General features: G+C 41.2%; 1 protein-coding gene across 4 annotated transcripts; it reads left to right on the plus strand.

Moving 5' to 3' along the window:
• Positions 1–29423: 29423 nt before the first annotated feature.
• On the plus strand, positions 29424–117777 carry CNKSR3 (CNKSR family member 3). Of its 4 annotated transcripts, XM_025997822.2 has the most exons (15): positions 33496–33612; positions 33830–33944; positions 34039–34133; positions 81865–82028; positions 88630–88832; positions 89324–89411; positions 94460–94501; positions 97193–97312; positions 99407–99466; positions 103679–103747; positions 103997–104143; positions 108180–108304; positions 111089–111297; positions 111790–111879; positions 114497–117777. In XM_025997822.2, exons 5-15 carry the CDS (start codon positions 88654–88656, stop codon positions 114793–114795), a joined length of 1428 nt encoding a protein of 475 aa, XP_025853607.2. In that variant the 5' UTR covers positions 33496–33612; positions 33830–33944; positions 34039–34133; positions 81865–82028; positions 88630–88653; the 3' UTR covers positions 114796–117777. The 4 variants fall into 4 exon arrangements, with proteins under 4 accessions (XP_072623563.1, XP_072623573.1, XP_025853607.2 ...); XM_072767472.1 differs by lacking the exons at positions 33496–33612; positions 33830–33944; positions 34039–34133 and adding exons at positions 30197–30290; positions 30846–30958; XM_072767462.1 differs by lacking the exons at positions 33496–33612; positions 33830–33944; positions 34039–34133 and adding an exon at positions 29424–29878.
• Positions 117778–144179: the final 26402 nt, after the last annotated feature.

The following is a 144179-nucleotide window of genomic DNA, read 5'->3' on the forward strand; positions in this document are numbered from 1 at the left end:
CTTTTTTAACCTTTAGGACAAATATGCTTGGTTGTTTTATTGAGGTAAAGGCAGTTCTTTAATCATAACAAGGAAAAAGGGGGAAATCCAAGTGTATAGTCAATTCCTTGTTCCTATTGCAGATGCACACAGTTTTGCCGGTAGCAATTTTTAGGAATGTATATTGGCCGAGGTGGCTCTGCAGGGGTTTCTGCGGGAGTTTTAGCTACTACAGTTACATTTTGTACTGTATGTAGCCTAATTACTAAATGGATGCACCACTTACTTTTTTACAGTTTGTTTTAGGCTGCATTTTAAAAGAAATATTGCTAAGTTTTGGAGCAAGTCTTTTAAAAACTAAAAATTGCACATAAGATGTAAAAATATATCCCCAATATAAAAATTTTAATTTACATTTGTTTAATTTAAAAATGACCCCAAATCAAGTTAAGGGGAGGTTACTTTTCTGATAAAGATCTAGTGTACTGGTAATCTACTTTTGTCCTAATTAGATATGACCCTTGTAAAGTGTAAATTTGAAGAGAAGAAAGAAAATAAACACATACTTCTCAGTTGGCTTTCTGTTGACTGCATTAACAGTGTTTTACCTGTTTTTTCACAGACACAGCAGGAAGAAGATATGTGTCTTGCAATGAAAAGTAGCCTGACTGATCATTGTAAGGCCATCTGGGAAACTTCCTTTAAATAGGTGGAGGGTGTCCAGGACACTGAGGGCTTGGGCAGCCGTTGTCCCCGCAGAGCCACAGAGGAGCTCTGCTGCAGGTGTCAAGATTAATTGGAGCTCTTTCTTTTTTTCTTAATCTGGTTGATTTGTGGGGATCCCTGGATGGCTCAGCGGTTTAGTGCCTGCTTTCGGCCCAGGGCGTGGTCCTGGAGTCCCAGGATCGAGTCCCACATCAGGCTTCCTGCGTGGAGCCTGCTTCTCTCTCTGCTTCTCTCTCTCTGCCTATGTCTCTGCCTCTCTCTGTGTGTGTCTCTCATAAATAAATAAATAAAATCTTTAAAAAAATCTGGTTGATTTGTGACATCATCCAATAGTTGTTTTTTAGAAGTTAATTATGTCAGAAATAGAAAATGAGTTTCATCATGGCTATAATAAAAACAAAGTCAGATAGTAACAACTGTTGTCAAGGATTCAAAGAAATTGAAAACCACATAACTTTGCTGGTGGAATGCAGAATCGTGCCGGTGCTTTGGAAAACAGTGGCTCTTCCTTACACAGTTATACCTAGAGTTACCTTGTGATTGGACGGTTCCACTCCTTTTATTCTTTCTCTCTCCCTCCTCCCACCTTCTCCACGTAAAATTTCAGACTTGCTGCACTAGAACATAAGCCCAGTGAGAGCCCAGGCCTAGTCTGTGTGGTTGCTGCTGTATCTCCAACAGGAACAAAGGTTGACACATGGTGGGTGCCCAGCATATTTTTAATTGAACAAAACCAGTAAGACACGGGCATATAGTGAAGTCATTAAGAGCACAGGCTCTGGGGTTACCCTGCCTCTAGTGTGAATTCTGGCTCAACTCTTACTATGGGATCTTGCATTAGTTACTCAGCCTCTTTGAGCCTCAGTTTCCTTATCTGTGAAATGGGAGAGTGATAGCACATAAGATTTTTGAGTGACAAGCTCTCAAAAAAAGTATTAAAAATAAAATTCATTTAGCAAAGTTTTTTTTTAAAGAATTGACTGTGTAACACTTTGCACTATGTAATATGGGATTCATTCCTGTAGATGCGTAAGATGTGTCCTCTGTTCTCCCGATCCTAAGGAACTTTTCCCTTATTAGGGAAGAGATCTGTCTGGAAGAATAAACCAAGGTGATTGTACCACATTAGCCAAGCACAGTAGGAATCATGGATTGGCCAAACTTTATTCCCAGTTTTTAGGATCAAGGAGACACAGTAATTTTGAAATGAATTGATTTTTCTACAATATTGTGTTATGTGTGAAAATGTTAATTTTTACATATTTCAAGTGAACAACATTTAGTCATCATGAGAAAATCATATTCTATGTCTGGCCCACTTATTTCATTTAAAAACAATGAAAATGAGTACATGAAACACAGAATATGTTAAAAATATTTTGTTTTTGTCTCCCACTCTTCTTTTAAAATGTATTTCAGGTGGAGCATTTTTCCCCTGCCCCTGGATCTTAGCTTAGACAGGTCATGGGGCTCACTCTTGGATCATTGTAGTTCTGTTAGGTTTTGATCACAGTAGCAGGTTGTGCTTCTATTTACTTATTAAGCTTCCGCCTAGGCCTAAGTTCCAAAAAATACTAAAGTAAAGAATTCACAGTTAAGAAACTTAGTGCTTTATAGGAAATCAAAATAGAGATGGGAGACTGGACCAGGATTTGATATACTCTTTCTTTAGAATCCCACGTTCATGAACTCTGGCTAGTGACAATCAAATTTGAAGGATTAAGCAGCACAAAAACAGCACAAACTTCTGCAAAAATTGTAAGGTCACTACAGTTGGGTGACTATAGTTAGGACAGTTGGCAAAGTTTCTTAGAAGTTTGTCATGCTATGCAGACATTTCCAAAAGTGGTGGCAAATTGAATCATCGCAACATCTGCTAGTTTGGATACCTCCTCACCTGGCTTTCAAACAACACAAGTATGTCACCAACCTCCTTAAAAGAGGGAAGATTCCCCTGTGAAGAAAGAGTGGCAGCATGGAAGGTAGTCTATTTTACTTCTTATAAGAGTAATATTAGGAACTTTTATAAGGAAATCATGACTTTTTTTATGGGCATATTTTTTTTAATGTGTTGTAGGAAAAAGGTAAAGCAAAAGTTGGCTGTTAAGAAAATCACTGTATCTGTAGAATGTTTAGATAATGGTTTCCTGTATATATATATATATATATGGTGTGTGTGTATGTTTTTATCATCATTATACTGGTGAAGAAGCCAAGTTCTAGCATTCTGCTTGCAACTGAGGTAGTAGAGACATTGTCACCATTGTCTGTTAAAACTGAAATGTCAGTGCTTGTCTTCTTTAGGGGAGATGCCCCAAAGTGGCTTTTCTATATAAAGCAAGACTAATTCTGTACAAAGCAGGTCCAATTAAGTAACAAACTTTTTGTGACAAAAATGTCCCATACAAAGCCTTTACAAAGTCCCGTACGTGTATTTTGCATTTAATAAATAAGAGTTTGTACTAGATAAAAATGTTTTTGGTGGCATCTTAGACGTGTTCAACTAATAATAATGAGCGATAAACTGTTCCTGGGCAAATACTGTAGCTAGAAACTACCTTCCATCCTCTTCTAACTCAAATCAATTCATTTTCCTTTGGCAAATGAGGTCCCAAGAGTGATCTCCACCCTCCCATTCCACCTCTGGCCCTTCAGTTCCATGTTCAGCATGTCCCTGGCTTCATCATCACCCTGAGCTGTTTCACTGCTCTTTTAGATTCCACCATGACCCTAGGTGGTGTAGTCCTCGATGCTCATAATGGGAAAGTTCAGAGAAACCTTCATTTAAGATGTTTGTTGGAGGGATGCCTATGTGGTTCCGTGGTTAAGCATCTGCCTTCAGCTCAAGTTGTGATCCCGGGGTCCTGGGATCGAGTCCCGCATGGGGCTCCCCATGGGGAGCCTGCTCCTCCCTCTGCTGGTGTCTCTGCCTCTCTCTCTATGTCTTTCATGAATAAATAAATAAAATCTTTAAAAAAAAAGATGTTTCATAGAATTTTAAGCACATCTCAGTTTCTCAAACCCCATCGTCATGGCTGCCAGGACACTGCATTGCATAGTGTCAGCTCTGCCCATGAGAACTACTTGCCAGTGGGTCTGAATCCCTCCAGCCCTTCCAACGTTGAGTATCAGTCATGTTCCCAAATGCTATCACATCACTTTCATGATCCGTGCAGAGCTTTATTACAGAAATCTTGGCTTCTGCTTTACCTAATTATTTTCTGTTCCTAATGCATGGTATCTCCTTTTCTAATTATTTCCAAAAGAATGTTTTAGAATTCATGTGTGCTGCACTGATTTGTTGCTGTCATCTAAATGTCACATAAAAGTAAATTCACTGTATCAGAAAATGGCATCACGAAACTTCTGGCTGAGAAGAATTTAGTATTTAAAAACTAAGAGCAAATGAACAAATAAATGCACCCAATGAAACAAAAACTCTTGTTTCATGGAGTAGCTTCTTAATATAGGACTTGCTACTTCAAAAATGATCACTGGTTATTGCTAACTCTGTTCAGTAAATTTTGATAACATATTGTGATATAAGCATGTCTTGGCCTTCTTCTTCTGTTTTTTAACCTAAAACCTTAATGAAAATATACAACATCACATTCTGCAGTTTCTCCTCATGCATTGTTATGTAGGCAAAGGCCATACATCTCCTTCTGTCACATTACAGTACCCACGGCTGCCTGACCCTTGTCCTATGTTGTAATGTCTTTGAAATCAGGACTGGGTTTTATTTATTTTTGTATTTTCCCCTGGCTCTTAACTTGTCCCATAAATTATTAGGGGAAAATTCTTTCTCATCACTGCTTTTTATTCCCCTAGAAGATGATTTACAAAAAGTAATAAGGTCTTTGTCAGCATATACCCTCCAAAGAGAAATAAAATGTTGTGAGTTTTTTTTTTTTTTAGATTTTATTTATTTATTCATGAGAGACACACAGAGAGAGGCAGAGACATAGCAGGGAGCCTGTTGTGGGACTTAATCCCAAGACCCCAGGATCATGACCTGAGCCAAAAGCAGACTCTCAACCACTGAGCCTCCCAGGTGCCCGGAGAAATGAAGTTTAATTTGTGCCAATTAGTCATTTATTTCAATAGCAAGAAAGATTGGGGGAAAAAATCAGAGATGTAGAATCAGGATGGGATGGTCTCTCTAGATTCCTTTAAGGCTAAAAATCACACAACTATTGTTTTGTTGGAATGTTTTTGTTTGCTGCTGTCATTAAAATAACTCTTAAATTGTGACTTTATTATTTTTTTTCAGGTAAATCGTGACTTTAGACGCAGTTACTGTGGGCAAAATATTCAAGACTTGCCAACCTTTGCTCTTCTTTAAAATGAACCAGGTCAATAAAAGGGAGAGGGGGAAGACACAGAGAAAGTGAACACACACACACGCAAGTTAACAGGAGCTGCCTCTGTGGCTGCCCTGCAGGCTCAGCTGGTGTTTTATGGCCTTTGTGGGTCTTGCTCAGGACAGGGAACTAATGGCCATGCCTCATGGTAACTCCTGAAAACCCAGATGCAGCTGTGTGCTCTATTGACAAAGAAAACAATAATGGTGAACTCACACATCTCGCAATATAAACAATTGTCACAGAGATGCATGGTAATTAAGCATAAATGCTTAGCATTTTACATAAATTGCTTTAATTATTATTATATTTTTACAGAAAGACAGGCTTTTAATTTCCTGCTTCAGTGTACTTGTAATCAGTCCAGAATGTTCCCTGTAAAGCCTATCATTCCTTTCTATCATCATCATTACCAAATCTAACTGCATTTACTCACAGAGTATTTGGGATTCCTTTGCCTTCTATGGCATTCCTCTATATCCTCAAGGCAAAGTCTTGCTTATGTGCTTGGACCCCACACCCTGTCTCCTCTGTCCTCCTCCACTGTACTTTGGCCCTCAGAACCAAGGGAACAAGCTCAAGGTTGGAGGGCTGTGGATCCCAATGGAGGGTGGGTAAGAAACAATCCAGTGTTATAAAAAGGAATAGAGGACAAAGTTCAGGGACAGTCATATAAGAATAAGAGGATCTATTGAAATTAAGGGTTGGTTCCCCTTATCTTGAGCTGTGATCAGGTGTGTTGAAGGAGAGGCATCAGGAAGGAGAGGTCAGTCGGAAGCACCATATTCATCCTCTGGCTCACCACTTCTACCCACTGATTCAAAGCTACAGACTTCTAATGTGGGTCACTTTCAAGACATGCAGGCTATCCGGGCCATTTCTAACACCCCATCTAGTCTGAGGTATGCCTCCTATGAATATTCCACACTGATGGGAATTTTAGGGGGTTAATAATAATAATAACATGCCAATTTTGTCTGGAGCTGTGTAATTTATGAAGAACATTTTCATCTAAATCAAATAACCATGACTGGTAGGCATTATCATCATCCCCATTTTTACATAAATAATTTTTTAAAAAAATCTCAGCTTTCCTGGGGTATAATTCACATCTAAAATTATATGATAAAGTACACATCAAAGTAATTTCATGTGTGTGTACTTGGTGAAAGGATGCAGTGAATTCATGCATCCATCATTTCATGTCTGTATCTTTTTCCTCCCTCAGAACATTTCAGTTCTACTCTTTTAGCATGTTTTAATTATACTCATTTTTAACTGGGTAAATTGAGGCTCAGAGAGGAGGCACCCCATAACTCCCTGGTGGTCAAGCCAGAGCCCTGACTCATATCAAAAGAGCCAAGAACACCAGGAGGTATCAGTGAAGCAAACTTCAGGTAAAAAGGGAGGAAGACTGTGACAGTGGAAGAAGAGAGGAGGATGGGAGCCGAGAAGACAACCTTGCATCCTCCCCATTTTGTGGGGCTGGCCTCAGTTTATCTCTGTCTTTGTGCAGTGAGGTAAGACCTACGCGCAAATTGGTTCACCGATCTGGCCCTTTGAGGCTGTACTTCTTCATCTCAGCAAGAATTAATAGCTGCAATTTTGAAAACCTGGAAAAAATACATCCTATTTTTGGAAATCATTTCCTACAGTTTTCGCTCGAATCAAATTATCAAATTTATAATGAATTTGAAGAGGCTGTAAAAATCCTTCCACTGTGCTGACATCTGGCATCAAATGTTGCTTCTCTGAGAAATCTTAGAAGGATTTCTTTCCTTGGGATAGCTGGGTTCTGTTCTTTTTACCTCTACATCACCTATAAAATATTTTACTGTAGATTATTAAATACTTAACTGCTTCCCTGCTAATCTTGCTCTTTTCTAACTTTAAGAAAAAAATTTCATTTAGTTTTTAAGTGGCTTAAAAAATCTGTTTTTAGATGAAAATATATTTTTGTCCCCCTCTTAGTAGTCAGGGGACAGTTGTTCCTCTTATGACTTCTCTGTTGCTTCTTACTCTTACCTGGTGACTTCCACGTTCAGATCATTTTTCTATAAGTAGAGTCAGGTTTATAGGTTATTTATAATATAATAAGCATGTCTCTAAATTACCAGATCAGTGGCTCTTAAACTTTTTAGGCTTTGGATCTCTTTATGCTCTTAAAAAAAATATCAAAAACCCCAGAAAATTCTTTTGTGGGTTTATATGAGGTATATATATCTGCCTATATCTACCCCAAATAGAAATAAAACTAAGAAACTTGTGAAATATTTATTTATAATTCATTAAAAACAGCAATAATGTTAATAGAAATAACATTAAATAACAAATAATAACATTAAAAAGCAAATAAAAATCACCCCACCAAACAAAAAGAATTGCTGAGAAGAATGGTATTGTTTTACATTTTTGCAAACATCTTCAATATCTGGCTTAATAGAAGACAGCGAGTTCTCGTATCTACTTCTTTATTCAGTGTGTTACAATATCATGCATCACGCAGCCTCTGGAAAACTCAGTTTTATTATGAACATAATTTTGACCTCATAGAGTGCCTGAGAAAGTCTTAGGGGCCATTATGGGTCCCCACACCACACTTTGATAATTACTGCACTGAATCTTTGGATAAGGGTTAAAGGAGGAGCCAAACAGATCATTACTAACAATCATGATCATTCTTAAACCATTCCAAAATGTTGGTTATCTTGTAGATTGTCTTTCTTTACATGTAATTTTTTGGGGGAGGGAGAGAGGTAAATCCATTCATCTACCTATCATCAGGAGAGTTTAACATTTGGAAATAAGCAATATAGTGTAGTGGTTAAGAAAAATAGCTTTATGAGGTGTGCTTGATGGTACTATTTCTGTTAGAAGTAAAAAGAGTGAGCAAGAGTTACTTTATGGACTTTCTAGAAGAATATATAAAAAAACGTAATAGTGGTTTTCTTTGAAGTGAGGACTGGGGAAAAGAACAGCTCTCCCCCATTTATTGCTCACAAGTTTTTTTGTGTTTTTTTTTTTACAGGTGTATGTGTTAGTTTCTCAAAATATGTATTTAATGACAAAAGGAAAAAGCAACAAATCTTTAGGGTCAGAAAGATTTAGGTTAGAATCTTAGTCTGCTACTTATAACCCACAGAACCTTGGCCTAATTACTTGACTTGTTTAATATTCATTTTTTAACCTGTGAATTGGAGTTATTGATGGTTCCTACCTCATAAGGTTAGTGTGAGTGCTAAATGAGAAAATAAAATAATATCTTGTTTCTGAAGAAGGGTATGTTTTACCTATTACTGTCACTAATCATAATTATCATCACTTTATAAATCAAAGGCTTATTTTGAAAGTCAGTCTTTCTATAATTTCCCTGATTCTGAACCTTCGTTTGATGAATATGGTAATGCAATTGCAATCATGATCTGCTCATTGAGGGGTCCTTAAAAAGTCTAGATTATTCGGTCATTTTTGACTGCATCTTCTTATCTTTCTGCCTAAAATAATTTGTGCTAGACTTCCATGATCATGCTTCTATGCCTCACACCTGTACTTGGCAACCTTGAATGGGGGCTGGCGCTTAGGTCCATGGTTCCAACCCAACCAAGCTGAAGTCCCTAGCTCTAGATCAGCCAGTCTAAGTTGGTGTTGTGCTTTTTATTCTCGAATGTGATTCATCCTGCTCTGTCATTTCTGTATTGGGTTTAGAACCATCTATTTTTAGTAATCTTTTAATATTTTGGTTATTCTGCTCAGTGAGGATAGATTTGTAAGTTCCGACTCCTCTGGTTTTGATTCTGTGTATGTTCCTAATGCATTACTCACTTCCTACTTAATATCCATATGATTATTTCCTGCATGCTTTTCATCCTGTTCTGTTGGGGTCTGATCCTTGATGGTCACTTCACAAGTGTCTGTCTGAGCTTCAACTGCTAATTCTTGGTGCTCAATAAATCTGAAGAATCCTATATCAGTAATGTATAGATTGATAGGAGAAGCAAATTACTTAGCTTGGTGAAGATGGAGAATATAGAAATGTCATTCTCTGATACCTATGAAATATAGTATACTCTAGCAAAGATGGGGTTAGGTGAGACTGCATTCTATAAGGGGTGCTGCTTATTAGATTTTGCCAGGATCTTGAAAGCAACTGTCACAAATTCACCTGGACCAGATATCAGTATAAAATAATAGCTATGAAATTATATATTAGGAAGACAGAAGGATTTATTGAGTATGAAATGAGAAATACATGCATTTTTTCTATAGCCTATCATAAATAAATTTTAATGGATTTATTTTTTTAAGATTTATTTATTCATGAGAGACACACAGAGAGAGGCAGAGACATAGGCAGAGGGAGAAGCAGGCTCCATGCAGGGAGCCATATGAGGGACTCAATACCATGATCCCGGGATCATGACCTGAGCCAAAGGCAGACAGTCAACCACTGAGCCACCCAGGTGCTCTGTAATGGATTTAGATATCAGTCCTCAGGACCTTTTGAATAAAGAATTGGTGATAAACTTAGGGATCATTGCTGAAAAAAAAAATAGCCTCGATTTTAGTCTAGTTCAGTTACTCAGCCTGGACACTGTTGACATTTTGAGCGGGTAATTCTGTTGTCAGGGCTGTTCTATTGTAGGATGTTTAGCAGCATGCCTGGTCTTGCCTGCTAGATGCCAGTAGCACCCTCTTAGTCATCACAATCACAAATGTCTCTAGTCTAGACTTTGCCAAATGCCCTAGAAAAATGTGGGTCAAAATCAGCCTCTATTGGGCTAATCTTTATAAATTTATAACGGTGTGCCTAACTTTTGATTTATTAGCAAAACAAGTGGAAGAATATTGGACTTGACTTTGCCTCATTTTTGTGACAATGTCTTATTATTGTAACTTTTTGTTTCCATTCTTTCTTGTTTTGTTTCCCTTGACAGAAAGTTAAATTATTACATTTGCAATATGTAATTCTATTACATAGAATTATTATTCTTGTGAAATTGTTTTGTCATCCTCAATGCTATTATTATTAGTCATTACCCCCTTTCCCTAGTAGATTCTATTTTTTTAGATTTTTATTTATTTACTTATTCATGAGAGACAGAGAGAGAGAGAGAGAGAGAGAGAGAGAGAGGCAGAGACACAGGCAGAGGGAGAAGCAGGCTCCATGCAGGGAGCCTGATGCGGGACTGGATCGCGGGACTCCAGGATCATGCCCTGGGCCAAAGGCAGAGGCTCAACCGCTGAGCCACCCAGGGATCCCTTCCCTAGTAGATTCTAAACACTATGAGGTAAAAAAACATTTTCTAGACCAGTGTGTGTTCTTGTCTATATTAATCACTGCCATTTGGTAGGTGCTTAATAAATATTTGTGGAGTGAGCGAATGAATGAATGCTTATACTTGAATCAAGAAGCAGTATATTCATAGAGAATTAGAAAAAGAGTCAAAAGCGCTGCTTTCTGGTCTTGGTTGCACGGTGATATCTTTGACAAATCTTTTCATTTCACTGGTTTTTTATTTCCTCCTAAGAAAAATGAGGACTCACGAAAGATCTTCTATTAGTTTCTTTGCCATAACAAATATCAGGTACTGGGTGGCTTGACACAGAAATGTATTGACCTGCCTTGATCTTAGACCAGAAGTCTGAAGTCCAAGTGTCTGCAGGGCTATGCTGTCTCTGAAACCTGTAGGGGACATACCTCCATGCTTCTTCTAAATCCTGATGTTTGCGGACAGTCCTTGTAATTACCTAGCTTCCAGATGCATCCATCAGTCCAATCTCTGCCTCTGTTGTCACATGGTCTCCTTCTTCATATGAGTCTCTGACTCTCTGTCTTTTTGTGCCTTATAAGGACACTGTCATACTGGATTAGGACACAACCTAATGACCTCATCTTAACTTGATTTCAAATAAGGTCACATTCACAAAGAAGTGGGGATGGGGGGAGGGTTAGGACTTCAACATATCTTTTGGGTGGGGGGATATAATTCAATACATAACAAATCCCATTTAATCTGTTTGTTGCTATTATGGTTTCTGATTTTGTCTGTTGCTCTTAAAATACAGATCACAATTGAGATTGAGAACAGAATTATAATTTGAATCCAATTTAGGATTTAGACTCCTTTGAAAGAAATGGCTGAAAACTGACCGTGCTAGAGGAATCTCTGAGGATTGATTTTGTTGAACTCTAATCTACACTATAATGCTGAGCCCACCAGACTGCTTTGCCTCTGTGTTTGGTCAACACCAAACCATGACCATCAAAAAAACCTCATCTACCAGAGACAGTGGCCACTGGCAAGTCTATGCTCATTGCCTGACTGCACTATAGTCTGCAACAAGCTCACCTATAAATTAATTATAGAAAACTATATATTAAAAACAAAACCAGAAAAGTATATGATAGAATATTACTTGATATGGTTAAGAACCATAAAGTTTAAAGTTAGATGTATTTTTTTAATGGAGAGCTAGCATGATGATTAAGAGGTCAAACTTCATAAACACAATGCCTGGATTTGAATCCCAACTCCATCATTTACTTAGTGGCCTTGGGCAAATTACTTAACTGCACTAAATATGCTTGTAAAATGGGGATAATAAATACTATCTACATCATAGAATTGCTTTGAGGATTAAACGACAGGGACATGATGTCAAAAGGACTCACTGAGCCAATTTGAAATTCTCACTGATGAAAGGTAGAAAAATCTGAGTTTCAATGAGGATAAGAATTGCAATGGATTGAAACCTATCAAATACATTTAAATCTATGATTTTGAAAATGCACATGATTAAAATAAATAATTCAATAATCTTCTAAATCGGTCATCAGTCAAGCTTCTATAACAGCTTTTCCTTTATGCCCTGCTCTTTTAGTTCGATCTATCCTGTGGACATATTCCACTGAGCTGGTTGGAAAGTCATAGTTGACCAAAACTAAACAAAACAAAACAATAACTTACTCTCTTGAAAATTGCTTAAGGAGAAAAAAAAATCAACCATTTATCTTGCCTTACCCATATAAACAATGCCACTAAGTAAATGAATAATAAATGAGAAGAATCATCTTATAAATTATTTCATTTGATAAGTAAAAGAAAAATGGCAGCACTAAAACATCAATATTTTGTAATTCTAATTATTGAATAGATCTAGGCATTGAGCATCAGTAGCCACTAACATAAAAAAGAATGAAACCCAGATAATTTTCCTGATGAAAAAAACCATAAGAACATTTACTAGACTTTCCAAAAATGTCACAACTGAATCTGAGTTTAATAAAGTTTCTGGATCCAGCTGCCAATTTGTAGGAAATGCAGAGGACAGAGGAGTGTGTTAAACTGTACCGTGAAAATGCAATCACCAACATTGAGACTGTGGGAAATTCCATGTCAAATGAGCTGGAATGTTGAACAGATACTTTTTTTTTTTTTTTTATGATAGTCACAGAGGGAGAGAGAGAGAGGCAGAGACACAGGCGGAGGGAGAAGCAGGCTCCATACACCGGGAGCCCCACGTGGGACTCGATCCCGGGTCTCCAGATACTTTTTAAGGAAAAGGAATAGAAAGAAGAGAAAACCAGATCATAGATTAAAAGATTTATCAGGTTAAAAAAAATAGAGTATCTAGGTATGAATGCTTGGGGATAAAACCAATGAAGGAAATGATTGATTGATTGATTGATTGATGAGAGAGACACGAGGGAGGGGTGAGGAGCAGAGGGAGAAGCAGATTCCTCTCTTAGCAGGGAGCCACACATGGGGCTTGATCCCAGGACCCTAGGATCATTACCTGAGCTGAAGGCAGACTTTTAACTGGCTGAGCCACCCAGGCACCCCAGAAATGATTATTCTACAAGTCAAGAGAGTGCTTACTTTTGGGGTAAGGACATGATTAGGATAGGGCACAAAAAAGGAGCTATGGGGCGACTGGCAAAGGCCTATTTCTTGGGTGGTTTCAAAGTTTTTGTCTTATACAAATTCACTGTCCTTCACATTTGTTTAGAGTGGCTTCTGGTAGCTGTTTTATTTTTAAAAGGTTAAATATTTCTCCAACACTGAAATATCATCTAACAACCTGGGAGACCAGATTTGGATGTTAGAAGTCCTTGACTTCTCAGAGTTCCACTTTGTGGAAGCACAGAGTGGTTTTGGAGAGTTAGCCCTGGCCTATGACCTAGCTCACTTCCCTCCCACTCCTAGTCCCATATCATACTTGAAGGGCTCTCATGCAAGCACATGTGCACCCAAGCTTCATCTATACCTCCCTACAAATCGCTACACCTTAGAACTAGGGAGGGCACTCTGGCAGCCTGTATATAATTGGGCTTGAGAGAGAGTCCTGCAAGGCACTGACCACAGACTTGGGGCTATGTGGGCAGTATACTCATTTCCTAAACCAAGAGCTGCCATAACAAAGTACCACAGCTGTGTGGCTTAAACAAAATCAGGATGTCAACAGGGCCATTGCTTCTGAGGAATCTCAGGCCTCTCCTTTTGGCTTACAGCTGTCCATCTCCTCATTATCTCTTTACATCATCTTCTTCCACTGTGTCTGCCTGTGTCCACTAGTCATAGTGGGGTTAGGTCCCACTCTAATGACATCATTTTAACTTGGTTATCTATATAAAGACCTAGTTTCTAAATGAGGTCACATTCTGAGGTACTGGGGGCTCCAACATATTTTTAGTTGGGGATACAGTTCTACTCTTATTAGGCAGGAATTCTAGGATTCCATGGAGCATCGTCTAGAAGGGGTTCCATAGGTTCCAAATGGCCATGTCCTCTTAGTTCCATGGACACCTTACCCAGTAGGGAGGTCCATAGCCAGGGGAGAGCTATAGGGACCCTGTTAGTAGTGTGCCTATTAGTAATGTATCCTATAATGTAGCATATATAATTATAAACTGTAGCTAACTCTGCTCCACCCTTTTCTCTCAGCCTTATTATTTCAGAGCAGACTGGACCTATGACCTACTGCCAGCAACTACATCCCTTTGCCTGAAGGTTTTTTCTGGCCCAAGGAGCCTGCTCTGTGCCAAGAAATTAACACTCCTCTGGGAACAGCCTTTAACCCATGACTAAAAAGATTTGGGGCATGATCCAGATCCCTGGCTCCTTAGGAAGGTTGAATCTATGGAAAGGGTAGATATGATATGTGGGTCAAGGTCAAAGACTTTACCTCATCATTAAAAAATGTCGTGAAAAGATATTAATGTTGAATTGTCATACATATGTATTTTTCCCTTGTGGACTTTATTCATTTTTTTGTGTCCTCCACCTTAAAGAGTAAACTTAAAGAAGATGAGGATTTTTTCTCTCTTTGTTGGCTGCTGTATGCCTAGTCCAACACAGGGTCTGGGACACGCACATGTGGGTGATGCTGTTGGGGATGTAGATCCTAGGAGAGTAGAGAATGGCTGCACTCACAGGGCAGAGCAGGGGGATTAGGAAGCAAAGTTCAGAGTACTTAGGAATGCTGCATTTCATTACCTTTTATTTTTATTTTTTAATTTTTAAAAAATATTTTATTTATTTATTCATGAGAGACACAGAGGGAGAGGCAGAGACATAGGCAGAGGAAGAATTAGGCTCCCTGCAGGGAACCGGATGTGGGACTCCATCCCAGGACCCCGGGATCACGATCTGAGCCAAAGGCAGATGCTCAATAACTGAGCCATGCAGGTGCCCCATCTTGTTTTTATTTTTACCATGATTTTCCTCACCCTTCCCCAATATTATGATTATTTGAGAGCTGTTTGTTTTGGGCGCATGATGTGTATCTGTATTTAAATTTCCAAAATAACTAATCAAGGAAGAAATGTGGTTGCAAAGTAACCAGTCTGGCCACAGACACACCCCTACTCAATCTTCTCCCTGATGTTTCCTCTTCTAAACATCTCTTTTCTTTTCTTTTCTTTTTTATGGAGGTACAATTGACATTATATTAGCTTCAGGTATACAAAAATAACAATTCAATATTTGTATATGTTGTAAAATGATCACCACAATGTCTAGTGATCATCTGTCACCGTACACGATTACAAAACTTTTTTTTCTTATGATGAGAACTTTTAAAACTTACTCTCAGCAACTTTCAAATATGCAATACAGTATTATTAGCTATGGTCACCATGCTGTACGTTATGTCCTTAGTATTTATTTATTTTATAACTGGAAATCTGTACCTTTTGGGTACCTTCTGACCCCCTCTTTCCTTTTGCCCACCCCTAACCCCTACCTCTCTGGCAATCACCGGTCTTTTCTTTGTATCTCTGAGCTTGTTTTTTTAATTCCACATATAAGTGAGCTCACTTAGTATTTGTCTTTCTCTGTTCGACTTATTTCACCTAGCATAATGCGCTCAGGTTCCATGCATGTTCCTGCAAATGGCAAGATTTCATTCATTTTTTTTCTTTAAGATTTATTTATTACTGTGTGACGGGAGGAGGGACAAAGGGAGAGGGAGAGAGAATCCCAAGCAAATTCCCTGCTGAGTCGCTGAGTGTGGAGCCTGACACCGGGCTCAATCCCACCACCCAAGCTGAAATCAAGAGTCAGATGCTTAACTGACTGAGCCACCTGGGTGCCCCAGAATTTCATTTTTTTTTCAAGATTTTATTTATTTGAGTGAGAGAGAGAGAGAGAGAGCAAACACAAGTGGAGGAGTTGGACACGTAGAAGGAGAGAGAGAAGCAGACTCCCTGCTAAGCAGGAAGCAGTATGTAGGCTAATACCAGGACCCTGAGATCAGGACCTGAGCTGAAGGTAGATGCTTAACTGACTGAGCCACCCAGGTGCCCTAAGATTTCATTCTTTTTCATGGCTTAATAATATTCCTCTGTATGTGTGTGTGCATGTGTGTGTGTATGTATGTGTGTGTCTGTATGATTTTCTTTATCCATTCATCCACGGATGGACACTTCGCTTGTGCTTCCATATCTTGGCTATTATAAAAAATGCTGCAATGAACATGAGGGTGTACTTTTTAAGTTAGTGTTTGCATTATTTTGGACAGATGCTGAGAAGTGGAATTACTAGATCATAGGTTAGTTCTATTTTTAATTTTTCTGAGGCACCTCCATGCTGTTTTCCATAGTGGCTGCATCAATTTACATTTCTACCAACAGTGTACAAGGGTTCCCTTTTCTCTACATCTTTGCTAATTTTTGTTATTTCTTGGCTTTTTGATAAATATTTTTATCTATTTTTATTCTATTTTTATATTTTATCTATATTTTAGGTATTTTAACAGGTATGAAGGAGATATTTAATTGTGGTTTGATTTGCATTTCCCTGATTATTAGTAATGTTGAGCATCTTTTCATAGCCATCTGTATGTTTTCTTTGCAAAAATGTCTATTTAGCTCTTCTGCCTGTTTTTTTTATTGGATTGTGTTTTTTCTGTCGAGTTGTATGAGTTCTTTATGTATGTTGGATATTAACTCCTAATCAGATACATGATTTGCAAGTGATTTTTCCCCTTCAGCACGTTGTTCTCAATTTGCTCATGGTTTCCTTTGCTGTGCAGAAGCTTTTTAGTTTGATGGAGTTCCACTTATTTATTTTGGTTTTGTTGCCTTTGCTTTTGATATCAGATCCAAGAAATCATTGTCACGACTGATACCAATGAGCTTACTGCCTATATTTTCTTCTAGGAGTTTTATATTGTCAGGTCGTATATTCAAGGTTTTTTATTATTTATTTATTTATTTATTTATTTATTTTATTTTATTTTATTTATGATAGTCACACACACACACAGAGAGAGAGAGAGAGAGGCAAAGACATAGGCAGAGGGAGAAGCAGGCTCCATGCACCGGGAGGATTCAATCCCGGTGGGATTCAATCCCGGGAATCCAGGATCGTGCCCTGGGCCAAAGGCAGGCGCCAAACTGCTGCGCCACCCAGGGATCCCGTATATTCAAGTTTTTAATCCATTTTGATTTAATTTCTGTGTATGGTGTGAAATATTGTTCCAGCTTCATTCATTGCAAGTGGCTGCCCAGCTTCCCCAACATTTATTGAAGAGGCTATCCTTTCCCCACCCTGTATTCTTGGCTCCTTTGTTATAATTGACCTATTTCCATTGGTTTATTTCTTGGCTCTTTATTCTGTTCCGTTGATCAATGCATTTCTTTTTATGCCAATACCATACTGTTTTGATTATTATAACTTTGTAGTATAGTCTGAAATCAGAGAGCCTGATGCCTCCAGCTCTGTTCTTTTTTTTCTTGAGATTGCCTTGAAGATCTTTCAATAATTCTAATTATTTCCCAAGGCACCAATAACTCATAAAGAATCAATTATTATTTTTCTATGGAAGGCAGAACTCCACCATTAACTCAGGTTTTAGGCCTCTGATTTATTTTTGGTTTATCACTTTTTTCTGTTCATTCTTTTTCTGTTTATTTACTAGGGTTGTTTGCTTCAGGACAGATGTAAGCCAATTTGACTGTAGCTCATTCAACCCACATAAGAACCTTTCTCCTTCTGAAATGTTTACCTACTTCTGATTTCACTGACCTTGCATAGCTTCCATCTCTGTAACATAATTCAGCCCAGAGGTTGAATTAATATATTATTACCCTAGTTGCCTGTTAGGCACAAGCCTACTGTGGTGATCTTGTCTACTGCTGTAACATTTTTGGCGGGCAGGTTACATTATCTTTTAGAAAGCATTATCTAATTTTTTAAAATATTATTTTATTTGTAGGACCTAAAACAAATAGGAGTTGAATTGATAATAAGATAATCATAGACTTTTTAAAGCTGTGTTAGATCAGAATGGTTAAAAGGCAGCATAGTTACTTAGTGTTTTCTCATGTCCAGTGAGTACAAAGAAAGTAAAATGACACAATGACTGCCATGGAAGAGCACAGAGGAATTGTATAACTTGGATGACGAGTCAATTCAGTAGAGAAAGATTTAGTTAGACACAGGGAGAAAATAATTAGACTGATTAGAGGAATCTTTATATACAAATAGGAAAGCAGCTAAAAACAAAACCAACAGATCTATCTGGCTCTGTAGTATACACAGGAAAGCAAAAGCTTAGCAGGTGTTGAAAACAAACACTGTATTATTTATTTTGGCTCTTAGGAGACTGACCACACTGTACTCATGTTACAGTCTCTCAGCATTTTCAAATTATCAATAGAGTCAATCATATCTATTCTCTCACACTAGATTTGGGGGTGGTGGGTGCTTGTTTGTATGTTTAGTTATTGTTTTTCTTTTTTCTTTTTTTTTCTTTTTTTGCTTGTTTTTCTATAGAATTCTTCCTTCTCATACTTGTTCATTGGTTAGCACTATGTGGAGAGATTCTAGAATTTTATCCTTAGTTCAATACTTTCCTTTTGTCAACAAATAGTTCCACAAGTAGTTCCAATGTAATAAAATTATCTTAACATTAGAAAAGTTATCCCACCTTTACTATAAATATTGTTACCATTTTGCCACTTTGCTAAAGTTTAGTTTACTACTGAGGAAATACTTGAAAAAGTTTTTTTAATCCTCTACTATTTATCTGATAGAGATTATGATGAATTCACCACATGATTCATACGTTCAAGAAATATATATATTTTAAAGATTTTATTTATTTATTCATGAGAGACACACACACACACACAGAGAGAGAGAGAGAGAGGCAGAGACACAGGCAGAGGGAGGAGCAGGCTCCATGCAGGGAGCCTGACGTGGGACTCGATCCCAGGTCTCCAGGATCACTCCTGGGGATGAAGGCATCGCTAAACTGCCGGGCCACTGGGGCTGCCCTGAGCCACCAGGGCTGCCTGTTCAAGAAATATTTATTGAGCCCCTACACTGTGCCATGCATTGTTTTTCACTGTAAGTGCACAGCACTGAAAAAAAGGAAATTTTTTTTTTTTTGCTTTCATGCAGAGTACATTCTAAAGGGATGGGGCTGACAATGGATACATCAATAATGTTTGAGATAGTGACATACTATATATGTATATGATAGAAATATTAGTGTAGAAGTGGTTCAGATATTCTATATTAGTTATCTATTGTTGCCTAACTTACTGCAGCATAAAGCTATAAATGTTCATTGTCTCACTCACTTTCCATGAGTCAACGATCCAGAGTTGGCTTAGCTAGTAGTTCAGCTTAGGGGCTTCTCAATCAAGATCTTGACCAAGGCTGCAGATATTTGAAGGCTCAACTAGGGTTGAAGGATTACTTCTGCGGTAGCTAACTCCCATGGCTGGCAGGTGAATGCTGGTCATTGGCAGAAAGCCTCAGTTCTGCATCACACAGACCTCTCTGCTGGGCTGCTTCCTCCTGGCATGGAAGTGGGCTTTTTCCACAGGGAGTGATCCAACAGAATGATAGGCAGAAGCCACATGTTCTTTAAGACATAGTCTCAAAATCACTATCTTCACTTAATGCCATATTCTGTAAGAAGCAAGTCACTCACTCAAGAGGAAGGGAATTAACCTCTACCTCTTGAAGGGGAGATATCAAAGAATTTGCAGATGTATTTTACAACCTCCAGAATTACTCTGATGCATTGAAGAACAATTTTTTTTTTGAAGAACAAATTAAATGGTATGTTTCAGAGATATTTCAAAATTAATTTTGCCTTATTTTATATACAGTATGAAGAATGTTAATAAATTCTACCTTATTTTATAGCTATTGTTTTTTATTTATTTTGGACAAAGAATCATTGAAAATTTAGGTTTCTTGAGCTTCATTCTTTTCTTACTGTCTTGGCTGTTTTGCTACTACGTGTCAACACTGTTTAGGGTTCTGTGGGTAAAAACATTTGAGATTTATTTTTTCAGTTATGGTATTAGCTGATGGATTTAAGTTTGTATTGAACTTTGTACTGAACGTGATTTATCTGAATGACTGGAGACTGGACTTTCAAGGCTCAGGGTTAAAATAAAATCCCCTCTGGTTCTCAAATACATTACTTTTGAAGCGACTTTCTTTGTCTATAGAAACAAAGCTCCTGTGTGGGATCCTTAGGCTTGTCTGTACATAAATGCTGTGCCAGAAAATGAACATTTAAAATTGTGGTCTGCTACCCTTTAGTTTAGAAACCTGGTGAAAGATTGTGTATCCTTATTCAGAGGATATAAATAGCACATAGACAAATGAAGGAAAAAGAATAAATCTTCAGCTACCTGTCTATATCTGCATATTTGACTGGAACAGATGAGAGGGCCTTTGTGGCCTATGTTTGAGAACAGTTCTTCTTAAGGACTGAAATGGCAAATTTGGAATTCATCAAGCTCAACTTTTCTCCATGACTGGACTTCCCCTTTGGGCAGTCTTCCATAGAAAGCCTTTAGGGATTCTTTAAAACTATGGCAGTTCTACTGGGGATTGACAATGATTTAGCCTCTGCATCTTTGAACATAAAGGACTCTTGTCAACTATATAAGACCTTCCCCTGGAAGGGAATGCTTTTAAGTTTCTTAGTGGATTAATTAGTAACTGAAGATAACACCATTCTTTGAATTGTTCCCCCCTCTTTATTATGACAAATAACCACAGAGGCAAGTATTATCAGAAGAAGAAATTTAAAAAATCATATAAAAGGTAATCAGTCAGATTTCAGACCTTGTCAGTTATGTGAAGATTTCATTTCTATTCCTAGATCCTGCTCTAAATGGAAGAAGCTGGTGACTGAGTCAGATGTTAAAGAGAAAGGGGAGTAGAAGAGGCACTTTTTCTCTCATTGCATTGGTAGGGGAGTGTGGGGTCTTGGATATCTTACACATTTCTAGTTGTACAGAGGCACAGACTGAGGAGGATAGAAGGTCATTGTCTGAGAAAGACATAATAGGACAAAATGAATGTGAAATGAAAAAAAATCAAGTGCTGATTAAGGGCATACTTGTATCTGGGAGTTCCTTTGGGTAGGAGGGGGCAAACCTCAGATGTATTTATGCTGATTTTTAAGCAATGGTAGGCAGTGTGGCCATGGTTAAATATATGATGACATGGAACAAACAGAGACTTTATAGATGGTTTGATTCTCTCTGGTCTCTGACTCCAGAGAGATGAAATGATTTGGTGAATCATTACTTGGTGAAGGGATATGGGCACAGCTGATATTAGAACATTCTGGTACATGTTTCGTTTTGCTTTGTTTTTCTTTTCTGGATAAACAAAATCTCTGAATTTAGGATTTCATTCCTTACAAAATAGTAATTAATTTATTTAAAGATTTTATTTATTTATTGACAAGAGACACACAGAGAGAGGCAGAGACATAGGCAGAAGGAGAGGCAGGCTCCCTGCAGGGACCCCGATGCGGGACTCAATCCAGGACCCCGGGATCATGCCCTGTGCTGAAGGCAGATGCTCAACCACTGAGCCATCCAGGCATCCCATAAAATAGTAATTTAAGTAGAGATCATTTTGTACATATGTTTTCATCTGAGGGGGGGGGGGGGAAGGGAAAAAAACCAGAACTAAATAAAATTTAAGTTGTTTAAAAAAAATCTAGTGAAATTAAAATTTAAACAGTGTTTGCCCAGAAGACCTCCTGAATAGTGGAGAAACCAAGGTGAAGGGGACTGGAAAGGAAAAAGCAGTTTGAAACCTAAATGAAATAGGGGGCACCTCACTTCACACCAGGTAACATTTCTTTCTTGGGCAGCCAGACAGTCAAGAAGGAGCCAGACTTGGCATTTGATGCCAAGTAATATGTGTGTCTCTTTGCATTTAGTATCTTTACTAATTTTATTTTAATACTGACAGAAGTGAAATCCTTAGTTTGACAACCAAAATAGGATTTGCTATGATCACATGATTGATAGCTTCTGGCAAACTGTGTAACTTCATTCTGACAAATTGCTTATGTTCATGCTATGGTAAAATCTATAAATAATATACAGAAGCTTGAACCTCTTCCTTTTTTTCCCTTTATCACTATTTTGTTTCCTATTTTCAAAGCTAGTTTTACCTAGTGATTTTATACAGCCATGGTGAGCCCTTCAGGCTGACATCAGACAGGAAGGAATGGGTCAGGTCTCTCATGCAAAACTGCCTTCCCCTCCTCTGTCCCCAACCACTGACACCTCATTGTTTAAAAAATAGAAATGCAAAGCTGGAAGGATTCTTAAAAGTTCCTTTAGGCCTAGATCCTCCTTATAGGCCTGAAGAGGCTGATTTGGTCAAGGTTACCTGGCTGGTTATAGGCTGATTAAGAGACTGAGATGAGAAAGTTAGCTAGGATCTCAAAGAGTTTCCGTTCAACAGGTGAATTCTCTAAGAAGATGATCTTCTTAGGTCAGTGTCTCAGCGGAGATGAAGTTATTGAACCACAACACAGTGGCATAGAGGGGGAGGAGTTTGCTCTGGGAAAGGGAGGTGATACAGAAGGCCGACCTGGCCTTTTGGTGTTACCTGGCCAGTGAAGCCAGAAGCAGAATTATTCTGATACCCTCCTTCCCCTGGCTGGCCACCGTGTGATATCCACAGGGGACATTGATGGAGCAGGGCAGAAGTAAGGCCTGCCAGTTACCTCTCATGGGGCCTATGCAGGTACCCCCTTGGTTTGGTTCCACCAGCAGCAAGGGATTTCCTGGGACTTGGGTATCAAGCGTTTAACCACCAAAGGGTTTTCTTTGAGCCTCCAAACTGAGGTTCCTCCAACTCTTGGAATCTCTTCTTGGGAAGCTTGGGAGAAGGAGGAAAAAGAAAGGGAATGAATTTAATCCCATTCTTCTGTAACTAAATGCGAAACTTCAGTGGAGCTCAAATTGAAAAAAGAGATTTGATCTGGGAGTTTTGTCAGAGTACAGTGCATACTGTAAAACAATTACTGTTGCTAACACTTGTGAGCTGGTTGGGGTTTTAACAACTATTTTGCTGACTCTTTGGCAGCAAGTGTGAGTTTTCCTGTTCAATTGGACCTTTGGGAGTGTTTTTAAAATCCTATGGAATCATTTGACTCTATACAGGAAAACACTGATTGGTATTAATTTTCATCCTTTTCTTTTTGATGTTGAAGTAGGCTGAAGCACTTCCTGCTTTTCTGCCTGTTCTTTTTCTTTCCACCTTTCCCCCATCCCAGATGATTATAGCATTTCCAAATACGAAGGGCTAGTTGTAGACAATTAAGGAATAGGGTCCTGTTACAGGCTTGAATGCCTGAGGATCCAAATAGGAGGAATAAATGTGCTGTGAGTGAAAATCTGGTCGTGTTATTTAGTGGTGGCTGCAGAATTTACATGGTCTTGGTAGGCCAAAACTTGAATAAATTTCCCTCCTCTATATGCAATAGTGGCTATGTAATGAAAGTAAGCATCTTACATGCTGAACTCCAAGTTCATTAAAGTTGTTTTACTCTAGTCTGGAGCATTTGGATATATATTTCCATTTGATTTGAAACGTCATTATAGATATTTCTGTTAGGCAAAACTCAAATTAGAAAAATATAAATTACCAAATAAACAATGTTTATGTTCTTGTGAACACCTTAAAGAGTTTTGTAAAATTTTGGGTGAGTGTGTTTATGAAACTCAAACTTGTGTTTTATTTCTACTGTTAAAAGTTTACTTGGCCTAATTGAATTATAGGGTTTTTGTTTTGTTTTGTTTTGTTTTTTAGGGCTAGAATGACTTGCATTAGTCTTTTCTTTTCTTAGCCCCAATTTTTGTCTGTCATTATCAACATGGAGTTTATATTTGAAACAAAAATCATTGAGTCTGAAACTATTGGTATTATTTGTACTTGTTTGGAGATTATGAGTCCCTCAAAAGTTAAAATGAAATTATAAGAACAACTGGTGCAAATGGCATTCTGTTCTTTTTGGACATTCTGCAATTTGATAGCTGGAATGAAAAGGAGCGTAAAGCTGTGGGGGAAAATGTAGGATTGATGGTTCCTTCTTTGTCTATAGCATACTCCTTTGTTAGCTATGTTAGTCATTGCGGGTGAGGAAGCTCAACTCTTCTGTGGATATTGCTTCATGTAACAACTCTTCAAAAATATAGCTATAAATCCTGGAAAATAGGATTTAATGGTGTCACTGTTTCTCTCTTGTGTTAGAAAAGTCTAATCAGCATCTCCCAGTCTGACTTAAAATAGGTGGGGTGTTTGAACACTTATCCAGTTGACATTGATCTCTGAGTTACAGACAGGGCTCAGTAAAAAGCCAAATATCAGCTTTCCTCCTGTAGGATGACTTAATTAATGTAACTGAATGCAAAAGAATTAGAAGAAGTAAGGCAGCACTTGTGAGACTTTAAACACACACACACACACACACACACACACACACACACACACACAGAATCTAAGGACTTGACTACCTTAATTTTCTGATGGGGAACCTGAATATTTAGGAAGATTAACCACATTACCATGGTGTGAAGAATTCAGACCAAATGGGATTGAATGAAAGACAAGATTATCAGCAGGCTGGATAATTTAGTTAACTGAGGATTTTGCAATGAGGTCATGTCATAGATAAGAATGTGTCCTTCTAACTGTGGGATATTTCCCAGGCAGCATTTTGCAGAATTGTGTGGGATTGCTCAAGATAAAAGATAACTTGAGAGACATACATGAGACAATTATGTGTGAAGAAAACATTAAATAGTTCGGAATATTCTGAAAATAGTAAAGGCAATGTGATAGGAAAGAAAGAATAATGAAGGGGACCTAAGATTATGAGATAAAGCTGAATCTTTGGAGTACCTTGTGTTATATTTATTTTTTCTTTATATATATATATAATAATATATATATATATATTTTTTTGAACCTCAAAGTAGCAATATATTTATTTACAAAATCTACAGTTTTACAGAAACAGCTTCGCTTTATACACATAAACTTTATAATTACACAGAACCATGTAAACAATGTTAAGTGTCTGGCCTGGCCAATGCCAATGAGAGGTGCTTACTTTTGGGGTGACATCTTTCCCTCTCCTCACTTTATTAGCCACCAACCAGGAGCCCCTAGATGGGCCATGCCTAATTTGCATAAAGCTGATTGCAGCTGCCCAGCTCAAGTGAACACAAAAACCAAGGTGTCTTGACTTCCTAGACACCACCCACAGGGATAGATAGATCTGTTAAAAGAACAAAAAGGTAATGAAGGAAACAGATCGAAATGACTATCAAGTACCTTCCAGAGGTGTCACCAGGCATAGAACCTATATATATATATATATATATATATATATATATATATATATATATATAAACAAACAAACCCCAGTGTTTTGGACTGGTGAAGGAGACTAGGTCTTTATAGATTCATAACCTGTTTAAAAGCTTCCTTATTTTGCTACTCCCATGTTCGTCCAATTTAGTAATAGCCACTAATCCAAAGTGTTCCATCCTTAGTTCTCCAATTAAAACATTAATAAAATATGGACTGGTTCAAAATGTTAATACCATGTTGCCCTTTAAAACTTTCTTGTCTAGGTTTACCAGGATCCTTCCCTCTGATAAAGATGACTGAAGAAATCTTCCCCTCAGAAAATCACACGGTACCTTTGGCCTATAAATATTACTGGCACTAGGGGCACCTGGGTGGCTCAGTTCGGTAAGTGTCCAACTCTTGATCTCAGCTCAGGTCTTGATCTCAGGGTCATGAGTTCAAGCCCTGTGGTGGGCTATACACTGGGTATGAAGGCTACCAAAAAAAAGAATTTTTTTTAAAATATATAAAACTGCCATTTGTTTCTGAATCTTCTTTGTGCTTAGTTTAATGCCCTATAAGTACTGAATGAGTATTTCATTGGTTGACTAAATGACCTCTATGTACAAGGAGACTCAAAGTCAGAAAAATGAAGAAGCTGGAAGAGAAATCTAGACTTGGGTTCTGGTATCAGTTCTACAAATCAGTTCAATTTAGAAGAGGATTTATTCAGTTTCTTGCCCTGTGTCATGAATTGTGGTAAACATCAAGGTCCAAATGAGTAATTCTGAAGAAGATGACATAGTTGCAGTTTGGTAATGTGCATGCATACACTGTGTAATAGTAGAGCTACAGATTATAACTAGCAGAGAAGAAAACTTAGCAAATTTACAAATGATCTTTCTGTCTGCACTTTAATTTCCGAAGCTATTTACCTTAGATTCTGCCTTTATTCTGTGCCATTAGTGACTCTGGATGTCTTCAAGTTTGCATTTCAGACAGGAAGGCAGGCCTCCCTAAAACTTTCACATGCTAACAGCTGTAATTAAAGCAGAAGGCCTTATTTAAATAGTAATTAGCCTTCAGGACTTGAAGTGTAAACAGAACGCTAATTCATTTAGATAGTTAATTGGTCTTCTGGGTTAGAGATCTTAGCATGGCCTTCCTCTTTAGCTATGATGTATTTATGTACTGAGAACAGATAGTGTGTTGACTCAGTGGGATGCAATTTTGCAAAATCTTGCTTGACTCTCAGAATTTTAGCTTTTAACTCCCCAGTAAAGGCTAATGTGAATGAATTCAAAAACATTGTGAAAAACCTCAAGTAAAATTCTATAGCAAAATCATGAACACTTGAATTTTTTTTCATAATTACAGGGACCATGTGGCCCACTTTATTCATATTATTTCCATGTGATTATCGATAGCTTCCCTTTAGTATTCAGGAATATCTTGGTTTGGAGATAAATTATGTGGTCATCCTATTCATAATTAAAGGTGACAATGTACAGTTATTGCTGTAACAAAAGGTGTGGATAAGATTGGTTGTTTCCTAGTGAACCCAATGACAAATGTCAAAGTCCTTTTCCCGACTTTCTGCCATAAAGATGATTAACAAGTGATATTATTAAGTTTTAAAGATCACCTTTTTTGAAGGTCATTTACTCAACCAGGAAGTTTGTCATTGTCTTTGCCAGGTTTGCTAGTCTGCCAATAACTCTTGATCAAAAAAAAAAAAAAAAAAAATCGGGATCCCTGGGTGGCGCAGCGGTTTAGCGCCTGCCTTTGGCCCAGGGCGCGATCCTGGAGACCCGGGATCGAATCCCACATCGGGCTCCCGGTGCATGGGGCCTGCTTCTCCCTCTACCTGTGTCTCTGCCTCTCTCTCTCTCTCTGTGTGTGACTATCATAAATAAATAAAAATTAAAAAAAATCATTGTATTTGATAACTGCATATCTGTGTTGTTGTGTTTCCTCAGCCCCAGAGGTGGCGTGGGTGGGTGGGTGGGGGGGTGATCTGATGTTGTTTCACTTTTTAAAGTTTTTTTTCTTCTTACTCCAGCTAATCACAGTGTACAACAGGTGCTAAGGCCTGCTGCTAGCCATCTTTTCAACATATGCATCCCAACAGACTTGTATAAATAGTACCTACCACACTAATTCAACAAATATTTTGTGAATATGGTGGCTGGGGGCATAGGAGGCATTCACAGATGCTGATTGAATACTAAGCACTCCTTTGACTTGGTGTGAGGTGCTACCAGCTGCGTGATAGGAAGAGGAAGAGGAGAGAGCTCTATATAAATAATATCAGGTAGGTTCTGCCTTCAAGTCTCCAAGGGGAAGGTGTGAATAAATAGTCATAATTAGAGGTAAGAATCGTGAAGTGCCAAGAGAATCTCTATGAGCAGGTGGTAGAGCTCACTCCCGGGAGGAGGGGGGTGTTTCACGGGAGGCTTTGAAGGAGGAGAGGTAAATATTCGAATTCATGACTTTCCCTCTGTTCAGGGTTCATTTTGGCCTCAGAATTGAGTCTTATGAAATGTGGAAGGGCCTTCCTCATGTCATTCTCCACAATTGTGCACTCGATTTTTGTATGTTTTTGTTGTTCTTATTGTTTTGTTTTGTTTTTGGCTGGCTAGTACCTTTTCCTTCAAGATTGATGACTAATCCAAATGAGCATCAGCTCGTTTTGCAAATACGACTATTATATACAGCAAGAAATAATGCTGAAAGCTACCAATGTATTATGATTCACTTTAGCATGAAGTTGATGTATCATTGCAGTAGCATTACTAAAAGAAGTGAGTTGAATCTTGCAGGGTAACCATTACCACACCAGCTCTGGCCTGCCAAGCACCTCATACTCAGTAACAGGGAGGTAGCCTTTCCCCTGGCATGCGGGCGATTGCTTTCCATTAGCGCAGGGACGGCATGGGAGCTGCTCTTCAATCCCTGGGTGCTTGCTGTGAGTGACAGCCCCGTGGCCCCTGACTGCCACCCAAGACCTAAGTAGGAAAACAGAAGGGGTTGGATCAAAGTTTTTCATTTCAGATGAGAGTGGGAGAAGGCTGAGAATGAGATGATTAGCTCCATTTCCCCTTGCCCCAGAAGTGAGGGCCATTTCCTCCCCAACTCCTCTGGCTTTGCCCACACGCCATCATTCTGTGTTGGGCACCTTCAAATGCCTTGGCCCTTTTGTTGCCAATGTGTTGGGCACTTTCAAATGCCTTGGCCCTTTTCTTGTCTTCAAGGCAAGATTCATGGGACTTTGTGGCCCAGCCCATCCCAGAGTCAGGAGAACTTGGCCCATATCGAGTTAAAATGAAAGATAATTGCTCTTAGACCCCTTGCCTTGAAGATCCAACAGGGAAAGCTTAGTTTGAAAATGAGTAAAAGGATGAAAATACACACATGGAGGGCCAGTTTGTCACTGCAGGTTAGAATGGATGAACTGGAGAGTGAAGTGAGTAGCCCAAACTCTTGGTGAGCTTGCTGTCCCTGGAGAAGGAAATAACATCGGGCTGGTGTTCAGGGCGTTAAAACAAACAAACAAACAAACAAACAAACACCAACTGAGTTACCTTGTCACAGTGTCACCTAAAATACGAAGTGAAATAATTTTGCCTTGAGATACTTAAAACGAAGAAAGCTTAATCGTAGAGCGATACTGATGCAAAGCGCTGAAAATGAACAGAACATGCAGATCCTACTTTTTTTTTTTCTTCTTTCTTTCTTTTTGTGTGTGTATTGTTGCTCACACGGAGACAGACTGTTCTGCTACCAAATAGGACCTGGGCCTCACCCAAGCCAAAGGGCTCTCCGGGATGCACGTACGACCTACAACCCGCCCCCTGAAAAGGAAAGCAGGGCCCGGGACACTCCGGCTGAGCGCGCAGGGCTGGGAGAGGGAGCGTAACCCGAGCCGGCCGCTTCGGGCGCACCCACCCCCGCCCCGAGTTTCCCCGGGCCCTCCGCCCCGCCCCTCTTTGATTCCGCGAGCGGCGACCCGAGCCGAAACTTTGTAACCCGAGCGCGCTCGCCGGCGCTCCTCCCTGCCCAAGTCCAGCCCCGGAGGAGGCGCGGGAGGTGGGACCTGCGGCCGGGCCGGCTCGGGGACGCGGGCGCACGCGGCGCGGAGACCCCGGGGGAGCGCGCGGCGGAGAGCGGGAGGGCGGGAGGGCGGGAGCCGGACGGGGGCGCAGCGCACGGCCCGAGAGCCCGAGCTAGAGGTCCCGGCCGTCGGCGCGGGCGGGCGGGCGGGCGGGCGGCGGGAGCGGCCGGGCCCCAAGGGCCCCCTGCGGAGCCGAGGCCCGGGGGGCCGGGGGTCACGGCCCCGCGTCCCCGCAGCTGCCGTCGCCCAGGAGCCGCAGCTGTGCCGGGGCTCCCGGCGGCGCGGGGGAGGAGGAGGAGCCGCAGCTGGACGGTGGCAGCTGGAGGAGGAGCCGCGCGGCCGCCCGAGGCCGTCCCGGAGGAGCGGCGCAGGGATGGCCCGCTGACCGCGGTCATGCAGCCTTGACGGGGCGCCGCGGCGCACGGGGACCAGCCGCACCGCCCGGGAGCAAGACTCGCCGCCGACCCTAGCCCAGCGGGGAGCGCAGCCGCCTGCCATGGAACCGGTGACCAAGTGGAGCCCCAAGCAGGTGGTGGAGTGGACCAGAGGTGAGCGGGGCTGGGGGCCCGGGTGTCCCGCGCAGGGATGGGGGGACCGCGGGGCGCGGGGCGCGGGGCGCGGGGTGCGCTGCGGCTCCTCCAGGCGAGACGCGTCCAGAGCGCTGCGCGGTGACAATGCAAACTTCGGAGCGGCCCGTGCACCCCTCGCTCTCGTGCCTGCTTTTGGGGGTGCGGTTAAGGCGGGCCGAGGGGAGCCCCAGCGTCCAGCGGTGCAGCGGAGAGCGAGGTTGGGGGCGCCCCCCCCCCCCCCCCGCCCGGGCCCGGGTGCGGTGCCCGGCTCCTAGGCTGCCCGTCCCGGGGCGGAGAGGCACAAGGCGCCTTTGTGTGGGTGACTCCCCGCGGACCTCGTAAATGCCGCCGGCCCGGAGTAGTTCGCCGGCGGGACGCGGCGGTTGGACAGGTAAAGGGAGGGAGACTCGGGCGAGCCGCCGAGCCTCTGTTTTTGTTGGAGAAGCGACAGGGCGGCGGGACAGCCGGCACTGCGGCGTGCACGCCGGCGACAAGCCGTGAGCCAGACTCCCTGGAGGGGGGACTTGCTGGGGGAGGTGCCAGTGCCCACCCCCACCCCCACCCCCACCCCCACCCCCGGCCGTGGCGCTGCGTTTTTAGGCCCCAGTGAGACCCTGGCAAGAAGAGATCTGTTTAGAATAACTGTCCTGACCTGTATTTGGGATGAGGAAAAGCAGTGGGGTTGGGGAGGTGATGGGTGATGGAGCAGGGGTAGAAGCTGCACTCAGAGTGCCCTGGCTCACTTTTTAGGGCTTCCCAAGATTTCCAGGGAAGAGTGATAGAGCTTCCTCAAGCCTCTTTGTACTCTTCCAAAGAAAGGAAGCCCACAAAAACAACCTCTGTTTTCATGGGTCCTCCCCTCCCCTCCCCTCCGCACCCCCAGCTTATCATCTCTTGGTTTCAAGTCACTATTTTTTTTTTTTCTTTCTTCTATCTGCTCTTCCAGGTGAGGAATGGTGTCCTTTCTCAATAATAATAACTAGAATTGTATAGCGCTTTACAGTTTGCTAAGAACTCTCTCTCTGTTATTGCCTTTGGTCATCACAGTAAACCTGTGAGGTAGGTAATACTGGTAAGATCAGGTCATCTTTCCAACTGTCTCACCCGTGGCTGGGGCGTAATGGAAACTGGTCATCTCTGCATCTCATTTCTCATGCCTGCATAGTACACAGAGACCACGTGGAATGGGATGTTCTAGATAGATGGGCCATATGGCATGTGTCAGTGGGGAATGCCTAATCATTTCCTGCTGTACCGGGAACAGAGAAGAGCTTTGTCCAAGGACCAGAATTTCCTGGGCTCTTACTTAAAATGAGGATGAACGCAGCACAAGCTTATACACTGGTGACTAGGTTTGCCTAGGTAGGGAGTAAATAGCATTGCCAGTGCTTGGCACAAAACGTTGACTTAAAAGCTGTGAGTCCTCAGACCCTATTTTGAAATGGGGTATGTTCCCCTGTTCAAGACAGCACCAGATCCCTGCAACTGGTGACTTGCTGAGACTGAGTTGGTTTTACCCATGTGTCCGTCATAGAAGCAACTTGAGAAACGGCTGATTTTCAGCAGGTTTTGACCTCCAACAGCTGTTCTGAACCAACAGGGTAGCTCCTAGCCACATGTGACTCTTAAGCCCTCAAAGTGGGCTGGTTAGAATTGTAGTGTTTTAAGTGTAAAATACACCCATATGAAGACTTAGTGCAAAAAAAAAAAAAGTAAATTACCAAATTTTTCATATTTACTATGTGTGGAAGTGACTATTTTGGGTATGTTGGGTTAAATAAGATTTATGATTAAAATTAACTTCACCTACTTATTTTTATCTTCTTAATTGTGGCTCCTAAAAAAATGGAAAATTAGACATGTGCCTCACATTTGTGCCCTGCAGTGTATTTCTGTTGGAGCATACTGCTCCAGAGTAAAGAAGGGGTTACAGTTTATCAGTCTTTGGCTTTCCTACGCCCCTGCCAGCCTACTTGATAATGTACAACTAGAAAAATGGTAACAGGCACACAGGAAGGTTTTGGAGTGAGATCTTCACACCCTCAAGATTCATGTCTTTTTTTTTTTTTTTTGAGAAGTGTAAATTCACATCCTGTTATGTTTGCTTAGTATCTAAAAGGAAGAGCAGATTCAAAGGTTTTTGGTATCCAATTGCCTTGACGTTATGACCTGAGATTTCTTTCATCCAGGGAAAGTTTCCTACTGACGTGAAAGAGCAGTTATGAGTGGTTTGATATCTTGGTATCAGGAGCACTGGACACTGATTAGGTTACATACCTGTGGTTAGCATGTGGCAACTTGATACAGAATGCTTGCACCCTTTTGGACCTTAAGTACAGCCTCATAGAATGATCTGGATACTTTCTGTGTTAGAACCTAGAAAAGATAACAAGAGCGAGTGTGGCAGACTCTTAGATAAGAGGCTGCATTCTTCCAAATTGCACGACACATTGCCTAAATATTTTTCATAGTAATGATGCGAAAGTATTGACTTTTCAATCAACTATTGACTTAATGCAAACTTGTTTGCTTATACAACTATTTTTAGTTGTCTTTGCTAACCTCTCTGTCCAACACCCACTTTATAAATACATCCTCCTGATAAGCAGTTCTTCGTGTAGACTTTGCCACTCTTGGTGTTGCAGGAGTATGGTATGGTAATTGTGAGCATCGTAGAAACCGTTGGATTTAAAGCTGTCGAAACCTGACCATACCTTACAGCTTGCCCTTCCTCGTGAATGAGGTTATGAGGCAGGTGCATGTATTAGGAAAAAGAATTTATGTCTATGGAATGAACTAATTCATGTGGATTTTATTGTTATTATTTTATTATTATAATTTTCATTTGTCTGAATGTTTAGCTATACTGTCACCAATTTCATCATAATTTTAGTAGGTCCTCCATAAATCTTAGCAGCATATCAGGCTCAGTTCTCTGGAATGTACAAGTATTCACTTGTTTAACATATGTAACCACGTTTTGAGGTAGGAACAGATTTTTCCATTTTGTAGTTCCATTCTGAGCACAGAAAGGTTTAGTACCTTGATCAGTGTCACACACGGGGAAGTGACAGCAGCATGTGAGCCTGGGTGCTTTGGCTTTACTCCCATCTTCTCAGGAGGTTCTCACTCTTAGAGGACTCTCAGAATCTTCACCACGTTGAAGAGCAGACCTTCAGATTCCCACGATGTGAGTTATTAATACCATGTTAGTGGAGGAGAGGTACTTGGTACATGTGTGTCTTATCCTACCTACTTAGTGTATGTCAGGGAGATTATTTGTAAATCAGATGAGTTCACAGGTCATGGCACTCTGCCTTTAAATAATTCCAAAGATTTTTGCAGAGCAAATGATCTTTTACAATGTATATCAGGTGAGGATAGCGTCTGGCGCCCATAACTGAAAATCCAATTTACAGGAGTTTAACCAAATGGGAGTGTTGGTTTTCTCTTGTAAAAGGAGGTCTGGAGATGGGGAATTCAGAGGTAGATGGGGGCTCCATGATGTGGTCAGGGGCCCAGGCTCCTGCCATCCTCTTCAGGCATTCTTAGCATGTGGTGTAGCAAGTAGCATTCATCTTCATACTTCAGGCCTCGGTGCAAGACGGCTGTTCCACCTCCAGGGTCACGTCTTTATTCCAGGCAGGAGAAGGGAGACCCAGAGAAGGCAAAAGACTGGTGGTCGCCAAGTCTCCTCCTGGGAGCTCCATCAAGTGAGTTGGCTTACATCTCAGTTGCCAGACTGTCACGTAGCCTCATGCTACAAGGAAGCCTAGTTACTGTAGTTTTGTTTTTTTAACTGGGTATATGATAGCCCTGAAAAATAATTGGAGTTTGTTCAGTGAGAAAGAAGAGGGGGTGGGGAATAGATATTGGGAAGCAGCCAGCAGTGTCTGACACACAGTAATTTATATGTATTGATCTTTATAGGTTCTCAAAGTAGGATACATGTCATAATTTTCCAGTTAACATCAAGCCCGAGGTTCAGCCCTGTTTTAGAAAAGGTGCTGCTCTCATTCCTATTAAGCTTTCTCAGGTCAAAACTGTAAGTCATATGAAATCTTTATCTGTAAGCTTGTTTTAAATATTAGAAATTGCAATGGAAAATGCAGCTACCCAAGTTGTGTTTCTGTTTTCAGACCACTGGGAAGTGTCTTTGACAAGGAGGAAGGACCACTGATTTGGGCTGGAAGTGCCGTTGGTCCTTGCTGGGCCTGGAGTAGGCTGCTTCTCAGTAAGTGTGTTGTTGAGCGAGCACACCATAAGACGCAGCCTTAGTGGCAGAACGGAAGTCTCTCTGGCTAGCTTCTGGCTCCTAGCATGGTACCATTTCTCCATCACCAGGCAGGAGTAGAAGGGTTTCTTGTGGGATTCAGGGCATCTGCCCATTGTCTGCGGTCTGACCGCAGGGACTGCTCTTCCCTGTCACATCTGTTAGTATGTGGCAAGTTGGCGGTCTTAAAGCGCCTCACTGTTTTGTTCTGGAGGGGCTAGAATTTCAATGTTATCTCTACAGATCTGGTACATAGTAGGTCAACTCCAGTATTAGGCCCCTGGGCCCCCTCCTGCTGCCAATCCATACAGAGGCCAGTTCTTCCTATAATCCTGATTCGGACTAGGTTGTATTTTTCCCATTAGCCTTGTGGTCAGTGAAAAAAGGAGGTCCCTTTCTTTTGACAGTTGTAGGTCTCCTTCGTAGGCTGGAAACTTCTCTTGATTCTACTCTCCTCCTGGTTCTAGTCTATTTCCTGGGTTCTAGCCATAGAGTTGTCATAGTCATAGTAATAGAAAAATGTTTACAGAAGCATTTATGATGTGTCAGACATGGTGCTAAGTGCTTTATCTTGACTCCTACAATTCTCAGAAAACCCATTGAGGTGTGCAAACCATTATTAACCCATATTAAAGCTGAAGAAACTGAGGTGGAGAGAGAGAGAGGGAGAGAGAGGGAAAGGGAGAGGGAGAGAGAGAAAGAACATGCTCAGGGTCCCATATTTAAAAGTGGTGGTGCTCGTAAACACCTTCCTGTCCCCCGTGACTTCATCACATCATGGCTTGCACCAGGACAGTGGAGCTCCGTGGTGAGTGTGGGCCCGGGAATCACATTCGGGAGCTCTATCCCAGTTCTGTCCCTGAGTTTGTGGTCTTACGTAAGTTCTCAATAAATTACTACTCCTGTTTTTATTGCTTCCTTTTATTCTGTAGCCCCAGGTCACAGATTTTTCTCTCTGAGCCATCGGGTGTGTCATAAGGTCAACTCCTTATCAGGGGCACCAGTCAGTCCCGAAGACATTTCCCTGCTATTTGACAACCACTCAGAGGATTCAGGGCAGGACTTGCAGCGGATCGGGAAGATTCTTGGCTAGCTGAGTGAAAGACATCAATTGCCAATATCATGAACCTTCTTTGGGTCGATAAATCCAAACCATATTATCTCAACCTTTTTTTAAAAATAGTAACTGGACTTCCAGTGGACACAACGTTAGGGCTGGCTCATGCTGTCAAATGTCGACTGCTGTCTGGCACCTGGTCCATGGCCAGCAGTCCATATCACCTGGGAGCTTATTAGAGATGCAGAAGCTCCGGCCTGCTGAACCAGAATCTGCATTTTCTGATGATCCCCGGGTGATTAGTGTGCTCAGGACAGCTTGAGGAGCTCTAGCACATGACTGCAAACACATTTTTTTTTTTTTTTTTATGATAGTCACACACACAGAGAGAGAGAGAGGCAGAGACACAGGCAGAGGGAGAAGCAGGCTCCATGCACCGGGAGCCTGATGTGGGATTCGATCCCGGGTCTCCAGGATCGCGCCCTGGGCCAAAGACAGGCGCTAAATCGCTGCGCCACCCAGGGATCCCTGCAAACACATTTTTATACTCTGCTGGTAGGTTCTGCTATCTGATCTGACACAGTCTCAGTCTGTTTTATTTAAGTCTTTAAATGTTGGCACTTCATTTGAGGATGCTTGACTTGGCCAGTAATTAAAGCAAAAAGGCAATCTTAGGGTGTGTGCTTGTATTTATAAGCACCACCTAGCAACAGCATCAGGTAATTCTCTGCAAACTAAATGAGACATTTCCCCTGAGATTTTGTACGTATGTTTTGGGACTCGAAGAGCTCTCTTGACAACCTTTCTGTTTCTGTTTTTGTTTCTTACAAGTAGTAAGAAGGGAGCTGTGGGATGGTCAGTGGTCATCATGGTTGGAGTTTGTTATCAGGATTGTCAAGTGGACGTTGGAGGATGAGGCGGGCTTTTTGTGACCACCCAGAGTTTACCACAATTAGCAGATTTTGTGAGATTTCACAGTTGGTGAAAATGACACAGAATGTTATTTTGGGAACATCAGAGCAGTTCTCAAAATTTAAAAGTGTGTGTTGTGCCAAGGCCAGGTGTCTCCGTTCAGTCTCCATAGAGATTAGGAATGACCTCTTCATGCTCGAGTCCCACGTGGAAGCTGCCGTGTCTGTGTTCAGAGCATTGCATGGAGCTATGGGGGTTGGGGTCTCTCTTCTGTGTCCCACGCTTCTGTGTCGCTGCCGCCAGCTCTGACCGTTCCTAGCCTGTTGGGTTCTTGCTCTGGGACATTTCGTGTTCTCACCTTGATTTCCCATTTTACTCTCATTTCATGGTATTCCTAGAGTTTTCACCCCAGGCTTAGCCATCATTTAAACTTCTAACAAATAAGACAAGTTTTATTTACATGAGCTCTGCAGAGCTCTTCCATGTATGTATGTTCTTTCTTGAGTCTTTTCACAAGCCTGAGAAATGTGCAGTGAAGCCACATCTCTGTTACAGATGAGATTTTGGCTTCTAGTTGTTAAATGAGTTGTCCAAGGGCAAAGGCCAGGCACTGGGACCAGAATCCACACACTTCTGTTCCCTTGTTCTGTCCAGTCCAGACCTGGTTCCTCCTCTGGCCAAGGTGGGTGTTTTTTGTCTTCTCCTAATTGACACATGTGGGAAGGGGCAGCTGCAAAGAACTTCTGACTTTTTGTGTTTCCTGATTATCCATTTAGTATTTATACTCATGGGGCATAGGCCTTTCCTTTCTTTTTTCTTTCTTTTTTCAATTACACAGCCTAAGGAGGACCCTACATATTTTGAACCTGACCTTTAGCATTCGAGACACTTACTGCTAGTTACTTATTTTATTGTGGTTTGTTCATTGTGTTGCTTTGTTTCAGAATACGCCTCAGGAATGGAATACATCATTTCTTTTTTTTTGACACTCCTAATCTCTATTTTGAGTGTCATATTGTAGTTTTTTTGGTCTACGATGCAATTAGCGTTTCTATTTGGTACAATCATACACAGAGACATACACACACACACACACACACATACGTAGACCCACAGCCAGTGCTAAGGCCCTGAGGTGCAAATGAATTTGGAGTGTTTGAGCAAAGGAAGTGTGGTGGAGTCTTGAAGAGCAATTTATGGTGATGGTGAGGGGAAGGGTGGGTAGAGATGGGGTGAGAGATATACAGAGGTAAAATCCTATGGGGTCTTACAGATCTTGGTCTTGTGTTGGCAGTTTTTTTCTAGTTGATGTGGAAAACAGGGGAGTGACAAATTTGATTTGGATTCTGGGGCAGAATTGAATTTAGGGGGTCCAGCTGGAATGCATTACACTGTTTTGGACATGATGGCATTTTGGACTAAGCTTTGGTGGCTCCAGCATTTGAGAAGCCAAGTTCTAGATAGAGTCAGTTCGTTGATAAATCATTTTGAAATTATGTTTGAAATTGTGATATATGTATACTTGTGGTTGTTTTTTTTTTTTTTTTCCTTACTAGGGTTAGGAGAGCTCCCACCCTCCCCTCATCCTGATTACTCTCTTGTCGTTTAAATAGAGAGTGCAATCTGTCTTTTTGCATTCACATGCTTTGTTCCCTGTATTGTTCTTTCCTGGCACATTTTGCTGGGAGCTACAGTTTCTGAAGCTGTTTATTCATCTATGAATAGGGGTTTTGTGAAAGTGGACATAGCCTAGTTTGTTTTCTTTGACATCAAATGGCTGATTGAACAGTTTTTAACCTGGGATCAGAAGGGCAAATGCAGTTGTGTTTATTAGAGCAAAACAGTTCCTTAGAATGAAGATCAGTAGGTTGTAAAAGCTAGAAAGCTTTCTGTAGGAAAACTTAAGAAGTGTTTGAGTCAAAGGAACTCATAGATAAATCTGATTTAAAATATTTTTGCTTCATTGAGGAACTATCCCACTTTTGCCTTAGAAAAGAGAGCCACCATGCTTTTGGTTGAATAGATGGTGAATTGAGAAATTTTTAACAGGTTGGAGTTGAACACGTTTTTAAACAGTTAATGCATTACTTATCAACAAGGTAGAGTGGGAGGGAAATGAAGGTAGGTAGGCTTATAGGAGAGTACCTTGGAAGCTTACTACATGTATCTGCCTTTCCCCCAAGAAGAAAATCTGTCAGCCCTTTTAGAGGAGAAACCCCTACGTGTTATCTATCAGAAAAGGCAGTGATTATGATAATCTGAATCATGCTTTCCTGAGGAAAACCTTTTAGTGAAAGGAAACATTCTATTTCCTATTTTCAGAAATTTGAAGCCAAGGGGAAATTCATTGCTTTTGGATTTAGTAGTGTGTGTGTGTGTGTGTTTGTGTGTGTGTATTTCCAACTTTAAACTGTGTTAATTGAATAGTCTTTTCATGTTCTCAGAGTAATTTTATATTACAATGTTTTAAAGGTAGTCAAGTCAAACTACCTGGAATATGATCTTTGAGACAAGAAAACTAGCTTCCTATGTAGAGTGGACCAGACTTCATGTAATACTTTTTGAAGATTTGAGCATCTTCTTAACATGGATTCCAGGTGGAGTCTTACATGAACCATGCATAGATAACATGGCTTGAGTAGTACGAGTAGTGACTGTCTATGCTAAAGCCAAAATTGTTAGTAATGTTTTTGAAAAACCACAAATACTCTCTGTTAGAAATATGCCTAGAGACATGTAGTATGAAGTGGTTTGGTTATAAATACCCCTGGGCCAAGTTGGAGAATCTTACATAATGCTCATCTGAGAAGAAAGACCCATTTTGGATGTGAGGAGAGTCTTCATTCTTATCTGGTGCCTTCTAATCAGTACACTCAGTAAGCACCTATATAAGTATATGAATATTGAACCTGACTCCTGACATTTTTAAGCTGAGATTTTCTTGAGACCCTTTCTCAGCCCCATACATGTGGCACCACACTTCCCCCCCAACATCTTATCATTGTTATTCTTGAACTTACTTTCTCAGCGTCCACATCAGCTGGGAACTTACACATGTACATTCTTGGGCCTCACCGCAGACTCACAGAGTCAGACACTCTGGGGTTGGGTCCCAGGAAGCTGCATTGTATCAAGTTCCTCAGGGGATTCTGGTGTTGGCTAAAATTTGAGGACCATTGATCCATACCACTCATGTAGAACATATAAAAATAAATGATTTAAGGCGTAATTCTTATCTACAGTTGGTTTTCCACTAATACATAATGGGCAGTTGGGAAGGAGAGCTTTTCCAGTAGGGATGGTTGTTACGTTTTTCAGTGGATGAGTTAATGTACCTCTGTCTGTGAGTGTCCTTTCACGGAGTGGGCAGGGAAGGGTCACAGCTGTTATCCGTGTGGGCTCCTAGCCAGCTGCTCTGCCCCAGACCCAGGGGATTCTTTTGTTGTGTACCTCAGAATGCTGGGCCCCAGGAACACACAGAAGGAGAGGAATGTTTCATGGTCTGAAGGGACCTGTTTAGGTTTTGGGTGGAATTTTCAGACCTTGCTCTAATAGAAGAGCAGAATGTAACACCCCCTCCTTCTTTCCATTTTGAGAGAGAGGGTGGATAGTTGTTCTCTCTCACTTAGCACTCAAGTTTTGGCTTTGAACTGGGCAGGCAGATGCAAAGAGAGGTGAGGGAAAGAAAAAGCAGAAAAGAGAATTACTCGAAGCAGCAAATAGGTTGCAGCTCAAGGTGGAAGCTCTTTTGTCTCAGTACATGGACATTGAATCAGCACAGGTGGAGTTTGGCAGCACCCCTCGCTCCCCGCCCGCCCCTTGTAGTTGTCCAAAGCCAAGACAGTGCAAAATATAAAAGGTATTACAGAAATGAGCACTGAAGACCAGGATTGGCCCTCAGACTTGGAACAGGAGTTGCAAACTCAGAGGCCTACAGTGGCCAGACAGGCAGTGTCAGAAATTGAAATGTAGGACTATGTGAGTCAGTAGGAAGTGGTAAAGAGTGTGGCAAACCCAAAGACATATTCATTGGCTCAGTTTCTGCTGACAGGACCTACAGTTTCCAGATCTTCTGATTTTTGTTGTTTTCTGTTTTTGTTTGCACAGTGAGGCTAGAAATCTGGTTTTGGACATGACATTTTCCAGTTTGTAGAAAACTGTTTACACTTTTTTTGCATGGGACAAACAAAATACATCTGCGAGCCAGTTTGTAATTCCCTCTGTGGACAGCCATGGTCAAGTGTTAATGCCCGAGTGAGAAACATACCTGTAAGATGTGAATACAGTTGGCTTTCTAGTAATTCATCAGTTATTTAGAAAATCTGTTTGTTACCTATGATTTCACTTTGCTATTTAATTAGTTCCATTATTTTTGATGTTGGAATGCATAGTTCCATGCAGGTATTGTTAGGTCAAAAAGACCAATGCTTTAATGGACGTAGCAGATCATTAGGTAGTTACCCATCAGTGTGAAAACAGGAATTTGGCTACTCTCGATTGAGTTTACTTTGCCATTGGCTGTGTGGTGTTGGCCTTTGACAGGAACAGTTTCTATTTGTACAGAAAGATTTCATTCATACATAAATTCATCCCTTTGTATGGAAAGATTTTTAAAGTAGGGTATATGTTCCGAATCTTTGTGCTAGTTTGTGGGGTCCTGTTTGATTTAGTAAGTTTAAACAGTTGATGTAAGGTCTTTTCAGGGTGAATTGGAAAACAAAACAAAACAAGAAGAAAAGCACTAGCATTAGTACTTAAACTGGGGGTAGTACTCACTCCAAAATGCAATCTACAAATTTCTCAACAATATTTATGGATTATTTTAAACTTTTGGTTTGCTATATAAGTAAAAAGTCCATATGTATGTATAATAATACATACATACATAACATGCATATACAGAACACATACACACACGTATATACATACAAACATATTCATTATAGATAATCTTCTGTTAAATGTTCATTAAGTTTTTATTTCAACCATTCATTTCCTTTTGAAAGTATAAAAGTCTGTCTATCTGTCTACTTATTTTCTTTTTCATACCAGTTATTCTGCTTCATACTAGGGACAAAAAGATGAGTCAGTTATAAATGAGGCCTGTTGTCAAGAAGCTCATGAGAGTAAGGAGGCAGCAGTTAGCAGGTGACATTGAGATTCTCTAGGTGCCAGGCCCTTGCCAGGACTTTTTTTGTGAATTGATCTCGTTTAGTCCTCAAAATGCTTTTTTGACAGCAGCACTTTCATTGTCTTCATTTTAGAGTTAAGAAAACCAGTCCCTGACCTCTCTGAGGTTGCATAATAAGTAAATGGGGTTTGACTCAAGACACATTTGATTCCAGAACCTGACCTGTCACATAGCTGCTCTTTGACAGGTACTGACATAAGCTGGCTGGCATTAAGTTTTGAGGGCAAGGGAAAAACATTTCTATTATTAATGGTATGATTTGAATTAACCTACTTAAATTTAACCTGTAATTTTACCACCCAATAAAAGAAATTCTGGAGAAAACTGTGTCTGTTTCTTTTCTTTATTATTATTGTCTTTTTTTTTTTTTTTTTACAGAAAGAAAGTGCACATGCAGGTGCATGGGAGTGGGAGTGGGAGGCGCAGAGAGAGAGAGAGAGAGAGAGAGAGAATCTTAAGCAGCCTCCACACTTAGCAGAGCCCAACCCAATGTGAGGTTTGATCTTATGACCCTGAGATCATGACCTGAGCCAAAATCAGAAGTTGATTCCATAGCCAACTTAGCCATCCAGGTGTCTCTGTTTCATTTCTTTTTAAAAATATTTGATTGGGCTGTTGTAAATGGGGAAAGATGGATTTTCAAATATATTTGATAAGGATGATGTAACCTTTGGATAGTCACTTAATGATTTTAGGTTCTGGTTTTCTCGTAAGTTACAATTCTGAGATTGTGTGAATATTCATTAAAAAACAGACTGGAAAGAAATAGAGTGCCAACACGAGTTATCTCTGGATGATAGAATTAAAGATGGTTTTTATTCTCTCTTTGTACATGTGAAGAGAAATGATTTTTCTCTTGAATTTAGAGCAATGGCTACTCTCTGGTTGGCCTCTTGTCTTCAGGATGCTTGGGAATCAGAAAGACTTAAGGAGCGGTTAGATTTTAGTGGGCATAAGAGTCAGTAGTATGGACTAAATGGTTTGTGGTCCTAACTGCCAGAGTCTGCGAGTGTTCTAGGTGAGGGAGTCTAGAGCCACGTGTTTAGGAGGCAGCCCTGGATGTCTTTTGCAGCTGGTCTATGAACCACAGCTTGAGAGCCACTGATCTTTAGGAACTTTGTTTTTAATTCACTGGGGAAATAATAGAGGGGTTTGAATGGAGGCGTGTTGCTGCTAAAATTGTGGGAAATGGGGAGAACTTTGAGGAAGAGTGATTAGGGATTAAGAGACTTGCTTTAGAGGGCACTTGGAGTTCTCAGTGATTGCTGAGGAGGCTTGAGTTACAACAGAAGCCTTGGGAACAAAAGCAGGGAAAAGAATGGTGAGAGAGGTACCACCCAAGAGAGGACTGGGAGCTCCAGCAGGGTCTGATGAGTGAGTAGTAGAAGGGACTTTCATATCCAGGTTTTGTGGCTCAGTGACTTCTCATGGCAGCACCAGTAATCTGAGTTGAATTCTAGGGGCAGCTGTTCTGCAGGTTCAAGGATGAACACATCTTACAGATACCAAGCTCTAAAGCTCTTCCAGTTTGTAGAAGATACATCTTGCATGGTATACCAACGTCTTACATGATTCAAACCCTTAAGAAAACACAGTGTCTCTTATTACAGCACTATGATTGTCTCATGTTTTAATGAGGTGTAAATATCATGCAGCTTGGCACATGAAATGTGTTAAAATAGAACAGTGTTAGCTGAAATGTAGGTCCTCATACTTGAGTGTGAAATGATGCAATATACATGAATATGACACCTAGAATTATTTCTGTATGGTGCATTAGAGGGTATGGGATGCAAAAGAAAATGGAGAAGATGACGGTCCTAGAGGGCAGCATGTAAATGGACATATAAAATCAGTGCTGATAAATGCAGAATTCATCTTGGAGTTGTCCTTGAAGTTTTGTCCAGTGCTTAGTGAGATTAGCAGTTTTGGCTAACATGCTTGGTCTCAATTGCTGTGTGGGTGGGCGAGCTTGTGTCCTGGGATTAGTGCTTTCTCTGGGCTGTCAGAGCAAATGAATGAGTAGAAGGACCAACATGGAGAGCCAAGGGTATGTAGGGCTCTTCAAAGACCTCACACCAAAGGGCATGGGTGGCTGGTCCTCCTGCAACAGGTATGATATGACCCATTTTCTTATTCATCGTCAGCCCAACGAAACTTTAGATATAGGTATAATTTCTTCTGTAATTTCCCTCAGGTAAAGTTAATAGGTTCTTAATAGGATCAGCTATAAAGTCATAGATTATTTTTCTTACAGTGTTTTTCCCAGTATTCTGAATGGCTGACATTTCTATTAAAACTTGCTAATTTCCTATCTATGATTTTTGTATTAGTACTGACTCCATTTCCCTGGTGTTCTGAAATGAAGCCACTTGTCTTTCACTTTTATTTTATTTTTTCACATTAATTTTAGTTCTGGAAACAAAGTTTTTGGTGAAATACTGTGTCACTAGGCCACATCAGGAGAAATAGAACTCTAACTTTTTTTTTTAAGATTTTATTTTATTTATTCATGAGAGACAGAGAGAGAGGGTGAGAGAGAGAGAGAGAGGCAGAGAAATAGGCAGAGGGAGAAGCAGGCTCCATTCCATGCAGGGAGCCCAATGCGGGACTCAATCCCAGGACCCCGGGATCACACCCTGGGCCAAAGGCAGGCGCTTAACCGCTGAGCCACCCAGGCGTCCCCAGAACTCTAACTCTTTGCATTTAACTAACTCTTAGTCTGTTAATTAGAGTGCCCTGTTAACTGGTACTTCCACAAACTCTGGTGAGGGTTCATAGTCACCATGTATTCATTCAACGAATATTTATTGTATGCCCACATCGTGCCAGGTAGTGTTCCAAGAGCTGAGGATACAACAGTGAATAAGAGATGGTAGTTTCTGTCTTCCTGGAGCTGCTTTCTAGTGGAGGTAGACAGAATATAAGTAATATTTGCAACACATAGACATGGTATATATTGTGGGGAAGGGTTGCATAGGTGGAGGCAGGAAGGGAATGGGGATGCAATTTTAACTGTGGTGACTGGGGAAGGATTTCGGTGAGCAATGAGGCTAACAGGTGAAGAGGTGTTTGGGTAGAGGTAATAGCAGGTGCAATGCCCTGAGACAGGAGAGTACCTGATGTGTTGGATAAGCAAGGTGCTTGGTGTGGCTGGAGCAGAGTGAGTGAAGGGAAGAGCAGAAGAGGTGAGATCAGAGATTGAGATTGGAGACCAGATGAGCAGAGCCTTAGAGATCAGTATATGTTCATGGCTTTTATTTGGTGTTTGGGGACCTGCTGGAAGATTTTGAGCCAAGGAGCACTATCAGATTTGCATTTTAAGGTTACAGTGGTTGCTGCGTTGAGAAGACTGAAGTGAGCAAGAGTAGAATTAGGTAATAGAATGCTAGGACAGCAATCACATGAAAGATGACACTTGTACCCAGTGGTAGTTGTGGCGACCATGGGAAGTGGCCATGTTCCAGGTGTTTTGAAAGGCCAGTAGCATTTACTGGGAGATTGGATGTTGGTGTAAGAGGTTACCTATCAAGTGTTTGGTCTGGGGGGTTGGAAGGAGGAGATGGTTAAGGGAATAGTCAGATTTTAAAATTGCAATGGATATTAGTTCATCAAGTGAAGTAGGAGGTTGTATGTATGTGTCTCGATTAATGGGGCAGGTGGGGACTGGTTCGAGACTAGATGGGTCACCAAATAAGTGAGTGAAGACAAGTGAAGAGAAAAGGAAATGTGGGGAACCCAATCTTTAGAAGTCTGGAAGATGAGCAACCAGGAAGATTGCTGTGAAATTGCTGCCTATAGCAGATGGAACGTTAGAAGAAAGTGGTGCTGAGGGCCAGTGCAGAGAGCACTCCCAGAAGGAAGGAGTGGTCAGCTGAGCCAAGTGTCACTGTCAGGTGGATAAGGCAAGGACACAACCGACCAGCATTTGAACTGTGTGGAGGACTGGACAAGTTAGTTTCAGTGGGTTGATGGCAGTAAAAGTCTGAGTAAATCCAAGAGCAAATGGGAGAAGAGGAATTGATGTCTTGAGAGACCACCTTGTGTTAAACATCTTCCCGAATGAATACAGCACTGGTTTATTCTCAGTATGATTTAGGTACTGAATGCATGATATTTTAATTCTTTAAAATCTGTACCCAAGTTTTGAAATAGATAACTGTTTGGTAAGTAACTATTTGATCAATTCATGTTACGCCAGCTGGGTAACAGTACACTGTAGATGATGCAATCTCTTATTTTAATACTAACAAAGCCATTCATTTAGTGAGTGACTGTGTACTGTGGCTCCCATAGAGAAGAGTTATTCAGCAGAAATTCTCTTGACCCCATTTTTTCCTGCATTTTTTTTGGAAAATGAAAATTTGGAAATTTGACTAAATAGCTCTCTACCTGAGTTATGTGATATTGCATAGTTAACCCATTTAGGGAGAAAATACTTGTTGTGGGTGGATCTAAAACCTTGGGAGAATTCCTTGTTGCTGATGATTTGCCTCCATATATTGTAAGATTTATCTGAAATACTCAGAGTGCCATAAAATAATATGTAAGTAATGTTGGTTACAGCCTGTACATGGAGGCCATTTGTTAGCAGGAAAATTAGTGCAAATAGGTAAACCAGTTAACTTTATATATAAGTCATCAAATATTTATCTAGTACCTGTCATATGTAATGTCCCTTCTAGGTGCAGTAAATAAGACAGGGTCCCTGGTGTCTTTGGCACCTTTTGTTGAGTAGAATACACAGACAAGTCCATAGGCATTTTAGCTACAGGGAGGGTGTCCTACGAGTGCAGAGGAGGAGTGTTTATCTCAGATTTGAATGGGTGATGCATGAATGGCTTCTTGGAGGAAGCCACTTTCAAATCAAGACCTGTAGTATGAGCAAGAGGTAACTTGGCTTAGATTAGGTAGGAGAAAGGAAATATTTGGCAGAGAACTGAAAGGCAGGAGAGAGCCAGACATTTAAGTACCAGCTACTGAAAGAGCTTGATTGTGCTCCATCTATCAGGGGGTAGAGCGAAGAGAGATGAGGCTGGAGAGGTGGTGGTTGGCGAGCAGGGCAGATCACCAAGGCCTTGTTTATGCCTATGAGCGGACAGAAACCAATCAAGGAATTTATATCTCTAAGTGGCTTTCCTTTTTGGAGGAAGTATGTGTGCCTGTGTACATACATGAACAAACATAGGTATATTCACAGCCATATAACTATACATATATATGTATATATATTTCAAGATTTTATTTATTTATTCATGAGAGACAGAGAGGCAGAGACATAGGCAGAGGAAGAAGCAGGCTCCCTGCAGGGAGCCCAATGTTGGACTCCATCCCGGGAGCTTGAGATCTCGCCCTGAGCTGAAGGCAGATGCTTAACTGCTGAGCTACCCAGATGCCCCTATGTATTTATATTTTTTAAGGCTACTATATGTTACTTGATTCAGGATTCTGTTAGGGAAGTGCTTACTTGATGGACTCTCATGGAACAAAGCATGATACTGGGTTTATGACCCAGAGTGAACTAGTCGCTCTACTGTAGAAGGAGCCCTCGAATCTCAAGAAGTATCAGTTAAAGGCTCTGTGTGAAAATTTACTTGACTTCCTGGGTATTTATTTCCTTTGATCTGTGAAATGTGAAACTGATTAGACTTTTAGCACAAGGAAACAGAAAGATTCTTCATTAAAACAAGAAGTGCTGAAACATTGACTTGAATTAGAAAAGTTGAAGTCTGGTGGTGGGAGAGAGAAAGAAGGTGGTGAGGAAGGGAGAGGATCAGAGCCTGTGGGGTGGGTGGGGTAGGCGAGAACAGAGAGGAAGTTAAGTGCCTGGGGGAGTGTGGCCTGCAGGTCACACCTTGGACTGTGGGTGTTCTGTGTGTTATCACCTCCAATCTGCTGCCCATGGCTGATTAATGATTAATGATTGTTTCTAGCTCAGCATATAATGTAGTCTTTATATGTTCAGTCTTCACTCCAGTGGGGTGAGCCAAAGCATAGTATAGCATTTGAAGGAATTTATTATCCAGAAGGGGTCAGAAATACCAGCTAAAGTTTAGGAAAGCTCTTTCTCCCCAACCCCAGAAGGATGTTCAACCACTGAGATACACCATTCTCTTCCGCCCTTTCCACTTTTAGCTTGGTGTAGTATATACCTAAATCTTGAAAATATATGTTCTGGACATTTCTGACCCAGGCCCAGATGAATCACACTTGCTATACCAGATCCAGAAGCCGCCACGTGGGTGTTCATCTCTGAGGTCCTGAACTCTGGAAGAACATACGGATTGTACTTAAAACTAATGGGGCTTGATTATGGTTGGATGAAAAAACCAAAGTAAGAACCCACCTCTGAAGGGTGTGGCTGCCCTTTCTCTTGCTTTGCATTGTTTCCCAGATTGTTGTGGGTGGCTGACATTGCCACATCATTCCCCGGGTTAAACATATACTCAGTTCTGGGAAAACTTCCATCCTCAACAGTCCACAATTATAATTCAGTAGAATGTGGTTTTAAAAATAATTTAACAAGGTAAAATTTTAGTTCTTAATAGTTACCATTTAAAAAACCAGTCAGTTTTTGTTTTTGTTTTTGTTTTGTTTTGTTTTGTTTTTTTTGCTTCTGTTCCCCTCTCCTCCCCACAATGATTTCTGAGTATGTTTCTGGATCCCTGGAGGACATCCATATCTATTTAATTAATTTAAAATGCTTTTCTGTATATTTTAGTAACCCGGAGTTCTGTTTTGTAACTTTTTTGCATCAATGCCTTGTTTCCCATCCCAAGATTTGTTTTTTGGTTTCTCCTTCATCTTTTTTTTTTTTTTTAAAGCTCTAGAGTGCATATTACAAAAATCTTTTATTGAGGTAGAATACATATTGGTACCTTTTTCCTATTTCTGATTTTAAAATTCCAATTTTAAAATGAGCGAATGTAATGTTCCAGCTCTGCCACAGACATTTCATCTCCTAAAATCAGGTTCTAATGAATCAAAGAGAAAAGGAACATTTCTTTCTTTTTTTTTTTTTTAAAGATTTATTTATTTATTCATGATAGACAGAGACATAGAGAGAGAGAGAGAAAGGCAGAGACAGGGATCCCTGGGTGGCGCAGCGGTTTGGCGCCTGCCTTTGGCCCAGGGCGCGATCCTGGAGACCCGGGATCGAATCCCACGTCGGGCTCCCGGTGCATGGAGCCTGCTTCTCCTTCTACCTGTGTCTCTGCCTCTCTCTCTCTCTCTCTCTCTCTCTCTGTGACTATCACAAATTAAAAAAAAAAAAAAAAAAAAAGAAAGGCAGAGACACAGGCAGAGGGAGAAGCAGGCTCCATGCAGGGTGCCCGACATGAGACTCCCATCCTGGGTCTCCAGAATGACGCCCTGGACTGAAGGTGGCACTAAGCCGCTGAGCCACTCGGGCTGCCCAAAAGAAACATTTCTTAAGACTAACTAATAACAAAAGGGACGAAAAAAAAGTATAAATGCTTATAAACAACCTTAGGAATTCAGGGTGAAATCTAAGGATCTAAGATAATCTATTTTATTAAATGCAATTGTGGTAGATTTCCTGGAAGTGATCAGTGAGGTGAAATTAGTCTTTTATAAAGGCTTGTCATCAGAAGATCTGAAAACAATTTTGTGGGGTAAGGTAGGTAATTATTATCCTTGGTGATCACGATATATTATTATAAAAACATTTTAAGACTATTCTTTCTTATAAAAGCAGACTGCATACTGTAGATCTTAGTATTGTAATTGTTGGTTTTGTTTGCTTTTTACAGATCCAAAGTTATAATGAAAGTGACATACTGTTGCAATGAGCTGTGAGGAATAGAGTTGCGCTTTTTTTGCTTTTTTTTTTTGTTTTTATTTGCTTTGGTTTGGTTTGGTTTAATTCTCTGCAGTTAACATTCTTTTTCTCTTTTAAGAAGATCATTTTCATCTTCAGGCCAAATGGTAAGATTGACTTTTGCATTTGAGATGGTCAGGGATGGTGTCCATTTATCTTCTCAAGGTAGGGCCAGACAATAATGGTGTTTGGTAAATACTTGATAGGTAGGAAGGTAAAACTTGTTAGTCTCTCTAACAAAGTTGGAATTAACTTTTACAAATCCTGGCGCTCCATGGAATGTGTCTGCTTTGAGTCAGGTAGGAGCACATGCCTGCCTTTAATTGCCTTGCAATAGAAGAGCAATTGTTCCACTCTTAAAGATTTTGCCTGGAGAGAAAATGTATTCATGTATCCATTCTTAGTCTACCTTCCTTCCTCTCTCTCTTTCTCTCTCTCTCTCTCTCTCTGTCTTATGGTTGTATAAATTTGTATGTATGTGTGTGTCTGTGTGTGTGTGTGTGTGTGTGTGTGTTGGGGCATTCCTCATTTTTAAAACATTGGCGGCTTTTCCAGTATGGCATAGTGGTTAAGACCAGGGCTGATGGCTTAAGTTTGAATCCATTATCACTAGATGTGTGATGTTGGCTAAGTTATACACATGATTGTCATCAACTAGCTTATTTTCAAATTTGGGGTCATGCTGTTACTAAACATTTGGGGTTTGTGTTGAGGGTTAAGTGAGACCATGCAGGTGAAGCCCTTACCACAATAAGTGATAAAATAAACTATATGGCACAGAGTAAGTGCTTAGTAAAACTCAAGCTGTTGTTTTGTTGCATAGGCTACTTTCAGGGGTATTCTGGGCCAGATCTCACATTTCCACCAGAATAGTTGCAGATTAAACACAGACACCCTGCCTTTTACAAATGGTGAATTACAACTCAGTGAGAAGGAAGGCAAAAAGAAGATTGGATCACATTTTCTTTGGGGGGACAATACTGATATAAAATGGCATCGAAAAGAGGAGATGCTGGGCTGCCTGGGTGGCTCAGTTGGTTAAGTGTCTGCCTTCAGCTCAGGACATGAGACTGGGGTCCAGGATCGAGCCCCATGTCGGGCTCTCTACTCCTCAGGGAGCCTGTTTCTCCCTCGTCCCTCTGCCTGCTGCTCCCCCTGCTTGTGCGTTCTTGCTTTTGTTAAATAAATAAATAAAATCTTAAAAAAAAAGAAAGAAAGGAAAAAAAAGAGGAGATGCCAGTTATACCTCTTGAACTTTAAGACGTGGGTAATTTCTTAAATCTCTCTCCCTGATTATTCCTGTAACCGATTGTTCTGAGACTTGACAGCTGCTAACAGTGGTCTGTAGAGTACAGTTATTAAAGTCAGAGGGAAGGCTGTCACCAGAGGACAGCCCTTTAAGTTTATATTTCTTCTGGTATCACAATTAATGTTCACTTTCCTGCTTTTATGGGCTCTTGATATTACCAGTGTGGTGACAGCAATTCTAGGGTGTGTCGTCGGCATAGTACGTATTCCACTGAGTAATAGTCTTCTGTCATCACCTGGCCCCACAGCCCCAGTGGAAGGTGCTCCGTCTCTCCAAGCCCAATTAAGAAAACCAGCCAGGTTTCTTCTTGGGAGCCAAGAAGTTATTTCGTAAGATCGGCTCCTGTAAGCACTGTGGGAATAGCTATTGGGATGGTGATTTCCTTGTCCTTTAGTTACCAGAGTGGCTCCCCTCAGCTTCAAAAGTATAGAAAGTCACAAACCCCTCAAAGGACCTTGAGGTTATATGTGCAGAGGGAGAGAGGAGGATCCACGGGTCTCAGAGAGGCACCTGTGCAGGGAGGCACCGGAAGTGATAGGAAACAGGCTGTCAGTGGGCTTATGAGCAGGGCTCATACCTGACCTTGGTTTGGGAGGCATGGGGTGTGAAATATAAAAGCTGGAAAGTTGGGGCGCCTGGGTGGCTCAGTGGTTGAGCACCTGCCTTGGACTCAGGGCATGATCCTGGGGTCCTGGGATGGGGTTCCCCACTGGGAGCCTGCTTCTCCCTCTGCCTATGTCTCTGCCTCTCTCATGAACAAATAAAATCTTTAAAAAAATGCTGAAAAGTTGACCTGATTTGCTTATCAATAGGGAGAATAGACTTTTTGTAAGGCATCTTTGAGGGGAGGAAGGAGATGTTTTTTGTAGCTTAATCCTTGTGTACCTGCTTCTGAAACAGGATTTCAGCAACAATTAATGTAGGAAAACAAATTTTTAAAACTAGATAAATCTGTATTAGCGAAAGATGTCCCCTCTCCTCTTGAGAAACTGGCACATAATTTCTTCTAGATCAGTTTTCCACTTACTGTATTTTTTTTATGTTTATGTATTATTTAAAAAAATATATTGGTCAGAGATATCCATACCACTCCCCATCCTCCCATTATACAGCTTTAGATTCTGTGTAGGGAGATGCAGGCTACTACTCATAGATTAATGCAGAGTATAGTTTAGATGCTATCAATTTTCTAACTTGTACCCTGAATTTAAACGATGAGAAAAATCCACAGGAAATCCTGTGAAGAGAGATTTAAAATACCTGCTGATTGGCAGCAATGTCTTCAGTGGAACTGGCAATTTTGCTCTCTTAAGAAAGCAGGAGTGCTAAGCCAAGCTGACAATCCCCTCCATAGGCCTGGAGCAATCTGGCCAGGCGAGCCAGTCAGTAGGCCTGTGTGGCTAATCTTACTGTCTATTTATAAGCTTTAAAGACCTAGGGTTTGCGGTCTGTATTCTTTTGCTGCTTAAATATGCAACAAATGTCTTTGCCTCAGATTCATAGCAATTTATTTTAATTTCAAATTTTTATTCATTTTATTTGGGGGAAGGTATAGGGGAAACCTGTTAGCTTTGAAATCAAGGAGACCAGAAGGATCCTTAGAAGTAAAGAAATAAGAGGTGTGAAAAGCAGTGCTGAGATGGTAACCCTGCTTAGGTTTGTGAACTGGAAGATGGCTTTTTCTTAGGAAGAGCGGGCGATTGCTTGACTTCTGCTGGAAATATAACAAGGCAGGGGGTTTTTCTTCGAACTGTGGTTCCAGCACTCTGATTTCCACCTGTTTTCCCCATTACTAACATAAAGTGATATCCTTAGAGTATGCGGCCCAGAAACATGTTCTTTTGAGCAAATAAAATATTTCATTTCCTACTTAAAGAACATTTGGCCCAGAGAGTTACATAGCCGGTATGCATTGGCAGGACCTAGACCAGAACCGAATTCTCCATACTTCCATCCCAGAATGTCTCTGATCATCCTGTTCTCCCAACTTCACCCTCATCACACCCTAGCTCACAGTCCTATACACTTACAGCCTATAGATGCCCCCTGCAATCCCCCTCCCCTGCCAGCAGTAGGATGAGGCATTACAGTCCTTTTCATGTCTGCACTGCGGTCCAGATCAATGAGCCTGTATTCATCACCTGTGATGTGCTAGATTCAGGGTCAGCCCTGGGGATCCAGTGATGCAGGGTTTCCAGTCTAGCAGAAGAGATGTCAGCACTAATTATTACACAATGTAGTCTGGTACTTACAGCAATGGATGTAGGTATAGGTCTAGGAGCCGTTCAGAGGAGCACACAATGCAGTGTGTGTGTGTGTGTGTGTGTGTGTGTAGTTAAGGGGCCAGGGATAAAGGGGAGTTTGCCAGCCAGAAGGGGAGGGGGGTGGGTCCTTCTAGGTGAAGAGATTTAGAAAACTAAAGACCATGCACTGGCAGCGCTGGAGGGTGGAGCCAGTAGCAGGATGGTTACCGGTTGCAGAAATCGAGAGGTTATACTCACATTGTTCACCTTCTCCAGGCTGTTGCAGAATGGAAAGAAGTGGTTGAAGGTTCATCAGTAACTTTGTTTCTTTTAAACCAAAAAACAGTAGATATCTTTGAATATGATGGCTGGTGTGACTGTGTAGAAGCTGTGACTAGTGTGGACTGGCAGGTGCCCAGAGGCTCCTGGCAATGGCTTGGGTGAATCAGGAAGGAAGGTTCAGGAATAATGCTTTGCCTTAGACTCAGAAATATAAAGGTAGCAGGTTCTGCGTGGAGCCTTCCTGCCCTTCCTCCAAGATGCCATTGGGGTGAAGGCGTGGATGCAGGTTTATGTGTTCAGCTTCTGGAACCAGACAGAACTGCCTTGCAGTTTTCACGGCCTTGGAGGAAGCAGATAACGGATGATAGGAAACAGCTGCTGCTAACGACGCAGGCAGAAATGCAGCCTCATGGAGCAGTTTGGTAAGCACAGGAATATTAATGCAAAGCCCTCTCCGATAAGATGTTTGGATGCTGTGGAATGCGATTTGTTTTCATACATTTATCCCCCACCCTGTCTTTCTGTTGCCTGCAGATTTTATTTCAGTTTGTCCGATAGTACAGAAATACCTTCTTGTAAAAAAAAAAAATTTAAACACTGTAACTCTAGACATTTAGAAAAGACAGTCGCTCTCTCTACTGAACCCCCTCCTTTTCCAGAGTTGAATGTGAGCACCTCCAGAACCCTTGCTGGATACTTGCATATACTTTTATATATATTCATGGACAATTCTTTTCTATAAATGGATTCATGGGTAGTTTAAATCTAATTCATATATATATATATATATTTATATTTAATCCTCTCTTAAAGATCTTTACGTATCACTTTATTTAAATAAGCCCCAAACAGTTTAGAACTTTAGAAGTAATTTTTATACAATCAACCTTAATTCAAATCATTAGTAATTTAGGATAGCCGTATGAAAATCTGGGTGCCTCTTAGGAACAGGAGGGCATTGTGGCCCACCCACATTGGTCCTGAACAGTGGATTTAGGATGTTTTATGGCAGGCTGGCTGGCACCTGGCAAAATATCTTGGGTCAGCCTGACAAGAGAGAACTGATCTCTTGCTATGAGAGTTTATTACTGTGTCCCCAGTTCTGCTTCAAACAAACATTTGGTCTTTCTTTTTCATGTCAAGATATTAAAGGGAAAGGTGGCCTGATACACAATCTTTGAGATCTCCAAGACGTAGAGAGAATGCAGAACTTGTGTCTTCTTCCAAAGCTTGCATCATAATTTTGTAAAGACTATTTGAGAGAGATTGGTCAATTTTTGACCCAATGGGCAAGGTCACTTCTTTGAATTTCAAGGCTGAGAAGTAGGATCTAGAGTTGATAAGGGGAACTCTTTGGAAGGGGGATTAGGGTAGGTTATTGTTTTTGATACATTCATGGGTTGGTGACATCATGGGAAGCATTTGATGATAAACTTACCAAAATTGTATTGTACTTTTGAGCTTGCCAAACCCCAGCAGACCGGGGGCCTTTGTGGCTGTTCCCCGAAGTACAACAGCAACTGTCCCAGGAGCAGCAGTTGCTGCTGGAATGCTGTCGGTATGACCTCAGTACATGTTGTTTAGACAAAGAGGGGAAGATGCATTATTGGCTTGACAATTTGCCAGCCACCTGCTGTCATTCTTTTTCTCTAGTGCTCTGAAAGCGACCAGAATCTGGTAGTTAGGTCTCTTTTTAAAAAATAACAGAACAGGGGTGCTTGGATGGTGCAGTTGGTTGAGCATTTGACTCTTGGTTTTGGCTCAGGTCATGATCTCAGGGTCATGAGATGGGGCCCTGCATCGGACCCTATGCTCATCAGGGAGTCTTCTTGTGTTTTTTTTCCCCACCCCTCTGTCCTTCCCCCCTGCACTCTCTCTCTCTAAAATGAATAAAATAAACTTTGAAAAAAAACCCCATAAGCATGCATAAAATTGTAAAATCTAAGATGATGATATAATTACGAAGGACACATGCAGTATATTCCTATTTTCCTCATCTTCTCTATTCTTGAGTGCACTAGGTCTTTTGTATTTTACATTGTTAGTTGCTGCCTTAAAGAGGGAAATTCTTAAAAAAAATAAAATAAAAAATAAAAAAAAAGAGGGAAATTCTTGAGGAGAGATAGGCTTTCTTGGTCACTTAGATCTTTTATAGAAACTGTTATCAGATAAGTAATAGAAGGAAGATGTGAGTCCATGTCCTGCTTTTATAAAGAAATCATAATCTCTAGATCCGATGGTATATACCCAGTTCATTATTTTAATCTGGCTATCAAGGAATCTGGGATTTTGTGGGCCATAGTGAGGTCAAGAACATGGTTTATCTTCTGTTGGATATCGAATTGCTAATTATGGATCAGTGGTGTCATCTCTTTGACAGTGGACAACAGGGACCCTCTCACACAACGGTTAGTATGAATTCTTCAGACACCAGGTTTATATCCTGCATTCATTCATTTAGTAAGCATCAGTCAGTTTGATCACATAGAGAACAAGTCAGAGGGATAACTCTGTTTCCCTTCTTCCATCCTGTTCATGAGGCTTGTCTGGGGAAGTCACTCTAGGATGGGAGCTTCACCTGCTGTCACCTGCTGTTGGGGGATGGCGGAGCCAGTCTGGGGCAGAGTGAAAGCCCTGTGTGGAATTCTCCTCCAGTGCTTATGGGTGGTATGACCTTGAGCACTTAGGCATTTACATCCTGCCTCCCCATCTGCAAGATGGAGACACTGATACATCTTCTGGTGATTGAGTAAATGCCCAGCTCGGGTTACGGAATCCAGAAGGGCCCAGGAAATGGTACTTGTGATCTATTCATTTCTTTTTCTTCTGTGTTCTTTTCTCATGAAGCGAGTTGGCCCCAGCACCAGACACTCTGGTTCTTGGTTCTCTACGCCATTCACTAGTCAACACAGAGAAAGTTTCCTTCTCCAGAAATGATCCTTCTGGAGTTGCAGCCATTCTGTGACTTATTTGCTTCTTTTCCTACCCCCACCACGACCAGTGCTAGTGCAATAAAACAAAGATTGTTTAAGGGAAGAGCTAATTTTAGCCACTGTGTGAAGGGGTCTCGGGGCTGAGAAGACAGTGTACAGTTACAGTAAGTTGTATGGACAAAATCTCAAATTACTTTGGCACAAGTTTTTACGTTTGAAAGTCTTTTCCAGGTGCTTCCTCTTGAACAACAACGACGAAAATTTAGAATCCCATGGAAAAGGACACTTTATTTTCAAAAAGGCCATTTGGAAAGACGTAAACACCAACATTTCACGGCGTCTGCGCCGTCGTTCTGTGCTGCACGTCCTTGTATTAATTTGTAGCAAGGGCTCCTTTTGTGAAGTGATCATCCTCAGCCCTTGTTCCCCTCACACGTTCCCAGCTGCTGCAGGAAGATCTGTGTTGATGTGAAATATGGAAACGATCTCCCCTACCCCCACCACCACCTTGTTTCTTTGGTGCTTGAGCTGGGATGTAGCAGCTGAGGTTTTCCTGTGTTATTTTTAAAGGGTCTTCAGTTTCAGAACTGTAGTTTGGGCTCAAGGAGGGACAGCTGGCAGCGTGGCCCTGGCTGGTCCTCAGGAGGTCCAGCTAGCATTTGCAGCTGAAACCCCACTCTGCATCCAGCATCCTCACACTGACATGGGAAGCTCTTCCTTCTAAACCTCATTGAAAACAAAATACGACCTAGAATAATGGTGGGGGAATCTGCTCCAAAGGAGGCATTTCTTCCCTTGAATCTGTCTCCTTTATCGGGAGCCGTGTTTTATGCTCTAATTTCTGACCCCCTGACTGCCCCCGGCCCACAATTTTTTCCTTCTTCATTTGCCCTTCTGTTTGGGTGCCATAAGGATGGGGAAGGTAGAAGCTGAGCGTTAAAAGCCCAGAGTGTAGCTTCAGAAAAAGAAGAGCCAAAAGAGAGTATGTGTTCCTCTCCCCGCCCCCCCCCCCCCGCCCCTTTGAAACAGTTTATCCTCCTAAAAAAGAAAGTTTTGTGAAAATGATCCCAGGCTATAAAAGAGTATATAAGTTGCTTTCATTGTGTGCAGCATTACATTTTCATTGTATCTTCGGCGGTCCTCTTGGTGTCTTGGCAGATAGGGTTTCTTTTCTCACAGCATAATGTTTTTCCAACTGCCGAGTTATTGCTGGGCAATAACTGGTGTACCATGATACATGGCAAGGTGTCAAGATAATTTTATAGGGGGAAAAATCCCAAGAAGACCTTTAAATCATGCAGCATTCAGGAACAACAACAACAAAAGTCAGTTTTATAAAAAAGGCCTTTAAATAAAAGGGCACTCATGGGTTCTTGGTGGGTAGATCTCCTCAAAGATGGCATTATAAAAAGAGGACATATATTTCATTCATTCATTAACTGAGCTTCTAAAGTTGTAGCTGTCTTGAAGGATGAGGTCCTGGGGACGCAGGGATCAATATCATGTTCTGGCCTTTGAGGACCTCCATTTTACTAAGGAATTAGACACATGACATGATCCAGGTGGCAGAAACGAGGGCCAATGGCCTTGCTCAGCTGGGTGGCGGTGTGCGGCTGGTGTGCAAGGGAAGGCCTCGTAAAGGAGGAGAAGCTTCGATTGAATCTTGGAGGATCAAGAGGAGCTTGCCAGATCAGAGAGGAGTGTAGAGGCCTTGAAGGCAGAAGGGCAAATGCAAAGGCAGGAAAATGCGAAGTGGCAAGGTGTGTTAGGAGAGAGGGTCCTAGCTTGGAGAGGCTGGAGTGGCCTCCCCAGTTCAGGGGAAGAGCTTGGCCAGGAAGCCTGGGGTCAGCTGTGGGAGGCCTATGCATGTCTATGGTCATACCATTTCCTTCAGGACTGTGTTCTCTTCACTTGAGAGGTCTCCTTTGACTAGGATCATTCTTTCTTTTCCCTGCTTTATCATGCTTTCTAGCACTTATCACCTGACCTGTTCTAGGCTAGTGTGTGCATTGCTCATGTCCTGTTAGGATGGAAGCCTGTATTTCTAGTGCCTTGGACAGGGTCTGGCATTGAGTGACGTTAGGGAATTTTTTTATCCTGTGAGTGTTGGGGAACCGTCGAAGGGGCTAAATTGGGGTTGGGCTGGAAGAGCAGTGTGAATGATATGTAGAACTGATGACAAGTGTCTAGAAAGGGAGCTCATTGGTGCATATGGAGAGCAAGGGTTAATTATCAATAGCTACTATCAATCTCATTCTATTAGAGATGTTTTGAGACCATACTAAAAATTACAGAGCTCAGAGAACTCCCCCCCCCCCCCCCCCACTCTACAAAGCCCATAGCTGCCCAGGGATTCTAACAGAAGTCATAATATCATAATATTATAATCATTTTCTTCATTTACTGGTAGTTCAGTGATAGATTCAAGAAATCTTAATTATCTTTCCTTGAAATGCATTGAATGCTTTGATATAAATGAATTTCTTTATGTCAAAGCTGGTTTTACTAGGCTTCAAACAGCTGACCTCATAGCCATTTGTGTCTGCAGTTAGATTGTTTGCAAAGTTAGAAAAGATGAGAAAGTGTTCATTCTGTAATTCCGGAGAGAATTGATGTGATGTATCATCCTATTTCCTGGACTTGATGAGGGAATGCAATATTCCACATATGCAAATTTTCCTAATAACTGAACTTCATTTTAACACCTGGATATTTATTATTTTTCCCTGTGATTTTGAAGGGACATATTTCTGAAACAAATTATTGTCTTTCTTGTGCTGCTAAAAACCAGAGTGCACTCAATATTCCTTCCTTGTGGAAGAATGAATTTTGCATAATCATCGAAGTGAGCAATTACCATAATGAGAAGAATGTATTGATACTGTGACTATGTTGCCAAATGGCCCCAGAATGCCACGTTTTCAAAGTTAATGTGCTTGGCTCTTTTTGATACCGTTCCTACCTTGCCTTTCTTAAAGTTACCTAACTTGTGTCTTTGGAAGCTGGGAAAGCAAATAATTGGCTGCCTTCCTGAAATGAGAAGAGCTAGGCTTTGGGTGAGCGTCTGTTGGAGGAGTCTTCTGTAAGTTAAGGGAATGTACCTTATTGTAAAGGCTCTATCTTGTCTTTAACGTTTCAAAGAAAGGACTCCTTTTCTGTTTTCCAAGCTTTCATAACATGAAACCATTCACATCTGGAAAACAAATGATAATATCATTACTTCCCCCGGCAATATAGCTCGGTTTGCAGAGTGAAAGAAAGTAGTCTCTAGGCCTCTTAGACTGTTTGTCTAGAAGCCTCTTGGCTTACGTTTGGGTTCCAAAGTGTGAGGTGAGGTTGCTGGAGGTTACTATATAAAGGTGGTTTTTCATTATCTTTGACAATATTTATGGAGCATCTGCCACACATAAAGGACTGTGAACAACCCTGAGGATGACTTTTTTTTGGTGGGAATTTAAAATTCTGACTTGGAAGAAGTAGTGGAGGAGAAAACTGTAGTACTTAGAATTTGTCAGAAGCTACAGCAGGGTGGCTGAGCCCCGGGAATGCCATGGCCAAACAAGAGTCCTCTCTCCCAAAGGGTGACCTCTGACTGAGGTTGCAGCTTCCAGGATAACTCAGATGGAACTGGGGAAGGAGGAGGTCCTAGGGAAGGCACAGCTGTGGAGGCGACTTTGACCATCAGTAGGGTGGCAGGCATGTGGTGGCCAAATCAGCATACCTAAGTTGAAGCTTGTCTGTACGTGCCAGGCAGGTAGGGTGGACAGGAAGGCCTCTGGGAGTTTGGGGGAGGTGATCGCTTCCACTTGGTAGGGAGGGTAGCTCAGGACTACTCCTCAGAGCTGGGAGGATTATTGTCAGATCCTGACTACTGAGTACAGTTGCAGAATTAGAGAAGGTGAGGGAGGGCTGGCGAGTGGAGAAGGAAACCCAGGATGGTGGCAGGGGGTGGGGGGCAGAGAAGAGGGCTGGGTGTGTATTGTACGTCTGATCTGTTCTCCTCGGAGAGCTGGCTCATCCTCCCTGCTTCACTGGCTGAGCATCCCTGTGGGGAGACGGTGGCTTATGGGGTTGGATGAACTTGAGTCCCAAGACTAGTTCTGCCACTTTTGAGTTGTGTTGTCATCAGCAGTTTTCTTAGCTCCTCCAACATCGACTTCCTCATAAAAGGAAAGAGATGATAAGACTGATCTTGCGGTTTCTTCAGAATCACTGCGACTCCATCTGTCCATGTGCTACAGAAGCCTGGTATGTGCTCAGCAGGTGGTAACTTCCTTGGGGCAGCCTTCCCGATGCCCATGGCCCATGCCCACTCACTGACTCACGTATGGGTGCAGTCAGCCCAGCAGGTGCAGGAGGAAATGCATGACCTCATCTTCCTCCACTCCTCTCCCTTGGCAGATATATGTGTCCTTTCATGTTGCCGTTTGATGTTTGGTTGGAGTCTGAATTCTTACAGTTAGCCTAATTCAGCCCTTGGTGTTGTCTTTGATTAATTCTTGCCTTTCCTGTGACATTTCTACCCTATCATCTGATCCTGTCCCTTTCTTTGTCTTGCAGTGCCACAGCCCTCTGTCTCTGCTGTGCTCACATCACTTCATGAATAGATTGCCTAGAAGTTTTTGGTGGGGATTCTATGACTTTAATCCACACCCCCGCATCCACCTTGCATATTCTTCACATGCTTCCGAACTCCTGTCTCCTTTCATAGTCCTTGATTGTGCCCTACATTTCTCATCCAACCTCCATTTTCATTTATTCCAAACATAACAATAGCTAACATTTATTTGCACTTATTTTGTGCTGACAATATTTATATCAGCCCATTTCAAAAAAATAAAAGCACCAGGAAGTAGATACTATTATGCTGCCATGTTGTAGTGGAGTAAGCTGATACACGGGGAAATTGAGCGATTGCCCAAAATTGCACAGCTAATCAGTGTTTGAAACCAGGCAGTCTGGCTTCAGACCTTACCTTCCTAAGACGTAAGCTCTGTCTTCGTTGGCTTCCTTCCATATATACAGTGCTAAAGAGCAGAGGCTAGGTCATTCCTCTCAGCCCACCACACTCCATGCCTCATCTTGACATACAGTAGATGCTTCCTGAATGCATGCTCTGCTAGTTTCCTCATCCTTCCTGTGAGCCCTAGATCATGGCAGGAGTTGGAGGAAGGGATAAGTTCTCTGATAGGAGCTCAGACTGTGGGGTTCAGATCATAGACACCAGCTGTCTCACCTTGGTCAGATCACTTCTCTCAAGCCATAGTTATACTTTACAAAATAGGGATGATAATTAGGTTCACCTCATAGGGTTTTTTTTTTTTTTCATAGGATTTATTTGTATAATATATGAGATAATGTGTGGTAGATGTGTTAGTCTGTGCCTAGCACATGGAAAATGGTCAACACACATTAGCTCTTGAAGTAGCTGTATTATAATGTTCCGTTCCCCCACCTCTCGCAGCTAAACTTTATTCTTTTAAGCCTATTTAACTTTGTGTGTTTCTATAGCACTTGTGTAACTTCTTCAGCTCACAAAGAACTGAATCAGTGTTCCTGTGTAGCCATTTGTTAGCCATATGATTTTGAGCAAGTTATTGAAATTTTAAGTTTCAGTTGTACCAGGGTGATTAACAAAAGTGTTTTTTTTTTTTTTTTTTTTTTAGATTCAGAAGGAATATGCCATATATTGTATCCACTCATTAAACTTTAGTTTTCTTCCCCTTTCCTTACCCTTGTCACTAACCCTCTTCCACTCCTCAGGCCTTCCATAAAGGCTCATAGATCGATTCAGGTACCTAGCTTAGTTGTTTGGAAGTTACATGGAAGAAAAAGAGAGGCTTCTATTAAATGGGATGGGTTGGATTGTCAGGTAGCAGGAAACTTTAGGATGTTTGAGAGTCCCTGCTTTGTGTCCTTTTGAAATGTACTTTTAGTAGTCATTCTAAACATGCCCAAGGCATATATAATATATAATAAAATTGTGACATCCTTTGACTTCATTCATTCAACAATTAATTCTTGATTACCCGCTCTGTGCCAAGAACTGTCCTAGCCGTTGAGGGTATGATGATGGAAACCAATCTGTTCTTGTTTTCATGGAGCTTGTGTTTGGGGGACAAATACCAACCATGCACATATTAAATTATAAAGAAAAGCACCATGAAATACATAATCAGGGGTTTTGCATTGAAGGCAAGGGAAATATTCCTGTTGGAAGGGGTGTTTGAGCTGAGATCAGAGGGCTGAGTAGGAGTGCCCACGTAAAGAAGGCAATGGGATACCTTCACATTTCATCCTCACTCTTTTTCTGTAAATGTAATATGCTATTTAGTATTTTATTAAGCTTGGATGATGACAGATGATAATTAGTCTTCACATGTGGAGGTGCCCAAATATGCTGTCACTTTTTTTTTTAAAATCTAACTTGTGTATAAATAGTACGTGTGTCAGTTGGGTGAGGAAGGCTGAATATATTTGAGCACAAATAAGGCATTGTGTTTTTTATTACACTCGGGGCCAGTGCTGTCTGTCAAGCCCATGAGGCATTTTGTCACATTACGGGTCGCATTGCCTGGACTTGCCTACCCAAAGGCAGGTGCTCTTACTTTTAATTCGTGTTACATATATTTGCTCTGAAAGCTGTTTTTGTTGAAACTTGAAGAGCCAGATGCTTGCAGCTAGAGTATGGACCAACTTATTGGAAATTTGCTGAAGAAAGTTTGTTAATGTGAAGAAGGGATACCCTTCAGCTGAGTGTAACTAGCTACCAAAATATGCGGTTTAGGGCATTTTTTAAAAGCCCCTCAGCATAATCCTCACAATGGAACTTATTTTCTGACCACCTCTTTCAGGAAAGGTATTCATGAAATGTTACAGCGGTCTCTTCCAAAGTGCAGAGTCCAAGATAGTAGTGGAGATGATTTTAGACAGTTTTGCTAAGCCGAGGGAAGACTGTGTTTGTAGCCAGCATGTCTTGGACACGTGTCACTTGCAGTTTCTCTCTTACCATGAAGAAGCAGACCCTGGGAGACAATTCTATCCAGCTAACTTGGTTTTTATTATATATTGAAGAAACCCCACACCCCCGCCCCCGTGAGTGGGACCAGGCCGGGGTCTGAGTCTCTGGGGCGTCCACCGGGACACGTTGGCACCCGTGAGCCAGGGTCCAACATTATATGTTTCTGATACTTTCTATTTGTGGCAAGTGATACTAATTAATAACAGTGATTTAAAGGTTCTTTTAAAAATGAATTGATTTATAAAAATTAAGTACATGATAGTAGAAATGGCACCCAGTTTTGACAAAATCATGTAGATGGTTCTTGAATGACTGAAGTTTGAGAATACTGGCTTGGTGTAATCCAATTTTTTTCCCTTCTGTGGCATTTGGTTTTGAGTACTTATTGAAGACTTGGATGTTCAAATCTGATAACACAATAAAATATTACTTCATACCCATTAGTATGGCTAGAATTAAAAAGATGTATAGTAACAAGTGTTGGTGAAGAAAACAGAGAAATTAGAACCCTCTTAAATTGCTAGTAGGAATGAAAAATGGTGCAATCCATGTGGGAAACAGTTTGGCAAATGTTAGAAAATGAAACCTAGAGTTACCATGAGACTCAAAAAATTCTTTCAGAATAGGAGATATATACCCAAGAGAACTAAAAACATATGTTTACATAAAAACCTACGCACAGATGCACATAGCAACATTATTTATAATAGCCAAAAAGTAGAAATAGTCCGTATGTCCATCAATTGGTGAATGGATTAAGGAATATGGTATATTGATACAATGAGATATTAGTCAGTTAGAAAAAGGAATGAAGCATTATTACATGCTATATGGATAAGCCTTGAAAATATGCTGGGATGCCTGGGTGGCTCAGTGGTTGAGTGTCTGCCTTCGGCTCAGGTCATGATCCTGGAGTCCCTGAATCAAGTCCCGCAGCAGACTCCCCACAGGGAGCCTGCTTCTCCTTCTGCCTGTGTCTCTGCCTCTTTCTGTGTCTCTCATGAATAAATAAATAAAAATCTTTAAATATTAAAAAAAGAAAATATTATGCTGAGTGAAATAAACCAGACACAAAAGGCCACATAGGTAGAAAAACATCCATAATAGGCAAATCCATAGGTAGAGGGAGTAGGGATTGGGTGTCCGGGACATGGACAGTCACTGCTAATGGGTATGGGGTTTCCTTCTAGGATGATGGAAACGTTCTCAAATTAGATAGTGGTCATAAAACCTGTGAGAATACTAAAAACGACCTATTTGGACACCTAAGAAGGGTGAATTTTGTGGTATGTGAATTCTACCTTTAAAAAGATCTGGCAATGGGATGCCTGGGTGGCTCAGTGGTTGAGCATCTGCCTTCGTCTCAGGATCAAGTCCTTTTTTTTTTTTTCAGGATCAAGTCCTACATCCGGCTCCCTGCATGGAGTCTGCTTCTCTCTGCCTGTGTCTCTGCCTCTCTCTGTCTCTAATGAATAAGTAAATAAAAATCTTTTAAAAAATATAAAAAATAAAAAGATTTGGCAGCATAAAAATGTGTGACTGTCATAGAAGGCTTTGTGCAGAGATGTAGTGTCTGCTGCTGCTAAGGGAATGGGGCTCCTGTCCTTGACTCTCTGCTACTAGGATTGTGCCTTCCCCACATGCCCATGTGGCCTTTGGAGCCAGAATCTCAACACAGACTGACGTGGGTCCGCTGTAAGCTGCTGTGCACAGCACAGCATGGCATGTTTATATTAACAGTAGGACTCTGAGATGATTTTTCATTTATAAGGGAGAGAGGATGGGACATAAAGCAGTTGAATGGTAGTGTAGGGGCTGGAACCCTGGTCTTCATGCTGTGCTTTCTACTACAATGTGTAAACAAGTTGTCACACACTTGGGAGGGAGCCGGTCAAAGGCCAACGTTGCAGAAAGGGGTTAAGGTTAAGAAAGTTCCCTCTTGCCAGATTAACACACCTATTTAAGGATTTATTTTATTTATTTATTTTAAAAGATTTTATTTATTCCTGAGAGACAGAGAGAGAGTGGCAGAGACACAGGCAGAGGGAGAAGCAGGCTCCCCACAAGGAACCTGATGCAGGACTCGATTCCGGAACCCCGGGATCATAACCTGAGCCAAAGGCAAATGCTCAACCACTGAGCCCCTCAGGTGCCCCTTAAGGATTTATTCTAATGAGCCTTTTCTTTCGTGCCACTATAAATATTGACTCAGAATGTCTTTAATAATAATAATAATGATAATGATAAGGTACTTCATAATTTACAAAGTACTTACAAACTCAGTACTTCCTGTTATTTTAGTTTATGGCTAAGAAAACAGACTTCTGAAGGTTAAGTAACTGTCCCTAGACCCATAGGAAATTAAGAAGTCAAGCTGGATTTCAAGCCCAGGATGTCTGACCTACTGTATTTTCATGCTTCTAGCATGCTCTCCTGTTGCTTTGGAGCACAAGAGTGCATTCATTCTTTATTCAGTCAACAGTTACTTACTGAGCTCCTCCTACGAGTGAGAACCTGTTCCCAGAGCTGCAGATATGCAGCTAATAAGGACATTGAGAACCCTAACTCTGCGATGTGGATGGATTAGAGGGAGGAGACAGACCGGAAGCCATTAGCCTAATCAGCAGGGTAATTTCAAATAGTGATGTCTTCAGAAGAAAATAAGATGGCAGCATGATAGACATGACCGTGACACATAGATGGACTTTTTAGATTAGACAGTCAGGGAGGGCCTCACGGAGATGTGACATTTGAGTTGAGAATGGAGGACCTGAGAAAGTCAGCCAGGCAGAGATTTAGCAGAGGACTTTTTTAGGAAGATGAACATTTGGTGTAGTCCATACCCTCAACATTTCCTCTGTTCCTTATAGGATCCACATTCTGAGACTTGAGTTTAAACCCTTGTTCTGGTCCTCTTCTGTGTTTACATGTGTCATTTTTGTACTCTTTGGCAGAGTGTGTGTGTGTGTGTGTGTGTGTACTCTATTATACTAAATTATATATGGTGTAAATAAGTAATATTTATATTAGAGAAATACGTTTTAAATCAAAGACTTCACTTTCAATAGAAAAATGTCATTTCAGATGTGGGACTTTCCTGTCAGGCATAAGCCTCATGCAAATCACTTCAAAAGGTTACCTCTTAGGAATATGACCTATGGTTTTTGCTTGGGTGACAAGAACCCCCAAGGGCATTTGTAAGTTCCCCGTTCCCCTCCCGCTGCAGGAGCACTGCAGAGCAGCCTGTAGGTGATGCTAAATAAATATATCTAAGTTGACTCAGATGGAATGAATTCTTTATTCTAGGGAAAAATGTCATTCTTTTAGAACTCTGAGTCAGAAAACTTGTGTTGGTAGTGCCGTGCCTGTCCAAGACAAGAAATGGGCAAACTTCTGTGAGTTCTGAGGCAAGGTGGTGGTGTTTGGGGAGGATGGGGTAGGAGGTTCCATGGAAAATGTTTGTTTGGGGAGCTGTAGTTTCATTTATGGACTCGGGGTGGTAAGGATGGCACAGAGGAGCCATGGAAACTGTGTGTCCTCTCCCCCAGAGCTTCAGCTGCCTTCTTGAGCTCTCCATACCTGCCTCCTGCACCCTGCCCTGCTGGTTCTCCGTGGTTAGCTTTTTTATATAGAACAGCACCCCCATATTTTCTTCTCCTCTGTGGAAAAATACAAGTGGGGGAGAATAGCTTCCTGGATCTTTCCTGGGTCCCAGACTAGGGTGCAGTGAACCCTCCAGTTCTATGGCTTTCCCAGTCTTTGCAGCTTGCCTTCTGTAGGGCAGGTGCTTCTTTGGTTCTTGTGTGTATGTTAAGACCTGGGTCAGCCCCTGAGCCCCGTAAACTGGCCTCTTCTCCACTTAGGGAGCACAGCGCAAACAGAGCTGTTTTTTTTTTTCATTTTTCATTTCTTTTTCTGTAGCCGACAGGTAGGTGTCGACGTGTACTGACAGCTGTGTTTTCTCTTCCATGGAGTGTTGTCTCTCTGCCTTTGTTTCTTCTTGGAATGCTAATGCCTGCAGAAGACCTCAAGGGGCTGAATGTTCCGGAAAGAAAACTTGCCTTTTTCTATATTAAAGTTTTTGAAAAGTAACTTTGGGAAATCGAGGGAGTCTTGTGACTTCTGCAGATATTTAATCCTTCATTTATTTTTGGGAGAGAGAGAGAGCGAGCAAATGCAAGAGTGGCAGGCATGGGAAGAGGGCAGAGGGTGAGGGAGAGAGGCTCTCAGACAGGCTCCACGCTCAGCAGGAGCCACCCTGGGGCTCAATCTCACAACCACCAGATTATGACCTTTGCCAAAACCAAGAGTCAGGACTCAGGACGCTTAACTGACTGAGCCACCCAGGTACCCAGATATTTGATCTTTTAAAGGTGGTCAGTTTTATTGGTGTATGACTACTCTCTTATGATCACCACCGACTTTAGGGTCTGTTTCTGGAGCTGCATTCCAAATGGAAAGAGCTAGAAAAGAATTCTGTTTGGATTTCTTAGAAAACAAAATTCCATCTTACGTGTCTTTTAGAGTGGTACTAGGAAAATGGGGACACAGGTTGATAATGTCAGGATATGAACAATGACCAGTCTGTAGAAGCTGTGAATTTTCTTATCTGACCCATCTAGGTGGGAGGGCCATTTGTATTTACATTGCCATGACAATGTCTGATGGTAACCACAGGCAGTAAACTAAGCTGAAATGACATGTACACTTTCCTGTTACACAAAACTGTATTTTCTTTAGATCAGCTAAAGGACTGTGGGTGAATGTTCTGCACTGGAGCACAGAGAGGCAATATATGAGGGTGAAGAGCAGAGCCCCTGGCCCCCAGGGTGTGAGCGCTGCCTCTGTGTGGCCTTGGGTAGGGTCACCTCCCTTCTCTGGGCCTCAGGTCTTCATCTCTGAAGTGAGAGGCTATAGTACTCCCTCATGGGGACCGGAGGAGGAGGAAAGTTTTTATATATCTAAGTCTTGAAAAAGAGCCTGCCATGTAGGAAGTGACATTTAATTGTTTGCTATTTTATGTGTGTAATTTTGTATATTTTTCCCAATTCTAAGTTTATTTTTCTTAATTTTATGTCATAGAAAACTTGCTTTCTTCTTATCCACAGTATTTGGTGAGAGGTCAGTTTTATTGTATTTCACATTAAAGACTTCAAAATTTGCTTGAAGCCATTAATTTTGCAGGTCTCAAGACGAAACACAGACCTCTTTGAGGTTTTTACCCACATGTGCTCTCATACTAGGATGTTTCTCTTGAGAGGCTGCTGGAAGTTTAGGCTTCATGGCTCATTCAGGTCTTTGACTTTCTTTAGCATACTTTAAAAATCTAGGATTTGAACGGTGCCTCTGAATGAATGGTTCCACGTAGGAAATTTTTTTTTTCTTTTGAATAGCTGCGAAAGCTCTTTAGGTCAGCTGTCTCGCCTTCTGTGGGAGGAAGAGTGGAGCAGGCACTGCTGTCCCTGCTTCATGAAGATGAAGAAGGGTTCCAGAGGGGCCTGTGGCACAGGATACGGTTTTTTATTAGGCATGATGCATCTTTCAAATTCTGCTCCAGTTTCTGGGCTTATATAATCTGATAATATATTAGCCTCAAAAGTACTACTTTTTCTTGTCAGTAACTATATACAAAACAGTGCCAGTTACATGTCCTATTGTTGGGAGCTGGCTTTGATATTTGAGCCCTTGACTTCTCTGTCAGCAGGCGGTTGGATGATACTGGTTTCTTACTGATTCCGAAGATGGGAAGAGGGAGGTAGTGTCCTAAGATCATAGAATCCTAGAAGTACAGTGCTGGTGGGACTGTGGGATCAACCTTTCAGCCCCTGCCTTTACACACTGGTGAGCGGATGAAAAGATCTGCTTAAGGTCACATAGCTGGTGAGATGAGAGCCACAGGCCTCCATTCTCTGCCCTCTGCACGATACAAAGGGGACTTTATAAAATAAAAGGGCCTATGAAATTAACATCACTCAAGTATCATAGGACATGGACATTCTGTGTTGGCCCCTGGGGTGTAGTAAAAACTGGATTTTCTGGAGAACCAGGAGAAGGCTTTACTTCAGTCACTCAGAGAACTAGAGCTGACATTTTGTTGAGCCATAATTGTGGCAGACTTGTGGGGATTTTGTGTGGAAGAACCCAAAAGAGTGACGCCTGGGTGGCTCAGTCTGGTTAAGCGTCTGCTTTGGGTCAGGTCATGGTCACAGGGTCCTGGGATGGAGCTGCGTGTTGGACTCCCTGCTCCAAGGGGAGTCTGCTTCTCCCCCTGCCTCTGCTGCCCCCCACCACACCCCCAATCATGCACTCTCTCTCTCTTTCAAATAAGAAAATTAAAAAAAAAAAGAACCTAAAAGATTCTTACCCTGCCATGTTGTAAGCTGCAAGGGCTGAGACCTTCCGCTTCTATTTTCCCGTTGTGGATATCCACAGCTCTTGTCACAGGGGGTTAATGGAGGAATGGGAGAAGCAGAGGGTTGGACAGGTTCATCAAGAAGAACACAACCTCATTGATTTATACCCTGAAGCTGTGGTCTTCATTCTCAACCAGGATTTTCCTTCTTTTTGTCTCTTCTGTCCAAATAGTATTGGAGTGCTGCCTTTGTGCCAGGGAGTGTGCTTGGTGCCACAGTGAATAATTAAGACAGGCCTGGTCCTGGCCTTGTGTTTCAGAGAGGGAGAGAGGCACATGAGGGATAACGAGTCACAACCCACAAATTTGCCAAGTCCCATGAAGGAAGCCAACAGGATTCATAGGGAGGAACAGGGATCTTTGGGCTATCTTATCACCTGGATCAACTGGGGCCTCCTGCGATGTGCTCTTGGAAGCTGAGGCTGAGGTACCAGGAGGCTAGATCATTCTCGGTGAAAGGAACATGCCTTGAGGTAGACAGGAGCTGGAAGAAGTAGATAAAACCAGTGTCCAGCATAGTAGTCGAGGGAGAATGTGGCCCGAGGTGAAGTTGGAGAGGCAGGTAGGAGGCTAACAGACCAAAACGGACTTCACTGGCTTGGATTTTTTCCCAAGTGCAGTGGGAAGCCAGCAGGGCTAGGAGCAAGGGAGTGGCATTTAAACTGTTCTGAGAAGGCTTTAATGAACCTTGAAAACATTATATTATGTGAAAGAGGCCAATCACAAAAAACCATATATTGTAGGATTCTATTTATGGGAAATGTCTAGAATCCATTATGTAAAATAGCCAGGCAGATCCTCAGGCTTAGAAATAGATCAGTGGTTTCCCATTGGTAGGGGTAGGAGGGGGGTGAAACGGGTTGAGGGGGGGCACAATTGAAAATGTACTAATAAGATCGTTGTGGTTACGGTTGTACAACTCTGAATATCCCCAAACTCATTGACTTGTGAATGCAGGAGGTGAATTGTATGGTACATGCATTCTATCTCGGTAAAGCCATCGTTTAAAAAAATCAGAAAAGACTGATGATACCTCATAACTAGCTCCATTGCCCCAGGCCGCTGTCCCCAAATTAGCAGGTGTTTTTGGCTTTTCTCATCCTCCTTGTATCAGCATCCTCGTGGCCCCCATCTCCTGCTGCACAAAAAAGCTTCAGCTGCTCATGATGTCAGCTTCTTGCCATCTGACCCCCAGCCCTCCTGGTCCCATATGGGCTCCTCTGCTTCTCTGCACAGTGCTCAGCAATGGCTGAAATCCTGACTCTGCTTCTTATTGGTTGTATAATGTCAGGTCAGTTACTTAAAACATCCCTGAACCCCATTTTCTTGTCTTAAAAAAACAAAACAATACACAAAACTTAAAATTTTTATTTTCACACTTAAATAGCACTTACTGTGTGTCTATCATCATAGTTGTTAGTGCTTTAAGAATATTTAACATGTTTAATCATCCAGATCACCACACAAGTTAGGTACTGCTATCTTTTCCATTTTGTAAATGAAAAAACCGAGGCACTGAGAGGTTAAGTAACTTTCCCAAGGTCACACAGCTGGGAAGTAGCAGAGCTGAGTCCAGGCAGTCTGGCCCCGGAGGCCCTGTTCCTTAATTACTCTGCCTTACTGCTGATCCTAGCCTATAAAATAGGCTTAATAATAGTCCTTTCCTTGTTTTTTTTTTTTTTTTTTTTTTTTTTTTACAGTCCTTTAATCTTCAGTGACTTGAACATCAGTTGTATGTTACAGCGTTTCTGTGGTGTTCAACATGGTACCTGAAACATAGTCTGTGAAATAATGTGCTTAATTCAGTCTCTTTGGCATCCTTTCATTTCTTCGTTGACTACCTCAGACCCCACAAGGGTTTGGGTGCCTGATTGAGGCCTGGGCTCTGTGTTAACCTTGCCTTTTTACTGGCATGATGTCCTGGGGAACCCACTCTCTCCTTTTGGCTTCCTCATCAACGGAGTGGAGGTAATTACAACCTGGCCAGCATCCTCCCTAGGGTCATTGCACAGAGCAATGAGATACCGTGTGTGCGGGTGCTCTATAAACTGTGTAGCCTCCTGTTAACCCAGGGGCTTCATTTAACATGCAGCCCAGCTGTTGGGACTGTGCACTTTGAAGTGATGATGGCAGTGTTGGTAGAGGGCTAGGCAAGTGGCAGTTTTTCCCTGGAAACCCTGATGGGCCCAGGTGGAACGGAAGTGATCCATGTGTTGTGTCTCCCCCCCCCCAACACTGGGGCTTTCCCCTGGGCAGTGTGGACACCCAAGTGATGGGCAGAGATGAAGGCTGGCCTCCAGGCTTGTTGCCATGGTCACTGCCTGGTCCACATACTGAGTTGATTCTCCTTAGTGCTAGAAACTTAGGCTTGCTGTGTGTGAGGAACTAGTTAATTCTTCCCTCGGTTCACTGAGCATGCCAGTGATAAGAGTTGTAGCCAATGTTTGGTTTTAGAGCAAATCTAATTTATAGTTTTGACAAAAATAAGTTGTGGTAGAGGCAGGAGAAGGCACAGCTTAGATTGAGAGAAGTACATTCTTTTCTCCTCTTGCACATCTTACTCTTCCTGCCCCCCCACCCTTTTGGTCCAAGCATTGCAGAATTGGATACAGTGGTTTGGTTACTGAATTACACCAACCAGCCTTGGAAAGTACACTTTTTTCCCCCTAGAGCATTGTGAAATCTTTTGTGTTTGCCTCCACAACTTTGTTTTTATTTTTGGAGTCTGAAAAAATTGTTTTGCATTTTGTGTTGAACATCTACTGGGATATTTATATAAGCCTGTATACACACAGACACAGTAGCCACCCTGAGACATACATAAGTCAATGTCAGATTTCTTCCCTGCCCTCAGTGTTACCTTTTCATGTTCATGATACTTTTCTGAGGGCAGCAGGCAGTGGAGGAGGACTCAAAGCTGAACATTCGGGACTGCCATTATATTCTGAATTCTTTTTTTTTTTTTTAAGATTTTATTTATTTATTCATGAGAAACACACAGAGAGAGAGAGAGAGAGAGAGAGAGAGAGAGAGAGGCAGAGACACAGGCAGAGGGAGAAACAGACTCCATGCAGGAAGCCTGACGTGGGACTCGATCCTAGGTCTCCAGGATCACACCCTGGGCTGAAGGCGGTGCTAAACCGCTGAGCCCCCCGGGCTGCCCTATATTCTGAATTCTGATCATCTTTTTTAGACCACTGGTTCTTTGGTTGCTTCTGATTTGCATCAGGATTTGCGTTTGTCAGTTCTTTTTTAGTATTTAGCTCTGGATCAGGATCTCCTGAAAAAGATGTTTGCAGACAATGCAGCTTTCATTTCCCATGTCTCCACTCAGGGCACTACTTCCTTCGTGGCTAGACTCAGGATGCTTAAGAGATGGCAGGATGGGTCCCTTTCACAGTGTGGTGCTGCATCTGTTGGAGGGTGGGAGGGGACAGGGTCAGATTGCAAAGCCTACTTTGACGCAGAGTTTCCTGGTGAAAATTGCCAGCTGGAAGGCATTACTTACCAGTGCAGAAACCTCAAATGAGGGCAAGCCATTTGACTGACCGTTTCTGGGTAACTCGAATCTTTGAGCTAAGGTAGTCTTTCTATTTTTACCTCCTTAAGTTATCCTGGCATGGATATATTTGCTGTTTCCAAGTTTTGTTTCGGTAATGGATTGTCTGCTTCTGCAGTGAAACCTAAAGAGTGGTTGTTTCTTGGTTACATTTTTTGATGTCTTTGGAGTGACAGAAGTCTTAGAAGGCATTAGTTATTAGCAAGAAAGCTGAGTTTGCTTTAGAAACAAAATACTGACTGCCGTCTGCTCTCCTTGTTATTGCTTCTTGTAAGAAATTGAAGCCTGGGTTTATTGCTCCGTATTTGGTACCCTCTTAGTGATGTGTGATTTGTGGACCAGCTTTTCCCAAATGGTTAAGAGCACAGACTTATACTTGGTCTTCAGCATTACTGTGCTGTCAGCTTGGTGCTCTAAAAAACGTCCAGTACCATGTCCCTCCTCCTCAAAAGCAGTTGCTCATTCCATAAATAATATAGTGAAAGAACTTGGTTGGTTCTTAATTGGGCTTCCAGGGCTCTCGTTCCTGGTTCTTTCCATGTGTTTGAGTTTCATCCAGCTTGTGCTTTGAAGGCAACAGAAGCCATAGGGATGACTTCATATGTTCGGACTCTAATCAGCACAGAAAACCGGACAGGGTTTTCCCCAAGACCAACTTCATTCACTTGCTCATTATTTTTCGGCTCTGAGGATGTTTGAGATTTAAGTTTCTGGGCAATCTTTTTCCTTCTGCATTTTTGGCCATTATAAGTGAAGGTAACTCATGCTAACTCAGACATGTTTATAAGAGCATATACTTGTAGACCTCAAAGGAACCAAGAGGTCTTCTAATCCAGTTTTCAAGGCATTGTGTGGTAGTCCTCTTTCTTCAAATTACATTTAACCAGAGGTGTGTGGCAGGATGACTGAGAAAATCAGAGCCGTGGGTAGTTGTATGCATGGGTGTCAGTTCTAATCGGAGCCAGCTCATCCGTGTTTGAGGAGCCCAAGAACTGTGAAGAAAAGTGGTTTAACCAGGGTAACACAGGCAGGCCATGGAGTAAAGGCCAGAATAAGAAATAAGGTTCCTTTTGGTAGAAAGCAGTTCAGTGACTCCCAGGGATAGCAGGGAGGGAACTGACCAGCAAAGGGAACTTTTGGGGGTGATAGAGTGTTTATATCGTGATTGTGCTGTGGTTACATCATGGTATGTATTTGCCAGAATTCACCTAGTTGTGCACTGAAAATTGGTGAATTTTATCATTATTCCAAGAAAAAAAAAAAAAAGAACTGACCAAAAGGAAATAGTAAAATAAAATAGATAAAAAGTTGAAGAGGTGTCCTGAAACATGTTTAGGATTTTTGTGGTGGAGGGGAGATAGCATTTTCTCTGCCTTTTAATTCAGTGTAGTTATATAAAATGATTCTTTGAAAAATATAAAAAGAAAAGAAAAGAAAAAAACAGATTCACTTAAATCCCGGTCTCGTCTATTTTTCCACTTGGCAGGTTTATCATCACTTTGTACTCGTCACTGCTGTTAGTTACACCAGGGCTTGGTAGAGGGCCAGATAGTAAATATTTGAGGCCTTGTGGGCCGCTTGGTCTCTGTCACACACTCAGTTCTGTCACTGTAGCGTGAAGGCAGCCTGAGGCAGTATGTGTGCGAAAGAATGTGGCTGTGTTCCTATAAAACTTGACTTACAAAACCCGGCAGTGGGCCGAATTTGGCCCGTGATCTGAATTGGCTAACCTGAGAGTCATACTTTTGTTCCTTTTGGAGAAAGCATTTCTACATTCTCACCAGAAAAATGAATGTCCCAGAAAAGTGGGAGTGCAGGGAAGTTTGGAAGAGGACAGACCCTCCAGGGCTCACGGACTTGGATCTGTAAAGGGTAGGATGGTTTTGCTCGGATGGAATGGTAGAGGATGAATTAAAAGGAAGAGGGGACTGAGCATGGCAGCCGGTTTCTTAGATGACTGTAGAAACCTAGGCAAGAGGGCTTAGCTGTGACAGTCACATATGATGAAGGGGACAGAGTGAAGGGATACTATAAAACCTAACATGAAAAATAGACATTTCCAAAGGAAAAGCTAAAGATTAAAACTTTTTTTTTAGTTTTAAAGATTTTATTTATTTACTCATGAGAGAGAGAGAGAGAGAGAGAGAGAGAGAGAGGCAGAGACAGAGACATAGGCAGAGGAAGAAGCAGGTTCCATGCAGGGAGCCCAATGTGGGACTCGATCCTGGGACTCCAGGATCACACCCTGAGCTGAAGGCAGACGCTTAACCGCTGAGCCACCCAGGCGTCCCTAAAACATTTTTTAAAAAGAAAAAAAATCACAAGACAAATACATATTTAGGTGTGATTCTTCACAAATGGCATGTGACACCGCATTTCAAGTGATTCTCGTTATAGCTTACCATTTTTGATAGTTTCCTTGTGCTTGTATTATCTGCACTGTGTAGTTTGTATTGCTTTTCATGCTACTCCTTGTCCTCTTGAGATCTATGAGGGAGGACAGTGGATCTTGAGCCAAAAAAGGGTATATGTGGCTGCAGTTTCTTCCCTCAGAGTGGATAGACTGACAGGGGACAGAGGATGGGGTTGTGAAGAAGTTGGATCCTTCTAAACTAGAGGGAAGAAGTGCTACTATCAGAGGCCTCCAGGTGCAAAGGCAACAGGACAGTTAGGTGTGTGCCCTTCTGTCTCAGGCTGCCCCTGAGAGGTGGCACTTGGGTTCCCTTTCTCCCCCATGTTACCTAGTGACACTGGTTGTAGTTTTGACTCTTTAGGAAAGGTCAGTCATTCAAGAGCCAGTCCAACCAGGCAAGAAGAATTCCTCAATCCTTTAAAATTACACACCCCCATGTCTCAAACACAGTGTTATTGCCAAAACTTAGATTACCATATTTAAGCCAGTTTTATCAGCTAGTTTTAAAATTAAGGTCTAGAGACTTCACTAAAACCAGGATGACAAAAAAAAGTCATTCTAAAGGGATAGAGTTGAATGGCTCACTTCATAAAAGGGCCCTTGGAGGTCCTACCAGTACAGCATGATGCTGAATTTTGGCATGCTCTGAAATTGGTTTTGCTCCATTAATCATATTATGCCCACATAGAAGCTTAACCATGTTGAGCTTTGTTGGAAACTTGATTTTTTTTTTTTTAATCTTTAGCAAAAGACCATGTTTGTCAGATACTGTTAACAAATTGGATCTGGAGTGTCAGCCAATTGGGAAGGCAGAAGAACTTTGATGTCAGGTCTTTACTGTTTCATGTTTTTAAAAGTGTTGGGAATTCCAAGAATATTTTAGATGCGCACACACACACACATATATATATATATAATATTTATTTAAAAATAAATATATATAATATATACATATATATAATATTTTAGGTATGTATATATTATATGTATGTATATACACACACACACACACACACACGTATATGTGACCCAAGTCTTGTTTCCTTGCCTCCGATTGAGCTCATCAAAAACTGATCTGTTCCTCATCTCCTTCGCAGTAGAAAGTCATGCACATGATAGTTGTACCATAAATTGTGTTGACCTAAATTGAATTTGTGTGATCTGTAATTGATTCTCCTGGTTGAACAACACTGCGTCTGAACAACACTGTGTCCCTGGATCCTATTTGCATCATCTGTCTGTCACTTGTGGCCCTTAAAAGTCCTGAATGAGACTTGAGCTTATAAGCTTTAGCTTAACCAATTTCTGAATCAAACAGGAAAAAACCCTCTGGTTAAAACATGCTTCAGTCAGTGATCAAAAAGTACTAGGTGTAGGGATCCCTGGGTAGCTCAGCGGTTTAGTGCCTGCCTTCAGCCAAGGGCATGATCCTGGAGTCCCGGGATCAAGTCCCACATCAGGTTCCCTGCATGGGGCCTGCTTCTCCCTCTGCCTCTCTCTCTCTCTCTCTCTCTCTCTCTCTCTCTGTCTCATGAGTAAATAAATAAAATCTTTAAAAAATTTTTCTTAAAAAAAAAAAAAAGTATTAGGTGTAAAATACTGTAAGACTGTTCCAGGCTCACTATATTTGTAGAACTATAGTTTTTGCTGACTTGAGCATACAGGCCAAAAGCCTAGCCATGGAGAGGGAGGGCCTTCCAGGGGGCCTCACCAGCAGAAAGGAAGATGATGTAATCAATGATCTGATTGTCGTCTCCTGCAGAAAATAAGAAGAGAATAGCTCTATGTTTTTTATAGTGGATCATTTACTCTAACTTCTTAATCTTTGTGTACACAAGCCTTCCCACACTTCAGAGAGATTAATTAATTAATAAAGAATCATTTTTAGTATGGGGCAAGTATCTTGTCAAGGTCTGGAATTTTACTTTGGGGTTTTGTTTTGTGCATGATACTTTTCCTTAATGTTGACATGACCTTCTTTAATCTTGAAACATGGAAACTTGGAGCATGTACCTGTAGATGATATCACAGTTTCCTTCTCTTTAGTTACTAACTCGCATGGGAAAGCAAAATCAGGTGGCTTGTCCATTGGTGTGACATTAATATTTTTGTGAAGTTCATTGTCTTTCTTAACACATTCATGTACTTCTACAGATAGTATTAAGCACTGGCAGTGTTCTAGATGCTGGAGGATAAACAGAGAACAATAGGAAGCCTCAGCTTTCATGATGTTTCTATTCTGGTATAAATCAGAAAACATTTTTCAGGTGGAATCGATGATTATGGCAGGCTCCCATATTTGGAAACACCTCCTAGGGAGGACAGTAATGTGAGCTGTTGTCTAGTTTACTGTGTTCCCAGGAGTGGCTGCCTAAAAGCATTTGGGAGTTTCTGTGTCTCCCTAGCAACTTTTATTCTGAACACTTAGCAAATTGAGGAGCTGAATAAATCACATTTTTGTATTTAACAGTATTTGCAGAGTATTTACTATGTGCTTCATTGTATTTTAAGCCCATTCCAGATAACAACCCTTTCCATTTCATTATGAATCTGTGCAGTAGGTAGTGTTGTTACCCGTGGTTTCCAAATCTTAGAACTAAGGAACTTTCTCCAGTTAGCAAGAAGTGGGATCAGTACTGATACTCAGGCTCATAACTACTGCCTTGTCTCATTCTACCACTGGGGTGAGCGGTTTCTTTCTTTCCTTTTCCCATTTGGGATTTCTTTGAAACTTCAGGAGTATTCACTGCCAGATCTGGGGACAGTGGAGGGAGTCTGGGCCTCCCTCACTGTGGTTTGCATTCTTTTGGAGCTTCCTTTCCTTTTCCTTCCTGATTATTGCACATTGCATTATGTGTTTAATTTGTGTAAATGGAATGTGTTTAATTTTATTTAATGATGTGTTTCTCTCAGTTCTGCTAGACATTCTGTAAGTTCCTAGAAGCAAGGATCTGGCAAATAGGTACATATGCCAAAGAGGTCAAAGTGTGTGTTGCAAATTCTAAAATGATTAGACCAATTTCCTTGAAATTAGGGATTTTCTCCTCCTTTGTGGGGCTGTGTAACAGTTTAAATAATTTAGCTGTTTACAAATGTTTGACTGTATTCCGATCAGTGGGATATGACTAATAGGCCATAACATTTTGGGATAATAAAACTGGGGGCAACATTATTTAAACCTGAACATATTCAACATACGTATCCCTTGGGAGGAAGTCTTCATGCCACTATAGATGCTGTTTTTAGGTCAGTAGCGACATGGCATTCCCAATTGATAATCCTATATGTCAGGGATCTTTTGATTATTTGAGGTTAGGTCATTTATATTCCCCCAGAATCCTTAAAGAGATTCTGGCCTTCCTCTCAGGGAAATGTTCGTCTGTATTGTTCAAGTTCTCTCTCTCTGATCATATTTACAACCTTCGTCCTATCAAGAAGCCTCATCGCACCTCCCCCTTCCCTGTGTCCAGAATATTTCCTCATGCTCTCAAGCTACTTCTGAAATCCTGTTCCCTCAGTGAAACCCTTCAGTTAATTAAAAGAGGAATCTGGCCTCATCTTTATTTCTACTTATTATTCAGGGATGAAGTTTAATGAACATCCATGGCGCATAAAGTTTAATGAACATCCATGCTGCATCCATTTCTTCACTTTAATTTTAATGGATTGACTTACTCTGCACATGAAAACTGACAGGAATCTCTGTTTTATACTTTACTTTGCACAGTGAGCTTGCTTGGCACAGTAAGCATGAACTTTAAGTCTACTGGTCCCTGTTTGTTTTGTTTATGAGAGTTTATGACATGTGTGTGAATAATGAACCGAAAGACTGTTACATTTGTGTTGGTTTGCTGGGGCTGCCATAAAAAAGTGCCATGGACTGGGTAATGAAGCAACAGAAATTTATTTCCTCCCACCTCTGGAAGCTGGAAGTCTGAGATCCTGGTGTCGGCAGGGCTGGCTCCTTGGCTTGTAGATAGCTTTCTTCTTCCTGCGTCTTCACGCAGACTCGCCCCCATGTATGTCTCCTCTTCTTCTAAGGACACCAATCATCTTGGATTGGGGCCCAACCTGATGATCTCATTTGAACTTAATCACATCTTTAAAGCTTTATCTCCAAATACAGTCACTTTCTGAGTAACAGGGATTAGGACTTCAACATATAACTTTGGGGAGAAACAGTTTGGCCACAACAAAGTTTAAACGTATTACATGATGGTCCTAAACTTTTATGATCATTAAAACAAAAATTCATTTTAAAGCTTAAAACTGGGCAACGGAAGAGGACATCCCAATGGAGAGGCAATTGCAGGATATTGGCTGTGATCTGGCTTAGAACTGGCTAAGTGATTTAGGGTGAAATTCATAGTAATTTAGACTTTTGCTTGTACTTACCCAATTGTTTGGATTCAATGACAGTGCCTTCTAAGTACCTCTAAGGTTTTGTGATTCTCTCTTAATAAGTATTTGTAATTAGACCCTACTGCTTTTTTCAGGAAGATGCTTGGAGAGAAATTTTTATAATCTTGTGTTTCCCTGGGTAGAATGTGAAAGAGCAGAGCTTGTGCCAAATAGGTCTCGATTTGCATTTGAAGCCTTTTCTTCCATAGCGAGCTGAAGAAGATGGCTATAAAAATCCTTCTCTTGGCATCTTACCAGCTGTGTGCCTGTGGACAGGTTATGTAGCCCCCATGTACCCTAATTTAGTCATCTATAAATTGTGAAGAGAGCTGTCAGGAGGCTCTCCTTAGCTCTTGGCCCTCGTCACCATTGCTGATTGTAGATAGATGCCACCCCTCTGCAGATGGCCCTGAGTGTCAGGGCTCTGGAACACAGTGCCTATAGCCCTGGGGCCAGGGTGGTGGCATCCATCTCCATACCTGCTGACTTGGGTAGCGTCCAGTGCCTGTCTGATTCACACACCCTGATGGCCACTTGTGGCTCATGGCCATCAAAGTGGAGCTGGATTCATGTCAGTGTCTCTAACTTTGCTTGCTGTGTGATAGAGCCTCTTGGCTAGATAGGTGTCACTTGAGGGAAGATGAGGGGGTTCCAAATCACCTTAAAGTGATTTTTTCTCACCACCTCGTCCTATATTTGGTAGTCCCAAATAGTTGTAAGGACATTGTTCTTCTTGTTGTATCTTATCGGGAGGCAAATGGTGAAAGTTATCATTTAAGCTAGCACATCAGCTTTTAAGATCCATAGACGTTAGTATTGCCAAAACTAAGTGCTAGACCTTGTGTCTACTTTTCCTAGTCTAGAGTACCCACATGGCAGAGCTTGGGGGTAAGTGAAGTAAGTGTGTGTGTGTGTGTGTGTGTGTGTGTGTGTGTTTGAGGGTGGCAGAGGACAGCAACATGCCTTCTACATACTTTATGCTAGTTCAATTGAATTTTCATCCTCTGTGTTGGGGTTAAACATTTTTTAGCCTCATTGTTGAAAACACTAAGGTGGCTTTCATTATTAGGCTTGAATAGACCAATTGACTCTGTAAAATTTTATTCTAGTAAAACCTTTGAAACAAGTTGACCAGGGAGTTCTCTCTATAGGCATAAAGATACCCAAGTCCTGTTAGTCTTACCTATTTTATCTATCTCAATCATTATATAAGAACATTAAAATACAACACTGTTGGAAGTGGTATTTGACCTGGAAAAAGTCCCATGAGCTAACCCATTTAACATTGCCTTTCTCTGGTACCACTGCTGGTATCTTCTCCTTTGGTTTCTGTATTCATCAGAACTTTTTCAGTTGCAAGGGACAGAAACCCAGCACAAACAAGCTTAAGCTCTAAAGGGAATTTATTTCAATTTAAGTGAAAAAATAGTAGGGATAGAAGTATCCTTAAGCAGGTTTAGATCTAGGAGCATATAGGATATTATTGGAATATTTTCTTCCTCTCAAATGGATTTATTTTCAGAAAGCTGATCAGAAAAATGACTACCAGCATCTCCAAAGTTGTGTCCTTATGGCTTCCAACTGGAAAGGAAGAACCTCTATCTTCCTGTGTCAGGGACGATTTTGATTGGTTCTGCTTGGTCATCCTTGAACCTATAACTGGCCGGTGGGTCAAATATTGTGGCCAGAGACTGTGGCAAAGCATCTTGATTGCCAAGTCCACTGGGAGCATATGGGCTGGGACAAGGATGATGTCCCAAAGGAAGACTGCTTAGCAAACAGACATATGTCTAGTATGCATAACTTGCATTTCCAAGTCGGCAAGGGTTTAGCATTTATTCTTTTAGTTGAAAGGGAATGGAGAGGTAACCATCATAAAATTGTGCTAAATCCATTTGACAATGTTAAGCTGTACATTGCAGACCTGTTTGAGATGACAAGATGAGGACACATCTGACAAGTGTCCATCAGGTGGGATATACATCATATAGACAGTCAAATAGTTGGAGCATAATTGGGAGATTCCTGAAGTTCATGTAAATGTGGGCAGTGTTTTGAGTAAAGGAAACAAAATGACAATAATGGACTTCTGCTTTTTTTTTTTTTTTTTTTTTGGTAGGGTTAGATGATTGCCTGCAGCAGTATGTCCACAAATTTGAACGAGAGAAGATAAATGGAGAACAGCTGCTGAAGATTTCGCATCAGGATCTTGAGGAGCTGGGGGTCACGCGAATTGGACACCAGGAACTTGTGTTGGAGGCTGTCGACCTTCTCTGTGCACTGGTTAGTTCGGGAAAAGATGATCTGTGCCATGGTGATGTTTTTAGAATCTTTATTCTCTCAAATCCTCAATGTTCATTCGTGATTTAGCATAGCATCATCTTCTATTAATGATCCATTGAAGTGAAGCATGAGCTGGAAACAACATAAAAAAAGGAAGAAAATAAATCATTTCCTAGATTAAGACGTGGCAAACTGTGGCCTTTGGGTTAAATCTGGCCTGCTATTTTTGTCAGCAAAGTTTTATTGGCACACAGCCATACCTATTTATTTATGTTTTGTCTGCGGCTGCTGTCATGCTACAGTGGTAGAGTGGAATAGTTGTGACAGGGACCGTGTTGCCCTCCAAAGTCCAGTGTATTTACTATCTTGCCTTTTAAGAAGAAGTTTGCCTTTTACAGAAAAAGTCTGTGTTAGTTTCATTTTCTTATCTTCTGTGGAGAATTAAAAAGATGGAGATGGTCCTGAAGGAAAATGCCCTCTTCTAAACCAAAATGAGAAATCGATTGATTTTCATGTATTTTTGTTACTATAAAAACCTTTTTTATGTTTCCCAGGTATCTGTGATATATAAATAACCGATGCTTGTGCTTGCAGTAATCACCTTATGAAATGGTAGCTAGGTGGGAAAAAATGTGAACTTAGTTACACTTTGCAAGAGGATTAGCTTTGGCTTGAACATAAAGGAGTTAAATCCTGCCAGGTTCTGACTCTTGCATCACACCCATGGCTGCGTGAGTAACTTTTTTAGGCGTGGGCTAAAAACACCTGTGAGGGCATGGTGTTTCCAAACTGGTTGCTGTCCGGTGGGATCCACGTCTGGTCTGTGTGGTGCCACGTTCAGGATGCAGTTTCCCCAACTGTCAGGATTTGGACTCATTCCGCAGCATTCAGGCTGGGTTAAGTAACGCCGTGAACCTGAGCCAGGGGCATATACAATTACATCACTGAGAATGGTGGGAAAGAATGTGTTCCCGATTATTTTGCCATTGCTGGTCTGCGTTCCGTTGATTATATAACACTTGCTGCATTGTGCATATTCTTCTTCTTAAAATGGACAGAGCTTTGTCTCCTGCTCTGAGATGCGCTGCTCTTGTTTACAAAAGTAATGGGGAAATTATTTGTGGTTGATAAATGAGCTGCCACGGGGGAGACGCTGTGGCCAAGTGGTGTGAGTGTTGGCCTGGGAGGCCGGCTTTTTTGCATTCTAATCCTGGCTCTGCTACACACTCCTCGCTCTGTGACCTCTGGGGAAACGACGGTGTCTGTTTTCCCCATCTGTACAGTAACACTCCCTGGACGTGGCGGTACACTAATGTGTGTGTTGCATTGCCCAAAAGATGTCTTAGAGTCCTGTTTATTATTAAAGCTGTATGGTGGTGGTGGTGGTTTTTTTTTTTTTTTCTTCTTCAGTGAAACATATTTGAGTTTGCTTTTATTATACTTTCTGGGAAGATCACTTTTCCATCTTTTCTGCTCATTTGATTTGACTCTTTCAACTTCGAGGAAGGGCTTTGAGGACAAGTAAATTACTTTCCAATGCACAGGATGAGAGGTGAGGAGGAAGGGTAGGTTAGAGGCATGTAGTTTATAGCAAGCCAGATAATAAACACAGCAACTGCCTCTTTGCTTTTACCCCTTCCCTACCTCTTAAAATACTGGACCGAAGCGAACAAAGCTGGACAAATGCCAGAACCTAAAGCTGCATTTTATCTCCTACAATTTCCTTCTAATTTCCTTTGTAGGCAAAGGTTTGACCTCAAACTCATTCTGGACATGCTTTGTGCAGTACAGTGCCAGTAAAGGCATTTGACAGGAGGGTCACAGGAGGGTTCTCAAATGAGTGTGCCTTTCCTGGGTTGGGGAAGGTTTTAGAATTTGATTAAAATATCTTTTCATCTTGATATAATCTCCCTTTAAAATGTTCCTATTATAAATGTATATGTTAATTATACTATTTGTTTAATCCATTTACATTATATATAATCTTTGTATATAATAGTGATAATTTTTCCCCTTGAACAACCCACCCCTTGGGCAGTTAATATATATTTGCTGTTGGCCCTGGGGTTATAAAAGAGGTTGTAATGTAAACTTGGTTTGGTGGCTGCTGGTTTTGTGATGCACAGGAAGTGAGTAGAATTTAGATTAAAGAGAGGAAAAAACAAAACCATTGGAAAGTTCTGGAAAGAACAGGGCAGATACAATGGATAAAAACCTAAAATAGGGACTAGCTATTGGTGAAGATTCCAAAACCAGTGAGCAGATGGTCCACAGATATCTAGTCACAGATAGAGAAGAGAGCCAAGAGAGAACACCACGGCCTTTGGCCAATATTGACCTTGGCAAGCTGGTGCAGCTCAGACAGGGCTTGTATTGTGAAGTAGAACCAAGACCACTTCCCAGGATTGAATTCAGACTCTGAGCCCAACTTTTCTCCACCTCTCTGGGGCAGACTCTAGGGCTGCTCTTTCCAGTAGGACAACTATTTGCCATGTGCAACTATTTAAAACAAGTTAAAATGAAATAAAATTCAGTTCCTCAGTTTCACTAAGCTGCATTTCAAGTGCTCATAGCTACTGGTGGCTAGTGTCTATCAGATTTGGATAGTGCAGATAGAGAGCGTTTTCCTAATTGCAACAGGTTCTATTGACCTACACTAGTCTGGAGGGTGTGATTGAGAGTAAGAAAGTATAATTGTAACCCATTTTTGTTGCCCAATCAATCAAACCCTAGTTACCAAGGTAGACATATATATGTACATATTATATAATATTATATATAGAAATATATAAAAATATATAATATATAAATATTAATATATTTAATATATAAAAATATATATCTTAAAGGTTTTATTTATTTACTTTGGAGAGAGAGAGCAAGCACACCTACAACAGGGAGAGAGGGGCAGAGAGGGAGAGAGAATCTCAAGCAGACTCTCCCCTGAGCACAGAGCCCATTGCAAGGGCTCAATCTGACTATTCTGATGAGATCAGGGCCTGAGTCAGACACTTAACTGTCCTTCATTTTTAAGATTGAAGTAGGTTGAGAAAGTGAACAAAGTCAAATCAGTACACATGTTAAGTGATGCCACCTAAATGTGTGCTTAAATGAAATACCTATAATATATTTACCTGCACAGGACACTTCTCTGCACTTGTATATCCCTGACATTATTCAGTTCATCATTTACCCATCTATGCAAATCATTAAAATAGTGTTCTCTTCATTATGGGGAGAAATCATGCAGGCAGAGTAATCTTTGCTGACAGTTTGTATTTAACTTATCTTGCTTATGAGTATATTAAATGCCTTTGGGAAAAACTGTGGAATATAGTACTTAGGTTGTGACTTCATTGATCCAAGCCAGTGAGATGGTTTAGACTGTGTGTCTCTGTCATACCTTCATCACACATGTTAGATCATGGACAGGGTCGGGAGGAATGGGAAAAGAAGGTAGAAGAGAAGTATAAGATTCATCTTTAGCTAAAATGTGCATAATTAGGGCATTAGAAGAGTGGGAATCTGCCTGCCTCCTGTGTAATTTCTCTAGCCAGACCAGGAAGTGGTAACCCCTGATGGCTCACCTCTAAGGATCGAGATATCCACAGAAGGTTTATGTATGTGTACAGATTTTCAGACACTCATTTCATTCCTTACTTGGTTTCTACATTAGAGGTTCTACATTAGAGGTTTCTTTTTTTTAATTTTTAATTTTTTATTTATTCATGATAGTCACAGAGAGAGAGAGAGACACACAGAGAGAGGCAGAGAGAGAAGCAGGCTCCATGCACCGGGAGCCCGACGTGGGATTCGATCCCGGGTCTCCAGGATCGCGCCCTGGGCCAAAGGCAGGCGCCAAACCACTGCGCCACCCAGGGATCCCTACATTAGAGGTTTCTTATGTTTCTACATTAGAGGTTCTCTTGAGCTAATATAATCAGTTTCTTGTTCTCTTCTTGTGTGGAATGGGGTGGAAGGGGAAGGAATGGTCTTTCCTTTGCTCCTTCTTTCTATCTTGTTAAAACTGTACTCCATTATAACTGCCTCTGTTCATCCTTCCAGTCCCACGATGGGTTTTGGGTGGGAAACCAGAATCTGAGTGCATTGAGTGGAAATGAAAGGAACCAGTTCACAAGAAGCGACACTTCCCCTTTATTTGAATATTAAAAATGGGAGGTTTATATGAGATTGAAGTTTAACAATTCTCAAAACACTGAAATGTGTTTAATTCTCTTTGAGTTCAAGAAGTGAATGTTATGTGTAGTAATAAGAGTCCCAAGTCATTTCTGGTGACGATTATAGAAAGCTAACTTCCCTGTGTTTAGTTCAGAACTCTTGATGGAAGTTGGCAGCCTGAGTAATTGACTGAATGAGGGGACAGTTCCCTTTAATTAGTTACAAGTCCTTCAAAACAAGCTTGTCATGTGGCTCTTTATCCATTCACTTGTGAGTCTTTGATTCTCTGAATTTAAAAAGCATGATGAAAATCCATCTTTGTTACTTTTGTCTTCTCTGTTGAGGGACAATGTCATATTTTAGTCTGTAGAAAATGACAGGAAAAATATGAAGGAGAAAATGACAGGAAAAATATGAAGGAATATGAGATTTGGATAGAACATTACTGTTAAGACCAAACATTTTTATTAGGAAATTTTATTTCATAAAATTATGAAATAATGTACTTACTATGAAAATTTTAAATCTTGTTGAAGACAGCTTCCATTTAATGGATCTGGGGAAATATTTTTCTTTTTATTTTTTTTATTGTACTCTTTTCAAAATTTCTTTCTTTCTTTCTTTCTTTTTTTTTTTTTTTTAGATTTTATTTATTTATTCATGAGAGACAGACAGAGAAGCAGAGACACAGGCAGAAGTTAGAAGCAGGCTCGGAAGCCTGATGCAGACTTGATCCCAGGACCCCGGGTCACACCCTGAGCCAAAGGCAGATGTTCAACCACCGAGCCACTCCTGTGCACCTCTTCTCAAAATTTTTATCTAAGTTTTTTAAACAGCACTTTTTATTTTACTATAGGGAGCAACATAAACTTAAGCTTCATGAACATTTTACTGTAGTGAAAACCCAGCTATAGTCAGTGTCACCAGAAGTTACTTGGAACTTTTATTACTATACAAACATTAACTTCTTGAACATCGGGGGATGGAGCAAGCAGGTCAGGATAGAATTTGGGAGGAGTTAACCAGCTTGTTAGTTTGTAGACCCAGGGCCACTGGCTACTCTTCTTTTCCTTGTCAACTACCCATCCTGTTTTCTGTCTTCTGTCCTGTCTTGGGCAGGGAGCGTGGACGGGGACCATGCAGCATAGCGATCAAAACTTTGTGCCCTCACTGCTCGTGGCCTTGATTTAGAATCCCACCTCTCTGGAGAATTTAATGGCTCTGTGCTTCAGTTTCATCACCGGTAGAAAAGAGAGCCTATCATTTCCACCTTCACTTGTTTTTTCTCCGAGATAATACTTGTTGATCAGTTGGCCCAATCTTGGAAAGGCATAGAGTATGTATTCAATAATATTGGCCATTCTGTTATTCCTAATGTTTAAATGGCACCACATTTTTGGTTTGGGATGCCATTGAAACAATTTAATATACCCCAGAAATATCTTAATTTTTTGTTAAAATAATGAAACACCAACTTGGGGAATGTACATACAGTTGAATACAGAAATTCATCCCTCCTTCCCCCAAAGTCATCTTAGATTTAGGTGTTGCCCTCTGGGTTTTGTTCTCTACCTATCACATGTGATTCATTTTTTTCAAAGTACCAAAGTAAGCTGAATGTTATCCAGAAAGAACCCAGGTTATAAACTCAAGAGATGGAAATTACATTGCGGGTGAATTGACATTTGGTCAGTGCTGCTCCGTTTCTGGGCAAGCTAGTCTCACCTGATGGAAATTCATCCATTGGTGAATACTTGATTGTTTGCTGTGCTGCTGCTATGGCAATGAGCCGGACACAGAACTCAGCTCTCAGGCTCTGCGTCCCCATGGAGGAAGATGGTGCCCAACAGGGTGGTTCAGAGAAGTGGCAGATCAGTGATGTGCTGGGGAGTGACCTCAAGGGGCATTTGGAATGTTTGGAGACCATTTGGTTGTCACAACTAGGGAGAGGGTGCTACTGGCCTCTAATGAGTAGAAGCCAGGAGTGCTGCTAAACATCCTGCAATGTATGGGTATCCTCCCTCTCCCCCTCACCCCAACCAAAACAGAGAATCCTGGGCTTTAAAAGTCAGTAGGGCTTCGGCTGAAAAACTACTACTCTAGATAGTCAGGGAAGCCTCAAAGATGAGCGAACCTTTGGGCTAGTATATAAATGTAGAAAAGAGCTGTCCATGCATAGATTTGTGGCAGGAGCATTTTGAAAAGAGGAGCTAGCAAGAACAAAATCCCCAAGACTGGAGTAAGCTGGATGCAGAACAGAAGAAGCTGGAGTGGGGAAGATCGGCACCATGGGTAAATCATGGAGGGTTTTGTGGTGGTGGTAGAGTTACTCAAGTTGCTCGATGGGCTTTTGAGTTATTATGAGAGTTTGGACATTGTTGATTGTTTTGATTTTTTTCCCTTTGATCTTATTTTTCCACAGAATTATGGCCTGGAAACCGATAATATGAAGAACTTAGTTCTGAAACTGCGGGCATCTTCCCACAACTTACAAAATTACATTAGTAGCCGGCGGAAAAGTCCGGCTTATGATGGAAACACTTCCCACAAGCCCCCTAATGAGTTCCTGACTTCCGTGGTGGAGCTAATAGGTGCGGCCAAGGCCTTATTAGCTTGGCTGGACAGGTAAGTGACGCCTGCACTCAACTGTCCAATCAGTGGAGGGCCCGAGCTGCAAATAGGCCTGTCCCTCTCCTGTCACTTCCACCTCTGCAGGGGTTCTGGCTCAGTGGGGGATTTTAGGGTCCCTTTGGCGGCTACTCAAAGGGTGAATGGCAGGAGCCAATGAAGCTCCACTTGGAGAAGGTCTGGAACCGTGCTGAAGCTGCGCTTCATTGTCTGTAAATGCTCATGATTATTTGGCTGCTCTGAAGGCTCCTAGTTGACCTCTATAGGAACATTAATTCTTTTGGCTAATTTTATGATGTGTTTTTATCCAGCACATCTCTGTCTCTTTTCTGTTCACATTCCTGTTTTGGGGAGGAAACAGTTGCATGACAAGTCTTCTGAGCCACCCTGTGGTGTGGCCATGCGTTTCAGCATATATGGTGCAGGATCCTGGTGCCCACAACCCCCCCCCCCTTTTTTTTTTTCAAAGAACATTTGTTGCTTTCCAGGGCTCCATTTACGGGGATCACTGATTTCTCAGTAACGAAGAACAAAATCATTCAGCTTTGCCTGGACCTGACCACTACAGTCCAGAAGGTCAGTATATCATTGTTGCTTTTCAACACTGTTTCCCTCCTTTGCCCTGTCCTATTATTCAGAGGGCTTACGTGCTTTTCACTTCTCTGCTCTGCGCCATTTTTTTCTGAATCTCAACTGGGGAAAGATGAAAGGCTTTTACTTGATGTGTTGTACAGGTGGTTTCTGAAAAATGACCAGTGGCTTTTACATCAAAGAATACCTTCTTTTGTTTTAAATAGAAATTCTGAAGTAACCAAGTGACATAAGGTTAAGAAATGCTAAGGGGGGAAGGAGCACAGGCCGGATTGAGGTGGAATTCAGGTTTTGATGTGTGACTAGAGTGACCCTCGTTGAAAAGGCCACATTTTGAGTAATCTGTGCTTGCCTGGATGGAATGGGCTTCTTATGTTGTCTCAGGGTGTTTTCCTGGTACTCACAGAGGTGTTGGTTATTATAAACTGGTGGTAGGAAAAAAATCTCCCCATTGGAGGTACAGATCTTGAACTGTTCACATCAGGAGAATGGTACCTGCTGAGCATCCTCATCACTTTTGCCCCCTGCCTTTTTTGGGCCTCACGCTGCCTGGCACATGATAAGTGGTGATTTTTAAATGTGTATTTAAATAATGAGATAATGGTTTTGACCAGAAGCTGATGTGAATTTGTCACTTATCAGGAGAAATTTAGCCCAAACCTAGGGGGTGGAAGAGGTATTATTTTTGTTTTTGTTTTCCCTTTGATGCTTCAGAGACTGACAGCCATAGGTTCAAATCATAACTCTACCACTGATTAGCCCTGGGACCTTGGAAAAGTTGCTTAAAACTTAGGAGCCTCATTTTTTTGGTCTGTAAAATGAGAATACTAATACTTACCATACCAGATTATTTGGCAGGATTTTTATAAGTTATTGTTGAATAAGAATAAAAGGGGAAAAATGTGTAATATAATGACAAATGGTGACCCCCAAAATATGAAAATGTATGCATAGATGTATTTATAATATACACACATCCAAGAGCCTGTGTGTACAAAGGAGGGAGTACAGTAGGTAATTTGGAAGAAAAGTTGGGTTTACTTTGGCAGGGAGAGAAGTAGGGATGGAACATAGGAGCCAAGCCCCTGCTATCCCAGGAAGGAAAAGAAACACTTTTTTCGTATAAAGAACGTTACATGACCACACATATATATTTGTGTAAAATTAGATATAGAGAAATTGTGTAAAATATTTATTGAAAATAACAATATCTACTGTAAAAGATTGGCATGAAGATTAAATGAAATAATATATGTAAAGCACAGTGCCCACAAAAAGTCATAGCATTTAAGTAGGAAATATAAAAATCATGCCTTGATAAAGAAGATGTGGTGTATAAGGGTGGTGGAAGGGGAGGAGGGTGGGGGGTGATGGGTGACGGGCACTGAGGGGGACACTTGACGGGATGAGCACTGGGTGTTTTTCTGTATGTTGGTAAATTGAACACCAATAAAAATTAATTTATAAATTAAAAAAAAAGAAGATGTGGTGTATATACATATATATATATATATGTATACACACACACACACACACACTGGAATATTACATTAAAAAAGAAATTTTAACCATTTGCAACTATGTGGATGGAACTAGAGTGGATGGAACTTACACTAAGCAAAATAAGCCAAAGAAAGACAATTATCATATGATTTCACTCATATGTGGAATTTAAGAAACAAAACAGGATCATAGGGGAAGGGAGGGAAAAATATAAGACAAAATCAGAGAGGGAGATAAACCATAAGGGACTCTTAACTCTAGGAAACAAACTGAGGGTTGCTTCAGGGGCAGGGGTGGGGGTGGGGAACTGAGGGATGGGCATTAAGGAGGGCACTGATGGGTGTTATATAAGACTGACGAATCACTGACCTCTACCTCTGAAACAAAAAATACACTATATGTTAATGAATTAAAAATTAACACTTAAAAATTTTAAACATAAAAAATCATGCCTTGTACTGCTTTTCTGGCAACAAACTTGATGGTTTAAGGAGAGGAAGTTAACAAGTATGTTGCTCTTTTTTTTTTCTGTTCTTGGCCTTTTGTTTGTTTATTTAAATTTGAACAATTTTTAAGGATGAAGATTGGCCAAATATGAACATACATGGGAGTATCACTGTGCACTTAGATTGAAAAAGATGTTTCGCTCTTGTGAACATATGTTTTCTTCAGCAGTCAGAGAACACAGGTGCTTTGGCAAGTGAATTTTTGTGTGCACACAGGTTAGAAATAACAAACTTGATGAGTGAGCTGAACTCCTTTTTCTGTGATGGCAGCGACAAGCCTGGATGAGCCAGGAGGCTTCATGCTCTCTTACAGCGAGGGGAAGTTCAGTTTTCTTCAAAACTTCTTGGCGGAAGGTCTGTTGACTTTTCCGGAAGAAACCAGGCTTTTCCACTTACCCCTTTATTCTGGGAAATTTAAGGAATGAAAATTGTGCCCTTCTTTGCGGTGACAAGGATCATGTTCTCCTGGGGTCCTTCCTTATTACTTTCGTCTCCATCTGTGAGGGGAGACGTTTGCTCATCCTTTTGCTCCTTTCTCTCCTCCACATGTTGCTGTCTGCCCTCCTCTTTCTCGTCACTTTGTGTCCTTCTGTTTGGGGCTAAGGTGTCAGTCTCGTGATCTGAAGGGTACGTGGTGGCTGCTCTTCCCCTGTAAGGACCCTGCACCTGTCTAGGTAAGCATGCCTCAGCTGCTGCCCGACACCAAGTTCACGGATAGACCTCCCGTCCAGTTTGCAGGCTCTGCTGTCAGACGAAGAAACTCTGTATGTTGCTCTGTCCTCGTAAAGTTGTGATGACAGGAAACCTGCAATCACAGTGGTGGGAGATGAAATGACAGGGGCAGGTACCAGAGTCCACTGCGGAGAAAGTGGCCCAGGAGGACTGAACAGAAAGCAAGGTGGCCATGGAAGCAGAGGAGAAAGAAGCCACGAGAGCTGGTTGTGTCTCAGTCATGTGCCACATGCTTGACATGTGATCATGTTTACTTCTCAGCAGATCTCTGAGCTAGGGTTGATCGTGTTGGCTTTATGGAGGAAGAAATAGGCTCAAGTCACCTCAGCTGCTAAGGAGGTAGAATAAGGAAGTGCAGAGGAGGGAAGGGGCACCTGATATCAGCACTGGCTGGGTCCCTGCCAGGTAGGCTGGCCTGAGTCCGCTGATCCAGGTGACCAAGGAATGTGACAAAGCTCAGCCCCACAGTCTGGCTCCTGACGGGTGACTCGGTTCCAGGACTTCTTTTTTTCCAGTCCATTGCCTTTATGCCAAACACCATGAAGTCATGTGTGCAGCTGCTTCCTCCCAGTAGGAATGGGTGTGGGAGCCTGTATTCATGGCAGCAAAAGGTAAAAAGTGAGCTCTCTTGCATGCAGACTTGAACAAATTTGGGGGGCAGGAGAGCTCCTCTAATGACTTGGCTCCCACCCCACAGGGAGAGCCCTTTTCTTGGTGGCTTCTTAGATCTGTCAAGGAATCAAGTGTCAGGATCCCCGAGGTCACACAGCCACCTTGAGTCATGGGTCCTGGTGTATCAAGAAGAGCTGTCTCTCTGTGGGTGATTATCTCATGAGAGTGACAGGGCTCATCACATCATTTTGGGATTTGTAATGAAAAATCATAAACACATATTATTAGCTTTATTTCTAGCACAAGACTGCATTAAGTATTCTGTTTGCTAAAATTGATATTTATTTAATAATTCTCTCTTTCTTATGGTTTTAATATGAGTTGAGCCGTCATGGTAGTCAAGCCTCTACACAAGAGGGAGGAGGAAAATCATACTTTTGAGTTATAATTATTCTATTTTACAGAAGTTGCTCCTGTAGGTTGAGATTATATCAGATTCATGCATGTAAAAATACATTTCTAAATTTCTTTTTTTTTTTTTTTGAGTGTTTTCTTACTTGGCTGCCCTTTTCCTTAGAATCAGTGTAAATTTTGGGAGCAGCGGAGTATTATTGTTTCTCACATTTTTTAATTGAGTAGAGAATTTTTTTAAGAAGACATTGAAAATCTGATTACAAAATCGTATAGGGTAGATTATCATGCATTTCTAGTCCAGGCCCCCTCTCCCCGTAGTAGTAAAAAAATGACGTCAAATGACTTTTGATTGAAGTGAAAATCTTTGACAGTTCCAAGAGTTGATTAATATCTTTCACGTACATGAAATAATTAGGATGTCCTAGTTTGGGATTATACTTAATGGTGCAAAATAAACTCTTAAAGGATCTAGTCCCTTTTCCCCCCTGCATACTCTGCTATGGAGTTGGGAAACCTTTGCTGTAGACCAGTTCTAGAAGAACTGAGAGTTTCACATGGCAGCTTCATTGTGACCACTTTTATACAGGACAATGGAGACTCCTATAATCAGCCAACTGGGTTCATACAGTTCCGAGGCTTTTGTTCTTAAGCTGAGTAAATAATGCTTTGCATTCCAGCCCTTTATTTGATGTCATCAATAGCATACCTCAAGACCACTTTTTTGGCAGTGTGTTAATGAATGTTTTGTTGAACGCTTTTCATTTATTAAGGACTGAGATACCTGATTTAATCTCAGTGCTGCTTAAAATAAACTTTTGTGGCTACTTTACTCAAGCTCTTATTTGAAAGCTATTCTTACAAGCAGGCCCAGAGCTAAAAGATTCCTGGCTTGTTGGCCAAGTGCTAGTTGAGCACGGGGTCACATTTGGGAGCCATTGTCCAGTTTCTTGGACTTGATTTCTGGCTTACTACTCTCTGCCCAGTCTAGATGGTTGGTGGATTCCAGTTCAGTTCTTTTCATAGGTTTTCTGATTAAGTAATCGGTCAAATGCATTCCCTGGATGATAAACTCCTTCAGTCAGGAGAGAGTAGGACCTTAGGAGGAGGTGGATGTCCCCCTCTGTGCCATCTGCACCCAGTGCTGGACTCCTTGAGCTGCAGGGTGAGGGGCACACCCGAGATGTCTTGGGTACCTCTAGAGCTAAGTAACCAGTTTTTGGAAATTTCTAGCTCTTACAGTTTTCTTTTTCTTCTTTCCTTCTTTAGGATTGCCTTGTAGCAGAAATGGAAGATAAAGTTTTAGCTGTAGTAAGTATACCTAAGTTACTGTAAAATTCCTTTTCCCAAACCAATGGGACTCCTATTAATTCAAGTAAAAAATTCTGTGGCTAATTCCTTTAGGATATACTTTGAAATATTGGCTTTTGGGAGTTGAATCTATTAATTTAGGTAGCGAGGTAAGATTAAAAGTTATTTAACAACAAGAAGATTACGACTGTGAAAATTCCTGTGCTTAACTTGCATAGATGGGAGTCTCTGTTTCATCAGGTACAATTATACTTAAATTACCAGCTAGCCTGTTAATCATGGATATACTGATCTGCATATTTCACTTTAGGAACATTTTGATTAAAAAAAAAATCCTTGGCAAAAACTTTATGATGGAGGGGGGATGTGCTGTGATTGTTTAAAGAGCATTTTGTTACTATTCATCATCGCTTCCTTCCTTTGACATAAGCCTGCCTGTGCTCTTTTGATAAGGCCTTCCTCCTACTGATGTTGAGGAATTTAGCAATGAAACTGCTATAAATATATTTTCCATAAATAGGAAGGCTAAACAAATTGGGGGAATGTAAGAAGTGTCACTTCTTGGATTCTCCCCCTTGGAAAAAAAAAATCACTCTTTGGAATTTCCTGATTTCTTTGGTGGCTTAATTTTGAAAGATGAGGTGAATCTGACTGAAGGAGACAACCACATAACCCCTGTTAATTCTACATGGAGAACACTGAATAGGGATCTTCATGTCTCAGAAATTTTACCTGATCAATGTTTGGGGTCAGAAAATGTGAGCCAGTACTAAAAAGGTCATACACCTAAATGTAAAGCACAGATCTGTGTATCTCCTAGATGATAACAAAAAAATCTAGGTTGGGGCAGCCCCGGCGGCACAGCAGTTTAGCTCCACCTGCAGCCCAGGGTCTGATCTTGGAGACCCAGGATCGAGTTCCACATCGGGCTCCCTGCATGGAGCCTGCTTCTCCCTCTGCCTGTGTTTCTGCCCACCCCCCCGCCCCCCCGTCTCTCTCATGAATAAATAAATAAAATCTAAAAAAAAAAAAAAAATCTAGGTTGACCTTGTGTTTGCTGATGAGTTTTTACATACAACACCAAAAACAGAATCCATGAAGGAAAAATTGTTAAGGTGGTTGAGGTGGAACACTGTGCTCTATGAAAGTGTTAAGAGTGAAAAGACAAGCCACAGACCGGGAACAAGTATTTTTAAACACATATCAGATAAAGGACTTGTATCCAAAATGTACAAAGAACTGTTTAAACTCAATAATAAGAAAATAAACAACTCAATTAAAAAGTGGGCAAAAGATCTGAACAGACACCTCAGCATAAAAGATGGGCATTCGACAAATAAGTATGGGGAACGATGTTCAACGTCGTGTGTCATTAGGAAATTGCAAATTAAAACAAGAGTGAGATACCACTACACACCTATTAGAATAACTGAAATCCAGAACATGACAACACCAAATGCTGACAAGGATGCAGAGCAGTACAAGCTCTTGTTCATTGCTGGTGGGAATGCAAAATGGTACAGCCACTTTGGAAGATACTGTAGTAGCTTCTTACAAAACCAAGCCTACTCTTAACCTACGATCTAGCAGTTCTACCTCTGGGTACTTATCTGGTCACAAAAACCTGTACAGAATGTTACAGCAACTTTGTTCATAACTGCCAAAACTTGGAAGCAGCCACATGTCCTCTAGTAGGTGACCATATAAACTGGCACATCCAGACAATAAAACATTATTCATAATATTCAATATTATTCATAAAAAGAAATGATTTGTAAAGCCATGAAAAGATATGGAGGAGCCTTAAATGCACATTACCAAGAAAAAGAAGCCAATCTGAAAAGGCTGCGTATTGTATGATTCTAATTATCTGACATTCTGGAAGAGGCCAAACTGTGAGACAGTAAACAGATCAGTGATTGCCAAGGGTTCATTGTGGGAAAGGCAGGAGAGGTGAATAGGTGAAGCACAGGGGGTTTTTAGGTAGTGAAACTAGTCTGTATGGTACCATAGCAGTGGTTATAAGACATTATGCACTTGTTGAAACCCATAGAATTGTACACCACAAAGAATGAGCCCTAATGTAAACTGTGGACTTTTGTTGATACTTAGGTACCAATTTTGGTTCATCAGTTCTAACAGATATACCACAGTAAAGCAAAATATTTGTAATATCTTGTTATTATTAACTATGTTCTAGCTATTGTTGGAAGTTGGGATGGGGAAGGAAGTATATAGAAACTTGGTACTTTATGCTCAGTTTTTCTGTAAACCTAAAACTGCTTTAAAAAGAAAATCTATTTAAAAAAAATTGCAGACAATTTTTTTTTTTTTTTAACTGTATGGGTATTTGATATGCTTACAATGTGAGTGATCACTAAGAAACCTTGCAAATGGCAGGGAATAGGTGATTCTCCCTCACTGCCAGATGGGGGTTTCTGTACAGTCCATGGCTCTTCAGTGGCCTTAATTCACATAAGAGCTGCATTCTTTAAACAAAGCCGAAGTAGTGGCACTATTTCCTCCGATTGCAAATACAAAGTCCAAATGCCAAAGCTTCATTGGGTAGCATTATTAAAATGATTACTGACTGGAGCTATAGATTGTAGATGAAGTGCATTTCTTTAAAATTCAGCTTGAGATAAACTTAGTTAATGATTGAACCTTTCCTATTTGCCTGTCCAACTCTAGGTCAAGGTTTTAAACGGCATCTGTGATAAAACAATACGCTCTACTACGGATCCTGTTATGAGCCAGTGTGCGTGTCTGGAGGAAGTTCACTTGCCAAATGTTAAACCGGGAGAAGGCCTGGTAAGAATTCTAGAATCGCTTGTTTTCTTTTAAAAAATAACAGTATCATTTATTAAATTTTTTTCTGATTCCTTATTGCTTTTGTTACAATTCTGAATAGAATTAAATAGATTGTCTTCCATGTAGTTAGGAATTGGCCATCTTGAACTGTTGACAGGTTTTATGTCTTCAAAATATAAAAATAAATACAGGTTTTAAACTGTACTCTCATATCTTAAAGGGATTGTCTTAACAGTTTTATTTTTAGGCCTTAGCCATGCAAGGAGATATAAAACATTTACACAAAGGAAAGATGGTCTCTGGGTACAAAACAACATCTGTTCTGAAAGTCTGTATTAGCACTTAGGGTGAATGTGAGAAGAGATGGTTGAAAGAAATGATTTCCTTAAAAAATGTCCAGAAATGTTTCTTAAGTGACGTATGAGCCCTATAACAAGAGGCCCTGAGCATACAAATAGGTAGAGGTACCTGGCTACCTGGATCTGTGCCTTGATACCTAGATCTTCCAGCATCAGGCATGATTAATTTGCTGAGATTTAAGTGGAAGAAACTGTGAGGCTCCCTCATGAGCTTTTCAAGGCTGTGATTTTGAGAGAGCTGGGTTTCCTCATCTGTCAGAAGTGAATAGTAATGGACAGCCCGGGTGGCGCAGCAGTTTAAGCACCCGCCTTCAGCCCCGGGCGTGATTCTGGAGACCTGGGATCGAGTCCCACGTCAGGCTCCCTGCATGGAGCCTGCTTCTTCCTGTGTCTCTGCGTCTCTCATAAATAAATGAAATCTTAAAAAAAAAAAAAAAGGAGTGAATAGTAATAATGACTGCCTCACAGAGTTGTTGAAAGTATTAAATTAGGTGCTGGGTGCCAGCTGCTAGATACATCGTTCCCTTGCATTCATTGGTGGCTTGCAGATACTGAGGAGGAGGAGGACGAGGAAGGCCTAGTGTGTAGATAGCTGTGGCGAGGCACCAAGGCAGTCTCTGCTCTCAGGAAAACAAAAATCAGCCAAATATCGACAAGCTCATGTTCTTAGTAAGGAGTAATTCACATGTTGAGACTTCTTGGCTTCAAGGTGAATGATGGATTAAAGTAGTTTAAGCAGGGAAGACTTCCTGGAGGTGAGTTTATAGTTATTTCTCAAAGCAGAGAAATGTCCCCAGTGGCAGAAGTGGCCTCAGATGGTAAAGTTACATAAGCAGATGCTTTGGAAGGAGGAGTCCCATAGGTTGGGAGAAGTGGATTCTTCGGTGAATGGTGAATGAAAGAAACGGGAAAGGGGGGAATGGAGAGAAGCTTGAAGGTGTAAGCATTTGATGAGATTCTCATTAGAGAGTAGGGTGGGTTGCTGAGCAAGACAAGTCCAAGGTCAAAATGATTTCTGAGGATGATCTGTATTATTGCAAATTCAATACCAGAGTGAGCAACAAATCTTTTCCCCATCGACTGTTTGCCCTCCCCCTCCCACACCATCTTATAAAAGTTTAATAAACATTTTTTATATGTGATACAGTAGACGGTGGCAGTGTTTCCTCTCTGGTATGGTATTCGCCTCTGAGTTGGCTTACCAGGCCTGTCGGGGGAGCGTCTTTGTCTTTATGCTTCGCTTAAAATGGAAGAGTGCCTTTCCTAATAGACTCCCTATGTTGTGTTGCTTTAATAATCTTTGTGCATATATCCTGGTCTTCAGTGGCTTAAACAAGTCACCTCCATGATGACTGCTGCTCCCACGTTTATCTGAATATAGTGTGTCACCGAACAAAGAGATGGTCAGGAGAGAACGGTCCTTGTTTGAAATGCCTCATTCATCCTGCAGGTCTGAGAAGGTGCCTTCTGAGTCCCCAGAGTTTTATAACAAAATTCTCTGTGCCCAGAACACAAGTTACAATACCAGAGAGATCCGGCCCCTGATTTCTTTCATGAGCGGTTCCCTTTGTTTGCTCTCCTTTGCTCTTGTTTCCCAGTGTTTCAGGAGGCCTAAAAAAAAATGAGTGTTGTTCTGAAGGGATTGCCTTTAATGTTTTATAAGATGAAGTCTCCCCGGCGGCTGTGTTTTCTAAACTTTGGAGTAATGAGTTAATGTATTTGTGACTCCCTCTAGGGCATGTACATCAAATCAACCTATGATGGATTGCACGTGATTACTGGAACCACGGAAAACGTAAGTGGACATATCCGTTGAATGTAAAGCCATTATGTGTTTAAGCACACATGACACAGAGTCCCTCTACTTGGTGCTGCAGCGTGTGCATCCTATTTTATTATCTGTAGTCACTGTGGGGGCTGTTTTGTTCATTTCTGTTGCTAGGACGCTGCTTATCACCAGCTGTCATGAATTTATTATTTAAATTGCCTTTTATTGCTGTCATTCACATACCTTGCCCAGTTTTTACCCACCCCCCCACCCCTGTTAATTATTCCCTTTGCTCCTTGGAAGTGTTAACCCGTAAGTATAAAAACAGTGATCTCTTGTTGTTGAAAACCATTCTGACAAGAACTGGGATTGGTAGCCATATGTGTAAAATACAGTTTTTTGTTGTTGTTGTGTTATGGAATTTATATGTATCACCAAAGCGGCTATTTTGGGATTTTTACCCAACGTAGATTCTTTTTATAGAGTTGTGTTTTGTAATGTTTGGCATGATACTGAAATTTCGGGTTTTTTCTTTCCCCCTGATCTTTTGAATAGAAAAAGCAGGGTTGCTTCTACTGGGAGAGTCTTTGTATACTGTTAACTTCCTTTTGGAAAGGCTGCTCCATGAAGGGTTTTTCCTGAGCCCCTCAAAACATTTTGAATTTGTAAAGAGTAGAGCCAATTGAATACTTTCTTTTTGCAATCTACAATATGGCTAGTTTTTGATGACATTGATAGGAAGCTAAAAATGTTTGAAATGGCTTCTTGGATCTGTATGAAAGAAGCACGTGTTTGTGGAACTAATCTGCTATTTAATCAACTAAAACAAGAGGAAATAATTCCTAAAAATAGAAGAAATTTGGTAACTCCTCTTCTAATCTGGTGGAAATACATGCTGAATTTTGAACTTTAGCTGCTAGGTCTTTTGATAAAATAAAATGGCATAATCTTCGATGAGGGTTTGTGACACAAACTTGATTTTTGTAGCAAGAAAGAAATGACATTGCTCAAGGCAGTGAATTTTAAGTAAGTTTTGTGATTCTGGCAGACGAATGAGTAGAAGATGGTGGTATCTTTAAGCATTCTTTGTCGAGCTACAGTGAAAATCACTGAGAAGCAATAGAAATTTTTATAGCACATACATGATAAGCAATAACAGCATGGGAAGTTATGCTTTTAGGTCAGGGATGGTGCAGAAGAGAAAAATGCAGAACTCATTACACAGTTCATCCCTCATTCTTGTCGAGACTTAGCATATATCAGCTGAACCATAAGGAGAACATACTTATGTACCATTCAGTGCATTGTTTTGGGGTTGGATGGATTCAGAGGGATGGTGAAGGTCATTTCAGATTTTAAAGAGTTGAAGTTTTAGATATAAAACTAAACTAACTGTCTACTGATTGCATTGTTTAACAGCCAGATCTGTGTGGCTGCAGACTGGTCTTCCTAAAGCAGTTTTCATCTTGGATAAATGTGTAGCTCACTGTCATATTACTACCAGAAGGCACACAGATTTCTCCTCTTCAAACCACCCCCCTGCCTCCTGTCCTTTGGTTTTAAGGATGAGAGTTGAAACAGAGACTAAACAGGCTGCTTTTGAATGAAGTGAAATGTCTAATGTAAGGATACATTTCCTAGAATTCCAACCAGACTCAATAAGACTGGGTGAGAGATTTAAGATTTACCTGGATGTAGTTGATCTCATACAGGACTGTACAGAAGCCACCTAGAGACAGGTGGTTTCCATCTTGTTAAAGATCAAAAAAAGGGAAAACTTGTCTTATTCCAGCTGGCAATCCATTTGAAAATATCACTCATTCTTTTCAGTCATTGAGCTTGTGTTCATTGAGTACCTGGAATGTGCTGAATACTCGCTAAATCTCACAGATGTGGGTGAAAGGTTAGATAAGAGCCTACTTCTCAAGGGCTTAATCTGGGTATTTTACCCTAAATGCTGGGTATATTACACTTAAATGGCAGTAGAAAATGCCAGTTTCCAGCTCTGGAACAGCTTTCCAGCTAGCAGGTAAAGTTGTTGGGACTTTAGAATCAGTATGTTAGTTAGTTAGTTAGTTATGTATGAATGAATGAATGAATGAGAGAGTGCATGCAGGGACAGGGGCAGAGGGAGAGAGAGACTCTCAAGCAGACTCTTCACTGATCATGGAAGCTGATGCAGGGTGGAGATCATGACTTGAGCCAAAATCAAGAGTCTGATGCTCCACCAGCTGAGCCACCCAGGTGCTCCCAAAATCAGAATGTTTTAATGGAAGCGTAGTGTGGTGGGTTGTAGTGGATGGAAATCACCCACTGCATTCCCTATATTTCTTTATCTTGGACTCCAGGCTGAAACAATGATAGCAGGCCATCTTAGGCCTCCAGTCCATTTTGGGGGGAGGTTACCTGAGAGGTCAGGATCATTCCAAGGTCAGCTGAACAGTATCCAGTGATTCCCTATGACTTCTTTTTTTTTGATGTTGTTCAACACCTTGACAGGATCCCATCCATACTTCTATTCCCTACCTCTGAGATGATGTGAGAATTAGATTAGCCTCTGAAGAATGGATGCATTATTCTCCAGGTCATCACCCTTCTGCAGAAAACCAGAACAAGCATCATTTTTCAGTAGTCTGGCTCATGGTGAAGATAGGCAAGAGCCATTGCCCCAGGGAGAGTTTTGGTATTAAGCTCTCTCTTTACCAGTGTTCTGCCAAATACATCGCTTAATCACCTGGTAGGACATTTGAGAAATGAATGCATGAGGATCCCTAGGAAGGAAAGTCAATTCAGGACATTTAGGCTTGGTTTTGAAGATCGCACATCTTCAAACAAGAACTTCCTGGCTTCAGGGTCATCTTTTATAAAGTGAACCTTACCTTAAATTAATCCTGAGCCAGGAAGATTATCTGGGCTGGAGTGATTCTGATCAGACTTAGCAAAATTGGTCTATAACTATGGATTAAGCATCTGACACATGGGCAAAAAGGAGCCTAGGTGCATTTGCTGTTTTCTTTTAGTGCCTCAAAAGAGAAAGAGATTTGAGGTAGGCCATCTTCCTGAGGTGCCCATGGTGTGGTTCTCTCAGGCAAGGCCCTGCTCATTGTTACGGTGGCAGGTGAAATGTTTTGAAACACGACTGTCATAATTACCTGTGCCTTGCATTGAATCGAAGATGAATGTAGATGAATCGAAGGGAATGTTTCTACAGTTGAATGTTGCTTGCTCGTTTCCTGCTGAGCCTATCCCAGCAGTTGAGCAAGAAGATTTAGTGAGAATGTCTTGAGTTTGGTTGCTGCCCTCCTGACCATGTTCAGAGGTGCTATTTTTAAAAAGATAATTGTAAATATGTCTGAAGATTCAGTCAGTTACATAAGTTACCAAGTAAAATACTCTGGCCTAGATAACATTTGATGGTAATTTGAAATCAAGGGTTTTATCCTTTTCTTTGCTTTTGCTCATAGGAGATACCTTAAACGTAGAGAGTGCTAGTTTCATTCATTGAACAGAATATTATGGGCAAAATAGCTAATGAGTAGATTATATCTAGGTATTTATATGCACAAATATGTGCAGAGAGAGCTATATATGTATGTATATATATATTTGTAAATTTGTAGCAAGGTATTATTTGGGGGAATCAAAATCTGGACTTTTGATACTGAAAACACATTCGTTTTAAATTCAACCTGAAAATGACGAAAATTTAAATTTGTTTTCTCTAAAGAAGTCCATTTTCTATTGTCACCATTTTTCTATGTGAATAGCATTGTGATAATGAGTAAAGCAAAGTTGAGTAAACAAGGTTCAGTTTTAATAATTGCTTAAAAGGAGGTGGGATGACAGGGTTACAGTGATGATCTTTACATTTTCAGCACTTTGTCAGCTTTTACAAGATATATTTTGATACAGATCTGTGTAAGGTACTTCTTAGATGAACCAAAGGGTCGACTGTGTGTCACACTCTTCCTGATGGGGTAGAGGAACCTGGCTGTTATAACTGACAGGTGGTCTGGACCAGCCGACCACTTATCTAGTGGGGAACATGAGTGCCCACCCGTATACCAGGCTCTACAGACCATGTAATCTTGGGATCATCTCTTAAGTGCGCTGTGTAATAGTTCTTGAGAAAATTTTATTTCCATTGCTCGTCTGCAGAAGAAAGAAGGAAGAAGAAATAAAAGCAGAAAAAAATAGAAGATTTAAAAAATAATAAGTCTCTGTGTTTGTTCCTAATAGTCTCCTGCAGACAGATCTCAGAAGATTCATGCTGGTGATGAAGTCATTCAGGTTAATCAGCAGACTGTGGTGAGTTTATTCGTTGAGACTTAATGCTTTTAGTATTCTCTTCTAGGACTTTTAACTAAATCCAAAGCCTTTGCTTGAATTTTTAAAATTTTGCAATTTCTGTCCAATTTTTCATAATTTAAGTAGTACTGGATGAATATATTGGTGTCTGCTTATTTGCTCACAACTGATTTCCTTGAAATAAATTCATAGATTTGATTTTTCATAATTCATGAGTGAGTCCCTTCTCCTCATTTTCTTTCTTTGAAGGTGGGATGGCAGCTAAAAAATCTGGTGAGAAAATTGAGAGAGAACCCCACAGGAGTCGTATTGCTGCTTAAGAAGCGTCCCACGGGTTCTTTCAACTTTACTCCTGCTCCCCTGAAAAATCTACGGTGGAGACCACCCCTGGTACAGGTATCTGTTATGGTTGTAAACCTTTATCTGCTATCAGCACATGAACAGTGTTGAGTATCAGATTTGTCTCTAGAAAGAAAAATTACAGGGGTGCCTGGGTGGCTCAGTCCATTAAGTGCCTTTGGCTCAGGTCATGATCCTGGAGTCCTAGGATTGAACCCCACAATGGGATTCCTGCTGAGTAGGAAGTGTGATTCTCCCTCTGCCCTTCACCTCATTCGTGCTCTCTGTCTCTCACTTATTCTCTCTCTCTCTCAAATAAATAAATAAATACTCTTAAAAATTACAATTTGAAGGTGAATTGTTTCAGGAATTTATGTATGTAGAATTATTCTCTAGTCCTACTTCAATGAAAATATGCATTCTAGATCTTGTACCAAACAGTGTGGCAGCCACTAGCCACATGTGACTACTTAAATAAATAAAATGAAAAGACCAGTTCCTGGACCTCATTAGCCACGTTTCAGGGGCTGGGTGGCCTTGTGTGGCTAGTGACTGTCATCATCACTGCAGAAAGTTCATGCTGGTCCTTTTCTCCTCTCATTTCAAACACATCTGAAGATATACAGTGTGAGCACTAACCCCGGAGAGACCACATGGGGTTGTGTCCTTAGCAGCAGTCTCCCAGGGCAGCCGTAGGGACTGTGGGGATAATCCACTCAGTGGGAAGCGGTATCACTCCATTGTTTAGTTCAGAATTGGCAGCCTTGGGTGATAATCAAAAACAGACCAACTTAGAGTACTGTATAGTACCGTATAATTCTAGATGAGCAGTACACTCCTTTATTGCCTGCACCTGGGTGAACTGTGCTCCATGACTAAAACGCCCTCTTGATAACATTAGTCCTTAGTGTTTATTTTTTAAATTAGGAATAAAAGCAATGACATCTTTTTTTTTTAAAGATTTTATTTATTTATTCATGAGAGACACAGAGAAAGAGGTAGAGACACAGGCGGAGGGAGAAGCAGGCTCCCTATAGGGAGCCTGATGTGGGACTCAATCCCAGGACCCCAGGATCATGCCCTGAGCAGAAGGCAGATGCTCAACCATTGAGCCACCCAGGTGCCCCAAGCAATGACATCTTAATGTCTTTTTATAAGATTGAGATTGCAATTTATGTATATATAACTGTCTGCAATCTTACTGTACCTCTTCAAATGGAAGGAATGGTAGTCATCTCAGGCCTTTGATTTGGACACACCTACATGTGAACCTTAAGAGGGAAGGGGGGTTGAAATAAATAACAGATATGGAGCAAGGAGGGGCATGTAATTATAATCACTTCTTAAATAATAACTAATAAATTATTTATAAGTCAATTCTTGTAAATAGTCATGTCTTTAATAACAATATTAATCACACCCCAGCTGTGACAGGGCAATTCCAGTGAAAGACTCATGCTAAGAGGTCATTGGGAAGAAGCATGAAAAAGATTCACAGAGCAGCACAGTATAGTGGTTAGGTAGGGGCCTTGGAACCATACTTCTCAAATTCAGATCCCAGTTCTGTCACTTATTAGCTGTGGGACCTCTGAGAAGATATTTAATCTTTCTAAACCTCACTCCTAATTATTAGTATTTACTGTTAGAGAAGGCTGGGGCACCTTTGTGGGTCAGTCTGTTAAGCATCTGCCTTTGGCTCAGGTCATGATCCTAGGGGATCAAGCCCTGCATCAGGCTTCCTGCTCAGTGGGGAGTCTGCTTCTCCCTCTCCCTCTCCTGCTCCCCTTGCTTGTGCTCTCTCCCACACATGCTCTCTCTTTCAAATAAGTAAAATACTAGAAAAAAAAAGAAAAGAAAAGAGTCTTTGGGTTAAGAGGTGAGGATGGCAAGGAAGGCAGGTGTGAAATCTGACAGTGAACCTAGCTGGTGACACAGGGACAGAAATTAGAAACTCAGGGAAAGCAGAGATGGTGGGTCTTTTGAGCACCACTGAGTGTGAAGTGATAGAGGAAGATTCAAGTGGCTGTGTTCAGGTGGTAAGTGAAAATTATTTTTAAGGAGGCTAGAGGTAGTCCCTTCACTTCTGGAAATTCACTTAGGAAGGGCATGCTTCCCTCCTCTCTGGATTTGCCCACCCTGCTAAGACCCACCAACTGTGCAGTTTTGGGGAGGAGATGATGGAGAGGGAGGAGACACGTTGTTTTGCTTCTGACTCAGGGAGAGAGCCACCATCACAGTTCAGAGGCCGTTTGATAGCTTAGCTACTCAGTGTTCTCACGATGCATCCAGGATATTTTCCGAATATAAACTCTGAAAGACCAACACTCCCTGGGCATTGCTAAGTGTGTGTCATTCTACAGGCTTCTTCATGCCTGGGCACCCACCTCTTGTGGGGGAGGGAGCTTCTTTCCTTCTTGTTAACATCATTAATGCAGCCTGTCCCTGGAGAGATGTCATCATTCTGTTTTTAGGTCACAGTCCTGGTAACTGAGAGTTATTTTACAGACATCATCATCAATGTTAGAGTGTTTGGAGAGTGTCTATTCTGTGCCAGTGCAGTTTAGCTCTGCTTCCATTATTGAGGGCCTGCATCCTGTCCCTGTGTATTTGAGACATTGCTCAAGATTGATGGACTGAGGTGGTCATCAATTACATATTGAGTAACGTTGATTGTGTCAATGGCCAACATCTGGGTTGTAGGGATTATGTAAAGACTTAGGGGGATTAGTAAAGACTAAGCCCCTACTTCTCTTGAGCCTGGGTGTCTCCCCCTAAAACAGAGCTGTCAGTGTGAGCACTGGCTATCCCAGTCCTTCCAGTCCTTAAAATGGAGCTCCTGGCCTCACTTTGGGGGGACTTTAGGTCTTCCATCCCCAACCAGGCTAGATAGGATCTGAGGTACCAGGGGCCAGGCACAGTTCTCATGGAGTAACCCCCCCGGCCCCGCACTGGCTTTCACCAGTCATCTTCGTGCTTTGACTCTGGTATTTCCTCCCAGTTCCTTTACCAGCCAAAAGATGTGTGTCATTGTAAGTCTATAGAACAGATAAGATTGAAGGTATCACATGAGATATTTAAAAATAGGTTCTTTGAGAACAATAACATAATTAAAATTAAGCTGTATGGGTCTTACATTTTTAAAATTAACTTGTGTGGATGTGTCTCTACGATACTGAATTAAACAGCATAAGGTTGTACACTTACTATGTGACAAGCAGTGTGCTAAGCCTGTTACATGTACCATATCACTTAATTCGCCCTGTGTTGGTACTGTTCTTGTCCTCATTTATTCCCATCCTACAGATGAGACACAGAGAAGTTGGGTGGTTTGCCCAAAGATACACAGCTAATGAGAGCTATAGCCAGGATAGCACCTGGATGGAGTCCTAAGCCCATGCTCCAGTCCGTGATGGCCTTGGTACTGATTTGTATAAACTAGCTCATTCAATCTGCACTGCAGTCCTACGCAAGAGGTACTGTCAGTATAACTGTTTTTTGAGGAAGAAACTGAGGCATGGGTATTTAAGTGATTTGCCCAGAGCTAGAATTCTAACTTGACTCTGGAACTCCGAAGCCACTACTACTACTACTACTACTACTACTACTACTACTACTATTACTACTACTTCTCCTCCTCCTCCTCCTCTTCTTCTTCCTCTTTCCTCCTTCCTCCTCCTTCCTTCTTCCTTCTTCTTCTCTTTTTTAAAGATTGATTTATTTTAGAGAAAGTGAGAGAGAATGTATGAGCGGGGGTCTGGGGAGAGCAAAGAGAGAATCTTTCAAGCAGACTCCCTGCTGAGCACGGATGCTGGACTCTATCCCATGACCCATGAGATCATGATCTACACTGACACCAAGAGTCTGACTGAGCCATCCAGGTGCCCCCCACCCTGAGCCTCTACTTCTCACTATGCATCTAATCTTTCAAAATTCCCAGTTAATTCTGAGTGTCTGAAAGAGTACAAATTGAGTGTTGCTAATAGTAGTCAACACACGAATGACCTCACTCCTCCATGTTGGTTTTGGGGAAGAAGAGTTACCCCAAAATAGTCTCTAAGTTCCCTTCCACCCTTTGCACTGGCTTCCATTTCAGACCTCACCTCCGCCCACGACAACCCAGTCCCCTGAAAGCACTATGGATACCTCGCTGAAGAAGGAGAAGCCAGCTATCCTGCATCTTTATATCCCTCCTCCACCAGCCGTTCCCTACTCTCCCCGGTACGTCATTGTCCCTGTTGGCAGTGTGCACATCTCCTGTGCGTGGAGCTAAGTGGCACTCTGAAGGCCATGGGGACTTTGAGGGCAGAAGTTGATTAAACCCAGGGTGCCAGGGCTGAGTCTTGAAGTTGCAGTTGTGTTAGAAAGTGGGATCCTGGGAATAGGGGTGGGAGGAATGGGTGAAGGAGATCAAAAGCTCCAAACTTGAGTTATGAGATAAATAAGTTATGGGATGTACTGGACAGCATGGTGATTATAGTTCAACAATATTATATTTTATATTTGCAAGTTGCTGGGAGAGGAGATACTAAAAGTTCTCACCACAAGAATAAAAGAATTTTGTAACTATGTGAGGTGATGGGCGTTAACTGAACTTTTTGCGGTGATCATTCTGCAAGTATATACACATATCAAGTCATATGTTGTACACTTAAAACTAATACAATGTTATATGCCAGTTATATCTCAATAAAACCAGGGAGGGAAATGTGTGGTCCTTTAGGGGGAAGTGTAGGGATGGATCCAGGTTTCATCGGGCTTGAAACTACGTCGTTTGGTGGGGAGGAGGCTCTTTATGTAAAGAAAGAATGTGCTCTTGGAATGCCTTATTTTGGCTCCTCCTGGGATATAAGAAGAAGCTGTTTGGGGGTTCCTGGAGCTGAAGTTTCATTATGTATAAGGTAAAATCATCTCTGGGGAGGAAGATAGTAATTTTTTTTTTGTGCAGCAAATTTTGCAGAGTGTTGTGTTCTTCATAGGACATAAAAAATAGGAATATAGGTGTGATCCTCTGTATTTATGCCTGCGTGTGTGTGTGTGTGTGTGTGTGTGCCTATTATAAATTCTAAAGGTTGTTCCTCTCTTAATTGATAAATGGTATAACAAGAAGAGTCATATTAGCTGTTACATAGGGGAATATTTAGGTATGAAATACAGGTTTATACCAATTTACCTATTAACAGAGAATTTAGCTCATTTATTCAACATACCTTTAGTGAGTGTAGTGCCTGAATCACCGTCTTACCCAAAACAGATGCAGTTCTCTTGCCCCCAGAGAACTGCCAATGTCTTAGTCAACTGTTCAAGAATAAACTGAGAAAAACATAATTATGCTATAATATTTCATAAGACAAAGTTCGGGCTGAACTTAACAGTGATATTTTACTTCATTTTGGAGTTTTTTTTATTGGTTTGTTTTTGTTTTAAGCTGAGTATTTGATTCTGTCATGTTTCTTCCCTGGCATAAGGAAGAATTAATATCATTTTCGGGATCCCTGGGTGGCGCAGCGGTTTAGCACCTGCCTTTGGCCCAGGGCGCGATCCTGGAGACCCGGGATCGAGTCCCACGTCGGGCTCCCGGTGCATGGAGCCTGCTTCTCCCTCTGCCTGTGTCTCTGCCTCTCTCTCTCTCTCTCTCTGACTATCACAAATAAAAGAAAAAATTAAAAAAAAATATCATTTTCTTCTCCCTGGTTTTGGGTTGCCCAGAACTTAGTATAGCATATAGAGAACTTACATTAGCTGATCAGAGGCATTGGAGTTGGTAGATGGGACTCGTCCCTATCTTCACAGACCAGAGTCATGGGATTGTAAGTGTGTTTAAAGTGACAAGTAGTTGCCTTTGCACATGGAGAACACAGTTTCATGATGACCAGTGTGTAGGTGGTTCTATCAGAAACTAGGAGGCCACTCCCAAACTCCCAACTCTGAAAGTCCTTGTCTGGGTCTCAGTGAGGGTCACAGAAGCAGTGGCAGGATAAGGGGTGTATATATATATATATATATATATATATATATATATAGTAAAGGGGAAAAGGAGCTGGAGCTTTTCATCTGCTCGGGGGAGACACACATGGACACATATACATGTGCACATGTGCATACAAACCATTAATGAAGGATATTTTCTGAGGAATGAAACAGGCAAATGGTTATGGAGAATGAGTGGTGAGTCTTGAAAGCTTTGTGGATGGGGATATATGCCAGGTTTAAAAGTATAGAAGGAGATGAATTCATAAAGGGAGGAGGGGCTACGCAAGCAGGGGGTTCACTGGGAATTCAAGCAGGCAAAGCTGATCTTTAGATTATTTTTGGACTCGGTGGATGTTGTATTTTGTCGAGTAGTTTTTGCAACGATCACCTAATAGAATTTTCTAAGTGTGAGAAATTTAACTAGCTGGTAACTTGGCCTCAACTAAAATTAATTTCAAGTTTTATAAAAGCTGACATTTAGAAAGAATTAAGTTGGAGACGTTTATCCAACACTTGCCATTTTCTGTACGGAATTCAGAAAATAGACGCTCTCCACTGGGTATTATAAAGGCACCTTTGTATTTTTTGACATAATTTTCAAATCTAACAACTCCATTATATGTCAGGTGTCGTCTTTGCTGGATTTGGCAAAGATACTACTTTGGGCATCAGAAAAACGGCTCCAATCGTACCTTACCTTGTGATTTCCATAAGAAATAGATTCAGGTATAGGATAGAAGTGGAAGGAAAGCAGAGCTGTCTTTTCAAAGGTATATTTATACTATTTAAACATATATGAAAAAACTATCATTTTCATTTATTTAGTAGGATCTTGCTATTTTCTCTTATTTATTAATAAGATTTCTGTGTATTAGAGGGGTAGCAGAGATTGAAAAAGGAATGCTTTTTCCTCCAGTGGAAAGGAGGATTAAACTTTTCTTATGTTTTGTGTGCTCAAGGAAGTATGTCCTATAATTCTTCTGTATGAGAGGATCTTTGTAAGCAACTTAATTATTGCCCACTGTCTTCCAGGGATGAGAATGAGAGTTTTCTTTATGGAGGATTCAGTAAGTGTAAACAACCCGTGCCTGGTCCTAAGGGCTCCGAGTCCCCAAATTCCTTCTTGGACCAGGAAAGCCGAAGACGGAGATTCACCATTGCTGATTCTGATCAGTTGCCCGGGTATTCGGTGGAAACCAATATTCTGCCCACAAAAATGAGAGAGAAAACACCATCTTATGGTACATTTCTGAGTGTTTGTTTTGTTCTGCTATTTGTTTTTTCTTCCCTCCCCCACCCCCTTCCTTATTTGGAACTGTTGGATGAATTTGGCAGACTTTAAGGGTAATCTGAGGAAAACATAAACCTCAATGAAATTCTAAGTATGAGACCTTTATTCATCTCTCTAAAGCAAAGTCTTGTTGAATCATTACTCTCTGCCTGGCATCAAAGCCCAGTGGAGTGAGATCATGTTACAGTTTTAACTTTCAGTGCCTGGTTTTAGCTCGGAGCTGCTTTGCTCTGTAGACACACAGACTGAAGTTCAGCCGCCCTCTCCTAATTGCTCGCCACGGAAATCCGATGCTTTAAAATACTTTTCTTATTTCAAAATAACGTTATTACTTACGGTTGAGTGTGATATGGGGGAGTCTTCAGTTATAAATAAAAGAAAAGATCCTCTAATGGTCACAGACTCTTGTCAACGTGTCATGTTCCTTTCCCTCCCTTTGAAGGCAAGCCCCGGCCTTTGTCCATGCCTGCGGATGGGAGCTGGATGGGGATCGTGGACCCTTTCGCCAGACCACGAGGTCATGGGAGGAAGGGTAAGTTTCAGCAAGCCAAAAATACACTGAACTGGACTCAGAAGAACCCAGGCCCTCATTTCAGCCCTATTCCTAATTGTGCTGCCATAGCAGATAGAGGACCCAGCCCTAGTCCTGTCTTCTCCTCTGTAGGGTCGGGGTTGCTGAATGTCTAAGGCCCTACCTGTTTCTGGAATGACAGAATTTTATTATCCTAGTTAGTGACTGTGAATCTCCTGAGTAGCATTGCGTGCTCTACAAAGGTTGTGGGGGCACCTGGGTGACTCAGCTGGTTAAGCCTCCAACTCTTGATTTCAGCCCCTGCCATGATCTCAGGGTCCTGGTATCCAGCCCTGCATTAGACTCTCTGCTCAGCCGGGAGTCTGTTTCTCCCTCTCCCTCTGCCTGCTGCTCTCCCTGCTTGTGCCTCTCTCCCTCTCTCTCAAATAAATAAAATCTTTTAAAATAATTAATTAATTAGTTAATTAATTAAAAGTTTGTGCCATCGATGGCCTATAAGCTTCTAGATAAGTAGAAACATATTATTCATTAGGCAATCACACCCTGAATTTTATGACTTATTATTACTGGAGTCTGATTTTTGATGAATAGGCATGGATTTTTTTTCTCCTCCCTAAATCTTGTGTGAGAGAGTGATTACCATTGAAAAAGACATTGTGTTAATTCATCCCATGATCAAAGTGACTGGTTATTACACTAGTGTCAACGGAAATGTTTTTAAATAAATCCTTATTTTTTGCCAGATGATTTGGTCGTCAGTACTGGCAAGACATTCTGCCACTGTTTGTGCAGTGCTGAAACACAGAGCAGGTGAAAAGTTAAAGTACAGTAGACTTTAGGTCATAAAAGGAAGAAGAAAAAAGTTCTGGAGCCTCAGCTTCCAAAATGATCAACCCCTCACGTCTCCCTGGGACTTGATAAAGTTCCTCACTTAGGCACCTAAATCACCTGGATTACAATAAAGTGGAAAAAGGAGCTGATGTCTGTGTAAGGTCTAGGATACCTTTAATTGGCATGTGAAAATCTGTGGAGCAGTCAGCAGGTGGCAGGGCTGTCCTTTGTTTAGATTTACAAATGTCAATGTCTTCATTGCTATTCTCTTAGGTTTTTAATTCCCAACTTAGCCTTTTATTTCCTTTTAATATGAGAATTGGGGCTGGGAGATTGGGGGGCATTAAGTCTGAAAGTGGAGTCATATTTGACCTTCTCTCTCACCTTCCATATTTCTGTCATATGATCATTTTAGAATGAAAAGGTGTCTGTCTACACAGTGGGCATTTAAAAAAAAAAGCAGCTTTATTGAGACAGAACTCATGTGCCATCAATCTGCTTACCTTGTTAAAGTGTAAAATTCAGAGAGGTTTTAATACAGTCATAGAGTTGTGTGTCCACCAGCACTGACTAAATCCAGAATATTCTATCACTCCCAAAAGAAACCCCTGCAATGATTCCTTGTTCCTCCCCATTCAGCTCCTGGCAACCACTAATCTGCTTTGTCTCTGGACTTTTGTACTCTCAACGTTTCATTTAAATAGACTCCTACAATATGTGGTTCTTTGACAATGGGTACTTCTTAAAAGTAACTACCCCTTTGATTACAAAAGCAAAACAAGTACATTGAAAAACATCTAGAAGATGCGAGAAAATAAAACTCAGGGCTATAATCTGCTTCCCCGATCTAGAAATAATCACTCGGAGCATTTTCTAATATTATCCACTTATGAAAAAAAATGTGCAAAATGGAAGAAATAGATGTTTGACAATACCATGAGAGATGACTATTATTTAAAGCATCATGTTTTCTATAATAACTGCATTTGGCAGTCCATCTTCTGGCAACAGCACGTATTCATTCCGTCTGCTGTTGTTGGACATTTAGGTTATTTTGTCCACCACCCCAATCATAAGTAATGCTGCACTCAGCATCTTGAACATACATCTTTGTACATTTTTAGGAGTGGAATTTCTGGGTCAGAAGAATCCTACACGTTGCCAAAGTGCCCTGCATTTTTGGTTTCTATTCAGTTTCTTAACTACTCCCCTCCTTGTCCCCATCCCAGAAGCTGTCTACTGGCATTTAGCCTGGGACCATTCTTCCTTGTTCAGCAATGTCTCAAGCATTGCAGAGCATTAAAATCTTTGAACCCTGTCCGTTAAAGGTGAATAGTGCCTGCCCTCCTTTGAGAATGACCACCCAATGCAACCCAAGCTTTCTAAATGCTCTTTAGGGGATGCTTCAGGATAAGAATCACTGGCCTAGAAGCCCGTGCTACATGCTGCAGGCACTGAACACGGACAGATGGGGAAATTTTTTTAAATTTCAAGTGAAATTATGAAAATATCTTGCACTGGTAAAAATGCAGGCTCTCTGATTTTGCTCTGCCCTTTTGTTGCCTCTCAGGTGTAAAAGCAGCCTGTCATGGACTCTGTCTGCTTTCTACTTTCTAAACATCCAGTGGGGTGGGCCTGGCTGCCTGTGGGTCTTTGCAGCCCATCACCGGGACTGATGCCCCACGTTGAGGGCATCAGAGGTGTCCACAGGCTGCTGGCCCAGCTGAACAGGGTTGCACCGTGGATGGTTATTTTAATGCTTCTCGTGGGCTTTGTCTGGAAACAGGTGAGGACGCCCTCTGCCGGTATTTCAGTAATGAGCGGATCCCCCCCATCATCGAAGAAAGCTCCTCAGCCCCATACCGGTTCTCAAGGCCCCCAGCGGAGAGGCAGCTGGTCCGGGGCGCAGACTTTGTCCGGGGCAGCAGGTGCTACATCAGTTCAGATCTCCACAGCAGCGCCACCATCCCGTTCCAGGAGGAAGGGACCAGAAAGAAGCCGGCCTCCTCCTCAGCGGCCAAGTCCTCTACAGAACCGTCCCTGCTGGTCAGCTGGTTGACTCGCCTCAAACTGTTGACTCACTGAGCCCCGCCCTGCCCAGACTCTTCCCTGTCTCCCGCTCCCAAGTGCCTTGTCTCCTCAGTTGACAACCTGTTCTGGTCTTCATCCACAGTGTTATGTTGTGACCTTATGTGATGTCATTGTGTGTTTTCCTTTGGAAGTTGTATACACCCTTCTTGCAATTTTGAATTGGATGAGAACAAAACCAGAGGATCTCACGTGTTGGCAGGAGGAGAGAAGTGAATAGAGTCTGCTTTTCTTGCTTTCTTAGGGTTGGATGATGGAGACACACTCTGTGAACTGGGGCCTTGGCCAGGAACGTAGTGGTCATTACAAGGAACTGGGCCATTGTTCGTTTTGGGAGTGGTGCTGAAACTGGTGGCCATTGTCACACAGATACGTAGGTTTGTGGTCCAGCCTCTTCACCTGAAAGAGCCAGTGGAGAAAACATTTTTGTTTTGATTTTTCAAGCTACATCCCATATTTGTAAGTGTAGCAGCTTTGACTTTGAAATAACATGTGGCATGCATTTCATGCTGTTTCAAAGAAGTGGTTGAAGTAAGTGTAGGCCTGTTACACTTCGTTATTCCCTTTTCCTAACAACCTCGGTATGTAGGTCAGTTAATAGAGAAACACATGAACACATTTAGATAGGGCTTATTACACACAAAGAAGTTTATGGTTATTTGTGAGGGGTGTCGCATTGTTATTATATATTATTGTCTTTAAGGGAAAAGAAGCTATAAGATTTGCTGACAGCCAAAGTATCATTCAGAAAGATGAAACAACAATATTTAGGTTTATGAGAGATACATCAGTTTGCATTTTGACTGTGTAACATCTGTCTTCCAGAAGAAAAAAAAACCAGGCAGTTCTTCAAAATTGTACATATTTTGCTAAATAGAAATCTCTTGGAAAGTCTCATGGTCACTAATTTTCAACTAGCATCAGGTATTTTGGAAAAGTGTGTCTGGATATTAACTCTTGTTTAAACTGAATGTATGATATTTTGTTAGAACAGAAAAGTACTATCTTGTTAATTTAAGTGTTTTAAATATAGTTGTATATTTTTCTTACTCTTAGTCACACGTAATTGAAATATTTGTTTTGCGTCAGACGTGAAGCGAATGAAGGTGAGGGTTCAGGGTGTATTTTGATTGACAAGTGACCACCACTGGCAGTTGCCATGGTGGGCGCTATTGTTAAAAAACAAAATAAACCCTCCCTCGCATTTTGGGATTTTAGGGATCAGAAATGGGGATGTTGAGGAAGCGCGGCAAGGTAACATTACATCTGAGGCATCTTCCTAGACAGAACTGATACCCCTTGCTCAAAAACATGCCCCCCCACCCCCCTGGAATTGTTTACTTTGTTCAAGTGCCTGAAATTCAATGAATTGGAGCTTCCCCAGAGGAGTTAGTAAACATCTTCCTTTTTAAGTACCTCTGGTGAGACCAAGGGGATGAAGTCAGTCAGGCTCTTCCTGTCAGCCTCTGAGGGAGCTAGAGCTGAAGGGTAGAAGAGACTGGGGATGTGTGATTCACGAGTGCTTTAACCACAATGTAAGGGCAGAGCATGGGGTGGGGAGGTCTGGTGATAGGGCCCTGAAGACTAGCATGGAGGCTATGGAAAAGGAGGGGCACCAGCCCTGGCCCATTTTACTGTTAGCTTGAGCTGGCTTTATTACCAGAAAAGGAGATGGCAACACTTCCTCTCACTCCCTGGATTTGGGAGGATTCTTAGTGCTCCATCTAGTTCATCTGAGTAATGAGTTAAGTAGCTTTGGAGGTCTTAGCTGGAGGTTGGCTCCTTTTCTGTGGAGAAAATACCACTCATGATCAGATGACTGTCCTCAAAATGCATTTTTAGGAGTCAGTCTTAACTACAGGCAGTGCCCAACTTAAATGACTGCACCAGGTAGGTGTTTCTGTGCCCTTGTTCTCTCAAGCTCTAAAAGGAGAACCAGAGAAGTTTCTGGGTCCTCTGCCTTCATTGGTCAGACGCCACAGCTTCATCTGTATTTTTATGTGGGGCTTCCTCCTGAATTGTGTTTCAGAAATAGATCACTGCTAAAAAAAAAATGTTTGCATACATCTCTACTTGTGAGATATATAAACAATAGTTTAATACTGATTTCTTAGCAATGAATGAAAACAACTTGCCTCCATAGTAATCCAGATTTAATGGCGGGCGTGTGGAATGACACTTTGACATATAAAACTTTAAAATTAGTGATTTTTTTCTTTAACCATACCAGACCCAACTCAACATCCACCCCTTTTTATAATAAATATTTTACAACACAGCTACAATTATCAATGAAAAATCATGGATGATAAAACCCATCCTCACACATAAAAGCATCATCCACATTTACTTTTACTATTCCAAAATGAAATTCGTAGGTAGTGTAACCAGCCTCTATAGACACACATCAATTTAATATCCTAAATGAAATATAAACAAATATAGAAATATTTTATAGTGAAATAATCATTTTCCTATGTAAGTGTTCTATCATGGTTGTATTACAAGGGGTATTGAAATAATGAAACAAGGCACATACATACTTGAACCTATAGATAAAATCACCATGAATGTGGCAGCTACAAATGGAGTACAGGTGTGCTCTGTTGGCAACTCAATGCCAAGAACAGATCTATGTCAGTAATACGATTTTCTAAAATGTGGCCAATTGTTGGTAAAGCTGTAGATAAAAGTCTATGAGAGTGGGCAACCCTGTCAGGACCTTTCTCAATTCTGAGAGCTTTCTCTGTATCTTTTCTTAATAAATTTCTATCCCTTTACTCACTTAAAAAAAAAAAAAGTCTACCAGAACTATACCCACACAGGGCTTACTGGGTGCCTGCCATTGTTCTAAATCTTTACCTAATGACTTTATGAGATGTCACTGTTCTTCCCATTTTGCAAATGGGAGAGTGAGCTGAGGGTATACAGCTGATAATGGCAGATTTGGGATTAAAATTAAAGCAATTTAGCTCTGTCCTCCTTGTTCATAATCACTTTATTGTACAGGCTTGTCTCAATTTGTGGAGTGATTAGATTTCCTGAAAGTTCCAATACATTTTAAAACTGGAGTAAAAATTCTCTGTATGTGTTTAGATAAAATGGGATTATAGACTCAGCTAATTCTGAACTGGGTTTTCATCTACATGCATACTTGGTGACACAGTTGGACGTAGTGGGGCTTGTGCAACACCCGGGCCCCACCTGTTGAGTGCCAGTAGTGGCCCTCCCCATCATCAGCACCTTACATTTCCAAAACTGCCTCTCGGGCTAGGTACCATCCTTTTGAGAACAAGTGATTTAAAAGAAATATCATCATCATCATCGAGTGTGATTCAGTCTCCATGCTGTGTTCTTGCCCATAGCCTATCTCTGTTCCTTTTTCCTTGCTTCTCTACCCACCAAACCTGATGTTCTAGAATATGTTTTATGGGGTTTCTTATTTTTCTTTTCCTCCTCCAAAAGCCAAGCAGTTGTTGCCATCTCTGGCACCAAGACCATGGATGTTACCAAGTTTCAATTTGTTGGCCCTCAGAAAACTCTATGGTATATACATATAATTTTATCCCTTGAGGAGCTTAAGTAAATGTCTTTGTTTGACATCTGAACATTGTCAGCAAAGAATAAATGTCATGCAGCTTTTTTGCCACCCTAGGCATTAATGAGATGGCCTAGCTTGAAGGTCTCCATGTGTCTGTGGACAAATGGTTCTCATTTCACTCTCACCCTTGTGATAGAATCCGTGGTGTCATTTCCTTTGAGATGAGACTACTAAAAACCATTAATACCTTGGAGATTTTATGGAAGGTGGATTTTTTTTAATACATTCATACTATTCACCTGAAGGTGAGTATTTAAAAATCTGTTGATTAAAAACTGGCTTAAATAGTACACAAAACTGACCTTTTTAATGTTTCTTCAAATACGTAGAAGGCCTCATGTGATAAATCAAACCTAGTGGGATCATAGTACGTGGTTGGTGATACCTAGAGGGACTTTAAAAAAAAAACAAAAAGATGTTACACCTGTAGGATATGGGATTAGAAAAAAATACTAATCTTCTTATAAAATTTACCTTTTAATTTTCTGGAAATTTCTCAACTACTAAGTTTTGTCCTTGGGGTTAATTTTTGGCCACAATTACTGCTAGAAATGTGCTGGTCTCACTAAGTTTTGACAAATGTGAGGTTTAATGTAAGTAAAGGAAAAAAGATATTCTCAAATTCAGATTTGCTAGATGGCCCTGTTTTTCACCAGGTTGTAGGGATATGAAATCTGTCCCAAACCCTGTGTGTGTGTATGTGGAAAAGAATTTTGCCCTCTTAAAAAAGTCCTTCTAAAATTATGGCCTGTGACTTACTGACTTGGAAAGAGGAGAGACAAGATTTTGTCCACAATCAACAAAATAACATCACCCAGTCAGGAGACTGTCACACACAGTCTTTGAGAAACTTTGGGCTCTGTTTCCACTTCCCTCATGTAGAAATGCACATGGTGTTGGATTATTAAAGACAAGGTTCTGGTTGTATGCTGATCATTAGGGCGTACTCTATAATTCTATGGCAGCATTCATGAAGTTCATCTTCTGGTTGATCTGTTCATGTGCTGCCAAATCACAACAGACGTCAGGGATTAAAAGACGTGAGGCTACAGCCAAGATCATGGAGTTTAATTGTCCCTTCTCTCCTGGATCCCACCTACTGCTCTGCAGTCACTGCTCCTGGGAAAATGGGTCAAAGTCTAAGCATTCATGCCATGCTTGCAACCGAATATTACACATGCTCTTCTTTACTGAGTTGTCTCTGTGAGAAGTTGTGAAACTAAAGCAGTAGGAGAAAATTAAAAAATAAACCTCAAAGGCATTTATAAAAGAAGAGATACAACACTCCTGAAATCCAGGGATCCAGGGAGAGGGCTGTTTTCATTTTCTCTCCCTACATGCAGAGAGCACTGTAAGTGCTCAAATGTTTGTGAGGGAATGATTAAAAGGAGAGAAAAAGTCAGGAAACATTATTTTTTTCTTGTTCTTCCATTGACCAGACCCATTTGAAGGGACTTTACCCTGTAGTCTTAATGTTAAGGTGACAAAGACCAGATTTGAAGACATTCCTTCAACATTTTGATGTATCTTGATCTGAACATTTCAATTATTTTGAAGAAACATGAAGGAACTTTAAAGATGAAGTTTGATATAAAGTAATACTGTTTCTGAAGTTAAATTGTCTTTTGATTTTATGGGCATCGAGTTCTGTTTTCCCACTCCCAAATACCTCTCTTTCATTCCAGCTGAGGCTGTGCCAGGATAGGAGGGGAGCGATTTCAGGAATTAGTACTAATTTGGAAGTCTTTGACTTTTGGAAATTGGCAGGAGTCAGAAACAGTTGGGGTCTCAGCTTTTGAAGTCCGATAATCCAGCTGCCCCACTTTACCACTTAGAGGCTTTGTGACTTGAAGCAAGTTACTTATCTCTCTGCTCCCCAGTTATCTACAAAATGAGGGTAATAATAGAATCTCCTTCATAGGCTTATGGGGATTAAAGGAGATAATGTTTGTAAGGCCCTTAGTTTACAGTCTACCACACAGCACTTAATAGATAGCGACTTTTGTTGGAATGCTCTAGTAGTAGTGTTTATACCATCTTAACCCCCAGTAAATAAGACATTCAGAGCTGGCCTACAGAGAATTGCTCATTCTTTTGTCCAAAAGCAGCAAAGTAATGCCTTTGTCACACTGTCAGAAGGCTGCTGTGCTGTGTGTGACCTGGAAATGTGGTGTTTGTTGGTACAAATCCCAGTTGCTCAGATGTGTTAGCTGAGTCAGAACTCAAGCGATAAAAGCTTGTCTGGTTGGACATCCAGAATCACCATATCACAGCACTGGCTTGACTTCTTGCCAACATGTCTTCTCTTGACTTCACCTGTCGCCACGGCCACCCCAGTCCCCCGCCCGCCCCAAGCTTTCTTTAGCTAAATGATGTAGGAAACCAAAATCTGAGCATTGTCCCATCTCCTGTTTGGCTGAATGACTTTTGCCTCTCAAGCTTGGTTTGAAGTGGTACCACCCACACTTATTTCTGTTTCATATGGTTAGGAAAATAGGAGTCATGGAGAATGACACCCCATTTTGAAAATTTTCATGAGAAAGAACTCTTACATGAATATGAAATGAATGGATTGTGTATTACCTTTGCAGAGGCTGACAAGGCCTGTCCTTAGATATCTTTTCCAGCTAATGCTGTGGTTGGCTGAGGTTATAACCAGGGAAAGAGAACCTGTGGGAGGGACATGAGCATTAGGCTCGGCTTTCATTTGCTTTCTGGAGCTGTGCCTGACTTTTAACCCTCTAGGCCTGTGCAGCGTCTCTGCCAGACTGTGGGCACACAGATCTACAGACACATAGCTAAGACAGACACCAGGGTCATGAATATCATTCTGGAAGAACTTCGGTGAATGGAGTCCCTATCTGATTGCCCAGGAGTAACGGTTTATGTATGTGCGATGTGGGACTGGCCACACGTTTTATGGTGAATTTCCAGGCCCCTTCCATGCTTCGGCTCTTGTTTGCACTCCTCCTCTGTGAGGGGAACCATGTGGATGTGCGGGTCTTCGTCCATATTAAATAAAAACCTGCATAATCAGCAGTCCACACAATTCAATGTAATCATATTTTTTTCCTCTTTCTAGCAAAACTCAATTCTGTCCTGTACCCTCTATAAAGTTGCATTTTGTACTAATTATCTGTCTCCATGAATCTCTCACCACCCGGGACACAAACGATGACCCCTAAATGGGATTTTACTCATCTCTTTATTTCCTAGGAAATAATCTGTTTAATTCCTAGGAAAAATGGAAGACAATCATGGTGGATGGAGTAAATTGGCATTTTTATTACTGTGCTCAGGGCATTACCAAGGATAGATAAAGGTTGGCCTTGGACATTCAGATCAGCTGAGCAGTTAAAAAAATAAAACAAACAATAGCAACCCCCCCCCCACCACCACCAAATAAAAAAACTAGAAACTGATCTTTGGAGAAGAAAATAATCAAACTAAGACTTCCAGATTTGCTCCTCCTTGCTCTTAAGGCATTGAAATAAGTGGGAGAACATTTAAGCTAATCTTGTTTAGTATGTTTTACTTGAAAGTGCCTTTTTCAGACCTCCTCAATGAAGGGATGCTGAAGTGCCCCCTTAGAGGGTATTCAGTGATGTTAATTGAATTATACCCTTTAGACAACATAAAATACAAATGCCAGGATATAAGATTCGATTTGTATGTTAATTTTAACTAACAACCACCTAATTTTAGCTAATGCTCTTCTCACACCTCTTACTTAGTGCTTAGTTCTGGATTCTTAAATCCTGAGGATAGATTCATCCTTCCAGATCCAGTCACTGGGGTGAGTCCCAAGGCCATCCCAATGAGGCTCTCTTTGATCCTACTCTGGATGTAATTAACTGGTTTCTCCTGTTTTTCTATAGCATTGACTCATCCTGTTAGATGTTTGGCTCGCCAGCTTGGATTATGAGCCTTTCTAAAGCAGAGTCTGTATAACTCCCATGGTAGGCAGTAGAGCAAATATTATTGAAGTAACTAGATGGAAAAATTAATGACTGTACAGTCAGAAAAACATTAGAGAAAATGATTAAGGTTTTCTGTAAAATAAGGTTTTCTGTAAAAAAAAAAAAGATCCTATATTAAGGTGTTGTTTTTTTTTTTTTTTTTTTTTTTTTGCAGACTACTGCATATAGAATTTCATTACATTGGCTCTCTTTCTAAAGAAAAACATTATACCAGGTGTCAGAACTCAAGCATATTTAGAGGAAGAATACACCCTGGCTGTCAACAACAGCTTCTTTAGTTACAAGATTACAGTAACTGCTGAGAACGTAAGCTGTTTCAGAAGTCTACAGAGGACTCATATAAGACTTATATGGGCAGTTTCGAATTAGGCAGCTGGAGAGTAAGGGGCAAGAGAACACTCTCATAAATTTAGGCAAGACAGAGGACCATTCCAGTTTTATGGTGTTTTCTTGAAGGAGAGTAATTTGGGCCCAAGAAAGCCAAGTGTGTAAATATGAAGACTGTTGAGTAGACAGTATATATTTCCAAGAGCCTTCATCCCAAGGGGGTGAGTGACAGCAGTACTGAGAATATTATCGCTGTGGCTTAGATACAAGAAACAATACTTTTGCAATCATGTGAGATTGTTGAAGTCCGGTTTTACAATAACGTCATCCTTTGCTTATTGCCACACTGGGCTCGCCTGAGTTTGTGGGCTTGGGCTCTGCTGACTGATGGAAACAAGCAGGGAGTGTGCTCCCTCTGGGAATCCACACTCTGAAAATATGATGAGTAGCAGGAGGTGTTCAATGATGCAGTTAAACAAAGGAATAAAAAAGATTTAAAGGAAGAAATATCAGATGGTTAAATTAAAAAAAACAACAACAAAAAACCCTCCTTTGCAAATCACAGTTAATGATGAGGATTACCGGACCTATTTATGGTTGTTTTTCCCTGATGTGTGCATCTGGGCATTTTTATCAAAAGCACTCTTGTAGAATTAACTGTAAACATGGGGTACACTTATTATATGGGAAATGGGATTGGATTCTATTCTTGGCAATGGAAAATACTTGGCTCATACAAATGACAATACTCTGCTTCTGTCATCCCTTGCATGGGGAGCACTTGTCCTGAGCGCCCCAGGAAACCCTGCCCTCTGCTCTTCAGGGCTTTCTTCCTTTTGCCCTCTTTACCTTTACTCTCTGACTTTTGGCCTCTTTCTCTATGCTCTCGCCTTGGCGTTTTCCTCATGCAGCTGTGATGGGAGAAAATACAGCACATTTGTTTGGCACTTGGAGAAATAAACCCATACAACTTTAGTACGTAGGGTCTCAATGAGTGCTTCTTGTGAGCAGTGTGGGGAGATGAAAACACTCTTGGCAAGGAGAGTAAGAGCTGAGTAGAGCAGTTATCTGATGGCTTTTCCAGAGTTCGGGGAAGAACAGCTGTCCCGTTGTTGAGACTGTACTGCTTCTTTGTTTTCCATTTCAGCAATTTCTGCTCTTGTACCTTTTCCTTCATTCTGTTTCCTTTGGGTTTATCCTGGTTTGGTTTGTTTTTTAACTTCTTATTTTAGGTTCATGCTGAAACAACATACGTATTGCAGTGACTCAACACATGAAGAGTTTACATGCTCTTTGTGCACAGTCCACTGTGGATGCTCTGGGTTGGGCAACTCTCCAGGAGAGCCCTCCTCCAGCCAGGGACTCAGCCACCCAGGCTACTCCTGTTTTATGGTTTCTCTAACTTGGAGCTCACCCTGCATTATCCATCTGGTAGATTGGAGTATGGGCCATGTGAAAGTGAAGCCTCATAAACAACTCAGCCTAGAAACGATGATCATGGCCACCAAGGGCAGAAGGGAAAGGGATATTAGTGAGGACTAGTGGTTTCCACCATGTTTCATAAGTTGGCTACTTAGCTCATTAATATACAGCTTCTAAAATACTAATATTTAAGACTATAAGTTTCCCTTGAAATATTACTTTTGTTTTATTTCACAAGATTTGGTATGTAGTATTTTCATTATTCAGCTCCATCTAATTTTTAATTTCCATTATGATTTATTTCTTGGCCCATGCACCACTTTGGAGATTATATATTTTCATGGCTTTGGGTTGGGGAAGGATCTCTTATACAAGACAACAAAAGGGCCAACTATAAAAGAAAGTGTTGATAGATTCAACTACATCAAAGTGAAGAACTTCTGTTTTGTTTTGTTTTGTTTTAGAGCGAGAGTTCACACATATGCCTAAGTGGTGAGGGTAGGGAGGGGCTGAGGGAGAGGGAGAATCTTAAGTAGGCTCCATGCCCAGCAAGGAACCTGATCTGATGCAGGGCTCAATTTCACCACCCTGATCATGACCTGAGCTGATGTCAAGAGTCAGAGGCTTAACTGACTAAGCCACCTAGACCCCCAAAGAACTTCTGTTTATCAAAAGATACCGTACAGAAATAAGAAGCCTACCAATTGGGAAAGGATAAATTCTAGGGATTAGCATTAAGAATATGTAAATACTTCTCACACATTGGTTAGAGAATGACAAATCCATACAAAAATGAGCAAAAAACATTTCACAAAAGAGAATGCAAATGGCCCATATGCACATGAAAAGATACTCAGTAGTCATCAGAGAAATCTAAATCAAAACTACAGGGAGCTACTCTTCTATACCTAATGGATTGGTAAAGATGAAGTAACTAGAAAATACCAGGAGAATATACTAGGAGGATCAGTGGGACCTCATATGCATTGCTGATGAGAAGTTGAATTAGTATTTAACATTCATATATCATAGCCCCAGGAATTTCATGCCTGGGTATGTATTCTGGAGAACAAAATAGTAACTACCTGAGCAGTAAATGCTAATATGTCAAAGACTGATCCTCAATAAGCTGGTATCCCAAAGAATTGAACTCCTATATAGTTCCATGGAAATTGGCTATGATCCATTATTTAGGGCAATAAATCTGATCCAATGCAAGGCTTAGATCCTATTTTCCTGGTGCTACAGGGGAAGGAGGAGCTAGCTGGTTGTTCCTCACCATGAGTGCTAATGAGGTCAATCCTGCTGCTAGCTGGCAATGTGTCAGCTGCAAACACAACTCCGATCACACCATGGGAGGGCCTATGGCTTCTTTCATCATGCACCTTAAAAATCCTGGGAGATTTAGGGGCTCTCTCCTAGGCTCTGAGGCTGGGCTCTATTAGACTTCTGTCTATTGCCCTAGATGAAATTGACAATATGGGACCTGTACTCTGTGCTTTTCTGAGTGTCCCCCAAAAATGGTCTTGAGGGGCTTTTTTGTGCTGTTTGGCCATTTGCTTTTGTTGCATAGTACAACCTGATGCCCATCCAAGCAATAATGTTTACACTGTGGTTTATTCTTACAATGGCATAGTCTGCAGCAATTGAAAATGAATGAATTGTAGCTCTTCACATCAAAGATGAATTCTATCAACATAATGTTGAGTAGAAGTGTCAGAATTCAACATATAGGATAACACTCTCTATAACATTCTAAAACAGGTAACACTGAAGAAAATATTATTTAGACATAACATCTAAACGAAAAGTGAAAAGAAAGTGAGTGATAAACACCAGGCTCAGGATGTTACCTCTGCTGGGGTGATAAGAGCCTGAGAAAGGAAAGCACCCACAGGTGGGGGAATGCAGTGGATTGTGGTGTGGATGGGCCCAGTTCTCACTGGAGTCAAGGATTAAAGTATTGATGCTTTATATGCAAAGTAAAGATCCAAGACAACGAGAGTGAGGAAAAAAGGGAAATGAAACAATACAAAATGTACAAAACAATACAGGCCTGGGTGGTGCCTCAGCTGTTGAGCATCTGCTCTTTGGTTCAGGGTGTGATTCTGGGGTCTGGGATCGAGTCCTGAATTGGGCTCTTTGCAGGGAGCCCACTTCTCCCTCTGCCTGTGTCTCTGCCTCTCTCTCTATGTCTCTCATGAATAAATAAAATCTTTTTTTTAAAAAAGAAACAATACAAAATATTATGGGTTAAACAGTGCCTCCCCCCATCTACCACCCCCCCTCCCCACCCTGCTCCCATTTATGTGTTGAGTGTTGAAGTCCTAAATCCCTGGCCCTCAGAATGCAACCCTGTTTGGAGATAAGGTCTTTAAAGAAGTCTTTAGGATGGGCTCTAATTTAGTATGATGAGTGTCCTTATAAGAGGAAATTTGGACACAGACGTGTGTGGATAGAGGAAGGACCATGTGATGACACAGGGAGAAGATGCCCCTCTACCAGCCGAGGAGAAAGTCCTTGGAAAAAAACAACTCTACTGACACCTTGATAGCAGACTTCTGGAGCCCAGGGAGGTGAGAAAGTAAATTTCTGCTATTTAAACCCAGTATGTGGTACTTTGTTATGGCTGTCTGAGCAGACTATACACAAAGTGATGTATAGTGTTATCGGCTACCACTTCAGGATGAGTCATGAAGAGGCACAGTGGGTCACTAGGGATTGTGTCCTGTTCAGTGGGGCTTCTCTGGAAAGCTCTAAGGAGGGAGAATGAAGAGGGAATTTATCTTCCAGTGCCTTCCAGTTCTAGTCTCCCATTGGTCAGGGTCTCCCTGTGAAAGCTAAAGTCCTTATACTTTTGTGTTGTGTCACCTAGCCTGTTTCGTGGCTGCTCAGGAAGGCAGAGCCTATGCCACGCAGTGTGGTCTTTCATCTGAGTCCATAAAAGAAGAACTAGAAACCTGGATGTGCAGGTGGTTGGCTGGGCTACATGGTGGTGATGGTCAAGGGGATCCCCCACTCCTAGATCAGCCCTGGGCAGGGAACCGGGTGCCCAGGTGAGTTGGGCAGGTGTGGGCAGAGGCCTGAGACCCGGTGGTCCTGAGACGGCTGGGGAGGTGCATGAGGTTTGCTGGTCAGTAATATCCTAGTTCTTGGTTAGCATAGTGGGTACATAGGTATTTATTTATTCTATTTAAACTAAAAGTTAAAAAGTAAGAGAAGGACAAGTATGGACCGATGATGATGATTATGAAGTATAAGGAATCTAAGATCAAATTATGAATAATTCAATTTTGTGTTCCTGAGTTTGTTTTTCTGTACAAAAGAGAAAAGCAGGTTGCTTTTCAATTCTGAGAACCTCTTACTCTTCCTTACATCCAGGAAATTAGCTGACTCTTTTGAAAAGCTAATTTAAACCTATTTTGGGATGAGAAAGAATCATATCTCCTCTAAAGATTCCACTGTTAAGTCTGATTAGTTTTTATTAATAAGCTATTGTTTCAGATGTCAAAATACACAATACATTTGATTATAAAAAGCTTTTCTCTTTAAATAAGGCCTAATAAAATAATTGAATATGTATGTTTCTAATTTCCAAGGCTGGCCAGTTTCTTATATTTAATTAAAAGTAGAAGAATCGTTACATATGCGTGTTCATATCCACTGTGAATTACTCATGTGGTTGCAACATGCAGCGATCTGCAGCTATCATGGACTCTGAACTTGACAAACATTCCTGCTTCTCTTAACATTCCTTTCCTACTGCCTCAGTTAAATAACGTACACAAGAAAACATCTTTCTTTAATTTTCTTTGCCGCAATGCCTAAATTATTTTATTAGTTATGTTAAGTTGTGCACCCCGATGGTTGGCTTATTCTTTTCTTTTGTAATTTACTTTTCATTTGGAAAAAGTGAAATGCTTGATGCATTGATATGAAGGCTAAAAAAGTCAGTCATGCACAGTAACTGGTCATGGTCACTGCAGGAAACAGATGGTACCCTCAGAAGGGGTCATTGATGAGAGTCTAGTGAATGGGTTATTTATAGAAGTGTTGTCAGATGCAGAGATCTCCTCAGGGACAGTGAAGCATCCCAAGATCAGCAGGAAGGACCATAAGTTGGGGGAGGAGACGTCCCTGGAACCCATGAAGCAGTAGGAGAGGGGAGAGGATGCCCATGGGAGGCCATGATCTTCGGTAGAAGATCACTGCCAAAACAGAGGAGCGAGGGAGGGAGAGAGAGAAAGAGAATATCCTGATCTTCCTCTCCTTCTGTCAGTGCCTCCCACCATTGGCAGGATTCAATCAGACAACGGAGGGCAGAAGAGCCTGGTTGATGGAGCAGTCCAAGGAGGGCAGCTTCCTGTGGCCCAAAACGGGTCAGAGTACCAGGAAGGTTTGGGGGAGTGACAAATGGTTCTGAAGGGGCAATCAGTATACATCAGGCACACTTACAGGGCAACTGCTACAGTAGTAGTAAACATATTTTTATTTTTTACTTTATTTATTTATTTAAAAAAATTTTACTTATTTATTAGAGAGAGAGAGAGAGAGAGAGAGAGAGAGGCAGAGACACAGGCAGAGGGAGCCTGACATGGGACTTGATCCCAAGACTCCAGGATCACACCCTGAGCTGCAGGCAGGTGCTAAACCACTGAGCAACTTGGGCTGCCCTATATTTTTAATGATTATTTTCAAATGGAACAAGGTAACTTTCCCTTCATGTTTTGATAATTGCCATTGAGGATTTTTTTTTTCATTTTTCCCTTTAAAGTTTTAGGTCTTGAAAACTTAGTCCCATTTCAAAACTGAGGAGCTACAGAGGAGCAACTCATCTTTGGATTTCAGGAGACTGTTGTCATTTTTGATCCTAAGGACTGACAGGTGGAAGGGTGGTGGAGGAAATGTGCATCCTTGTTAGGGAGACTGAATGCTAACAATATTGCATGAATCTGTATATTATGTAATCCCTAAGTGCTTTAAAATTGCTTTTTAATGGAAGGGTTTAAGATTGTTAATCTGTAGTGTAGAAAAATATCTTTAGCAAATACCACATCATCTCACACACACATGGAATCTTAAAAAAGAAAAAAATCAAAGCAAAATCCTAGCTCATAGATACAAAGAACAGATAAGTGGGTGCCAGAGGCAGGAGATGGGGGTGGGTGAGATAGGTGAAGAGAGTCAGAACATGCAAACTTCCATTTAAAAAACCAAATCAGTCCTGGGGGGTGGAATGTACAACATGGTGACTATTGGTAATAAATACTGTATTTTCATATTTGGAAGTTGCCAAGAGAGTAGATCTTTAAAATTTTCATTACAAGAAAAAAAAATGTGTAACAGGTTGTGGTAATGAATGTTGACTGGTCTTACTATGGTGACAATTTCATAATATATATAAATGAATGATTACATTGTAAACCTGAAATTAATATAATATTATGTGTCAATTACCCCAATTAAAAAAAAAAGAAAGCTGTCTTTAGGAAATTGAGATATTTCAAGGTGGAATAGACTAAGGGCTCCACAGCATAAACCTAGCTGCTTTAGCATTGTGCCTTTTCAAAGAATTCTCAGTGATCTGAGGGATAGATAAGAGATGGAGAAGGGAAATTGATATAGATAAATAGGATAAAAAAATCTGAGTGAGTCTTTAGTTCAGATGGAGCAGAATTACTTTTTTCTTCCTGGGGGGAAAGAAGAAAGCTCCTAGGATGGATGTAAGCTCAGAGAGTCCATTTGAAAAAGCTGCTGCTTCTCCCACTCCTCTGCCTCTTTGCTGGGAAGGGTGTCATCCTCTGTCACCAGGAGAGATGCTCCTGGCTTTCAAGGCTGTGGTGGATCCCTGGACATACTCCTTCTTTATGAATTGCCAGGGGCTGAGATTTGCTTGCGATTGCTATTATATCAGAAAACTGCAACACCAGCAGGACAAACAGCCTAAAATCTGAAAGTAATTCCTGGGCAGGCTCACAGTACACGTTGAGTGGATTTAGAGAATATTTAGATTGAATGAGACTCTGAAGGCATCAGATTTGGAGGGAGAAACATTCGTGGAGGCAGGTTCTTGCCCTCCTCAGGTGTGCTGCTCCTGGGAAAGTGGGAGGTGCAGGTGGGGTAGAAGGGAGAGGGCAAGGAAGATGTCTCCAAATGGAATCTCTAGATCACTGGATTTTATGTCTTATTATAAGTTGATAAAGAGGAAGGGATGTCATGAAAATCCGCATAGGATGTAAGAAGTTTCCTACACTGAGCAGAGACCCGCTAGCTGTGGGAGGGTAGGGTCTTAGCTTTCGTGGTAGCTCCTGAAAGTCTAGAAAAATCTCCAGTATTCTGGTGACAGATCTTTTCATAAGTGTTTCTTGAATTTGATTATTCAGGAGGAGGAGAGAGCTTTGATAATATTCCTTTGTGATATCGAAGCACCTAGAAGTACCTCTTTCATGAGGGAGTTGGCAACTGAACAAAATTTTATATAAATATTTTTAAGCCACTGCTTTGTTGAACTTTTTTGATTTCTGGCTTGCTAACCTAGCAGTGACAAGGCTCACCTTGTTTTATAATTAGACTTACGGCTTTCTTCCTCTTTAGAAGATTGTAAGGAAATTCCAGAAGCTCTGTGGGTGCTATCATATCAAGCATTCCGGAGCACAACACACGCACACACACACACACACACACAACAAAGTGTAGCCTACCATTATTCTATGATGATAGTTACTGTCAGCAGTAGAAGGGCAAGAACATTTTTCACTGAATGGAGCTTGTTATTTGGTGGAAAATTTCTAAACCAAAAGACTCTCAGGAGGAAGACTTCAGAACATTTGAATAACGACTTTCTGCCATGATCCCATTGTTTCTCTCCACTTGGCTGCTCCTCTTTAATCATGAAATGTAATTTCATTCTTGGAATCACAAAAAAGATGTAAGGTGATAAGCCCCAAAGCTCAGAGATTTCTTGCAAAAATGTGAAATCATGTTCTTCTGTGCAGGAAACATAAAAGCTTACTTTCTGCTCTTTTTTTTTTTTAAGATTTTATTTATTTACTCATGAGAGACAGAGAGAGAGAGAGGCAGAGACACAGGCAGAGGGAGAAGCAGGGAGCCCGATGTGGGACTCGATCCCGGGACCCCAGGATCATGCCCTGGACCGAAGGCAGTGCTAAACCACTGAGCCACCCAGGCTGCCCTCTGCTTTTTACTCAGCCTGCTGTGATCATTCACAGACTAACAAATGATGGGCTTTGGGGACCTCTTTCAAAGGAAAAATATTTGCCAAGTATAGTACTCAGCCTGCAGGAAGGCCTCCAGTGATCTCCATCGTCAAGTGTGTAGTTTCTCTACCATCCCACTGTGTGGTTCCCTTGTACACTGAATATAGAAAGAACCTGGAATACCAATGGGGATTCCGTGGAAATGACAGTGAGTGACTTGTGAAGGGGGTCATGGAAGACGTTGATGCTTCCACTTTGCTCTCTCTTAGACCACTTGGTGTGGGGGAATCCAGCTGCCATGTTGTAAGGACACTCAAGCAGTCCTTCAGAGAGGACCATGTGTTGAGAAATAGAAGTTTCCTGCAGCACTCAGCACTGACTTGCCAGCCAAGTGCATGAGCCAACTTGTAAGTGGATCCTGTACTGGTCATCCTCAGATGACCACAGTTCCAGCTGCCATCCCAACAGGAACCTCACATGAGATCCCAAGCCACCCGATTGACCATCCTCAAATTTCTGTTTTTTAAAAAAATATTTTATTTTATTATTATTTTTTAAAGATTTTATTTATTTATTAAGGAGAGAGCAAGTGAGAGGGGGGAGGAGCAGAGGGAGAGGGACAAGCAGACCCTGCGCTCAGTCTGGAGTCTGATGTGGGGCTCAATCCTATGACCCTGAGATCATGACCTAGACCTGAAATCAAGAGTCAGACGCTTAGCTGACTGAACTGTCCAGGTGCCCCAAGATTTTATTTTTTAAAAATAATCTCTACATCCAATGTGGGGCTTGAACTAACAACCCCAAGATCAAGAGTCCTGTGTTCCACCAACTAAGCCAGCCAGGCTACCCCACCCCCAAATTTCTGCATAACAGAAACTGTGCGGGGGAAAATAAATGTTTATTGCTTTTCCAAACCGTTAAATTTTAGAGGCTTTGTGACACAGTGGTAGATAACTAATACATCAAGTGGTGAGTATTAACCAGGGATTAGAATTAGTCATTAAGAATGGTCAGAATAGGACCTGAGATGAGGCAGGCATTCAGATAATAAAATGTTTCTGCAGTGCATAACATTTGCTAGGATTTAGGCAATCAAAGGGATGCCAGGAGCTGGAGTTTGGGGAGGCTGATTTGTAAGCGGGGCATGAATGAAGGATGAGATAAGCAATGGGGTAGGCAGGGAGATGTTTGTTTTTAAAATTCCTACAACCTTATTAATGACTAGGGCTTCAAAGGTAGTTCTGGGTAATCAAGGACTAATCCTTGAAGAGTAAAAATATACATTCGTCTGAAAAATGCAGACATTGGACCTCAGGCTGTTGAGTTTGAATTCTTGTGAGACTGTCACTCATCATGTGCCTACTCGCTGGAGATTGACCTTACATTCCTGAAGTGCTCAGAAAAAAACAAAAAAACCTCCTTCAAGACAGGATTTCAGGTAACCACTACCTACTATTTGTAACTGTCATAGGTAATCAAAGTCTTAAGGGTTAGTGGCACCTAGATTTGCTGGAATCCTTCCTTAGAATATAGCAAAGAAGGGAGATAGTATCCCAAGACCAGAGGCAAGAACGATGGCCCGCAGACTTCCACTCTCAGCAGTCTGGGCTACTAGGTACCATGGAGAGCCCTCCGGCTGCGCCACGACTAAATCTTAAACTAATTATGGTGGATATTTTTTTTTCTTTTTTCTTTTATTTCTTTTTCTTTTCTTTCTTTTTTTTTTTTTTCAATAAAGCACTGCTGGATTTGTGAGAGGACAGGACTTCCACCAGTGAGTTGAGAATAATGAGTGGAAAGGACAGGCAAGTGTTCCCCAGGGCAAATTCTTACCTCAGCCCTGGGATGTGGAGCCTAAGCATTGTGGGTACAACGTAGACTCATCCGTTAGGACGTTAGGACGAAAGGAGGCAAAGGTGGCCCCCAGAATCACCTAACTCTCAGCAAATGCAGACATGCATCTCCATCCTCTAAAAAGACTTGGGGAAAAGGAGGGGGATGGGATCAAGCAGCAACACCCAGGAAACTTCTAGGCTATTGTCATATTCTGGTTTTTACCTTGCAGGAGTGGGTTGTGCTTGTATTTACATGTATATATAGCACTTTTATTTACACCAATATACATACACAGATAAAGAAAACAACACTACCTGCCTCCCTTATCTGGTCCCCACAAACAGAAAACCCAGACAACAGATTCAGGTGTGGGAGTGGAGTTGCCTGGTTCAAATTGCTAAGCTTTCAAGCCGTCCTGACTTCCTCCGCTTCAGAGAAAATGAGGACTTGTGGGTCTGGGGAGGAGCAGGAATGAGTCTGACAGGTCCCCCTAATTGAAGGCAAAGATCTTAAAAGCTTTTGGGCAGGAAAATTTTGTGGTTGTGAGATTCCCTTGAGTGGAAAAATTGACCTGGGGAATGGAGGAACCCTGAAATAGTAATACAGGGTAATGTGCTGTTAATTCCTTCTACTGCCTCCACCTGATAGACAGGACCCCCTCCCCTCATTTTCAGGAGAGGTGGCATATTTGGTTTGTTCTGTTGCATGACAAAAGGGAGGAAGGAGCTTGTCTATTCCTTTGCATCTTGTTAGCCATTTAAATAAATGTTTGGATTTTATGATTCAGCCTCTTTAGCTCTGAGTTCCTGGTGCTTTACACTTTTGAACTTGTCCTTTCTCGTGGACATTGCAGGAGTACAGTTCTGAGACCGAGATTTTTTTTAAAAAGATTTTTATTTATTTATTCATGAGAGAAGAGAGAGAGAGAGAGAGGCAGAGACATAGACAGAGGGAGAAGCAGGCTGTCTGCAGGAGTCCGACATGGGACTCGATCCCAGAACCCGGAATCAGGCCCTGAGCCAAAGGCAGACACTCAACCGCTGAGCCACCCAGGTGTCCCTGAGACCGAGATTTTTACATCACCATTTTCCTCATTTTTCTAAAAATTGCCTGTCGCTCTCATACATTGCTAACAAAAATACAAATGGCACAACTCCTACAAATTCGCAATATTTAGTACAGTTATATTCCTGTTTACTTTTTGATCCAGCAATCACACGCCTAGGAACTTTTTCCCCATGTTTTAAAATTTTTAATTCCAGCATAGTTAACATATATACACCTCTAGGAATTTATCCCAGAGTTACAACTGGTAAAAATACAAAATGCAGCAAAGATGCACAGTATCATTCACTGCAGCGTGACTTATGATGGGAGATAAGGGAAGGAGAAATATCAATGTCCATCAATAGGAGACTGGTTGAACAAATTAGGTGCATCTACATAATGGGGTGCAACCAAGCAGTAAGGAGCAGCAAAGCTCCCTCTAGACTGCTGGGGCTTCATGCCGATATATTAGGTGTCCCGATAAATTAAGCATATGCAAATAAAGTATGCCTGCCCCCATTCCCCTTCACCTGTCTTTGGAAGGCAGATTCTTACTCATCCTTAAAACCATCTAAGCAACTGCCTTCTGGGGGCGGGGGGGGGGGGGAGCTTTCCTTTCTATGCACTCAAGATGGATTTGGTGCCCCTTTCCCTACTATCAAAACACACTGTGTACATCTTTGTCACCGTGCTACCTGAATTGTCCCACAATTATCTGTCTGTTGGCCACTCCATGCAGATCACGCATTGAGAAGAGAGCCCTCAACTTGTTCACAACACACCCAGTGACTGAAAAATCCTAGTTGATGAAGGAACAACTACATGGAGAACATCAAGAGAGGAGTTTGAACTTTAGATGAGGTAGTGAGGACCCTAGAAAAAAGAGATTGATTTCAACTTACTTTTGAAAGATAACAAAAGCATTGATCAGGACACAAAGATATGAAGGTGCAAGTGCAGAGGAGAGAGTTGCCCAGTCGGTGGTCTACTTGGTGGAGGAGGGGGAGGCTTCCCAGAGGAGGTGCTACTGAAGTGAGACTTGGGGATTCATTCATTCTTTCATTCAAAACAGAATTCACTGAGCACATACTAGGTGATAGGTGTTGTGGTAGAGACCAGGGGTGTAAAGATAAACAGGTGTCTGAGTTAGGCAATCAGATAGCCGGGGTGGGGGGTGGAGCAGTGGGGACAGCTGTTAATGACTCTGTGAGTGCCCTGGGCTGCAAGAGAGTAAGGCTTTCCAGTGAGTAGCTACTTATTCAGCATAGAAGGATAATACATGCAACATGTCCTATGTAAGCCTAGACTGTGGGGACAAATGCTGGCACATCCCTCATTTGGAGGCCAAAAACTGGCATGAAAATGACAACTACACTCCAGGAATATTCAGCATGCCATGGGAAAGGTGCTTGCTATAGGGAACATCCAGAGTTTTAGAACTCTCTCTTTGTAAGATTTTATTCATTTATTTGAGAGAGAGAGAGAGAGAGAGAGAGGGAGAGAGCATGAGCGGGAGGGGGGGGGGAGGGGGAGCAGAGGGAAAGGGAGAAGCAGACTCTTTGCTGAGTAAGGAGCTTGATGTCAGACTCCATCCCAGGACCCTGAGGAGCAGACACTTAACCCACTGAGCCACCCAGGTGCCCCAGAACTCTCTCTGCCTTTGAATTGCAGATAATCACCATGGGGCAGTTTCTGAAATAGTCTTCTTTGTATGCAAAATGATGATAATGATCCCTGGGAAAAAATCATTAAAATGATTTAAATCATTTTAAAAATGATTTAATTTTGATTAATTTTGATTAAAGACGTGATGATACCAAGACCATTCATTGTTTTCTTTTGGGGGACACATGGCAATGGAAGTTAGGCAGAAGGTGATGTAGCCTTGGGAATTCTCATCAAGAGCATGCATATCCGTGAGTTGAGCAGAAAGCCGTCAAAACCCTGGAATTCACGTTCCCATTTAAAATAGAGTAGACAAAAAATAAAAAAATAAAGAAAAATAGAGTAGACAGTCCTTGCTTTGTGTGGTAGCGCAGGACCATTAGAATGACTATGCAAGCTGACACTTCCCATAATCAATGGGAAAAATTACGATTTTTCTGTGAACTTTGAAAATTTTTGTCAAAACATCAAACACTCTCTGTCAGTTATAAATGTGTAGGGAAATGAAAGCAATAGTAAAACTGATACATATTTAGTATCATCCAATTTAGAACGTTAAAAACATTGAGAATTAAGATGTCTTTATTTCTTTGTAAAAAAACGTAACAAGAGTACTTTGTACAGTGCTTGCCTTCTTCGAATCTTTCCTCTATCTTGAAGCTGGTCACACTCTCTTCCTAAGTTTGAATCAGCCTCCAATACTTTATCCTCTGTGCTTTAATGGAAAATAACTCTCAAGTTCTTTAATGTGATTTTATTTATTGATTTATTTAACACACATCACTTCTTCTAGGATACCTTCCTGTTTTGTGTCACAATCACCGTCCTCACTTAGTGGCTAACTTCACCTTTACTAATTCTATGGCTGCTTATCAATAGTCTTCAGAATGTGGGCAGTGTCCACATTCCCGTGGTTGCTGTTTCTAATTCCACTTACATTATTTCTTTTTTAAGATTTATTTATTTATTTGAGGGGGTGGGAGAGAGAGAACGTTTGCATGTGCTCATGTGTGTGAGGCAGGGGGAGAAGGTCAGAGGGAGAAGGAGGGAAAGAATCCTCAGGCTGACTCCAGCTGAGCACAGAGCATGACACGGGGCTCGATCCCAGGACACTGAGATCATGAGCTGAGCTGAAATCAGGAGTCAGATTCTTAACCAACTGAGCCACCCAGGCTCCACTCACATGTATTTGATTAGAAATTTTCTTCCAGCCTTATTACTTTCTGTTTCTTTGCTGCTCTTTCATTTTCATGCCTTTAATGATCCATTTTTGTGTGTATCTTGCTGGCAGGTGAACTGAATATCAGATGCCCAGTGACTGGTCACTGATGGATACGGAAGAAATGGCATGATGGGTCACTGATCATGAGCTGCGTCTGTTATTATGTAGTGATTAGGGGGCTAAGAAGCTAGCAGCAGTTTGTACTCAATTTCTCACAGTTAATGTACTTTAGTAACTGCAATTTGCACCATGTTGTTGCTGGAGTCCTGGCATTTAACTAAACCATAATAAGGGATCCATAGTAACAAATTCATGCATTTGACTAAACCATAGTAACAAATCCATAGTTACAGATCCATTCATAATAACAAATTCATAGTAGCAAATGGAACCCTGCAAAATGTGGACTCTGTGTATATGGGGACAATATCTGAATGGGTTTTATTTCTCAATTTCTGGTAATGACAATCATACAATAAAGCCACCTACATATTATCATCCTAATATAAATTTTTAAAGTTTAATTACAAAGAGCTACTGTTACTGATTGAGTTAATCCCTGACACAATTTCTCCCCAAACTTTTTCCTTCTTTGGGTCAAAAATGATTCCCAGAGCATTTGTCTTCTTATATTCTTAATTTTAAAAACAGAGGTGAAACGTACAGATGTGATCTTGAACTGCACATTCAGCTTTACGTTAATTTATCCCTCAATGTACTTGCTGCCAGTCATGGCCTTTTAGTTAGACTCTTAGTTTGGACTCAGTTTTTCAAATAGAACAGGGCTTTCAGCCTTTGTGTTCCTTCTCTTTATGAGAGTCTCTTTGCAAACTCCTGTCGGGAGCAGGATGCACACATTCTAGGGGGAGATGCTTGGATCACCCTACAGGAGGGTCCACTCCCTTTGGTGAGAACAGAAGCTCTGCATCATGCTCACTGGTGATGCTGAGAGTGTGTTCAGTGAGTTTAGCACGAGTCTGCTTCCTTCCTGCTGTGTGGAAGGATGGTCAAGTAGTATAGTTCAGGGCTCCTGCAAGGCTGAGAGCAGTGAGTCTGGAATTGTTTTCCCCTTGAAATGCAGAACTTAGAGCAGCAGTCAAATCCAAAAAAAAAAAAAAAAAAAAAAAAAAAAGAAAAGGAAAAAAAACAAACAAACAAAAACCCAAGGTTAGATTGTCTTATTGCAAAGATGGTTGTGGTAAAAGGAGAATATTTTTTTTAAATTTCATTATAGAACTTGCTACAATTAACTTGCAAGCTGTATAGGTGTTTTTTTTTTTTTTTTGTTTTTGTTTTCGTTTTTTTTTTTTTTTGTCCATCTTGCAGAGGAGAGTATTCCTTCCAACTTCCAGTCTCTTTGGGGTCCCTGTTTCTCCTGCTTCTCCACCCTCTGACTGGTGCAGCCCAGGCCCTAAAACTGAGTGATTTGGCTCTGATTCTCATTTTTTTTTTCCTGATTATCATAACATGTAAAAATCTTCTCCTTTTTACTTGGGTTTGCAAAAATTTAAATGAGAAATGTCATGGCCAAAAAACAAAACAAAACAAAACAAAACAAAATAAAACAAAAAACCCCTTAGCTACATTTTAGTTCATTTCAGTTTTGGCTGCTATGTGCATTTCCTGACTTCTTGGCAACCCATTTGGGACATATTTGAGGCAGTAATAATGGCATAATCTATGAGAGGTCATAGGTGAATATTTGGGGCTTCAGAAATTTCCTGAAATTTCCAGAAATTTCCTGAGTTAGTAGCTACATGTGATAAAAATTGAGAGCTGGCATTTTAGCAAGAACTATAATCCAAATATGCCACAATATTATTATAAATATTTTAAAAATCTCTAAATAGACTCAAGCAAGAGAAAGGCAAAAGTTAATGAGCAGTGCTCATGCAAAAGGGAAAAGGAACCAGGCTGCTATCCTGACATGATCCCTTTAGTACAGTGAGTAGGATGCAAAGTATGCAGTATGGCTCTTTACATCAGATACTGACAAGAAGCTTAGTCAGGCTGTTCAATGACTACTTTTTTCAAGAGGCACATTTTCCATCTTGATGCAGAGAATAAAGGCAAAAGACATGTAGATAAAATTAAACGTCCTTGCAACTTAGGCTTGGGTGGCTTAGTCAGTTAAGGATCGGACTCTTGATTTTGGCTCAGATCATGATCTCAGGATCCTGGAATTGTGCCCCACATGGGCATGGGTCTCTGTGCTCCGCAGGGAGTCTACTAGAGTATCTCTCTTCTCCTTCTGCCCCTCCCCTTGCTCGCATGTGCTCTCTCTCTGTCAAATAAATAATCTTAAAAAACAAAGAAAAGCAGAATGCCACACGTGGTGCTTTATTTGGATGTGTCTGGGAAGCTTGACTACCCCACCTTCTACAAATGGATCTTGAGAGCTTGTTTCAAGGTTCAAACAGGAGAGCGCAGCTACTCATATACCCTTGACCAAAGAAGGTCCTCCTCTATCAGCAAAGTTTGTTTTCTTGGACAAGGGGTCCAGCTTTGGGCAGGAGACACATGGCCTGGTGAGGGGAGAAGGGGGTCCCTGCCTGGCCAGCCTGATCGACTGAATGAATACTAGCCATCAGTGAGGTGACAAATGTTTCAGCAAGATGATCCTCACATCTGGCACATCAGTTTCATTGGTGGAAAGAAACATAATAAGAACAATTTCTTTATACTTGGTATATTTAGAGATAACTTAGCTCTAAAGACTTGTTTATATTTGATGCCAGTGGACATAAGCAACACAAAACAGAAAAGAAATGGTCATAAATCTGTACATCAGATACAGACCTTATTAGTTCTTCATTACTGCCTTGTTAACTAGTTACTACAAATCTCAGCTCATATATTCACAGTATAGGAGTAGATTCCAGGAGATCTGGCTACAGTATTGGCTCTGCCACAAAGTCTGTGAAGTTAATCAAGATACTTATCTTTGTGTTTTTCTTATAATAATGCACTATCTTTATCAATTCCTTAGTTGCTCTAGCCCCATTTCTTTTCTCTTTTTTTAAGTAGTCTCCATGACCAACATGAGGCTTGAACTCACTACCCTGAGATAAAAAGTCGCATGCTCTACCACTGAGCCAGCTAGGCACCACTTTTGTTGCTCTCTCCCTTTTCAGGAGTCACAATGTAGCTCATGGCTACCATATTGGACAGTGCAAATCATAAAACATTTCCATCATTGCAGGTAGTTGGTAGACTGTGCCTGGCCTACATGTAGACTTATCTTCAAGTGTAGCTGAATTCTGGGGTTTGACCAAAGCCTTGGGAGTCTTGTTTCTTTCTACCTCTCAGTTTTTTTTTTTTCTATTGTGTTGGTTTGTTCTGAGTCCAGCAAGGCAGACTTTGCAGCTCTAACCTCATATCTTGATAAGTTTAACTTCAGCATGAAAGAGAATCTTCCCCTGAGAGCTCCTATACAAATGCTGGTATCTCGCTGATTGGACAAGCTCAGGACAGATGAGATTCTCTACTTGACTTAGGGCTAGTCACAGGTTCTAGCCATGGAACCTGGAGCACCAGGGGAGCACAGACCAGCAGAAAACATAAAACAAGCTGACAAAAGAGCCACGTACAGAAGCTTTGATGGACACAAGCAGATACAAAATCCGAAAGTATGTTTTTATAAAGTACCAAATGCTATATGCTACAAACAACCATTAGAAAACATCAAAAATGAAATTAGTTCGAAGTGTAAGCATAAAAAAGACGGGCAAAGATTAGTCTTTAAATTTCCAGGCAAAAACGTAGTCACCATACACCATTATTACAATATTATTGACTATATTCCTTATGCAGTATTCTTCATCTTTGTGACTTAGTTATTTTATAACTGCAAGTTTGTTCCTCTTAATCCCCATTCACTTATTTTGCCCATTTTCTTTCCTCCCCCATCTGGCAAGCACCTGTTTTTTTCGTTTTGTTATTTAGGTTCTACATATAAGTGAAATCACATGATATTTGTCTTTCTTTGACTTATTTTGCTAAGCATGATGCCCTTTAGGCTAGTCCATGTTGTCTCAAATTGCAAGGTCTCATTCTTATTTATGGCTGAGTTAAATAAGAGTTAATAATATATCTATTATATATATTTACCCACATCTTCTTTATCCTTTTATCTATTGATGAACACCTGGGTTGCTTCCATATGTTGGCTATTGCTGCAATTAACATAAGGGTGCATATATCTTTTCAAACTGGTGTTTTTGCTTTCTTTGGATAAATACTTGGTAACAGAATTACTGAGTTGTATGGTATTTATATTTTTAATTTTTGAGAACTTCCACACTGTTTTCCATGGTGGTTGCACCAAGCTTCATTCCCACCAACAATACACAAGGGTTTCTTTCTCCACATCCTTACTAACACTTGTTATTTCTTGTCTTTTTGATACTGGCCATTCTGACAGGTATGAGGTGATACTTCATTGTAGTTTTGATTTGTATTTCCCTGGAGTATCATGCTAGATAAAAGGTACAATCTACAAGGAAGATGTAATAGTCAAAAACCTGTATAAGCCCAAGTACATGAACTTAAAACATAAATAACTTCTGCTGGAAAGATAAAAGGAAATTGACAAATATCTAAGTGCCATAAAAATTCGCATATTTCCCCCAGTCTTTGATAGATCAAGTAGATGAAATAGACAAAGAGTTAAGAGTGGTGACATATCTTGAAAGTTAAATTAATAGACATAAATTCTTTATAATACAGAGAATTGACCTTTTTTTAAGTGTTCATTAAAGATATGCAATAATTAATCACATACTTAGACAATAAGAATTTTAAATCTATTTTACAAACAATAAATTGCAGTTTACATTCTTACTATTTTGTAATAAAATTAGAAATGAATAGCAAAAATGTAAACAATAACAAAAAATTCTCAAATGCTCCAAAATTAAAAGCATATATAAAACAACAAAGCACCATCTTTAAGGACTCTCATGTTTAACAGTATTTTTAACTCATCCCTTTGTTCTCAAGAAACAGATACTCATGCAATTTATCTCAGACAAAGGGGGCTTACTGTGAAGCTACATGAACTAGAACAGGAGCAGAACTGCCCTCTGAATCCAGCTCTCTGCTTCTCTCTGTTAAGGGTAATCTATGTCTCCCCGCCTCCATCCTCCTGCCCCTGCCCCTTACCCTTGATACAGGTTCAGAAAAGAGCAGTGAGGTTAATGTCAATATAGCACGTGTTGTATTTCTTATCTCAAATGAATACCTACCTCTGCTCTCAGGTTTTTGTTTTTGTGTGTTGTTTGGTTAGGATAAGTCAGCATCCCTGTGGCCAGGAAACCCCAAAGCAGGGACAAGGTGGAGTTTCTGTGCTGGCAAGAACAGGCCTGACCCTGGACAGCGGAGAATATACAAGGTGACACAGCAGGAACCAGCCCTCTCAGCAGCTACTGGCCTGTCACTGCTGTGGGAGAGAAACAGGCACATCATTTTGTTCTAACTTCTACTGCAGGGAGGCGTCTATACATGCCCATGATAGATGGTCGAGCTGTAAAAATAAATATTAATTCTTAAAGACATAGCTTGGGTTACCTTGAAAATACCTTCTGGTTTGTCGAGTCCCTTTAAAGTCAAGAAAACCAGGTATCACTGGGTTTTGTAAAGCTGAATGTAGAAAGTATGAGTTAAAAATAATTTCTATGGCGAAGCTCACTAGTATTTTTACCTCTTTTTCCCTGTTGTGACGCAAAAATCTTGCCAATTGCTGTTCTCAACAGCGCCTCACTGGGCCATGGTCTGAGGTCTATTTCAGGACCTTCCTTATGCATCTATTGCTTGCAATGGAAAGAGTAAACGAGAGAGGCTGCTGTGTCCATGTGCTTGCTCCTTCCAATGACAACATTTGCCACTTGGTGGCAGTGATCAGTTAGTCCAGGTTGAAGAGTCCATCAAAAACTCCTGTGATTGATCTTCTCAATCTAGAAAGCTAATATGATGTGATGAGCACTGGGTGTTATACGCAACTGATGAATTACTGAACACTACATATGAAACTAATGATGTACTATATGTTGGCTAATCACATTTAAAAAAACAAAGAAAAAAGAAAGAAAGCTAATGTGATAAATATGTGGTGTCTGCTCAAAAGCTAATGTGATAAATATGTGGTGTCTGCTCATGTGAATTACACACGAACTCACTGATCTGAGTAATGGGCTTCCTTACAAAATTGAATCATGTAGTAGAAACAGGTGAAATCCACTCAAAATAATCCCTCACAAATAAGGAAGCAGCAGACCATAGATTATAGGACCTCTTTTCTGAACTTTTTTTTTTCAAATCAATATCTATGATCACCAGTTCTGTTAAGTATTTTAGCAAATATTTTTTGAAGTGTATGGGCAGTTCCTGGGCAGTGGCAGATTTGCATGTTTGAAAACTTAGAATCAGTAAGGATGGCTTTAGGGAAATTCACTTGGCAGTGAGGAGTCTGGCTGGAGAGGTATTGCAATTCTGCGAAGGGCGAGGTCTGACGGTGCAGTGAGGTGGCAGGTGGGTTTGGAAGAAGGACATGGATTTGGGATTTATCAGAAGGCTACAGTGATAAAGTTTGGTGATTTATTCATGAAGGTAGACAGGAATCTGGAAAAAAAAACCCTAATGTCTCCCCTGCTTTGGCTCAGTTGGTATTAATAACTGAGCTAGGTATTTGGAAGATATTAATATTTCACACTCTGGATAGGATTAGCTGTTTATAGAATATAAAGGCTGTGCATTAAAAACTTTTAGAATTAGGTGAAGGAAGGGATGCCTGGATGACTTAGTCAGTGGAGTGTGCAACTCTTGATCTTGGGGTTGTGAGTTCCAGCCCCATGGTGGGGATAGAGGTTGCTTAAGAAAAATAAAACTTTTTAAAATTTTATTTTATTTATTATTCATGAGGGACACACACACACAGAGAGAGAGAGAGAGAGAGAGAGGCAGAGATAGAGGCAGAGGGAGAAGCAGGCTCCACGCAGGGAGCCGGATGTGGGACTCGATCCTGGGACTGTGGGATCACGCCCTGAGCTGATGCTCAACTGCTGAGT

The sequence above is a fragment of the Vulpes vulpes genome, chromosome 1 (genome assembly GCF_048418805.1).
Source record: "Vulpes vulpes isolate BD-2025 chromosome 1, VulVul3, whole genome shotgun sequence".
NCBI classification, from domain to species: Eukaryota; Metazoa; Chordata; class Mammalia; order Carnivora; family Canidae; genus Vulpes; species Vulpes vulpes.

What these genes read in the sequence shown, in the direction of transcription:
- CNKSR3 (XM_072767462.1), top strand. Translation starts at nt 29,827, where the DNA reads ATGGAACCGGTGACCAAGTGGAGCCCCAAGCAGGTGGTGGAGTGGACC. An exon ending in GGTGGTGGAGTGGACCAGAG is followed by an intron (nt 29,879 to 81,864) that starts GTGAGCGGGGCT and finishes TTTTTTTGGTAG; the next exon opens with GGTTAGATGATTGCCTGCAG. An exon ending in TTAAACCGGGAGAAGGCCTG is followed by an intron (nt 97,313 to 99,406) that starts GTAAGAATTCTA and finishes GACTCCCTCTAG; the next exon opens with GGCATGTACATCAAATCAAC.